General features: G+C 41.3%; 2 protein-coding genes across 2 annotated transcripts; one reads left to right on the top strand and one right to left on the bottom strand.

The window, feature by feature from the left end:
- The first annotated feature begins 1,629 nt into the window (after positions 1 to 1,629).
- Positions 1,630 to 11,388, top strand: LOC145406579 (DBH-like monooxygenase protein 1). Its single transcript, XM_080277657.1, has 6 exons — positions 1,630 to 1,678; positions 2,644 to 2,871; positions 4,191 to 4,334; positions 7,672 to 7,846; positions 10,763 to 10,937; positions 11,362 to 11,388. Exons 1-6 carry the CDS (start codon positions 1,630 to 1,632, stop codon positions 11,386 to 11,388), a joined length of 798 nt encoding a protein of 265 aa, XP_080133783.1.
- A 12,839-nt stretch (positions 11,389 to 24,227) lies between these two features.
- Positions 24,228 to 103,939, bottom strand: LOC145406634 (organic anion transporter 3-like). The gene is made up of 13 exons (XM_080277711.1): positions 103,888 to 103,939; positions 101,986 to 102,090; positions 91,967 to 92,093; positions 89,206 to 89,308; positions 60,381 to 60,484; positions 59,439 to 59,593; positions 53,913 to 54,081; positions 45,070 to 45,217; positions 44,529 to 44,611; positions 42,065 to 42,324; positions 26,180 to 26,364; positions 24,747 to 24,931; positions 24,228 to 24,336 (listed from the first exon to the last, which is right to left on the bottom strand). The coding sequence occupies exons 1-13, from the start codon at positions 103,937 to 103,939 to the stop codon at positions 24,228 to 24,230; spliced, it is 1,785 nt and encodes a 594-aa protein (XP_080133837.1).
- Positions 103,940 to 144,179: the final 40,240 nt, after the last annotated feature.

The raw sequence follows: 144,179 nt of genomic DNA, 5'->3' as shown, positions 1-144,179 counted from the left end.
GGAGGGAGAGAGACTGATGGCTAAATTGTCAACAATGGGTGGGAGTACAGATGACATTAGCAGTGCTGACTATAGCTGGACACTGGCAGTACTGACAGATGATACAAGCCACCACTTGAAAGCCCAGGCGAATTCAAAATAATACAGAATCACAGAAGTGACGCCTTGCAGTATGATCTCTTGTGCCCGAGCATCACAAAAGTGATGTCCTGCAGTTAAGGGGTTAATATCGTTTGGGGATGCTGTAGGTGTGGTCCAACTTATGACACATGAAGTTCAGATATTACAGTATATCGGGTGTTTTGTACTGGAAGTTCCATGCAGTGAAGCTGAGCATTTTGTTTGCCTCGTTACTCACTACTGCGCACTGCATAAAGGATTTAAGATCGTTACTGACAGTAACTTCTTGATTTCTTTCGTCCTTTACTACTGTCAGTGGAACATCAAGCATGCAATACTCATATATAATATTTTTGTTGCAGGAGTGCATTACTTTACATTTATTTATATTAAATTTCATCTACAGTTTTTCACTTTATTTTAATTAGTCTATTTTGAGAACAGTCGGTCAAAGGTCAAGATCACAGAGAAAGACCAGAGTTGATGATCACACGACAAGGCCCACGACAGCAGTTCTGATCCGACTTTGATCAAACTTGGTGGAAATGTTGAGGGTCAGTGAAGGATGAAGATATTAAAAAAGTGACAGGGCAAGGTCAAATGTTCGACCCAATTACCCAGACAACTATTATTCGATATGAAACAAGCACTGTGGAAGGATTAAGGGTCAAAAAAGGATTGAGAAAAATGGGTCAAAGGGCAAGGTGAACTGCAACAATTTTGATCTGGCCTGAACCTCAGCTGGTGAAAGAGTTAAAAGTCAGGCAAGAGTGACGTGATTCAGTTTTGAGGACAATCAGTCGTTGAAGGTCAAGGTCACAAGGCATTGTTAAATGCTAGGCCCTTAGACCAACTGTAGAGGGTGGACGTTGCACTCCCTAAATCCTCCTTCTTGTTTTAGTTTATTCTTGCCATTCTGGACGGTTTTATTAAACTTCTAAATTATGTCTAGCAGTGCAGGATGTTACTGAAGGCTGTCAAAACTCCAGTTCACAGCCAACACAGGCTTAATGAAACTATCAAGTGGTAGCAAGAGTATAATTAAAGAGAAATGAGGACGTTAAGTTATTGTGCCTTCTACATTCCTGTAATTATCCAAGCAGATAAAATAAATCAGAGTCACTATCATGAGATAAGGCCAATCAGTTCAGAAATAAAGTCATGATACAGAAATAAAGTGATGATACAATGGCACCAAACGTTGGTAAGAACAAGAACGCCTACATCAAGAAGAAACAGAGAACAAATCTCTGAGAAATATCACTACTTTTCGAAAACACACATTTCAGTTTTTTAAGTACTCCTTTATGACGATGTACTCTTGCTTTTACTGAGACTACCACTACATAAAATTATCTCCTCTGCATTGGTTTCGGTACCTGGTACGTTCCTGGCTATTCAGTGGTGTGTGCCGGGTTCAGTACCCAGTACACTCAAACTTTTCCTTGTACAGTTTGAAATCTGGCAGTTGAAATTTCACACTCAGACTTGCCTCTCTCTTCCTTTCCCATGTCAGCTGCGGTGGCTGAGAACCCTGCCAGACTACAGTTAACCAAAGGTAACTGTTAAGGGAGATATATGCGCCTGCTTGGGTTCACTCACTTCAGTAACTTCATTATCATGGTTTAGACAACAGTAAAACACAGCAGCAGCTTTACAGAAAAAAGAAATGTTGGGCTTGTTAGTGGTGAGTGACAAGGGAGGTATCTTACAAATAAAGATGGAAAAGTAGAAGTACAACGACATAATGCATAAATCCATAGGAAGTTTCGCTTTATCATCGCCTAAAATTGCCATCTTTCCATCTTGAATGCTGGGTTGTAAAATGAGATCGCAACCAAAATATGGTGCTAGTCACAAAAATTGTCACGGAAAGGACGTACAATAGAACTGCAGGAGGACGAAAATCTCCAACAGGAGAAGGTTAATGTACTGTAGTTTTGTTACCTTCAGGCAGAGAGTATAGTGTTTTCTTCCTCTGAGAATAAACCACTTCCATGTATTGCTCAGAAATTTTTAACAAAACAATGACAATGTAGTATATCAATAACATCTCTATGAACTAATTTTTTCGAAGATATTTGGTGTATAAGGCAGTGAAACACAGCCACAGCAAACTGAGATGAGGATAATGAAAAAGATGACTATTCTTTCCTTGAGGGACAGGTTACACAGTGCAGCAATGAAGGAACACTTTGGCATAAAATGCATTAAAGATGCTATGCAAACGAGACAACCGAGGTTTCATGGATATGTAGAAAGAAAGGAGGAGGTTTACTGGGTGACGAGCAGTATGGATATGAATGGTGAAGGAAAAGTACCAAGGGGAAGACATAAGAAGACGTGGTGTGAGGTCTTACATAAAAACCCCTGGGTAATGGGGCTAACCGGAGGTGCAGCAAAAGACTGAGCAGTCTGGAGAGCACCCATCCTTTGACCAAGACTTCACATGCTAGCATGACCAACGTCTTGAAATATGTGGTGTAAATGTATTGTTACATGTTATCATTAATGTTCTTTCAGATTTGTGTCAGTGTTATGAGCAGTGGAAACCAATAACTGTTTGTGCCATCAGACAGGAGGAGGCTGCTAACCTCGCCTTGGGTCACTCCCTGATATTCTCATTGACGGTGCCACCTCACACCCCCTTCTGGCGTGCAGTGGGTCACTGTGCCTCTGAATGCACCGCACTAGCCATCCCAAGCCAGGGTGTCAATGTATTCGCCGTCTTCCTCCACGGGCACTACCTCGGTCAGTTTTTACTTCACTCAGCTTCAGTACTCAGTGCCTCTGCTTCACTGTGACTGCTTTAAAATACAGCGACTAATATTTCATGCTATACATTGGTGGAAAGGATTTACCTGCTCTTCTTTAAGCCACTGATTTTTCATGCTAAGGTTCTGTTATCAGGATAACTGGGGGTGTGTCTGAACTTTTTCGCTTCACACTTGTTATATACCCTTGAAATGAATAAATTATTCCCCTTAATTTCATTATATATATTTTTTTTCTGGATAAAATTACTGGCCGACTGGAATGCCAGCACCAGCATTCAAAAGCAAGCTTGTCTCAGCTAAGCAGGGAAATATGATAGGTCTGTGCAACAAAATGTGTGATTTTCCGTGTGCCTGAGAATCAGTCCAATGTTGCTGATATAAAGTATCTATTGGTTCATAATATGAAAATAAGTGAAGTAGACAGACACTAAAATGCTATACTCGTAGTTCTTGTCCAGATGTTTACAAGGCAGGACAGAGACTCAGAATCACCACACTGACGAAACAGGAACCAGGTGCTGTAAATAAGTTCATATATGGATCGTCTCAGGATATGACCTTTCCTCGAATATTTTAAGTCACCATTAACCCCTAAGTGCCGGGTGACGGTTATATCTGACGTGAAATTGGTGGATCAGGGGTGGCAGTGGACAATAGGGCATGTCTTGGATGCAACTGTGTCTAGTATATCTAGTAATGGAGAAGTTATCACGTTCAGAGCAAAGTGAAAGTCAGTGCCACGCGCACATGCACAAATACAGCCTGCTCTGAGGCCAAAAAATATGTATATTCTTCACGTCCTTACTTGTCAACACGATCACCAACAGACCTGGGGATGGTTTTATTCACAAGAAGAAGAGTTGGTGAGTAATATGCTTTTTCATTTGTTTCCAGTTGCTGTACTTTCTGAGATACCAAGGTTTGAAAACAAGAAACTTTGGGAAAACTGCCTATACTGAGAAGGCGACAGCGGTATAAACAGCCTGGCACGGAGGAGTTAAGAGAAATTACTTAAACTCCTATCTGCTGACACTATTTTCCCATTGCTTACGTCTACTGTATCTCTGAGAATCTGGCTGTGTTGTTGTTGGTGGTGGTGGTGATAATTTGAACACTTCATCTCCTGTAGGCAAAAAGTAAATATATAAATAAATAATTGAATAAAGGGGAAAGTTATCTCAAATTCCAGCTCTAAACTTCCTTCCTTAAATGCATGGTTTGAAAACCCGTCTTGAAATATATAACTTACTGTTTCCTGAGACATTAGCTCTGTTACAACATTTGTGACTGCAGCACGGGCCATCAGAGTTCGTCACTTCCGGGGCAATGTGGAGCTGCCGCCCTTCATGGAAGACCTCAACTATGCCACCAATTTCCAGCAGTCCCGCATACTCTCCAAGGAGGTTAAACTAATGCCTGGGGATCACATTTCAGTTGGTAAGTATACAGGTCGTGGTCTAAGTGGCTTTGAAGGTTTTGTAACACCAACTAACGGATACTCTATTACATCTACTCCCTCACTTACACTGATTTTATTCTACTCTTACTTCCTAGCCCTAAGCTTCGAAATAATCCCAAGCAATATTAGTCAGGTGCATGACGAGGTCCTGAGAAATTTGTATTTAGGTGGACATCATCCCACTCTAATTCATATTTTTTTTTTTATTTACACTGGGTGGAATCATGCCTTCGTAAATGACTGCCTTCTCAAGCACCCATTGATTACGTTAATTATGGTGTTATATCAAGCTGACGTTACATCCCCGAGCCTCAGACGGGATTAAGTGCCCACAACATGGCAACTGCCCTGATTCTCTTCCTTATTTCCTCAGCCAGAGAGGCAATATCCCTAGCTAACAGAACCAGTTTAGTCTGTTCATCGATTTTGTTACTGCCGAGAGCTGTAAGAGCCAAGTTAGGTCCATATGCCATGAACTCCTCCCAAACTGGCCACGATCTTGTCAGTCACCCACGCTCCTGGTGCCGCAAAAATCATGAGAACAAACTATTGGCACAGTGGTTCATCTACGTAGAAATGTTCCACATAACTGTGGTTGAAAGTGGCCACTCGACAACTGGAGCATGGATGACATTGGTGGTAAAAAAAAAAAAAAAAAAAAAAAAAATCTTTACCTACACATCTGCCTGAAGCACCAATGGAATGAGGGGGAAAGCTAACAGGAAGTACGAGGAAAATGGGAGACTGAAGAAAAGGAAAATGATGGTCGCTGGTGTTTACCGCCAAACAACGTAGTCAAAGAGTAACCAAATGTGGAGAGGGAATGGGTCTTAGCAAGATAAAGGAAACATAAAGGTAAAGCAACTGACATATGTTGAGGTATGAAGGGCCATAATTTGAATTCGAGAGGTACAGGGAAATTTAGTCGAAACACATAGGTGTAAAGTTTTTTTGTTAACCTCTTTGCACCCTCGTCCCCGATATGGGAGGGAACTAGGCATTTTCAAAATTTATTAAAGAAGGGAACTCCGTGGTAGGGACCTATGAGCTTCGCAACTATGAGCCGACATGCAGGGGGCAGTGCCCCTAGTACCCTTCCAGCAAAATCCGTCGCGCAGGAGCTCTGGTCACGAAGGTGCTAATTACTGGTAAAGTGATATATTGTGGAAGTAATCCATCAAAATAGCATCCTAAACAAATATCGTAGAGGCTTCATTAAATACTGAAGGTACTCATATGGTGACGACTGGTATACGATGATTTTGTCGATAAGGATGAAAGTCTAAAGGTGGTCTGGACTCTTTGAAGTATGTGAGAGGTCTAGATTTTAAGGAAACAAGACCAAAACTAATGCGGCAGTAGGAGCAGAGGCGAGCACATTCTCGTGCACGTGCATTTAGTATGTAAATTCAACAGAACCTCTCTGTCCAACATTACATACATATAAAAAATAATATTATTTTTAAGAAAATATTTACATTATATTTGTAATCAGTATACTAAAACTTATAACTAATGTTTATAAATTAATCTGACTGGTCATGCACCATATGATACGAACGAATTCTGCCATGTTCTGCACAACACTTTAGACCTCATTATCATTTAGTACCAACCTCCAGTTGGTACACAATGCACTACTGATCGTTTGTGTATGTGTGTGTGTGTGTGTGTGTATATATATATATATATATATATATATATATATATATATATATATATATATATATATATGACAAATTTTTTTTCCTTGGATATAAAAGGCATAAATAGATAATAAGAATGATAATATTGAGGTTCACTGTTCTTTATAAATGGCAAGGGCAGATTTTAAATGTAATGTATCGATTCGTACATTCTTTAACTCCACTTACTTGTGGACTGGCAAGTAAAATGAGTACCTAGGGTAACACCTCGGGAGGTAACTGTGGTAACCAGGATACTGGGTGAATAACGCGCCACAGGCACAAAGGCCAATGTTACTGAGATGAGCACTTCGGCGAAGCGCCTCGTGGGGTCTTCCACCGCCTTTACCATTTGATGATTTCGTCCAAGAAACTTATCTACCATGAGTGCAGAGCAGCTGTCATGTGTGTGGGGGGGAGAGGGGGGTCTCACCACAAACAACCCTCAAAAAAAAGGGCGTATGTGCGGGCAGGGTGGGGGTCTCACATACAATACCTAGTATAGAGGTTGCACTCACAGGCTCCTCGTCTAATCTAAACAGGGTGGACACAAAGGCTCCAAAGAGGGTGGAGTCAAAGGTTCTTGGTATCATCTAAACACTGGACTCAAAAGCTTTAAACAGGGTGGACACAAAAGCTTTTCTACTCGGGGTGGACGCAAAGGCTGTTCGTCTCATCTAAGCAGGGGCTCTCCATTTCAGAACTTTCTTCTCACGGATTCCTTTCAGCTTTCTCTCTCTCTCTCTCTCTCTCTCTCTCTCTCTCTCTCTCTCTCTCTCTCTCTCTCTCTGTCATCGACGTCGTCGTCGTTACTATTCTGGTCATTTTTTATCTGAAGTGTTGCATTCCTCTCCCATTATGACAGGCATACAACACCCGTCTAGCTTCACACCCACCCCCTTTCTGAATGAAAGAGTTAACTTGTAATCCCAGTGTTTGATGCTGCCCTGAAACTGTTTTTCTCATTCTCTTTTCCCACTGTCTGTGACCTCCAGCCTTATAAACTCAGTGTGTCCAGGCTTCTCGAAATAAACGCAAATCTGGATTTGGCATTTTCATAAAACAGGCATCCCCGTGAAATGAGGCAGATCGTTCATACATCGCTGAAAACCCAGAATCCAGGCTTCACTTCACAAGCTTTTTTTCCTGTGTGTGTGTGTGTGTGTGTGTGTGTGTGTGTGTGTGTGTGTGTGTGTGTGTGTGTGTGTGTGTGTGTGTGTGCTTTCTTTCGTACTAGGGTACTACAAAGTTTCTGTTGCTGATAGTTCTTTGACTTTCGTATTTTCCTTTTTCTAGTTGTCTGGGTTTTACCTCATCCTATCATTAGATGAGGAAGAGATCATCTTGTTGTTGATGATGATGATGATGATGACTGTACATTCTGTCTTCTTTTCAAGGTAAGTTAGATCCTAATATCAAGGAGAAAGTCAGGTTGATGATTCTGTTTCTCTTTTCGCTAGGTCAGGTTAGGTTACGGAATGACTGCTTAGATTAGTTTAAGTTAAATGGGAAGAAAGGTCAGGAGATGATGGCGACGATGATTCTCCTTTCGTTTACGTCAAGATGCGTTAAGTGAGGTGAGGAAAAAGATCTGGTTTGATAATCCTGGTTCTACTTGTTTTCCTGTTAGAGTGTGACTACGACAGCCGCAACAGAGATAATGTCACGTTCACTGGGTGGGGAACGCGGGACGAGATGTGCGAAGCCTCCCTCTACCACTATCCTCCCCTCGATCTCGCCGTTTGCCGCTCATCACCACACCCGGAGACTCTCAAGGACGTTTTCCGCCTAAAAAGCTTCCCTGAGTGAGTGTATTACGTCATTTGTTTATTGTGTCTTGTGTTATAATGCTCTGAGTTGCTCTAATGAATGAACAGTCTCCACTTTCTCAATGTGCATTAAAATGAGATCAGTTTTTGTTGAACTTGGATCCTCCTCTGGGCCGAAACTCTTGTATCTTCTCAGGTCAACACAGTCTTATGGTCCTTTCACCGCAAGAAGTCCGTTCAGGGTGGGGCCCACCTGGTGAATCACCTCTAGCGATGCTGCCAAATCAACCGTAGTACATACCTCTCTCTCTCTCTTATTTTCCATCTATGTGCTATTTGAAATTGTTTTTTATATTCTGTATATAGTAAAGGAAGCTATATAGTACATTGAGTATCACTTTTTAGAATTATAACAACGATTTGAATGAATTCTATGACACGTGGCTGTCGCTGCTTGTGGTCGGGCCACAAGCAGCGACAATTACAAATGAACATTACACACACAATAACACAACTGGCAACACTACACAGCCACAAACACCCACTCACCCATACAACCTTCGCAGTCAACCACGTAGCTCATAGCTGACTACACCTATAAGGTTTGTCTCTTTTACCCATACACTTTTAACTGTAGCTCATACTTGACTTCACCTAAAGGATTTGTCTCTTTTATCCATACTCTTGTAACTCTACACTTTTATTAGTCGTTTGTACATTTCAGTATATATCTTGTATATGTTTATGTTGTATATGTCATGTTTTATAGTGTATTGTATCTACATTACAGTCGCTGATGATGTGTAAGGATACACGAAACGTCCTACGAAAAATGAAAATAAATAATTAATAAAATATAGTTACGACATGGATCTTGGACATACTATCTACAACCTGAATCATAGTGTAAAACAATGTGTAAGAAAACTCGAAAAGATCAACAGAAAAATAGTGAACAATGGCTACGCCTTGGTCTTTAATGATTTTTGTATAAAAGAAAACATTCTGCCTAAATATACTAATATATATATATATATATATATATATATATATATATATATATATATATATTATATATATTAGATAGAGAGAGAGAGAGAGAGAGAAACAGGTGTGATGGGGGTAGGTTGGGAGACAGAGTGATAATCCGATAATTGGTGGTCAAATTGGCACGTCGCACTCGGGGGAATTCCAAATTCTGCCACACCCTGAACGGACTTCTTGCTGTGAAAGGACCATAGTATGGAAGCATAATTCACGCATTTGTGCACGATTTTCTAATATTCACAAAACCAAGAAGCGAGTACGTTTCTTCATCTCACAGGACAAGGCATCAGGAAACGGATAGGTAGGCAAATAATTATGACTTGATGCTAAACACAGATGTACACACACTCAAAAAAGTATCGTTACACCTTGTGCGCGATACAAACTGACACCACGAATGAAACGTCATATAACAGCCTCCCTCCAGCCCTACCGAGAGAGCTGGATTATTCAGTACGAAATTCATTGGACCCCCCCTGTAACGATACTTTTTTGAGTGTGTGTACCTCGCCACACGCAATGATCCACACGTCACATACATTACTAGGAATCTGAACTTGGCCAACTATACAGCCGAACTTGAGGTAGGTGAACAGCGACGATATCATGGGGTGGTAAGTGCTCTTCCCTGGTACACAGCCATTAACTTGGGTAGCACTTGTTTATGAAGTTAATGAAGCCTACATCTCACCCATGTACCCAGTTCACAGCCACTGAGATACACATTACAACTTGCATCCCATACCTTGAATGTAGCCAGCGGTGATGCCAGCAAGCCTCACCTGGCAGCCATCAAAATGTGCCCACTCTTCCCACTCCTCAAATCGAACTGCCTTCTCTATAGCGTATTATACTCACAGTTTCAAAGATTTCACGAATTTTTAAAGTATTAGCATGTTGTATAGTGTTTTTTTTACTAATCTGATTAGTTACAAAGGCTATTTGTAGCCTACTGATACTGCCTATGGTACAGGATATATCAATAAATAAACTCTTTCGTATTAGAAGTCTCTTAGCATTTTATGTCACAGATAATCATGCACACACACACACACACACACACACACACACACACACACACACACACACACACACACACACACACATCACTACTTTAGCTATAGTAAGAATTTTAGAACTTGAGCTATAGTTAAATCTGGTAACTTTTTGCACATTAGGCTACAGCCAACATCAACGTTTTCTGGTAAGGCATCAACCCTGTGTGCGTTAGTCGTGCCAAACACATATTATAGTAGCAACAAACCACACTAAAGTATGTCAGTATTGAACTACATTGATTATATTCACGTAGACCACAGCCAAATATGTCTCGGCTGCGACACTACCACGCCACACAGCACGACATACCTTTGGCTACATTGTGAGAGTAATATATTTCTGTGTGAGTTATTCTGAAGATATCGCTTGACATTACTTTGACTTAAAATTATATGGCTGTGTATAATCCATAACTAACATGATCATATAATTCGTATACTAAAGCGGATCTGATAGAGGCGTCAGTATCCCCTTATTTAATCTCTTTTACGTAGTTCCAGCATTGAATCAATAAAACATCGCTCGCTGAATCATTGTGACAGTAATTGTTTTGTGCTTTGGAAGAACTAGCAGACAAGCGAAACCCATTATACCTTGTGTTTGACCTAGGTGCGGCTAAACTGAGAGTAACAACATGGCGGATGGCCCACTCCCGGTAACTTCACTTGAGGGCCTTGGTTGAGCGCTGCAGTTTGTATTTCATTGCTTAAAACCCCTATCCTAACATGAATAATACCGCCTGGGGATAGCAAGAATAAAATTGGAAATGCAGTACCGGGTTCAAGATGTTAATGACCATCGTGCAATCGTCAAGCATAGATCTAATCCTTTTTCTTCTTCTTCCAGAGACATGAACTGGGATGCCTATATATTCAACCCCGAGGTGGGTGACGGACGGCGGTACCAGGAGGCGGTGAACTCTCTGCCCTGGGACACCCTTGACCGTCAGCTTGTCAACAACAGGCTCACATATGGCGACCACCTCATCAAGTGCCAGTATAACTTTGGCATCTCCATGAGAGTAAGTCTTGACCTTTGACTAGTCAGGCCCTCAGACGTAGCTTAATATTAATCCCTTTGACCAGAGATACAGCTAATCCAAGAAGGTAAGCCTTTGCCAGTTACCTTTAACTGGCTAGCCCCTATGTCCAGAGATCATTGTAATCTCTTTGGCCTAACATTTTGCTAATTCTGGCTAATCCCGTTGACTTGATGTAATATTAGTCACTCTGACTTAATGCTAATTCTTTTGACTGAACATAATAGTGATTCTATGACCTAACATAATAGTAATTCTTTGACCTACGGTAACAATACTAATTATCCTCGACCTAACATAATGCTAATTCCTTTGACCCAGCATAATGCTTAGTGCTAGTACCTTTGATCTTACATATTGCTTATTCTTTTAACGTGACCTAATGCTAACTTCTTTTAATTGACAGAAGACTAATACCTCTGACCTGACATAATAATAATCTCTTCGACCAACCATACTGCTAATTTCTTTGACCTGACAAACTGCTAATCCCTTTCATTTAGCATGATGTTTATTCCATTGACCTAACCTAACGGTACAATTACATTAGCCTCATTATGATACTACACTCTTTTTTCCTTAACAAGGCACAGATTTTCGTCCTCTTCTCAGCAAATTTAGTGTATATCAATGAAAGAATCGGACATTACTACGGCTCTGCATACTTTCATAGCATCTCGTCGTAACTGTCATCATATCTTAGTGTTCATCTGTTTTTACAACTCGGCAATGAAGATGGAGGTCCGGCAATTTTAAGCGAGTTTAGAGTAAAAGCAGTACAGTTGATGGTATCTGTCTTAGTTTCTATCCTAAATGGTGTTCTCTCTGGCAGCCGTCCACGAACGTGACCCGGTACCCAAAAGCGACACCTTACGTTCCTCCTGAAGACAAGACCTGTGCCCATGTCCACAAGTCCACCGTCCACTCGGTGCGCTCCAATGGCCGTCCCTCTACCCCCTAGGCTGGCCTGGTCACCACCCTTCCCTCACAGTGATGCTGGCCCCCCTTGCAGTGTGAGGGAGCCTGGCCCCCACCAGTCTGGTAGGGCTGGATTCCTCACAGTAGGGCCTGTATTTACTACATAGATTCTCTGAACCCCTTCACTTCAATAACATCTTTTGTATTTGTAAAGCAGTTGGCTACAATTTTCAAGAATCATGTACGCTCTCAGCTGGAATACTGCTCACCCTTGTGGAGTGGATGTGGAGAGGTTGTACTAAAACAACTGGACAAAATTCAGAACAAAGCTATAAGAATAATCAATAACGCTGCAGTATCAAATGAACTACTTCATCTACAGGTAAGACAGGGTGTTGGCTCTCTTGCATTATTTTACGGATACTTTTATGGCAAATGCTCAGAGGAAGTTGCATCCATTGTGCCACCTCTCCACGCCTTCCCCCGTGCTACACAGGTATCTGGTAACGCTCATGACTTGACTATCACACTGCCATGTTGCATAACATCTGCCTATTAGAATTCCTTTATTCCTCGAACAGCTTCTCTTTGGAACTTGCTTCCCTAGTTTAGTTTCCCTCCAACCTACAGCAAATCAAGCCCAACTGTTACAGATTTTTTATGACTGGAAGACACCTGGAATCTGGCGTATGGAAGTTTTTTGTTTGTTTGTTTGTTTGTTTTTTGTGTTCTGTTCGTCTTGTCAAAAAAAAAAAAAGTACCATACATTTCACAGTTAAATCACAGTGCTCTGGACTCTTGTGTATTCTGTAACTTGCTTGGGATTCTTTATAAATACTTCTGATTTTCTGCTGAGAATGGCAGATTTTACTCGTAACTATAGAATATATTCATTATATATTCGTGGCAGTTTATATGTTTTATTATTATTATTATTATTATTATTATTATTATTATTATTATTATTACTGAGCCACATAGACGAAGTTGATGGTCATTGTTTTTGTACGAAATGTACTTTATCTATGTGTCTGTGTCGAGAACTCAAATTTAAGAAAGTATTGCTTGTCGAGGGAAAAAGTTATTAATAAGAATTGTATAGAGTCACAACTTGAGTTCACATGTCACTCAACCAGCACTGGGATTCATCCAGGATGGATACATAATAGTCAAGGATTCATTTAACAGCATTATTACAGACTACCTGGCTCAGAGATGGCGTGTTGTCTTTTTTTTTTTTTTTTTTTTTTTGTCTACCAGAGGGCATCAGGGCACTTGGTGCACAATATATATATATATATATATATATATATATATATATATATATATATATATATATATATATATATGCAAAATAACCACAGGAGAAATGAAAGGAGCAACAGTGAGTACTTTCGTATATTACATCTTCAGACAGAGACAGAAACGTAAAGGGTAGAGGTCTTTTATGCACACCCGCAGCAGGGAGTGGCACACAGAACAAAGGATGACCTGAATTTTTACCTGCGGCTTAACTTATGGTCACCTGCAGCAGGGAGTGGAACACAACAAAGGATGACCTGAATCTAAAAATGGATGATGCACAGAACAATAGGTACCTTTCTTTTTTCTTCCTTAGGGGATGCACGTGACAAAGGAGGGAGGGGGAGGAGGAGGGGAGGAAAGGGGAAGGGGAGGGAGGGGGAAGGGGGAGGGGAGGTGGGGGAGGGAGGGGGAAGGGGGAGGGGAGGAGGGGAAGGGAAGAAGGAGGGAGGAGGAGGAGGAGGGGATAAATACTGCTGCTTAACTTAAAACCTAGAGGATTAATGCTAGGTGTGTCCCACACAGGTGTGACTACACTACCAGGAGATGACAGGGAACAATCAGTTGTTAATCTGGGGGATACTGCTTTATAATTAATTCAGTTAACAATTTATCACACTTAAAATGACCATAGCTCATTTTTACATTCTTTTCATATGTGCCAGAAATTAGACAAGGTTCTATTACATTTCTTTCATCTACTCTTTTTGATCTTGCTAGAATCTTAGAGCCTGCCCAGTATGGTGATCACTGGATGCTTTGTGCTGAAATAAACCACTGCTCTGGTGGGCTGTCCTTGCACTCTATTTATGTTGTGAGATTCTAGTTTCCAGATCTTTTCCAGATTGTCCTATGTTAAATTTGTTACAGCTTTTACACGGGATTGTGTAAACAACGCCTGAATTACTGAATGGGCTGTTCTTGATGAGGTTTTTCTTTATGGTGTTCTCATATTTGAATATTACTTGTACATTAAGTTTCTTCTTTCTTCAGTATGTGAACAACATCAAGAAAATTTTCATGGAAGGGGAGGACAAGGGTTCTTTGAATATTCTGGCGATCTGGCTTATTAGTTTTCCCTTCAAGGAATCGTTTCTTGGCTGTATTATGGCACTGAGTTAGTATACTCTGTGGATATTTTAGCTTCTTTCCAATGCTCTGAATCATTTTTAGTTCATCATCGAAAAATTCTGAGTCTGAAATTTTATATGCTCTTAAGTACAGGGATATGAACACAGATCTTTTTACATTAATGTGATGGTTTGAATAGTAATGAACATATAACATAATATTTGTAGGTTTCCTGTATACCTTACTCTTCAAAACATTCTGGTCCCTGATAACTTTTACATCCAAAAATGGCAATTCATTATCCATGTCCATCTCATGAGTAAACTTAATCGATGGAACTAACGAATTTAATTGCAGGAGAAATTCATCAATGGGAAGACTGTTAGGCCAGAAGCACAGGATATCATCGGAGCCAAACTATGTTTTGCTCCTTTATGGAGGTCAGTAAATGTTTCTCAAAGTATTCCATGTAAATATTTGCCAGAACTGGGGAGAGGGGATTACCCATGGCCATACCAAATTTTTGTGTGTAAAATTTGCCTTCAAAGGTAAAAGAAGAGTTCACAATGCACAATTTAATTAGCTTGATAATGTTTTCAGAGGGAATACCATCAATGTTACTACCAGAATGCTTGGCAGGAAAGTTAAAACATCATCAACAGGGACATTTGTGATGGTATTCTCTCTCAAAACATTATCAAGCTAATTAAATTGTGCATTGTGAACTCATCTTTTTACCTTTGAAGGCAAATTTTACACACAAAAATTTGGTATGGCCATGAGTAATCCCTTCTCCCAGTTCTGGCCACTAAAAAAAAATTCAGGTCATCCATTGTTCTGTGTGCCACTCCCTGCTGCGGGTGTGCATAAAAGACCTCTACCCTTTACGTTTCTGTCTCTGTCTGAAGATGTAATATATGAAAGTACTCACTGTTGCTCCTTTCATTTCTCCTGTGGTTATTTTGCATACATATCTTCACGGTGAAGTGAACTCTCAGCATATATATATATATATATATATATATATATATATATATATATATATATATATATATATATATATATATATACTAAAGTGAAAATTTACAAGTCCATGGTTAGACCAATTTTAATTTACGGGCATGAGTCATGGTACAGTACAATTGCAACAGATCAGAAAGTATTAGGATTTGAGAATAAAATACTGGGAAGGATTCTTGGGGTAAAGTGGCAAGACAGAGTTACAAATGAAAGAGTAAGGGATATTACGAGAGTGGAACCAGTTAATGAATATGTGAGACTGTCTCGCTGGAAGTGGCTGGGGCACATATACAGAAAAGAAGGTTGTTTAATACAGGATGTGCCAGAGTGGATTGCTAGAGGAAGAAGAGGTAGAGGTAGGCCGAGGGAAACCTGGTTGAGGACAATGAAAAAAGAAGCAGGAGAGGAGTGTTGGTGGGACCTGAAGGAGATGGCAAGAGACAAATATTGGTGGAGAGAGTTCATTGAGGCCCTATGCATCCCGTGGGGTGCCACAGGAAATGACTGATTGATTGATTGATATATGGATGGTCTCTGCCCTTTCAGTCGCATAACTGATGATCGTTTCAGGCCGCCTTGTACCACCGTGAAGGCTCTGACTTACATATATTGATCTGTTTTTTCACCTGACGGAGCCGGGCCACTGATGAGCCTTAGTTATGAGGTAGAAATTAGTCCTTGGCAACTAGTCAGAACAACCCATCTCTCAAGCTACATCTGGCCTTCAACGGGGCTGAAAGGTAGAAAAAAAAATACATGCAATAGATCCATGGTTTAGTGTCTTAATTTCACAGCCAAGGAATAGTTCACATGAAAACTATACCCACACATTGACAGTTTCTATATTGGCATGATAAAACAGTTGTGGCCAACAGTTTTACTTTTTCACAATAAAGAATAATATATATATATATATATATATATATATATATATATATATATATATATATATATATATATATATATATATATATATCTCCCATTCGCACCCAGTGTCCCCAATATAGGACCGAACTGGGTACTTTCAAGATATAATAAAGAAGGGAACCCCCGGGTTGTGACCTGCAAGCTTCGCGACTATGAGCCGACAGGTACGCCTAGCAGCCTTCCAGCAAAATCCCTCGCACAGGTATTCCGGGACCCAATGGGATATATATATATATATATATATATATATATATATATATATATATATATATATATATATATACTTTTTATTTGTAATCTGCACAGCCATACATCTATATATACAAATATGGCTTAGTTTTTATTTGTAACGTGCACAGGCATATATATATATATATATATATATATATATATATATATATATATATATATATATATATATATATATATATATATATATATATATTGAAATATGGCTTAGTTTTTATTTGTAATCTGCACAGCCATATTTTTCTTCTGACATTTACTTTCAAGTGTTTTTGTTATTTCTTTGGGTGCAGTATGTATTTAGCTTACAAATAGGTGTGATTTTTCTCTCTGACTGGGAGATTGCCGTCACTCTGCATGCATTAAGGGAGAGGGTGTCATATTTAGCACAGAAAGGCAGTTCACAAATAAAGTGTCAAGCAGTTACTTTTGCTGTCTTTTCTTGCACCTCTTACCACACCAAGGCTCGTACTCCGACGGTTAAGGCAGCTCTCTAACACCTCTTCCTTACCCATTTATTCTTTGATACGATTGGCTAATACCTTTCTGTACGTTATTTATGCATAGTATGGTGATGCCAGACTGATCTTAGTAACACAGAAGACGGCAAGGTGTAATAGGGAAAATAAATCACTTAGAAAGAGGTATAAGAGAACTTCCCAAACCGACTAGAATACGGGCTTTGAATTCGAGGTGATCACTGTCCTTCATTAGCATCATCAAGATATAATTACAATACAAAGTTACCTGTATTATTCTTGCATAGCCATCAGCCAATTATCTCGTCAGTCGATTGTACCGTCACTAACCTCAGCTGACAACGTAACCCTCGCACCCCTCGACGCACGGTCTGTCAAAATTTATTCAGAAAAAAGGAGTGACACCAGTAGGCTTTGCTGGAAAAGGAGGGAGTATGTGAATAACACTAATAAACAGGTATATTAAAGAGAATCAAATAAGTCCTACATTGACGAGCCCGCCCTTTCACTGGTAGCCGGGTCAGGGACATCATTATGTAAAGATGCTTCATATAGGAAAAAAAAGAAGAAGGAACAGACAAGAGAGCCCTACATCCGCGAACACCAGATGGCCTCAGGCCGTATATATGATTTTTCTTTGTGACTTTGACCTTCGACAGATTACTCTCAAAATCGGATGTCAGTTCTTGCCTAAACATTAACCCTTCCGCCAACCTTGGTTCAGATAGACCAAGATGTTCAGAGCTGACGTTGATTCTCTCTCTCTCTCTCTCTCTCTCTCTCTCTCTCTCTCTCTCTCCCCCCTGTGACTTAAACCTTTGACTAATTGTTCTTAACATCGACCCTCCATATCTCTTTTTAAACCTAGTCCCAATCTTAAAGTTTAGTCTGCATTGACTAGAAACTGTTTAAGTTGACACTGCCATGTGACTGACCTTTTGTAAAAAAAAAAAAAAAAAAAAAAAAAAAATAATAATAATAATTGGGTGATCCTGGTCTCATCCACTTGGTTTGATCCAACTCAGATCGAAGCTGTTTTAGTTTAGTGTACACATAAACACACGGATCGAACTCTCATCTTGCCATGAGGCCCTGACTTGTTCTCAAAATTGAATCCCTTTGTTCTTGCCTGACCCTTAACACTTCCAAAGTTTAAAATAACTTGTGTAAACATGTTGAGTTGACCTTGCCCTAAGACTTATTTTTTTCTACAACAGTAAGTTTAGCCTGCTTCTTTGATGACCTTCACTCAGTCCACCAAGTTTGGTTCAAATCGGATCAAAACTGTTTGAGTTAACTGGGTAACAGTCACACAGACGGATGGAACTTGACCTTCCCTGTGACCTTGACCTTTGACTAAAGTGTTCTCAGTTTTGAAAATCACTTGATTCTTGCCTAACCCCCAACCCCTCCCCCATGTTTGGTCAAAATTGAGTAAAACCTGTCTTAAGTTAATACTGCCGGGTCAGTGTTTGACCTAACCTTGTGACCTTGACCTTTTGACCGACTGCTCTAAAAACAATAGGTTTCCTCATGGGCTGTCTTCCAATCCTTCCACCAAGTTTCGTTGAAATTGGATAAAATCTGTTTGAATTATTTTTTAACACACACACACACACACACACACACACACACACACACACACACACACACACACACACACACACACAACTCGTGCGATCGCGCACCACTCAAAACAGTACCCGTACTCGCTTTGCGCGTCACGGGTATAAGGAAATAATCAGAGCTGTAGCAGATTAAACGCAACTCAGAATGATTGGTTACGAAAAGTCAGCCTCTTTAAAAATTGAGGAAGAGTGTCGTAACTGGCGGGAAGAACATACTGACTTCATCACTTTCCACCCTGCCAGCCTCTCTTTTTTGATGACTTGTTGAAAATATGACCATTAGTAGCCAGTAAGATGCTATTCAGGCATGGAAACACCAAGAAACTAGAAAGTATGAGAGGTAAAGTGATCGGTAATGCTAGAAACGCTCTTTGCTTAGCGATACAATCTGAACAACACGAGTATTTTATATATAACCAAAGCCCATTAATAACGGTTAACCAATACTCCTGGCACTGAACTTTTGTGGCGTTTCTTTTGCCCGTACAACATGGTATCCACCGAGTAACACCAGGGAACAATGGTGATTGATGGCCTGCCTGAAATCTCTGGTATTTTTCCTCCGGCGTGATGTAACTGACTCTGGGACCTGTGAAAGGGCGGATTCCCCAGATATATACTGAACAGTGTTTTTCACATACACCTTACTCTTCCATCCTGGAGTGTCATTTGTAACACTCTCCTGGTGCTGTTAGTTGTGCTCTTGAAAGTCATCCCTCTTCACAGTCATCGGACTAAATCTAGGCTAACCAAATCTAGGCTAACCAATGCACCACCGACTCCGACCTAAGAGAAGGGAGTTAAGACAAAAAATAACGTGGAGAGTCAACCCCCTGAATCAAGTGACTTTTCTTTTTACTTCTGCTGCTTCCAGACCAATACATTATAAGGCCTCTCGTACTGAAGGGATTAAGTATTCCTCCAGTATGAACAGTCTTTCCTAAACTGAATAAAAAGACCCTGAAAACAGCAAAAATTCTTGTGAAGTGCTTGTCCTCTTCATTTTTAGTTTATTTTGCCACTACGACGGTCAGTTTGTTTTCATCTGACCGAACAGGGCCATTCCTATATATTTTAATGCTCAGTAACGATTGTGCAATATTCGATGACACTTCGCTATAAGACAGAAATGGATCTTCTTGGTTACTAGACAAATCAACTTTCCAATCTGAGAACACCTGACCACCTGAGCTGAAAGGAGTTAGGGATCGTTGTCAGGTGAGAATGAACGTGCTATGTTGATTTTTTTCAGGTCAGGAGAGAACTCCCGCTACCGGAGAGGGTAATGAAGTCTCTATGTAATCCTTCCAGGTCTAAACGTCTATCTTAATGTGAATAAAGGCCTCTGAAAATAGCAAGAATATAAGAACAATCGCGTTTTGGGACTGAAGGGGTGCTGCCTATTTTTTTATCATTATTATCACCACCATCATCATCATCACCACCATTACCATCATCATCATCACCATCATCATCAGTACTCGTATCACCGCTATCAACATCTTCATCATTTCAGGTGGGAGTAAGGACAAGACTTCAGGAGAACTCGTTCATGTGTTTAGTAGTGGTTTATCCTTTAGCTGTCTCTTCCCCATTGCTCATTGGCGGCTTCACATCCATTCCATAGCACTTCTTCGTGACCAGCACTCGATTCTAGTGTTAATCTACTGCAACTGCTTAAGGTTCAAGATAGACAGATGGCAATTTTAGGCCAAGTTAAAGTGGACAGGGTATAGTGGTAACAATGCCTTTGGTGTTTGACGAGGATTGAGTACAGAAACAACGGAGTCAAAGTTTGTTTATTAAGGGAAAATAAACGTATACAGTGACCCGTGAAACACAGTGATTAATTACTGCATCTCTCTCTCTCTCTCTCTCTCTCTCTCTCTCTCTCTCTCTCTCTCTCTCTCTCTCTCTCACTCACTCTCTCTCTCTCTCTCACACACACACACACACACACACACACACACACACACACACACACACAGCACGAAGAAATACAACACAGAAGCAATATTAGTATTTTTTTAAACATAATTTCCATATCTTTCTTATTCCACTTACAGTTTTATTTACACACTGCCCCTTTTTCATCAGACATGTTTTTGTTTTGTTTTTTTGTTTTTTTTTTATAGTTTCTTCTTGCTTCCTCCTGCGATTTTCTTTACTTAAAAAAAACACTTGTAGATACGAGATTATAAACAGTCTCCATTAACCTCACTGCAGCTTGATTTCTTTCCCTAAGCTGAGCAAAGTCTTAGATACGTAAGACTTAGGCTTGTATTCTCGTCGGTTAAGGAAGCTCCCTAACACCTCTTGCTTAGCGATTTATTTTCGGATATCGCTAATATCTTTTTGAACAGTATTTATGCAGAATATGGCGATACTAGAAGGATTTATATATCAAAGTATAGTAAGATTTAATAAAGAAAATAAATCGCTTAGGAATAGGTGTTAAGGAGCTTCTTCAACCGACGAGAATACGGGGCTAGAAGCGTTATTATGTCATCTACTGAAGGGGGTCAACTATACTCTTTCTACTCTAACTTGGCCTAAAATTGTCATCTTTCCATCTTGTATGCTGAGCTAGGACAAGAGATTAACGCTAGACCATGGTGCTAATCACGAAGAAGTGCTATGGAAAGCATGTAGGGCTGTAGCATTTTTTCCACCACTGAGCTATGTGAAACAAGCTACAAAAGGACAACTATCAGGGCCAAGTTAAGGTATAAGGACTAGAGAAGGTGTAAGAGGCGTTTCCATCACTACCACAATCAAATTACCATCTTCATTACTAAACTTCCCAAGGTAATTGCACCTATATTATGAAAGGAAAAATAACTAGATATATCCAAGGGGGTGGAGGTGGTGGCCAAGTGGTAAGAGAAGCTGTCTGCTGTCTGAATGCACTCAGTTTCGATCCCACGTCAGGTCAGGGGACGGATTGATGATCTGAAAATTCGCTAAAATACTTTCCTGACTTGACACAAAAGCCAGCGATATATCATGAAATCACCCAGCTAAATCCATTACATCAATCTTGAGTGAAATACCTTCTGCCTGTATTCATTTCGAACGTTCGGCATTAGCACCGAAATGGTGACATGTGAAGGTGCCTGTGGAGTGGAAGGACTGGCGGACTCAGGGAGCGGATTATGAAGTCTGTGCCACGAGTCGAACACACACACACACACACACACACACACACACACACACACACACACACACACACACCTGAGAACGCCAATGGAAGGATAGCAGTGTGTTGGGGCCCATCCAGCATTTTTGAAAGGGGGAGGGGCAAAACATTTCCTCTTTTTTTTTCTATTAACGTCGATCATGCAATTACACTTTATAGCAACAGCAATAACAAAAAAAGTATGCTCTATTCCAGTTTATTTTACAACTAATCTACAACAGAGTTTTTTCAACACAGTCAAATGCATATGATTAGGAATACTGAAACAAGTAATAATGGTGAAACGCGTATTTTTGTTTTTATCTGTATTACAAGAGGCGAGGTAAATATTGCAACGTTGGGGTATCTTGTTTTTGCTGCTTCTGGGGAAAACTATGGAATAAATCTTCACTACACTCAGACCCTTTATCCTATAGCACTCATTTTCACAAAGTACACTCTCACGGCCCAGCTCCACCCCCACCACAGATACAGCTTATCCCATTCATTGCTTTTTCCCTCACCCTTTCTCATAGGGCATACCGTGCTTTCCTACCCTATCCCCACAACCCACCAAATCCTTACGTCAAGGCCTCTTCTCACAGGATGCTGTGATAAGTAGACAAATATATATACAGTTTCATTTAGATCTGTATAGTACGTCCACCTTAAGCTGGCGCAAATTTTCGTTTTTCAGCGGCATAATTGATATTTCACCTGGGACAGTGGCAGAATAATGCTATGACTCTACACCTTTCCATAGCAACTCATCACGATCAGCATCACTTCGTATTATTAACATAATGCTACAACTCAGCATTCAAGATATATAGAGGTGGCCGTTTGTGTGAAATTAACCCCTTCACTACTCCGACGTCTAATTCAATATAATCAAAGTATCATTAGTCAGTATTAACCAATGGAGGGTTAATTAGGCTGTATCTAACTTATTCAGACAGACAGTTTCATGCTACAGTAAAAAATAAATGTCTAGATGTACCACAGAATGAAACATAAATGCATCATCGGACTGAATGGCCTTAAATTCTTAGTTACAGCTCAGCATTCATGATGGAGTCGTGGCAGTTTTAGGTCGAGTTGAAGTTGATGAGTACAGCAAAATGACAGTGGTTGGTACAGTCAGGAACAAAGTTATCCTAATTATTTCACCTCTTCTACTCATCACTCTCCTCGGTGGCTAACGTTCCTGAGCTGAGAGAGACTTGGTATATTTTTCTGTCAGTACATGATTCTCCTTGATACGGTGCGTCTGGGTGGAATGTGACGGACGTGCCCCAAATGTGATGCTGATGCAGTGAAACAGTAGGCGAATTCCTGTCCCCAACTGTGCGTTGATATGTGCGTTGAAATGTGCGTTGATGTGCGTTGATAAATTTTCGCTGAGACTCATGGTGCAGCACAGGCCGTCGATGAACACACCAGGTGGTCTGTCCTTATCTTGAATTCACCTCGTCCTTGGCTGAATACTTCCTCCTTCTGTGATAGATAAGGCCACTCATCATATCGGATGTTATATTGTGTGCAAAAAATATCAACCCCTTCAATCTCAGTACGTAACTTAATTCTTGTTACTACCAGATGATTTTGTTCAACTTAGATTTTCTGAGCTCAAGAAGTTCCAACTGACCTCCAATGACACCCTTATCTCGACTTGTGGTCCTTCATAAGTTTTATAAATATGCGTGGTAGCAGAAAATGAAAACTTAATAGAAAATGTGTGACTGGATTGAAGGAGTCAAGCTTCTGCAAGTTCTTATTTTCATCTGCAAAGTAGTAAAACCAATATAAACAATATTTATTTGAAGATCGTTTTAACCAGGAATGAAATGCCACTGAAGGTTGCCAGTTTTATCCTAGATGTTTATATTTGTGACAGTATAAACAGCTTTTTTAAATACCATGAACCATCATGTCACTGAAGGTAATTAGGTATAACATACAGGAATAAAAGTATTGCAACGAAAATCTGTCATTCCAGAAGAGAAATCATTTAGCACTTAAAACTGCCTACAGTCCCAAGAGAAGGCAAAATGGTTTCCAAACAAATGCAGCACACTTGCATACTCTGTGCACATGGACGGTATGACTAACGATTATACAAGAACACAGGATCCCCAAATTTGTGTTTTTATGGTTTGATCTTAGACCCTTATGAAGCCCTTTAAAAGACCTTATTTACTGAAATTTAAAAAGTCGTCTTGGGTTTTTTACCTAAGGAATAATTGCACCGAGTCTGAAGCGAGGTGGTGAAGAAATATTGGAATGGAATCAAACTGCAAAGTGTTTGAAAGAAGAGACAGACAGACACAGACAGACAGACAGACAGAAACTGAGCATATATGCCTTTTGTATTATTCTCGCATACCATCAGTGTTTGAGGCTCAGTAATAATAACCTGTACAAAACGTAATAGTCACGTATAAATTATAAGAACCAACAATTTTCTTTGAGCACAGACGCCTCAGAATCTGCCACTGTATTCCTAGTCACAGCAGTCGTGTCTCTTGGAAGAACTTCTAACTCGCAACGGAACATTCCTACCAATGATGAAGTACACAGCTTTCTGATTCTGATTCTGATTTAACCCATGCCTGGAGGGACGTTGCAGCCAGGATTACACACTTAATGAAAACTCGCCATTGTTAAGGTGGGATTTTTAAGCTTTGTTCGAGTGTAGGGTGAACAGTTTGCGATGACACTGTTACTCGTGCACTCAAGAAAAGCTTCAACAACACATCTTCATTTGGTGCAAAATCCTGGCTGTGAGTTTTTTCCATCCAGGGGTAGGATTAAGGGGGTGAACTGAAACTATGGCTTAACGAATGTGCGTTTATGAGCCATGGTTCGCCGACACTTTCCTGCCAGCAGTGTGTCTTGCCTTACACATGTCTCATTTCCCCTTGAACGTCATATAGGAACCTTCCCTTTTAAACTGTTTTCTTGTGCGTGTCATTTTTCTAGCACAAAAATACCTCATTATAACACCATCCATGGCCCTAACCTGCGGGGTAGTGTACAGGTAAACATATAATCATGGTAGTACCTCACATAACCAGATGCTTCAAGACCAGCAACTGTATCATGGAGTGCGGCGCCTTTGGTCTCTGGCAGCAGGCAGGTGACGAAGGCAGCAAGCAAGGAAGTGCAGCCCAGGACTATAGATGGCGCTGACCCCCACACACTTCGCTGCATACGAAAGATGAAGGTTTACAACTTTACATTAATACCGTCGATTTTACGACCAAATCCCAAACTATACTAAAGAGTGAACAGGGACAGTGGGGAAACAAATAGGAAGCCAGTCCAAGAACTGAACTCGAGTTATGAATTTATGATCTAGGTCTCTACTTTGGTTCTAGGCTTCAAGAGGCTGTAGTAATGAACACTTTGGCCAAAAGTCTCATGACTGGTACGGGAATCTAAACCAGGACTTCTAACTTGTGGGCCAATAATGTTTCTGATCACATCGACCACATCCCAAAACCCTCTAGGCCCTACAGAACATTCATCACTGCCGACACCCAGGAAATCCCTTCTTACGAGGAACAAGGAGACTTACAAACTAGTACGCAAACCCTAAGTCACCTTACATCAACTCATACTGGGTCAGAAAAACAACAAATAGGCAATCTTTCCACTCAGTAACAACACACACCTCCTTCACTCCAGAAGAGACACGTAACATTATCAAGAAAATAACGAACTCTGCAAGGAAATCAAGACAGACAAATTGAAAGGTACTGTCATGTCCACGTTAAATTAGCTTAAAGTTACCTTTTTTTCCAATTTGAATGCTGAACTGTTAGAAAATCAACACTAGAAACTAATTTTAGTCACGAAGAAGTGCTATGGCATGGACGTACAGCAGTAAAATGGTTTATCTCACCACTAAGTTATGGGAAATATTTTGCCGAAAAACGAAAATCTCCGCCAAATCAGACTTTATACACACGATATTAGAAAATTTAAATAGGCAAACTGAGACATACTGCTTTGACCAACGACCAGAGAAGCTTTAATAATGTTTCAGATTTGGGTAGCAGGGGGTAAGAGGATTCAATAAATGCCATGAACTGAACCTCGGCATGAACGGAACTCGATCAGTATCACCATCATCATCATCATCATCATCATCATCATCAAAAAAAAAAAGAGAGAGAGACAGAGAGAGAGAGAGAGAGAGAGAGAGAGAGAAAGTAAGAAGGTTGGAGAAGTATCAAATGCATGTACGGAAAAACAGACCACACAACCCATCCTCACATCAGCCAAGCTCGGGTTCATGTCAGAGGTCTAATCATCTCAACTTTATTTTTCTGTATGGATACACTTCACGGTAATCTGCCAAACAGCCTTAAACAAGATCAATAAACCCTGTAGGCCTATGCGTCACACTAGGAAAATCGTGAAAGGAAAATGAAAGCTCAAGATACTAACCAACGAGTCGACGAGGAAAGGAGAAATGGTGGACCCCAATTTGGACATCATGGAAGCCGTACCCATACCCCTTGTTCGCACCTCAGTAGGGAAGAGTTCAGTGAGGTGCAGGTAAACGATCTGAAAGGCTGCAGACAGAGTTAGCTTCCCCACCAGAGCCAGCGCCATCATCAGCCAACTAATTCCTGAAATCAAAATCCACACTTATCTCTTGTAGGACTATTGCCATCAGAAACTTCATTGTTCATCTATCATCATCATCATCATTTCCACTATGGATGGAGAAGTAGACAGAAGAAAATGTACAAAATGGGATAAGTATCAATAGTAAGTTTAGTGAAATGAGCCACGCAGTCACTCACACAAACTCCAAACCCCAGGATTCCTAACACCATCTTACAAGCCTAAACATCTGCATATATATATATATATATATATATATATATATATATATATATATATATACATATATATATATATATATATATATATTGTTACGGAACAGAGAAAGATAACGTACACTTTCAGTGAGAATGCTAAAAATCACTACTGTCCCGTAAAGTTCCAGGTTCAAAACAAAGAGTTAGGTAAAATTACAAGTTAAAGTTTAATGCACAAACTAACAACAAAACATTCAGAACTCATAAGGATAATGTAATGGCAAATAAACAGGTTAAATATATGGTTAACTGCAATAGCCTCTATTAACACGAAATTAGCAAGAGTAAATTTATCTAAGTCAGCCCTGATAAAATGAGATACCAGATAATACTCAGTGAATGCCAGATAAATTATTACAGATACAAACTATTATCAAAAATGACTGACAAAGAACCCTACATAAATTACAAAATTCACTAGGCCTACAAATTAAACTTATGCTATACAGTACAAGAAAAAATGCAACAACAGTTATACTCAAATTACACACAGCTGCTAGATGGTTGGAGACTTCTTGAGCACTCACAATAATAATATCTGTACAGGGGAGGACAGAGATGTGAACAAAATGAGGAGCAGATCTAAGTGGCAATGATGCAGAGAATGAGCTCATTATATAGGGGCCAGCAGAGCTTGATACAACTTGTAATAAGGACGCGCAAATGAAGCGATGGGGACAAACGGTCGACAATCCCGCACTGAATAACAGAAAGGACGACTTACTCTACTATAACGGTAGAAGGGGGGGACTGAGGCAGAACACGCTCGTGATCAAACATGCAGCATACTGTGCGTTAAAATTACACAAAGGATGATGAAATCATAGGCTATGTAACACCTCCCCACAAAGAAAAAAGAAATTTACAAAGGAAATTTCTTATTACTCTAAAACAATCTGTACATGGCATTACAGACCATCCAAAGGTCTTTCCTAATGTTACAAAAAATGAGATCTCCCTAGCACGTTCAGTCATAGGTACTTGCCAGTATCCCTTTAACAAATCAAACTTACTTATGTACCTAGCCTTTCCGATCTTGTCTATGCAATCTTCCACGCGAGGGAGAGGGTAAGTGTCTGTTTTGGTTATCTGATTAACACGTCTGTAGTCGATGCAAAGCCGCTGTGACCCACCTAGCTTAGGGACTAGAGTGACAGGAGAACTCCACTCGCTCTGACAGGGCTCAATCATCTTGTGGTCCAACAGGTAGCCAAGCTCCTTCTGGATGAGAGGAACTTTCACTGGGTTCACACGGTAAGGAGGCAGTTTAATTGGCTTTGCGTCTCCAACATCGACATCATGCATCAACACAGTGGTTCTTCCTGGAGTAGCACGGAACACTTGCGGGTACTCCTGCAGTAATGCCGAAAACTCCTGCCTTTCCTTGGGTGGTAGATGAGAAAGCTTAGTCTGGAGATCATTCATGATATCAGGATTCTTCCCCAAACTATCACTCAGGCTCATACTGCATGGGAGAACTTCACTTGCAGACTCGGGTGGAACAGCTACAGTGCAGACTGGATTATTTTCGTCCCGCCTGTGATATAACTTTAGCATGTTGATGTGACATAGTTGCTTGTTCTTTCTACGATCTGGTGTGGCGATGACATAGTTGACATCACTGAGTTTCTTCTCCACGAAATAAGGGCCACTAAACTTGGCTTGAAGAGGTTGCCCATGAACTGGTAGCAGAATCAAAACCTGATCTCCTGGCTGAAAGTGGCGTAACCTGGACTTCTTATCATACCAAGTCTTCATCTTCTCCTGAGCAGCTCCTAAATTCTCTCTCGCCAGCTGTAAAGCAGTGGACAGCCGTTCTTTGAAATTCATCACATACTCCAACAGGTTGACGTCATCTTCCTCCGACAGCCAGCATTCCTTGAGTAACTTAAGGGGTCCTCTTACTTCATGGCCAAACAGTAGTTCAAAAGGTGAGAAGCCCAGTGATTCATTTGGAGATTCTCTTGCAGCAAACACAACGAATGGAAGACCTTTATCCCAGTCTTTCTGATGTTCCAAACAGTATTTCTTGAGCATCGATTTGAGTGTTTGATGATATCTCTCCAACGCTCCTTGGGTCTGGGGATGGTAAGCTGAAGACGTGATCTGGGTGATGCCCAACTCTTTCAGAGACTGCTTGAAAACGTTTGACATGAAATTACTTCCCCGGTCTGACTGTACCTCCTTAGGCAGACCAAACTTTGTGAAGAACCCCAGCATTTCCTTAACCACGTTCTTTGCTGAGATGTTTCTAAGTGGAATGGCTTCAGGATAACGAGTAGCCATGTCAATCATGGTCAACACATAAGAAAATCCTGAAGAAGTCTTAGGAAGAGGGCCCACAATATCCACCAACACACTGGTGAAAGGCGACTCAAAAGGAGGAATGGGAACTAGAGGTGCAACCTTTTCGGTCTGATTACACTTCCTCACAACTTGACAGGTGTGACAAGACTTACAATACCAGGAAACATCCCTGAAGATACCTGGCCAGTAGAAGTGTTTCAAAATGCGTGCCACAGTCTTCCTCACTCCAAGGTGTCCTGCCAAACTGGAATCATGAGCCACTCTAATGATATCCTGCCTACAAACACGAGGGATGACAACTTGATGTACAACCTCCCATTCACAGTCGGCTGATGCTGTTGGGGGTCTCCACTTCCTCATAAGTACTCCTGACTTTACATAATAACAAGTAGAAGCACCGGCTGACTCTTCCTCACTGCAAGCAGAGTTAGCTAGACCTTTCAACTCAGGGTCAGCAACCTGCAACTCAACCAACTCTTGACGAGACAAATTATCAACACTACGGGGTACTGCCTCATCTGGTGAGTGGTCCAAATTAGCAAGAAAAGTGTCAGCTAGGATAACATCATCATCATCATTATCCTCTAAATCACCAGTAACTTTAGACTTAGCCCTAGTGACAGCACATGCAGGGAACACATCAGGGACATCACAATCCTGGGTCGCAGCCACTGGCTCACTAGACAACTGAGGAGCTGGACACACTTGACTTCCACCAATATCATTTCCAAGTAAGAAAGTTACACCTGACATTGGGAGTGTCTCAACCAACCCAACCATAACGGAACCATTAACAAAACCAGACTCTAAATTCACTCTGCACAGAGGAACAGAGAAGTAATTATTCCCTACACCTTGTAAGATTACAGTTTCATCAGAGGAATTAACATTAGAGCCTAGAACACTGGTCAGCATAAGGGATTGGCAAGCACCTGTATCACGATATATTTTAACTGATTTCCTGTCATTACTGTCTAGAGGACTGACAAAACCATCAGACAGGAAATTAGCACATGAACTCTTGAGAGTGTCACCCACGTTACTGCTCAAAAGAGGAGCTCCATCATGAGAATTTAAGTTACCCCTCAAAGCAGGTTCAGTTAACTCAGTTAAAGAATTCTGGGAACTCTCAAGAGTGGACACTAGACCAATTGACTGAATATTTAAAGACTCCTTTTTGTTCACATCACGCTGTCTCCTGAAACATCTCTCCGTAGTATGACCAAGCTTACTACAATAAGTACATTTACTTTTCTGAAATCTAGAGGTGAAGCTGGTATTTACTTCCTGAGAAACATCATCCTTATTCTCTTTCCTGTTACCTGTACTCTGAGTAGAGGCAACGTACTTACTCTCAGCTTTCCCTTTTTCTCTAGAATATCTCTTGTGAGTGAGAACATACTCATCAGCTAAAACTGCAGCATCAGACAAATTATCTATTCTTTTCTCATCAAGATATAGGCTTACATCTTTACTAATACACCTTTTGAAATCCTCCAGCAAAATCATCTGCTTAAATTTACCAAAATCAGAATCCACATTCTTAGAATTTAACCACTGCTCTAACAAATCTTCTTTGATTCTTGCATACTCAACATGGGATTGCTTATCTTGCTTGTAAGTTGTCCTAAATTTTACTCTATAGGCTTCAGGAACAAGCTCATAGGCCTTAAGAATCAAGCTCTTTACTACATCATAATTATCAGACTGATCCTGAGGCAAAGATGCATAAGTTACTTGAGCTTTACCGGTGAGAACAGTTTGAAGGAGTACTGGCCAATACTCCTTAGGCCAATTAAAACCTGTAGCTACCCTCTCAAACAACTGAAAATACTTTGTTAAATCAGATTCATTAAAAGGAGGGACAAGTTTAACATTTTTAGCCACATCAAAATCATCAGAGTTAGATGATCCAGTTCCACATTGTTTCATGCGATACTCATGGTCTGCCTGAATCCTAGCAAGTTCAACTTGTGCGTGAAACTCAGCCTCCTTAGCACGGGCCTCCTGCAGGGCTAGCTGTAACTTAGCTAATTCAATCTGCGTTTGCTCATTTGGAGGAGTTACATTAAACAAACTTTCATTAATCATGTCAACAATTTGATCTTTAGAATGATGAGAGCGAACAGCAATTCCCAATTGTTGAGCAACAAGCTTAAGTTCATTCTTTGTTCTGTTTTCTATATCACACACTGTTTGCACATTTGACAAAAAATCTTTGGCTTCATCAAGTGTAGAAATAGTAGCCATCATGAATATATCACAGTCACAAAATATCAAACAATATCCTTATGATAATATCCTGAATATCCTGATATGAGGTCGCCAAATTTATGTTACGGAACAGAGAAAGATAACGTACACTTTCAGTGAGAATGCTAAAAATCACTACTGTCCCGTAAAGTTCCAGGTTCAAAACAAAGAGTTAGGTAAAATTACAAGTTAAAGTTTAATGCACAAACTAACAACAAAACATTCAGAACTCATAAGGATAATGTAATGGCAAATAAACAGGTTAAATATATGGTTAACTGCAATAGCCTCTATTAACACGAAATTAGCAAGAGTAAATTTATCTAAGTCAGCCCTGATAAAATGAGATACCAGATAATACTCAGTGAATGCCAGATAAATTATTACAGATACAAACTATTATCAAAAATGACTGACAAAGAACCCTACATAAATTACAAAATTCACTAGGCCTACAAATTAAACTTATGCTATACAGTACAAGAAAAAATGCAACAACAGTTATACTCAAATTACACACAGCTGCTAGATGGTTGGAGACTTCTTGAGCACTCACAATAATAATATCTGTACAGGGGAGGACAGAGATGTGAACAAAATGAGGAGCAGATCTAAGTGGCAATGATGCAGAGAATGAGCTCATTATATAGGGGCCAGCAGAGCCTGATACAACTTGTAATAAGGACGCGCAAATGAAGCGATGGGGACAAACGGTCGACAATCCCGCACTGAATAACAGAAAGGACGACTTACTCTACTATAACGGTAGAAGGGGGGGACTGAGGCAGAACACGCTCGTGATCAAACATGCAGCATACTGTGCGTTAAAATTACACAAAGGATGATGAAATCATAGGCTATGTAACAATATATATATATATATATATATATATATACAGTACATCCCCACAGTACGCGAGTTCGGAGTAGCGATCCCCCTTGTACGGGAGGACGTTTTTTTTTTTTAAAGTGTATTTTTTATTAGTATGCGAATCGAACTCCTTGTAAGCGAGACGGGCAGCAAAGAGTGCCCCCAATCCGGGGTTACCCCGAGTACGCGACATTACCCCCCCAAGAAGTGATAACGGTTGCCTATGCTCTGCACACCTTGTGCAGCAAGTGGACGAGGCCGACGCAGAGCAGGAGATAGCAGCAGAAGAGGCAGCAACACCAGTGATGGAGAGTGAAGATTTGACCATGATGGAGATCAGCAGGGTACTGTGTGCCCTTAATAGATTCAAGGAAGAATTCAAGGACATCGAACGCTCTCAGTTGCGGGTGGAGGAGGTGATGTCTTCATTGGACAAAACCTTCTGCTACTACACCGACAAGCACAACCAGGAAGTAAACAGACAGAAGCAAACCCTCATCACCCGTTTCCTTCGGATTGAACAAAGTGAGGAATTACTCCAACATCAGAAGAGCCATATCCTGAGGAGGATCAAGAGGATGAAGCGATGTCTGAGGTGTCACAAATAGACTTTGAAAGAATTTATGAACGAAGTGAGTGCATGAGGGAGTGAAAGTATCGAAAGTGCCGGTGATGAAAGTGGTGAGGAAGGTGGTGTGTTGGGTGGTGTGGTGGGTGATGCAGGAGATGCACGCTAGGTGCCTCATCCTGCCTTGGATCCTCTTCTTACCTCCATCAAAGCCGTTGTCCTCTTGGGTTAAGGTGAGCAGCCATATTCTTGTTGTTTAGTTAAGCCATATCCTTGTTGATTTACCTAGTAAAGCCATAATCTTGTTGGTTTACTTTATCTTAGGTAATATGTCTTAGTTTCCTTGTACAGTACAATACTTAGGTCTGAAAGGCGTTTCAAGGGTTGCCCATGAAGGGGGGGTGCCGCCTATGTGTAATTTTTCCCATAAGTTTATGTATTCACAGTACGCAAATTCCTAGTATGCGACGTCCTCTGCCACCCATATAGGCGCGTACTAGGGGGATGTACTGTATCCCCATATATATATATATATATATATATATATATATATATATATATATATATATATATATATATATATATATATATATATATATTCCTTTAGATTGTATTCATATGTACCTGTAATTCAGTTAGACCATTAACTATCAAATGGAAAAAAATATTGTGAAATCCACACCCTATCTAACTCATCCAGGTAAGTCAAGCCTCTGTTAATACGCCAGCTTCCCCAACTTCCCTCTCTCTCCTTCTCACCCGTTCTTTATCCTATCATTACACATTTTTATTTAGTTTACCATTCCTCCCCTCACCTTCAACCTTCTTCGCATCTAGCTGCATCACCAACTTTCCTTCATCCATTCTCTTCATACAATCTAAAGTACATCTCTTCCACTCCGTTTTGAACATACTTCCTTGCTCTACATCCTTCGCTAATTACGTTGTTTCTTAGGCTAGCTACTTTACACGCTTCATGTATAATCCTCAACAGTCACATTTTCACGGCTCTTACTCCTGTCTTTTCACGATATTGCCTGACTAAGCTTTCACACCTGAATGTTAAATCTCAGTAGTGCTATTTCGTTAAGCATCCCTCCTGCATCTCAAATATTGAGATCTCTTTCTGTATCAAGGTTTTCATAGTACATGTAATTTTTCTCCCCTGAACCGCTCTAATCTTCACCCCCTTTGTGTGACTGACAAGGAAAGCACAAGACAAACTCTCAGACAGGGACATGCATCTGCCCACCACATTTCCAAGTCCCAGTTTAAGCTCTAAGTGCAGACTGAAAAAACAAAAAACAAAACAAAACAAAAACAGTCAGAAGGCCAAGCAGTCGAACCTGGGACCTCTTAGTTTCGAGCCAAGTTTTACTCAGATTATATGTCCGCCACTCCACATTTCCTTTAAGTAACAATCAGCATTCTTAGACGGTCTCAATGGTCAACGTATTAATCCAGGTCCCTGTACATTTACCCTTCATTATTATTACTACACCGAAGTGCTTGAACTCACTCACCAGTTCGTCTCTCCATTTATTAGCACGTCACATTGTCAGCCTGTCTTCACAACCATCACAAACCCCTTACTTATACTGTACTTAGTTTTAAATCAAGCTGTTTACAGATATTCACAGCCAGTCTACAAAGATCAGTTCACTAATGGCAAGCAACAGAACATGATTTGTATACAGTATTCCATTCTATTTCCCCCCCCCCAAAAAAAAAAAAAACTAAAGGTACCACAAGGCATTAACAACTCTGGTTTTGGATTTTGTTGATATTCCTCACCGTTTGTGCGTGAGGGTCCAAACAACGGCTATTGTGGTGCGATGCAAGTACGCGGTCGACTTTTCCAGAAGATATACTATAGGGTTGTTAAGTACTCTTGTTTTTGGATTTTTTTCTCTTTCACCATGTATTCGTGATACCACGCACAAACCGCACACCATAGACAGACAGACAGACTTGAACTTAGGATTATGGAAATACCTGTATCTATCTACTTGTCTATCTATCCATTTCTCCATCCATCTGTCTAAATAGATATATAGACAGAAACGGATTTGTATGTATATTACAACGGCGTACCCCAAAGTTAGGAGTTGATCGGCATGCGTGTCTGTCTGTCTGTGAACAAAATAACTCAAACCGTTTTTATACATTTTTAAGGAAACTTGGTGGAAGAACAAAAGTTTGGTGGGAGAACAAAAGGTCAGGGTCACAGGGCTGTCCAACGCTGACCTAGCAAATCAGATTACACAGTGTTCTTCCAATTTAGACCAGAATTGGAGGAAAGGTTGCCGGTAAAGCAAGAATGATGTGATTCAGTTTTGAAAATAAATAGTTACAGGTCAAGGTCACAGGGCCAGGTCAAAGTTACACCCCTGTGTGTCAGATAAAATAAATGACAGTTCTGATCCGATTTTAATCACAGTTAATGGAAGGGTTGAGGGTTAGGCTAGGAGTCTTTTCTTTTTAGAACAATAGGTCAAGAGCTAAGATCAAAGGGCAAGAGAAATTTTTTGTCCGATTCAGATTAAACTTTGTGGAAGTGTTAAGGATAAGGCAAGATTAAATGGATTTTTTTTTTTTTAGAACAATCACTCACAGGTCAAGTTCACGGATCAAGGTCAAATTTAAGGTTACAGGGTACGGTCAGCTCGAACCCTTTTGATCTTATATGAATCAAACCCCCCAGGGGCGTACCTAGAGATTTGGGGGCCCGGGAGGCTAGTTTCTTTGCAGGGACCCCCTCCGGAAGGGGGCCCCGCTGAAGAATCTAGCCCCCCTCATTCTCAACATGTATCTAATATCTCAGCCGGGATTGTCGGGACGATAATATATATATATATATATATATATATATATATATATATATATATATATATATATATTGTTACATAGCCTATGATTTCATCATCCTTTGTGTAATTCTAACGTACAGTGTGCTGCATGTTTGATCACGAGCGTGTTCTGCCTCAGTCCCCCCCTTCTACCGTTATAGTAGAGTAAGTTGTCCTTTCTGTTGTTCAGAGCGGGATTTTCAGCTCTTTGTCCCCTATGGCTTCATTTGCGCGTCCTTCTTACAAGTTGTATCAAGCTCTGCCGGCCCCTATATGATGAGCTCAGTCTCTGCATCATTGCCACTTAGATCTACTCCTCATTTTGTTCACATCTCTGTCCTCCTCTGTACAGTTATTGTTGTGAGTGCTCAGGGAGTCTCCAACCATCTAGCAGCTGTGTAATTTGAGTATAACTGTTGTTGCATTTTTTCTTGTGCTGTGTAGCATAGGGTTAATTCTTAGGCCTAGTGAGGTTTTTTTGTGATTTATGTAAAGGTTCTTTTTGTCAGTCATTTTTGATAATATTTTGTATCTGTAATAATATATCTTGCATTAACTGAGCATTACCCGGTGTATTTTCATTTATCAGGGCTGACTTAGATAAATTTACTCTTGCTAATTTCGTGTTAATAGAGGCTATTGATTTAACCATATATTTAACCAGTTTTTTGCCATTACATTATCCTTATGAGTCCTGAATGTTTTGTTGTTAGTTTGAGCATTAAACTTTAACTTGTAATTTTACCTAACTCTTTGTTTTGAACCTGGAACTTTACGGGACAGTAGTGATTTTTAGTATTCTCACTTAAAGTGTACATTATCTTTCTCTGTTCCGTAACATAAATTTGGCGACCTCGCCAGGATATTCAGGATATTATCATAAGGATATTGCTTGATATTTTGTGACTGTGATTTATTCATGATGTCTACTATTACTACGCTTGATGAAACCAAAGATTTTTTTCAAATGTGCAAACAGTGTGTGATGTAGAAAACAGAACAAAGAATGAACTTAAGCTTGTTGCTCAACAATTGGGAATTGCTGTTCGCTCTCATCATTCTAAAGATCAAATTGTTGACATGATTAATGAAAGCTTGTTTAATGTAACTCCTCCAAATGAGCAAACGCAGATTGAAATAGCTAAGTTACAGCTAGCCCTGCAGGAGGCTCGTGTGAAGGAAGCTGAATTTCAAGCACGTGCTAAGGAGGCTGAGTCTCAGGCTAAGGAGGCTTGTGTTAAGGAGGCTGAATTTCAGGCAAATGCTCGTATTCAAGAGGCACAGGTACAGGATCAGGCACAAATTGAACTTGCTAGGATTCAGGCAGACCATGAGTATCGCATGAAACAAGGTGGAACTGGATCATCTAGCTCTGATGATTTTGATGTGGCTAAAAATGTTAAACTTGTCCCTCCTTTTAATGAATCTGATTTAACAAAGTATTTTCAGTTGTTTGAGAGGGTAGCTACAGGTTTTAATTGGCCCAAAAAGTATTGGCCAGTACTCCTTCAAACTGTTCTCACTGGTAAAGCTCAAGTAACTTATGCATCTTTGCCTCAGGATCAATCTGATAATTATGATGTAGTTAAGAGCTTGATTCTTAAGGCCTATGAGCTTGTTCCTGAAGCCTATAGAGTAAAATTTAGGACAACTTACAAGCAAGATAAGCAATCCCATGTTGAGTATGCAAAAATCAAAGAAGATCTGTTAGAGCAGTGGTTAAATTCTAAGAGTGTGGATTCTGATTTTGGTAAATTTAAGCAGATGATTTTGCTGGAGGACTTCAAAAGGTGTATTAGTAAAGATGTAAGCCTATATCTTGATGAGAAAAGAATAGATAATTGGTCTGATGCTGCAGTTTTAGCTGATGAATATGTTCTCACTCACAAGAGATATTCTAAAGAAAAAGGGAAAGCTGAGAGTAAGTACGTTGCCTCTACTCAGAGTACAGGTAACAGGAAAGAGAATAAGGATGATGTTTCTCAGGAAGTAAATACCAGCTTCACCTCTAGATTTCAGAAAAGTAAATGTACTTATTGTAGTAAGCTTGGTCATACTACGGAGAGATGTTTCAGGAGACAGCGTGATGTGAACAAAAAGGAGTCTTTAAATACTCAGTCAATTGGTCTAGTGTCCACCCTTGAGAGTTCCCAGAATTCTTTAACTGAGTTAACTGAACCTGCTTTGAGTGGTAACTTAAATTCTCATGATGGACTCCTCTTTTGAGCAGTAACGTGGGTGACACTCTCAAGAGTTCATGTGCTAATTTCCTGTCTGATGGTTTTGTCAGTCCTCTAGACAGTAATGACAGGAAATCAGTTAAAATATATCGTGATACAGGTGCTTGCCAATCCCTTATGCTGACCAGTGTTCTAGGCTCTAATGTTAATTCCTCTGATGAAACTGTAATCTTACAAGGTGTAGGGAATAATTACTTCTCTGTCCCTCTGTGCAGAGTGAATTTAGAGTCTGGTTTTGTTAATTGTTCCGTTATGGTTGGGTTGGTTGAGACACTCCCAATGTCAGGTGTAACTTTCTTACTTGGAAATGATATTGGTGGAAGTCAAGTGTGTCCAGCTCCTCAGTTGTCTAGTGAGCCAGTGGCTGCGTCCCAGGATTGTGATGTCCCTGACGTGTTCCCTGCATGTGCTGTCACTAGGGCTAAGTCTAAAGTTACTGGTGATTTAGAGGATAATGATGATGATGATGTTATCCTAGCTGACACTTTTCTTGCTAATTTGGACCACTCACCAGATGAGGCAGTACCCCGTAGTGTTGATAATTTGTCTCGTCAAGAGTTGGTTGAGTTGCAGGTTGCTGACCCTGAGTTGAAAGGTCTAGCTAACTCTGCTTGCAGTGAGGAAGAGTCAGCCGGTGCTTCTACTTGTTATTATGTAAAGTCAGGAGTACTTATGAGGAAGTGGAGATCCCCAACAGCATCAGCCGACTGTGAATGGGAAGTTGTACATCAAGTTGTCATCCCTCGTGTTTGTAGGCAGGATATCATTAGAGTGGCTCATGATTCCAGTTTGGCAGGACACCTTGGAGTGAGGAAGACTGTGGCACGCATTTTGAAACACTTCTACTGGCCAGGTATCTTCAGGGATGTTTCCTGGTATTGTAAGTCTTGTCACACCTGTCAAGTTGTGGGGAAGTGTAATCAGACCGATAAGGTTGCAACTCTAGTTCCCATTCCTCCTTTTGAGTCGCCTTTCACCCATGTGTTGGTGGATATTGTGGTCCCTCTTCCTAAGACTTCTTCAGGATTTTCTTATGTGTTGACCCTGATTGATATGGCTACTCGTTATCCTGAAGCCATTCCGCTTAGAAATATCTCAGCAAAGAACGTGGTTAAGGAAATGGTAGGGTTCTTCACAAAGTTTGGTCTGCCCAAGAAGGTACAGTCAGACCGGGGAAGTAATTTCATGTCAAACGTTTTCAAGCAGTCTCTGAAAGAGTTGGGCATCACCCAGATCACGTCTTCAGCTTACCATCCCCAGACCCAAGGAGCGTTGGAGAGATATCATCAAACACTCAAATCGATGCTCAAGAAATACTGTTTGGAACATCAGAAAGATTGGGATAAAGGTCTTCCATTCGTTGTGTTTGCTGCAAGAGAATCTCCAAATGAATCACTGGGCTTCTCACCTTTTGAACTACTGTTTGGCCATGAAGTAAGAGGACCCCTTAAGCTACTCAAGGAATGCTGGCTGTCGGAGGAAGATGACGTCAACCTGCTGGAGTATGTGATGAAGTTCAAAGAACGGCTGTCCACTGCTTTACAGCTGGCGAGAGAGAATTTAGGAGCTGCTCAGGAGAAGATGAAGACTTGGTATGATAAGAAGTCCAGGTTACGCCACTTTCAGCCAGGAGATCAGGTTTTGATTCTGCTACCGGTGCATGGGCAACCTCTTCAAGCCAAGTTTAGTGGTCCTTATTTCGTGGAGAAGAAACTCAGTGATGTCAACTATGTCATCGCCACACCAGATCGTAGAAAGAACAAGCAACTTTGTCACATCAACATGCTAAAGTTATATCACAGGCGGGACGAAAATAATCCAGTCTGCACTGTAGTTGTTCCATCCGAGTCTGCAAGTGAAGTTCTCCCATGCAGTATGAGCCTGAGTGATAGTTTGGGGAAGAATCCTGATGTCATGAATGATCTCCAGACTAAGCTTTCTCATCTACCTCCTGAGGAAAGGCAGGAGTTTTTGGCATTACTGCAGGAGTACCCGCAAGTGTTCCGTGCCACTCCAGGAAGAACCATTGTGTTGATGCATGATGTTGATGTTGGAGACGCAAAGCCAATTAAACTGCCTCCTTACCGTGTGAACCCAGTGAAAGTTCCTCTCATCCAGAAGGAGCTTGGCTACCTGTTGGACCACAAGATGATTGAGCCCTGTCAGAGCGAGTGGAGTTCTCCTGTCACTCTAGTCCCTAAGCCAGGCGGGTCACAGCGGCTTTGCATCGACTACAGACGTGTTAATCAGATAACCAAAACAGACACTTACCCTCTCCCTCGCGTGGAAGATTGCATAGACAAGATCGGAAAGGCTAGGTACATAAGTAAGTTTGATTTGTTAAAGGGATACTGGCAAGTACCTATGACTGAACGTGCTAGGGAGATCTCATGTTTTGTAACATTAGGAAAGACTTTTGCATGTTCTGTAATGCCATATACAGATTGTTTTAGAGTAATAAGAAATTTCCATTGTAAATTTCTTTTTTCTTTGTGGGGAGGTGTTACATAGCCTATGATTTCATCATCCTTTGTGTAATTCTAACGTACAGTGTGCTGCGTGTTTGATCACGAGCATGTTCTGCCTCAGTCCCCCCCTTCTACCGTTATAGTAGAGTAAGTCGTCCTTTCTGTTGTTCAGAGCGGGATTTTCAGCTCTTTGTCCCCTATGGCTTCATTTGCGCGTCCTTCTTACAAGTTGTATCAAGCTCTGCTGGCCCCTATATAATGAGCTCAGTCTCTGCATCATTGCCACTTAGATCTACTCCTCATTTTGTTCACATCTCTGTCCTCCTCTGTACAGTTATTGTTGTGAGTGCTCAGGAAGTCTCCAACCATCTAGCAGCTGTGTAATTTGAGTATAACTGTTGTTGCATTTTTTCTTGTGCTGTGTAGCACAGGGTTAATTCTTAGGCCTAGTGAGGTTTTTTTGTGATTTATGTAAAAGTTCTTTTTGTTAGTCATTTTTGATAATATTTTGTATCTGTAATAATTTATCTTGCATTAACTGAGCATTACCCGGTGTATTTTCATTTATCAGGGCTGACTTAGATAAATTTACTCTTGCTAATTTCGTGTTAATAGAGGCTATTGCAGTTAACCATATATTTAACCAGTTTTTTGCCATTACATTATCCTTATGAGTCCTGAATGTTTTGTTGTTAGTTTGAGCATTAAACTTTAACTTGTAATTTTACCTAACTCTTTGTTTTGAACCTGGAACTTTACGGGACAGTAGTGATTTTTAGTATTCTCACTTAAAGTGTACATTATCTTTCTCTGTTCCGTAACAATATATATATATATATATATATATATATATATATATATATATATATATATATATATATATATATATATATATATATATATATTAATAAAAAGCTTATAAATTTTTAAGGCTTTTAGGTCCCCCCCCCTCAATTGGGGGCCCGGGGTCAGTTTCAAACAGCCCCCCCCCCCCCGCCCCCCTCAGGTACTCCACTGCTGAACCCCCCTGTTCATGACTCACTAACCTGATTCATTTCTCATCTCTGAAATATACTTCTATAAGCCATTCCTACAACAACAGATTTATCCCATGCTCATTTTTACGCTCATTTAATTCATCTTACGTTTAGTACAAGGTCACACTTACAATCTTCTCCCACTCCACAGCTACAGCTCCGTTTATCCAAGCTTTCTGACATAACTCCAGCAAACATTTCATTCTGCTCTCTTGACTACGTATCATCATCTCTTCATGCACCTCATCAACACCTTCTGCATTTCACTCTCGTCACATCCTTCATCACTTCGACAATGACCTATTTTCCGACACCGTAGAAATTACCCCTGTTGTTACCCTGCTCTGATCTTTATTGTGCAATCTATCAATTTTTCTAGTGTAATCAATCTTTCTAGTGTAATCAATCTTTCTAGTGTAATCAATCTTTCTAGTGTAATCAATCAGTCATTCACTCCCCATGCATCAACAGAACCACTCATGTGTACTGCCCTCGTGCCTAATACGTGAAATGGACTGTGTCATGTCTAAGTTAGTGTGTTTGATACGATACTCCACAGTCATACTTTTTTTAATAAACAATACCCTACACTCATGCTTTATGGCATGGACGATACACTAGAATCATACTTTTGGGAACTGACGATTTTTCGTAACCATAACTTTTGGAATGAACGATACCATATAATCAGACTGTTTTAAAGGAACCGTATTCTGTAATCATACTTTTCGGAATGAACGATAACTGTAATCATACTTTTTGCAGTGGTCGATACTCTACACGCATACTTTTTGGGGAGGAACGATTTTCTGTCACCGTACTTTCGACATGAACACTGCTCTTTCACCCTACTTTTCGGAATGAAGGTCGCACTCAGCAAGACGGCCGCGGTGAGGAAGAACAGGACGACGTTGGGGTACCGTCGACCGCAGCGGCCTACGAGAGGGATGGTGAGGGTGCTTCCAGGGACCTCCATAAGCCCGCTCATCACTATGTAGATGTAAGGGCTGGTACTGAAGCTCTCCCCGCCCAGTGACAGCCCGTAGTACCCCATCCCGCACGCCAGAAGCAGGTAGTACACACACAGCGTTATCCTCCGCATTCTCTTCGTTCTGGAACAAACACGTGCACATGTATAGCATTTGTAATATTAACTCTAATCCTTTCCTTACTGTAGCCTATTATTTGTATTTTTCTTTTCTGGAACAAAAATTTACCGCGCACTTCATAGCATCTATAATATTAACTCTAACCCCTTCCTTACTGTAAACTATAAATTGCTTTTTATTCTGGAACAAACAAATATCGTGTACTTTATAGCGGTTGTAATATTAACCCTCAACCCTTGCCCAATTATGAACGTTTTCTTTGGCAGCCTTCGGACGATTTTCTTCAGATCAGGGGAGACTTTCAAAACGGAAGGGTTAGCCATGCCTTCAATAACCCCTTTCTGAATAAAATCGTCTGGGATGTGCATGAGCAAACGAATTAAATAAGTTCCTTGATTCACGGGGTTACGTAGACATGCCGGCGGAATCGGACAGGGACATACTCTACGTAGGTCTGGAGTTTCCGTAACACCTCTTCCTCAGTGATTCATTCTGCACTGTACACCTAAACATCTTTCTGTTAATGGTGCCACTATGGCGGTACTAGAAATATAAAAACTAAGAGAGAAATTCAAGATGTTATAATCTTAATGAATCGCTAAGATAGAGAGGCTACGAAGTCTCCTATGACACACAAAAATACGGTCATTATCTGATGCAAATAGTAAGATCACAGAGGTAAAGGTAAAACTTGGGAGACAAACACTTCATCTCGCTAGGCAACGTTCTGAGTATTTCGTCTCTCACTTCCGGAGGGGTGAAGGAGGAAGGGAAGGCCGAGGGTGAGATGGAGGGACGAAAAGGAGAGATATAAGTGAAAGAGGAGGGTGCGAGGGCAGTCAAATGGTAGAGGCCCAGATCAACACAGGCGATTTCTTTGTAGCCACCCCTTACGGGATTAAGCCGTCTGGTTACGGATACACAAACTTCCAGAGACAACAGAGGTGACTGAGAAAGATATCTCCAGAGTGGAATTCTGTGAAATGGGGCGTTCTTCCAACTCATATTTCCACTGCACGATCGGAAAATCTGTCAATACGTGCACTTCAGATAGCAAAGTCATTAAGCCCTACAACTGCATCATCGTAAAAGTTAATAAATTTGGAATATCAGTTACAAATTTCTCTCAGTAATAGGAGTAAAGAAATGTGCTGACGTACAGACGTGAGACTGAGTGCCGTATGCTTAAACTTGACATCGGAAAGTGGAATGCAGGCCCAAAATTTTTCATGATGATTTTTGAAGTGCGTGATGATGTCGGAACGTACTTGGCCTTCCTATATGGTTGCCAATTGTGTTCTGCAATATGGGATGCAAGCTGGGCACACCTAGACAACCGCAGATGTTTCATAAATGGCCTTCAGTAATTAGTTGTTTGCATTCCACTTTGCGATTGAAGGTTTAAGCATACTACCTTTAGTTTCTGATTCTCTCTCTCTCTCTCTCTCTCTCTCTCTCTCTCTCTCTCTCTCTCTCTCTCTCTCTCTCAGTTACATACAATGACACCTTTTGCACTATGCTAATCCTGCTATTTGTTAGAAGGCAGCCTTAGCCAGAGTCAGGGTTTCACATCGACAGAGACCTTGTTTTTCGGTGCTAATTCGAAACACTAACAAGTTTTTCACAACACTTAATGATGCAGTTCAGTAAAGCTTCATACTACCAATATGCTCTTCACTACACTTACTCATGAAATTCAGTGAAGCTTCGAACCACCAACAAATTCTTCAATACACTTAACAATGCACTTAAAGCTTCGAAGCACTAACAGGTTCTTCACAACACAATCATTCAGTTCAGTGAAGTTTCGAACCACTAACATTTTCTTCACAACACTTACTCATGAAAATCAGTGAAACTTCGAACCACCAACAAATTCTTCATTACACTTAATAATGCACTTAAAGCTTCGAAGCACTAACAGGTTCTTCACAACACAATCATTCAGTTCAGGCTTCGAACCACTAACATTTTCTTCACAACACTTATCATGCAATTCAGAAAAACCGTGAAACATCAACACGTTCTTCAACACACTTGTTGATGCAGTTAAAGCTTCGAAGCACTAACAAGTTCTTCACAACATTAATCATGCAATTCAGTGAAGCTTCAAACCACTAACAACAGGTCAACATTCATTGTGGAAGCCCTGACATAGGACAGCAAAAGAGGGTGAGCAGGAACTATGGCTCACGGGTGTGCCTTACCTGACTAAGATGCTGAACTGCTCCACTATGGTCTTGAGATGGGACATAAATCCTCCTTTCTTGGACACCTCATGACCTCTGGACTGTTGATGGTACAAGGGAGGACACACATTATTAGTGAAGTATTACTGCTGCAATATTGCCGTTGGAATATTACAGCTAGAATATTACTGTTGGAATGTTGGTACAGTAGCTGACAAAAATATCACTCAAAATTTTACTTGTACAGTTACAAAACCCTTATATGACACTGATAAAGTCTGTTAGGTTCCGAATGTCACTTCATTGTCTCGTATAAGTCCTTCACTACAAGAGATCTCTAAACAGCATCAAATCGTCAATTCAGTTGCCAAGGGGGAAAAAAAAAAAAAAAGACCATCGCAGTCAAAGAGCTTAAAAGCAAATGATGTTAAGAGCATGTTCAATTATCATCATGTGTCCAACTTGTCATTCTTACTGCATAATGAGACCTGGGGAAGCGGGGCAGTTCTCACATCCCACAAAGTGTTGTAGTGAAAACATATTGGTGACTCTACAGTACCTCTATCATAATATCCTGCATCAGCGTCCTCAGCTCACGCTCCGGCGGGAGAGAGACTTTGTTCCAGCGGGCGGCCCTCTGAAGCACCCTGAGAGCTTTGGAGTGGCGACCTCGCACGATCAGCCACCTCGGAGACTCATCCAAGAACCTGATGGGAGTTGTCGATGATGCCCAGTTTACTTTTTGATTAGCACTTACCAAACACTATACTCGTTTCACCTTAGCTCGGCCCAGATTTTCGTTCTCTTGCTGTTTATTTCACGTAGCGTAGTGGTAGGAAAAAATGTTTTGGCTCAACATCCTTTCCATAGTAGTTCTTCATGACTAGCATCCTATTCTACTATTAATCTATTGTTACAACTCAGCATTCATGATGGACAAACGGCATTAGGGTAAAAATTGCATAGTGTAATGGGTGTAAGGAATATGTAGTTCGTGGATACCCAATAGCATCTCACTGGTCCATAGTCTCCTTTCATTGTCTCTCATTCATCCCCCTCCATATGAGATACCTTTGTCTTAACCTCTCTCTCTCTCTCTCTCTCTCTCTCTCTCTCTCTCTCTTGTAACATGGGTTTGAGTGAAGCTGTCCTGCCTCAGTGATGTGAGATTAAAAGATGTAAAAGGGGTCCCCACAGGCATGGACACGTGTTTATGGTGAGATCTGTGAGCTTAACTTGTTCTTCACAAAACAATAACTATAATCTAGCTTTAACTATTGGAACGGTCCCACTTCAGCCTGCGTTGAGTGCGGACGTTCTCTGCTCCTCCTGGCGCTTGCTTGTGTATTTCGAAGCTGTTTCTTTGTGTTCGGATTTTTGATATAGTCACCGGCTGCTGTGAGTGTGGGCTGAGTGCTTCGCTAGTGTTCTGTCAAGGCCTTGCCTGGCCCGATGGAGTGTTCGGGGTCGGACGCTGGTTCACTCCTGGAAAATGATTTAGCCATGTCTGACGACGATGCCTCTCCTACCGTGAACCACTGGCCTGAACTGCCTGTGCCTGCCACCTCACAGCCCCTTCAGTCTTTGACCACTCATCATGAGATACAGCCTTCCACCCCGTCCACTTCTAACAAGCGGCCTGTGGACGACTCTCCTGACGGTGAATGTGTGCCTCCTGTCACCAAGACTGCCAAAGGTGACTCATCTGTGCGTGATGTGCCTGTCTGTCTGCCTCCTCAGCTCCTTGCTGGTATTTCTCCCTCTTCCCACTCCCGGCCTTTGTCTCACCGCCCTGCATTTGCCCCGAGAGATGCCTACGTCAAGCTCTCCTTCAGTGGCGACCCTTCCACGGATACGAAGCTGCGATGGTTGTCTTCGGTTAACAGGGCCTTCCAACTACAGCGTGAGCAGGCAGAAGTCAAGATGGCTGCAGTCACCTCCCGGTTTGTCTACATTTCTAGACAAAGAGAGGACATCATTAACAGAGTCTTATCTGGTGAGTTTTTCTTGCTGCCACTCGTTCTTCAGGACTCACCGGAGAGGCCACGTAAGTACCCCAGCTACATCCTCACCCGTTTCCCTGTTGACATTGACCCAAATCTTGCCAAGGGATATCCTGGAGTGTACTCTGCCCGTCGTTTCATGCAGGATGGTTCTCCCATTAACCGGATTGTTGTCGTCTGGAGCCTTCCCGACCCACCTCCGTCAGTTATTAATTTTGACTTCCTTCCCTGTCTTCCACAGTGTGAGGTGCAGAAACTCCATAATGACCAGCCTTGGTGCTACAGATGCTGGGGCGTAGGACACATTTCCCGGTACTGCTCTGCCTGGCCGAAGTATGCCTGGTGTGCGGCTGGCCATGAATCCAGGACGTGTCCTCTCAAGGGTGAGCCGTCACGTCCTGCTGCCTCCATCCACCTCAGAACCCCCACCTCCTCGGGACACGTCTCTGTGGAAGTGTCCACGCTGTTTTCAGCCAGGGGTCAACATGTGGCATGATTGTGCTCGGCGCCGGGCCCCAGTTCGGGCCGTCACTCCCGGGCCACCCCCCCACCACCTCAGTCTGTTCCTCCCACCAGCACTGCCTCGGCTCCTGACCTGGCCCTCCGCAAGGCTGTTGCCTCCCTCATGGCATGATGTACGGCTCTCAAGGACCGCTTTTCTGCTCCTGAAGCCAGGATTGACGGGCTGGTTGCAGCTCATGCCTCTTTGGATAACAAACTCTCCACCTTGGTTGAGGCTCAGCAATGCATCATCTCCACCGTCACCACCCTCACCAACAAGATGGGTACTATCACCTCTCGCATTGAAAAACTCTGTGAGTCATTCCCTTCTGGTTCGTTCTCTAACCCAGGTCGTTCGTCTGCCTCCACTCTCCGGTCACCTTCTTTCAAGCATAAGGTTCGCTCCTGATTACCAGCTAGATGTCATCTCCTGGAACGTCTGTGGTATCACCAATTATGCTAAGCTCGCTCAACTCAAGACCTTTGTTTTTCGACACCACCCTAGTGTTATTTTTCTCCAGGAAGCGTTCCCAGGCCGGCCGATTGCCGCTGGGCAAGCTCCTCCCTTACAGGTTATATTCCGTACGTCCATCTGGTAAGGAATGGCCTGTTGACTTACATACACAGCTCCTTACCACACCGCCTTCTCCGCAACTCCACCGACCCTGACATGACTTTCCAGCTCTTTGAGGTCACACTTGGGGATGGCGTGCTCCAGCTGTGTAATGTCTATTCTGCCCCTGCCAGACTCTCTCTTGAGGCTCTTCCTCCTCCTACAGTGCATGGGGTGGTGTATATGGGAGATTTCAATGCTCGGCATCCTGACTTAGGTGATCGTTCTGGCTCTTACAGTCGTAATGGTCTTCATCTCATTTCTTACATCCACAGGCATCACCTTGCACGCTGGGATACTGGCGGCGCCACTCACTCCCGGGGAGGCACTCTGGATCACGTCATCACGTCTGGCTTGATAGCGTCTCGGGTCCAATGCTCCTCAGTGCCAGCCTTATTCTCTGATCACGTCGCACTTCGATTTCGTTATTCTCTGCCTGCGGCTTCTACTGCTCCTGCTGCTCGTTTACGCATTACTGTGCCCCCTAAGTATTGCCCGACGTACATATCATATATGGCCCAGATGGTACCTACTTTTAATCTTTCTTCACCTGACCAGTTATACTCTGATCTTGTCTCTGCCACTCATGATTTTTACAGGCAGTATGTCTCCCGCCCACATCTGCAGCGCCGCTGTACCACCCACTCCTGGACGCTTGATGCACGTATACAAGAGGCGAAGAAGAAGGCTGAACGTGATGGGCTCTTGTTTCAAGCCAACCCGAATCCTGGCACACTCCATCGTTATCAAACGTCCAGGGATGCACTAGTCGCACTGCAGGAGTGTGTCATTACTGAGTTCTTGCAGCGGTTTATGGACTGTATTAACCAACAGACAAGTGTGGCTTCCATGTGGCACCTCATCCGTCGAGTTGTCAAGAAGACGCCCGCCACTGCTCGCCATCACACTCCCGCTGTCTACGCTCAAAACCTTGTCAACGCCTGGTCGGAACAGTCTGCCCCAGCAAGTCTTCCCAACCACATACAAGATGCACTCTCTTCCTGTGCTCCTGCCCGTCAGCTTCGTTTGATGTCTGCTTTGCTGCAGGATGATGATGATGATGCAGAGGAGATAACCGAGTCGGAGCTGCGTCGTGCTCTCTCTCGAGGTAAGGCTTCATCCCCTGGTGATGACGGTATCACCTATGCTGTGCTACGTCTGCTCCAACAAGTTCCTGGTAGCCCTTTACTTAAATTGTACAATCTTTGTTTCAGAGACGGTTGTGTACCAGGAGCCTGGACCAGCAGTACAATTGTCCCCATCCCCAAGCCTGGCACGGCGAAGTTCAGGCCGATTTCCCTTACTTCTTGTTTCTACAAGGTGATGGAGAGGATCTTACTCAACCGTCTCATGTACAGGCTTCAGGACCGCCTTTCTCCACATCTGTATGGTTTCCTTCCTCAGCGCAGCATGCACCACTGCCTCGTTGACTTGTATTCTTGCCTCTCCCGGGACAGTGTGGTGGCCTTCGTCGACCTTCAGAGTGCCTTCGATATTGCTAACAGAGACATCATTTTGGATCAACTTGTCAACTTTGGGATAAAGGGTAATCTCTTGCGGTGGATTCGGGGCTATCTCAGTAACAGGACCTCTCGTGTGTTTTTCAGTGGTGTGTACAGTCCTCAACGCAGTTTTCATCTTGGTACGCCACAAGGGGGTGTTCTTAGCCCATTTTTGTTTAATGTACTGATGCATCGGTTGCTCACTTCTCCCCCTAATATTCCTGGAACTACGATTACATGCTATGCCGATGATATTTGTGTTCACTCTTCCTTGCCAAGGGATCTCCAGCGGTTTCTTGACTCCTTCTATGTGGCTTCATCTCACGGTGGCATTATTCTTTCCCCAGATAAGAGCAGAATATTCTCCTGCCGCCCTCCTCAAGCTCTGCCTGACTTCACCATCGGAGGGACTGCCATTCCCTTGTGTTTCAAGTACCGCTACATGGGGGCACCTGTTAAGATCTCGGCTGTTCCCCCCACCAGGCGCCAGGGCCATCCCTTTGTCCGTGACCTGTTGGATCGCCTCCAGCGCTGACTCGCACCACTTCAGTGGCTCACCAACAACTCTTCGGGAATCTCCATCCATGTGGCCAGGACAGTCTATATTACTTTCATTCGCTGTGTTGTTGACTATCTCTCCCCTGCCTTGATTCAGCTTTCTAGGACTGCTCTGGAGCCTTTAGAAAAATTTCAGAATAGAGCAATGAGAGTAATTCTAGGCTGTCCCATGTCTACCAGGATAGTGAACATGCAGCGTGAGCTGGGGCTTCCGCCTTTAATAGAAAGAATTTATTCTAATGTCACTCGCCTCACTGTCAAGTGCCTCCATTTCCCACAACTTTCACCCCACTACTCTCAGTTAGTCAGGACTTCTCTGAGACCAAACTCCCCAGTTCCTCCTATTCTGCGCGGTGGACGTGCTCTTATTAAATCTGTTTCCTCTATGCTCCGCAGCCTTAATTTGGATGTTCTTGTTGCAGAAGTACCCCCAACCCCCCCACCCTGGGTGCTGCCTATGCCAGAGGTGAGCTTCACTCCCACCTCCAGGTCTGACCCACCTTATCTACAGCTGCAGCTGGCTCTGGAACACGTGGCGACAGTGACGTCCTCTATCACAGCTCCATATCACCTCTATACTGACAGGTCATTGCAATCAGATGGTGCTGCTGGTGGTGCTGTCTACTCACCCAACTTGGAACCACCCCCAGGGGGTTGGGTTGGCTGACGTCTCCGTGATCACTCCAGCTCCACACTGTGTGAACTGTTTGCCATTCTGGATGCTGTTAGTCTTGTCTGCCAACGGGGAGTAAATGCTGTCATCATATGTAACTCCAAGCCTGCCCTTCAGTCCCCATCCAGTGTTCGGCCCACACACTCTACAGTTGTTCAACTGATCTTATCTTTTCTGGCTTTACTGCTTCATCGTAACTTGACTGTCATATTTACATGGGTGCCATCTCATGTTGGTTTACGCCACAATACCACAGTCGACAGACTCGCGAAGGAAGCCTGCCGTTTGCCTCCTCATGGTGATGGTCGCCCTCTCTCCCTGACTTGTTATCTCTCCAGAGTTCGCACCGCTGCTTTCCTCCCTGTGCGACGCCGCAGAGATGCAGAAAGGCCCTACAGCGTGTCCATCAACCATTACGAGTCTGTCTGCCGCCTCAAGTATTCCTACCGTCGCCGGGGTCTCATGGTTCAGAGGCACAATGTTGTCTCTGCTCGTCTGAGGCTGGGCTACCGGCAACAGTGGCAGGTCGCTGGGTTGGAAGGGGAGCCTCCCTTCACTGAGTGTCGCTTGTGCCACTCGCCTCGCTCCGACACTATAGAGCATTATTGCCTGGAGTGCCCTACCGTTCGACACCTGCTGCCCCAGGGCCAGCCGTTTGATGTAGTGTGTCGACACTTATTAAACCACGAAGTTTTAAAAGAACTCTTGGTGCGTCACCCTCGTTTTGGCGGGTTTAAGTAGCTCACTGTGCCCTGTGTGGCATATACCTCCATGTAATGTCCCTACATGTTCATGAGTTTAGTCTTTATTTGTGTGTGTGTGTGTGTGTGTGTGTGTGTGTGTGTGTGTATGCATATGTATGTATGTGTGTATATATGTGTATATATGTATATGTGTATATATGTGTATGTGTATGTGTATGTGTGTGTGTATGTATATGTATACATATGTCCATAGCTGTTTTCGAGGATTCCATATGTATCATGTTTCACATGTACTGTCTGACGCTGTTGCGTAATAAATTAAATAAATAATAATAATAATAATAAGTATTGGAACGAGCACGCAAAAACAGTCAGACATGAAGTGTGAAGCCCTATACGAAGCACGGCACCAAAGTGTTATATCGGAGGCTAGAGAGACATCCACACTTAAAGGTCTGGAACGTGTCTGAGTGAGCAAGCTTGCTAGTGTTGTTGTTTTGGTTAAAGCTGAGGAAGTGTGTCATCCCACTTACCTGATATCAATGCACACTTTTATATGACCCATGGCACTCTATTATGTACACACTTTCAGGTTTAGGCTTTGGACCCTCGCTCCAAAGCATGGCAGCTCACACACTTGACTCATTTTTTTTTTTTTAGCTCAGTTTGACCCTTTCTGGCTCTTCTAGATGTACGTTGGCGAATTCTGAGAAGAGCCCCTTACTTAACATACCTTGCTCTCCCATAAGCTTTTCCCAGCAATGTGCGTAGGTCGCTGTTGCATTACAATCAAGAGATAAATCAGTTTGGGTGCTCAGTGTGGTGCTTTTTGCCTTCATTTTAGCTTTTTATCAATCTTCTTCTTTACCTTCCATCTTTTCCCACTTCAATATGAGGTCGATAGTCAACTTAGGAGATGCATGACCTGGAAATCTAAGTTCATCCCGCACGAGTCGAATCCCCGTCATCAGATACTCAGACAACCCCTCGTCATTCCCAAGGTCATCCCACTCACGTTCCCAGTCCTCCACAACGTCCTCTCACCTTCTTGTAAATTTGGGACATTTAAAGCTACACTGAATCTATGCACACCATTGAAAAGTTTATGAAAAAGTAATAGGTGATGCAAAAGTGACTTTTCTCAAACGTCTCAACTATACTCGAAATGAACGGATCTTGAATGTGGCTCTTTATTGTATTGTTTTTGTTTTGTTTTGTATTTCTTGGAAGGAACGGTTTGCGGGCTCCTGGTCTTTAGTTCCTTCTTCCTAGCATAAAGAAATACTACTGAAAAACGCCAAAAAGCCCCAAATTGAGCACAAAAACTGTTACCTCGAAAAACTGATAAAGCGACAATTGACTTATTCACACTGGAAAAGTAACACGTATTAATGATTGGCCATTCCTCAGAATTTGCTATCGTACTGCTAGAAAAGGTAAAAAAATAAATAAAACGGTAAAGTGAACACCAAAACTTGGTTATCTCAGAAATAGTTAAATTTACAGTGAACTTATGCACATCGTTGGAAAGTTAATGGAAAAGTAGTAAGTATTACTTTAGTGGCTTTTCAAAACTTTAACAACATTTGGCTGAAAAAAAAAAGCCAAACTCACCAAACTGAGACTTTAAAATGGATTATTGAAGACATTATTGAAGATATTATTGAAGATATTATTGAAGACATTAGTGAAGATATTACTGAAGATATTATTGAAGACATTATTGAAGACATTTTTGAAGACATAATTGAACACATTATTGAAGACATTATTGAAGACATTATTGAAGACATTATTTAACCGCAGCAGACGTACTCACAAGGATGGAGGACTAAAACAAAAACACTACCAAACTTAGTCACTGGAACACTTAGTAAACTTTCAAATATGGATGACCACACTGTATATAACTTCCTTTTTTTGTTATCATGTGCCAGTTAGATATTAACCTGTTTCTAGTTATAGGCTTCTTTTATAATTTTACCTCACCTGATAAGACGGGGTGAAATATTTCTTCCTGGCTGAATGAGCTTAAAAACTCCAAAACTAATGGGAAAATACATCAGAACAATAGTACTCAACCAGAACTCAAACACGCGGACTTAAATCTGCACATGTCACCTGCTTGATACGGGAATTATAGCCTGCACACACACACACACACACACACACACACACACACGCACACACACACACACACGCACACACACACACACACGCACACACACACACACACACACACACACACACACACACACACACACACACACACACAGAGCAGTGTTTTCAAAGCTGGGTGATGTATGACCTATTCAGAAATAAAATCCCAGCACACAGGAAATTCAAATACGATCATTTCACCCAAATTTTAGAAATGTTAATTGCACAAGACTGAATGACAAATGTACATTCTGATTAGCAGGGGACGGATCAAGGAGAACGCATATCCACATCACGACCAGGGATGGATTAGAAGCACACATCAAGAAGCTATTTTTTGACAGGAACGCTACACTTAACAATCCTTCTTCCAGTTTAGTCAAAATCTGGTCACTTTTCATCCCCAAAACACTACCCAGACAACACCCCACTGAGTTCAACACACAGTGACACCGCACCGTGTTCCTTTGTCAAGTACTTCAGTGATGTCTTTCAGTTTATTCTTCGTTGCTACCTGATGATTATATTCAACATCTGGTACTGAAACAATTAACGAAAACTGTAACCATTCCACTTAGAAAAGTTTATCCCAGGCTGAACCAGCATGACTGAAAGTGGCAAGGATGAACGAATACAGACGTCAATGGATACGGTGGATCGAGAGAACGTTAAACCACTTTGTACCCACCAGGCAGCAGGCAGGAAGAGAAGTAAGGGCAGGGACATGGTGAACGTCAACCACCGCCAGTTTGGGAGAACCGAGGCCACTCCTCCCAACACCATCATCCCCACACACCACGGCATGAAAATGATGATTCCAGCCACTGATCTGTACCGCGCCTCGAAAGTTTCCATAACTGTAAAAAAATAAATAAATAAAAATGTAAATATAGCCTTTTATTTTACGTGTAATCAGAGTGGATTATAAATGACTAAACGGTATACTGTATGTACTGTACTAAAGTACAGTTTATGTACAGTACATTATAAGTTTACTTTTAATACAAGGAGTTTATTTTTGCGCAGGTAATAATTTATTTATTTAAAACAAAACTCCAACTTTAAGAAATCATGCAAATAATAACATAAGAAACAAGATTCATACAAGTTTGGCAGATACCTCTTAAGTTTTTCCTTGTATATTGCCACACAGAAAAATATTCTTTTAAAGAATGGACAAAATGTCGATAACTTATGTATGAAAAGTTTATGATTTCATCACTGATCTATCAATGTCATTCCAGGGGAAAGAAATGCTGATAACTTGTGTATGAAGTGTTTTTTGTTTTTTTATGTGCCATTGATCCATCAGTGCTACCAAGAGCCAGTCTCAGCTCAAGAACTCTTCTGTTTGTTCTAAACAGTAAATTTTACTGGCTAAATATTTTATCACTTGCGGTGATGAATATGAATATCAGTGGCAAAAGATAAAAAAAAAAAAAAAAAAAAAAAAAAGCACGTCTAAAAAAATAACGACCTGTCAGACTTTGTTCACTGGCCTCGACCTTCGAAAGATTATTCTCACAATCGAACTACTTCATTCTTGCCAAACCTTAAACCTTCCACCAAGTTTGGTTCAGATCACATCAGAAGTAGCTGAGCTGACTTTGCTCTGTAACCCTGACCGTTGATCTTTTCAAGTAACCTTTGCCATTGATTCCTCTCAATATCGATTCTCTTTGTCCTTGTTTTAACCTGAACATTTCCACCAAGTTTAGTCTATATCTGATCAAAACTTGAAGTTGACCTTGCAATGTGACCTTGACCTTTGACGTATTTGTAAAAAACAACAGGTCAGCTTTTGGGGTGATCCTCAACTCAGCCACCATGTTTGATTCAAATCAGATCCAGAATGTTTTAGTTATTTTGTTCACATGTAGATACACAAGTACAACTTTGCCATTGCCTTGTAACCTTCATGTCTGACTAATTGCAAAACTCAGTCCTTTCGCTCCTCCCTGACCCTTAACGGTTCCACCTAATCTGGTTCAAATCTGATCAGATATGTTTTACTTAACACTGCCCTCTAACCTTGACCTTTGACCTTCCCCTGTGACCTCCTGTGACCTTGACCTTAGAATAATTATTTTCGAAATCAAATCCTTCTATTGATACATTATCCTCAACCCTGCCACAAAGGCTTACATAATAATAACTGAAAAATGACCTTGCCCTGTGACCTTAGCTTTTGATCAACGGTTCTCAAAAACAGTAGGTTTACTTCATGGCCGGCCTTCAACCCTTCCACAAGGTTGGTTAAAACCGGATCAAAATTATTTGATCTTTTTTGTGAACAACACAAACACGGGTCGAATTCTGAGCTTGCCCTGTGACCTTGACCTTTCACGGATTCTCAAAACTGAGTCATTTTATTCTTGCTTTACCGGCAACCTTTCCTCTAAGTTCGAGTTAAGCCGGATGAAAACTGTTTATTTTGACTGATCATTCTATTACCTAGACCTGTAACCTCTGAACTATTGCTATAAAAAAATAAAAAAAAATCTCATTTGCTGCTCCTCAAGCCTTTCACCAAGTTTGGCTTGTCACGGGGTTTTTATAATATCACTGAGTTTTTAAAATAAATGCTTAAATATTATTTAAATTGATAATAATATTCAATAATATTAAAGAGCAGAGACAATGATTGTCTTGCTACATCAAGCAACGATTACTTTACGCTGACTTGCTACGATTCTCTAAGAACGAGAATTTATAAACTTTCTCAACAGTACACAGCAGAGACTAATTACTCACAATTGCTGAATTACTGTACTGTTAGCCTCTGGAGAAAGTTACTTCACCCCTGACAATAAATAACTAATACTAATATCAGGTTCTTGCCGATGCTTAACTCCTATGGCACAACGGATTTTAAGTTAATACAACAAGACTGGTCTAAGTACCAGTTATGAATAGTAAAACGTTTATGCAAGCTAGGAGCTATATGGAAAATAAGCTTAATTTGGAGAAATGAAACAAGATTTTACTTTACATTGATCTCAAGAAAAAGAACTGTTAAATTTATTGATTACAAAAATAAATTTAACGTTACAATTCAAATCAATTAAATGAGACGCACTCACTCACTCACGCAATAGCTAAATACTTACGCCTAGGAAAAACACCTTAACTAAACTCTTAAAACTACAAAATACACAAAGGAAGTACCAGTCGATGAATGCTATGTATCACCGGGGGGGGGGAGGACTGGATTACTGTACTAGTAGAGTTTGGGTGCTAGGGACCTCTCACACTGCTGGCACAGGACCTTTCTCCGTCACAACAAACACTAGACTGACCAAGTCGAGGGAAAGAAAAGCGGAGCACTAGGCCGCATTTTCTAACGGTCGAGTGAGCAGGGGCGAACAATAAAAAAACAATAGTATCGCTCAGTACAGCACTTAGTGACGTGCATTAAATCGGTCACTTTTGAAAATGGTGACGAATGTTTTGAAAAGTATACTCCGAAATGGAGGGAGAAACGGTTAGCTGAGCGATACACAGTGAGTTTTCCACTAATAGTTCGTGGCTTCTCACAAAAGGGAAATGTCGCGAATTGATTCGTGACATGGCTAAAATGGAATAAAAAGTTTTTGAGTTACTTCGCTCACATAAACACAGATGGTCAAACTGGGATAAAAACTGGGTTATTTTGTTCACACACACGCGTGCGCACTGATCAAAACAACACCCCCTTCTTATTCCACGAGTGGTGGGTGTAATTGCATCCACGTGCTGAACAGATGTTTCACTGTAAGTTTCAACAGTTGTACCCGCCAGCAGGATTACGCCTTTCATACCGCTCTTGCCACATCCAGACGACGTTATTCAGTTTATTAAAGATTCCCTCAGAGCCAAAGAGTTACGATAATAAAGACGTCACTACAGTCTACAAAAACAAAGTGCCTTACGATCAAAGCACTTGGTGTGACTGAATAGACTGCTGCTGTAGATGCTCCCACATTTACAAAAAAAAAATCCAACACTAATCACTTCATCTCGAGTCACCCCTAATCTGAATATTATGGTCTTGTGATGCCAGAATTAATTGAAATCATCACACTGAAGGGGTTACCAAAATAACACGAAAACAAGGTGTTGATGTGACCTATGGAAAATTAATCTTACTGACAGGGAAAGCACGCAACAAGCATTCTCTCTGATAACGGCATGCAACCTTTGATTTAAAAACCCAGGTCCCTATGTGGCTGCAGGTACGAACCGGGAATCGAACCCGGAACTTCCTGGACGTGAGGCAAGTGTTTTTCCAAGTACACCACCACCAACCTTACAGGGATCAGAAGACATACAGACCCTGGCAGTTGCACCGCTAGATTTTAATTATATTCGATCAATATTCAATCAAGAAGGCATAAAGGTACATAGAAATGGTACTGTAACGGTAAAGTCCTTTAACGAATAAGAAAATTCAAATACAGAAGTGTGTACAATCCATTTCTTCCCGTAGTTTGCTCACCGCATGAACAGAAAAAAAAAAAATCGGAATCACAGGCTACTCAACATTGGCAGAAATGCTTGAACAGTATTTTGATTTGCTGACCGTTTGTGCAATAAAGAAGTAGACTGAGCAGAGGGCAGAGGGATGTGCTATTATGCTCACAATGGATGAATGGCTATGATTCGGGTGGAAGCACGGATATATAGGAGAGAGCCGACGATGGGGAGAAGGCGCGTGAGAAAACGGGGAACGGACGCTGAGGACGCAAAAGGAGTGAAATGGATGGATGAAGTACGATTAGAGATGTATTGGACTCCTTATTAGCAATGCCGAAGCCGTAACTGCTGTGATATAGTCGGCTTCAGTGTATGTATGTATGCATGTGTGTATGTACAGTACGTATGTATAAAAGAAAAATCGCCAATGCTTAATACGAACTGGGTCATAACTGGTTCATACGCAGCGAGGTGTGTGGTAAGACGTAATTCAATATTGGTGTAGATCCATCAAAGGTCAAGGTTAGGGGTCAAGGTCATATTTCTGGCATGGCGTTGTTGTGAGCACCCTCTCTAGTTAACATGGTAGTTGGCTGACCGTCCCACAGGTATTCTAGAATCATGTCTTAAAACACAAACTACTAAATACATAAAGTAAGTGATTGTAAGGACCTGTAAGCCATTAAAACCGAGATTTGTGAGGGCTTCAGTGATGTGTGTGAAGAGCAGTGATGTGTGTAATGAGCAGTGATGTGTGTAATGAACAGTGATGTGTGTAATGAGCAGTGATGTGGGTGGTGAGCAATGACGTGTGTGATGAGCAGTGATGTGTTTGATGAGCAATGATGTGTGTGATGAGCAGTGATGTGTGTAATGAGCAGTGATATGGGTGGTGAGCAGTGATGTGGGTGATGCGTTTGGTTCATTCCAGTGAGGCCAAATATGCGAGAATAGCACCACTATCACTTCAACGACCTTCCAAAACGTGACGAAATAAGTGGCTTGGCGGTAAATATAGGTCTAAGTCGGCTATGTTACAGTTACAGCAGTTCATGGGTGGTGTATCTCTTTATGTAATGGGGATGGGAGGATTTAACACTACATCCATGATTCCTAAAATTTAAAAAACCAGACCTAAGTTAGAAGACTTTATGGACTAACTCTATTCAGACCCTTATTTACTGCCGAGTCACGTATTTCTTCACATTATGAGAGGTCCGCGGATCACCATCTTCCTTTTGCAAAAAGGGAGTCGTATCAAGCACTGGACTGACTTCTGTGTCCTAGGAGGCATCGTAGCGACATTTCCTCTGTGGTTTATTATAAAAAACTTAATAATCTCTTTTGTGTTAACTACATATTTTTAGTATGGACAGTTTTTGCCTCAGTAACATTCAGTCGATAATTTAAAAAAATAAAAAATAAAAGCGCAGAAGGGATCCAGTGGTATCCGACACGACCAACATGTGGTGTCACTATCCTCTAAATATGCATAAAATAACTATGCCCACTTCGTAATATCACAACCCAGCCATGTATGACGTCCGAACCAATGCAGGCTTGCCAGTGATGAGTAAGATAATCATTGCTATGTTTTAAGTAATCATCTCTGGTGTCAAACTGTTTCGCATCAAATGTGCACCGATATTTTTGATTGGCTGTACAAGGGGAAAATCATGTGTACTACGTCAAATAAATCTCTGACGAAGTATCGCTACGAAATCTCCCACGTCACCCTGAACACGGTTTAGTGACCTACCCATCGAGTAGCCGGGCTGGATGCAGGCGGAGTGGAAGAGGCCAGAGAAGAAGCGCACCACCAGGATGGCCGTGAGGTCCGGGAGCCAGTTGATCGAGTTGCCCAAGACAGTGTAAACAATACTGCCTATGGTGAGCGTCAACTTGCGACCATACCTGCAGCAGACCGCGTTAGATGGTTGGAAGGACATGGACATTTGGTGATGGATGTTTCATGACTATACCTGTTTCACCCTAACTTGGCCCAGATTTTCGTCCCTTTGGAGCTTATTTCATGTAACTGAGTGGCAGAGAAAGTGCTACGGCTCTGCATCCTCTCAGTAACGCTTCCTTGTGACTAGCATCGTATTCTAGTGTTAATCCATTGTTTTAACTCAGCATTCAACTTGGAAAGATGGCAATTTTAGACAAAGTTTAAAGTAAAAAGGGCAGAGAAGAAGGTATAGGTTTTGTGCATATCAACTACGCGAGTTATTATGATAATTATTGCCAGATCTAACTCTTCCCCCAGAAAACAACCAGCAGTAGTCGATTTAAGGTACCTCCACGTCCTCATCTGTACCACTGGATGAAAAGGGACGCAGGGGGAAAGAATCTGCGTCCACCAGTCCGATCGACCCCAGAATCAAACTCGAGTTCTTCCAGTTGCTAGCTGAATGTGCTAATCAATGCACCACCAGCTCCCCAAACATGACTAAGTATATATTTTTACTTTTGAGTATATTCATCTTCTATAATCCCAATGAATTAACGAGAAAACATGAGGAAATATTTCGACTACTTTATTTTATCATATGCTCACAACACCTATACAGCAGACCGAAAATCCAACGAAAAAATGAAAAATACAATAGAGGAAATAGGTCCAATAATGAATCATAATATTGTGCCATGTTCAAAAGACCTGTGCATCAAATTGACGAACAACGGACGCTTACTGTACCTGTCAGCAAACCAACCGTTCACAGGCGAGCCGAAGAATGACCCAATGAAGTACATGCTGTTATATAAGGGTCTCAGGAACTTTCTGCCACACACCAGCTTGAACTGAAACGGTGAGGACATGTGTGAGTAGAAAGATCTCAGGCAGCTTCAGTGTGGATTCTTGTGTTTTATACATCGTTGGGTGCTTACTCCCGTATGTCTTATTCCTTCCTGAACTTTAGGAGGCATATTTCCTTCTCATCTGTTGCGTTCGTCATGTTGTTTACTTAAAAAATAGTCTCTCTCTCTCTCTCTCTCTCTCTCTCTCTCTCTCTCTCTCTCTCTCTCATCTGCGCAGTATTCTATTGAGCATGCAGCCTTGCAGTAAAAATACGCAGCAAAGAACCAGTGTAAAGAATATCACTAAATGTGTTGTGTACTGGCGTGTTGCATTTACGTCACATTTTAGATATGAAATTAATAACATAAACAATTTTTTCCCTTATTTAATTCAGGTGAAGAATGTTGGTCATATGATGCAATGGGTGAGGGTGGGGGGGTCCGATCTGTGCCAACCGTGAAAGAGGCATTACTCAAAAAAAAAAAAAAAAAGTTGGGAACCACTGCAGTAGTCTATTCTCTTGTTACGTCCCCTTAACGCATGCAGTCCGGTGATGATTTTTATTAATTTATCCTTGCCAGCTTCACACAGTTTTATTCAGCACTGCATAGTCTACTTGTGATAAAGTAAATATCGGTAAACATCTCACCAGTTCCATAAGTCTCCCCAGAGCTGAATAAAACTGTCTGGAGAGAGCAAAAATAAAATGAACATACGATATTAGGAGTCGGTGAAGTAATTTAAAAACATTGGTTATAGCTGATATTATACTGTATAACTGTGGTTGCAGATGCTTGGGATCTCAGGTCGTTTATTTACTTGTACTTATAATAGCAGTGGTTGCAGCTGCCGGAGGAAATGTGTTGTACGATAGACTTGTTTAGAGTGGATCACAGCGGGTACATTTACGCACAACGCTAGCCTAAGCTGGGCCCCAACCTTACCAACACAAAAATGGAGAGGTTTTTAAAAACACAAAAACACATCCTTAGGAGTATTAATAGGATGCACCAAAACTACAAATACGGATTGCATCATCAAGAAGCAAAACTAGTCCCAGTCAAAGATCAAATGAATATGAGTGGCACACATTTCATTGCTTCAGTTCAAGACCCATCCCAGTCTTAAAAACTATGTTGCATTACTCCCTGTCCACACACAACATAAAACGAAAAGCCGCACAACATCGTTGTATCTTACCACTATCCTCCTCGAACACCCAACACTGCAGTTTAAAAGAACAGACATAAACACACTGCCACCAAAGCCAAACAGTGTCCTTCAAGAACACCACCGGACATCCACCTCGCTTAAACTACCCTACCCAGTAAGACATACGTACTGCAACATACATACTCAGACTGCGACGCAGCCACCACCCTTCACTGCTGCGTTAGCAATACATAATAAGCTCATAAACAGTTCACTTTGCCCATATTGCAGTGCAGCCCCTCACACCACAGGACACATACCCGCCACATACACCACACTGTTGGAACACAGTGTAATGGTAAGAATTTTTATCCCACCGCTGCCACCAGTGTAATAATATAAATATTATCCCACCAGTTGACACCAGTGTAAAGATAAGAATTTTTATCCCCACTGTTATTGTTCATCAGTGTAAAGCTGGTAATGTTATCTCACCGGTATTCACCAGTGTAATGATAGTAGTATTTATATTCTTACCTGTTGTGGGTACTGATCCACTCATCCATGGATATACAAGTGGTACTCGACTTAGTATAACAGTTTATGGTAAATATTTATGAAATATTGTGGTAGCGTTTACAGTTTTTGGCCGAGCTTAGATTTAGTCAGTACCACAGGTGGTTGTCGTTCCCTCAGCGAAGGAATCTTGAATTGGAAGGGGAGTGAATTTGGCTTGAGGACATAATTTCCTTGATTAGGTATACTAATAAAGAAAAGAGAATGATATATTCTTTACTCTACTCCAATAATTCTGTTAACTTCCACAAAAACATTTTTAATTACATGACCCTTTTTAGTATAAGAGACGATTGTATATGTTACCAAGGTTTTTTGGGTGATCATTCCTCTAACATTATTACCAGACGAAACAATTTGATACACGCGAGGTATGGAGTTGTTGTACTTTACTTTCTTTTTGGCCGTTACTCTTGGGCTCAACAATGGCCTCAAGACAGGGACACTTTTTTTACGGGTATGAATTGTCTGTTCGGGCTGGCATAGCCTCGAACCAATAAGAATGGTTATTTGTGTTCATCTTTCACCCATATAATATATTCTCCTCATGTAATTTTCTCGATTCCCACATCAAGTCAGTATTATTTACAGTTCATCATCAACAATGTTATATAGTCACTAGAAATACATAACCTCTCGGGCTTGTCTAGCCTCGAGGAATAATTAAAAAAAAAGAAATGTAATCACCAGGAACACCCAATCACTCGGGCTTGTTTAGCCTCGAGGTACAATTCAAATATCACATTATTGCTCACAATCACTAAGTTCCCTTCCACGCTCCTGATTATTTTTTCCTAATAAATTAATTTTAAAGGAAGAGAACAGTTAATGAATTTGAATTTCACCTTTCCGTTACAGAACATATCACTTTTATATTTCTATTCCTTATCTACAAAAAAAAGTTCACTTGATAGGATCATTAATAACATATCAACTACTTTCGGTTTGTAAAATAACTCATGGGTAGTGTAAGTGTAAGTGTAAAAGTCTACGGGCAATACTATGGGAATAACGTCGTGCTCACACGGACGTCGCCGGTGTCTGGGGAACTAAACGAACGTCCACTAGATACGATGACTGGGGCTCGAGTGACTCTACGTTAAACTCTCAACAATATTACTTCATATAGTCCATAATAAGTAAGGATTAAACAAAGAAAAAGAGGGGGAGGAAGAAGAAATGTGGACGACTCACCTAAACGAACGTCCATTAGATACGATGACTGGGGCTCGAGCGACTCTGGTGGGCATGCTAGCAATGCCACTGCTCAAGTCAAATGAGATGGTGTTTTTGAAATATGGTGGGTTTCAATTCTCTTTACAATTTATTTAGCAGTGTACCCATGACGCCAGGACTTTTGATTGAATTGGGGAAAATTTGGGATTTATTCCTTACTTAATTTAGATACTGATTCTATCACTATCTCAATTTGAATCTGAGAGCAGCTCATGCCATCTAGTGACGGCCAAGATAAACGGAACTTTAAATCCTCACAAATGACATTATTTAGGCCTTTTGGACTGCTAATCTTACATACTTGTTCTAGCAGCTTCGTTAGCAAACATTTCACAACTAGGTTACGGAAAGAATTGTATATTCATCATTATTCTGTTTAAGGTTTAAACTTGGCGCCCAACAACGACAAGAAAAGCTGCGCGCATGTTATTCGTTACTCTACGAGACGGGGAATTCCCATAGCTCAACATCTACAATTACATCACCCACTGCATAGATACAGAAATACATACATGTAAAAATAGTTAACCCTACATTAATCATTAATATATGAATTACTACTTAGCGTAGGAACTTATAAACTAATATTCAAGTTACACCCTATCTAACTTAAAATTACAGTACTACTAAACACATACATGAATATCAAATGTGTGGCACTACAACAGAACACAGACAGTCTTTCAACGTAACCTCAACAAAAGACCTCTGGAAGCAAGCTTTAGAAGTCGCCGCGTTTCTGCGGCCCCTTGGGATCACAACATGATTAGCCTGGAGCTGCAACAACAAAAACAACAGCTGTCGTGGTTACAACCATTTTCGGTCACTGGGATAAACTGGTTTATTAAACCAGGGAGCACTGGTTACAGCTACTGGAGAGCGTTGGTAGTACCGTGGGTATGTTTCTTTTCATCATGTATAGCTGTCGATGTAGTGGTTCACGAACATTAGTGGCAGATTTGTTTGTACACTGTTTAACTGTGGATCCCGCTACTGCAAACTGTGGCTGTGAATTTGCTGTAATACAGGTAAGCAGTGGTTGCGCTACTGGAGATGACTAATAGCACTGTTGATTACTTTGGCTTTATACCGTACAGGAGTGGGTGCATCTACTACACAGCACTGGTTACTATGCTGCGTAGCAGATGTTGCAGTTACCGCACAACGCCAGTGGTAAATTTGTTGGTATTAAACTGTATAAGTTCCCAGCTACAAATACTTTACATCATTTGCGATAGATTTCTTTCTTAATCAGCTTCATGGCAGTGTTTGCGTTTGCTTCACTACAAAACTGAAAGATTTGTTTGTTAGTAAACTTTAATAGCAGTTGTTGCAGCTACAGTACTTCACGACATAAGAGATACTTTTTTCTGACTACTATACTATGCTATACTACTAATATATTGTAGTTTTAGCCAATGGGGAAAGTTGGTCGTGTTTTGTTATTATTATTATTATACATTTTAGTTATGAGTGTGCATACTGGTTAGATTTTTGGTTATGCTGCATAGCTGTCGTTTGAAACAACCACTCTCCTCACGTACCTGCACTCATTGCTACACTGTTAAAATGAAATAATCTACTGCCAAGCAATTTATCTAAACCAGTTGCAATACAATATTGCATAAGAATTTTACCATTATGCGGTACAATAACAACAAAATCTGCCATTCTGTCTACCTGCTGGAAAGGTAAAATACAGCACAACACATCCTACTCTACCACCAAAGTTGTTCAGTGGCAGAAAAAATGATAAACGGCATAATAACAAACATTTCTACCACCAATCTTTTATAATGGTTACAATCACCGTTATGAGTAGTTTGGATAATATAAAGTACTACCAGTTTCCTCCAGCTACTGCAATCAGGGCTACACAATATATTAACATATCTACAATAAGTCCTTCAGTAACTGCTATGGTGTTTTGCAAACAAATATATCTCCTCTTGTAAAGCAGCTGTAGCCACTGTTAAGCTAGATAGCTAGATAAGATTCAAATCAACCAACAATTATCAGAGTTAATTTGAACAAGGCAATACAGTATATGAAAATCTACCACAAGTGCTGTACAGTAAGCTGCACCCGCTGCTGTCACACCATTCATAAACGGTATTTGTTTATTTACTTGGTACGAATTTATATGTAGTACGAGAGTATATTGGTTTTCAAACAGTAATATAGGCATTATAAGCACTGTTTCACTCACTAACTCATCACCATACCTGACCTTTTGCCACATTACCTGATCATCATTTCTGACTGTTTCTTCCTCTAATGCTATGTAAAATTTGTCCTCCATATTGTCATCGATTGGGGAATCACTCTGGCCCTGAATGTCTTTATTGGCCAGGTCACTGGTAACAGGTGAATTGCCGAGAAAATGGCGTGCGGGGGGGGAGGGGGGAGGTTATGCAGTGTAAGGCATTGTCCCTGCTTGGCATCTTGTAGAGGAATGGAGGAAGGTGTCTCGTGTATACGTACGAAAAATCCCGCGCAAAAATTGAAAATTGTGCAAATTAGGGACCTTGCAATTGCACAACGTACCAGTACGTCATCGGGACTGGCAAATGCAAAATGTTGCAACGTACCCATACGTCGATGGGACATCTCGGGTTAAGCTAATCAACAGTACAACACATTTCCTCCACTACCTACAACCGCTGCTGTTCTTAATGGAAAAAAAAAAAATCTGTGATCAAAGTTCTCCAGGAGTTGCAACCACCTATACAGTATAACATCAAGTATTTTAGAACTACTACATGGATTTTTATTACAGGCGAGGGCGAAGCCCTCGCGAGTCTCTCGTCCAGTAGTGGCATTTTCCCACACATGAGCAACCAGCCCGACCCAGCCCAACCGTAATGCTTTTGAGAAACTTATATCTCAGCAACCACAGGGCCAATCACTGTGTGGTTTGCACCATATCAGAGACCAGTTCTTAAAGATATGTTTTTGACAGGTTTCATCACACCCTGGCAGTGCACATGGCACGTGACACGCGCTAAGCACAGCATGTCAAAAATCTTCATATGAGGGCCGCAGGCCAGACAGTGTGTCGTAAAGGCATAAAACTTGGTAGGTAAATAGCCATCAATATACTCTAGGCATCCTTGGGGTGTAAGGAGACATTTCAATGCTTTCGGATTTAAATGGCCTCGCTTATACCTCGCTGACAAAGGCATTTTACTGGTAGGTTACAGTGTAAAAACAAACATTTTCTTGCAGTACTACCTGTGTTATCCAGAAGCTACAGCCATTAGTGCATACAATATTAGGGAAAAAATATACCTCTAACTAAGGTAAATAGTTGCTACCCCGTAGCGCAGTATAAAAGACACAAAATATTATGAATGCACTCCAGTAGATGCGACCATTGCCATACAGCATAATAACTAATAAATCAACCAGCAATATTCTCCAATGGCTGCAAACTGTGGTGCACAGTATAAAAATAATATAGAGAGTACAATCCCTCTCAAGTAGTTGCAACCGTAGTTACACAGTGTTAAACAAAATTATCTGTTCATCATCACCATCAACCTTTGTCAGTCCATTGCAGGACAAAGACCTCTCTCGTCTTTCTTCACTGTGACAGGCTGTTAACCTGTTCCATCTAATTCTAGCAAATCTTTGAATCTCGTCTCAACATATCGTCCTGTGTCTGCATTTTCCCCTCACTCCATCTCTGGGCAGCCACTGAGTAACTCTGTCTGTCCATGTGTTATCTGTTCTACGAAGGACATGATCTAACATCCATTTATGCTTTTTTTTTTTTTTATTGTAATGGTTATATACTCTGTCTGTTCCTTCTCCATGAAGCTCTCTTTTTATCTCTCTATGTGACCTTTACCATGATTCTTCCCATTCCTCTCTGAGTATTCCTACGTTACTTTCCAAGAATTCTTTTACACTCCATATTTCTGACCCATAAGTTAGAACAGGAAGGAAGGACATTGATTATATAGCCGTCTCTTTTGGCAATATGGCATTTGCACATCTTTCTTGTACCCATTTACATTGCCAACAGCCTTCCATCCCATTCCCATTCTTCGCTTGATTTTATTGTGATGGAGTAGGTCTGCTTGAACTGTCTGCCCTTGATATATGTATTCCTCGACACATTCTGGTTCAACTACTCTTACTGGACGGGAACAAACATGTCTCTTGAACATAATCTTCGTCTTTTTCATATTCATTTTCAAGCCTACCTTCAGACTCTCCCTGTTCAGATCACCTATTATTTCCTGTAGTTCTTCCCCTGATTCGCAGCAAAAAAGAATAATTATGTCGTCTGCAGATCTAAGATACCATAGTTCTGTTGCTCTCCATCTAAGTTAATTCCTTTGTCATCTCAATCTAGATGTCAGAAAACGTCCTTTAGGCATGTAGTGAATATCTTGGGTGAGACTGTCCCTTTGTCTAACATCTTTCTTAACTGGCATTTTCTGGCTGTCCTTATGGAGTTTTATGATGGCCATGATATCTCTACAGATATCTTTTGTACTTTAACATAAGTTTCTTCTACACCTTGTCCTCGAATTGCTCTCATCACTGCTGCTGCTTCAACTGAATCAAATACTTTCTCATAAGCAACAAATGCCATGCACAAACGTTTCTTATATTCTGAGGTCTTCTCAGTCACCCGATTAATAACTAGAATATGGTCTATTGTCCAATAACCATTTTAAAATTCTGCCTGTTCTACTGGCTGGTTTGCATATAAGGTAGGAAACTAATTGGACGGAAGTTCTTTTGTTTTTGTTTTTGTTTTCACCCTTTTTCTGGAGCAGAGTGCATTCTTCCAAAACTTCGGCGCAGCTTTGGCTTCTAAACTTTTCGTAAACAGCTCTTTTAGTTCGTTTAATGCAAAGTCATCTGCATCCTTAACAAGATCAACTGTGATACCTCCATCAACTGCTGCTTTACCCTTCACCCTTCCTCTCATAGCGCTCTTTACTTCCCCTTATAGTGTAACGCTTTCGGATGACTTGTGTCCACCATTTCTCTATGAGCCTATCCTGGCCTGACTACTACAACGGTTCTGCTGCTGTAATGTTTTATATAAAATTCTTCGGTTATTTATTGTTTGCCACATCTCCATTAAAGTCTCTGAGAGAAAACATATGGTATCCTCCTACACCAAGTCACCGCTTACTTTTTAACACAATGTAGCGGGAGTTGCAAGTACATAAGGAGAATGTTCCTCTGTTGATTATTTTTTTTTCTTCTTTCATTCTGTACACCAGCGTTTGCAGCTACTAGAAATTATTGGTGGTTGACTTGTTTGCTATTATAGTGTATAGCAGTGGTTACGGCTACCGGAAAACATTCGTGGTACTTTCGTTTGTCTGTTAAACGCGGTTGCAGAGATTTACGTTCATTGGAGGTATATTTGTTTCTTATTATGTATGTCGCGAAGGTTACAACCACAGGGGAACACTTTTAGTACTGCAGGTTAGTGTGTTTGTTTTTCTGCTGTAGTGTATGAAGTCAGTGTGTTCAAAAATATTAGTAAGAGCCTTGGTGTTACACTGTATAACTGTGGTTGTAGTTGCTGGGATGTTTAGTCGTGTATTTTTTGGCAATAATAACCAATGACAGTGGTTGCAGGTAGAGGAGAAAATTAGGTGTATTGTAGATTTCAGTTTTAGAGTGGATGCCAGCGGGTGCGGCTACTGAACAGGATTGGTGGTCATTTTCATTTAACGTATTATTTTATTCATATTAATTCAGATCGGCCTTAGCTAATTTTATTTTTACTTTGCTTTGCTGTGGCAGAGTGGCTGCAACTACTTTACAGCAGAGGTGGTATATTTCTTTGTTATATGTGGTATTAGTCAAACAATTGAAGAACTTTGGTAGTATTTGTCAGTTTATTATGTAGGACTGGTTACAGTGGCTGGAAAAAATTGCTAGTACCATACATTAATTTGTACAGTATTTATACTCAATATCCGCAGTTGCAACCATTAACGAACATTGGCGGTGGATTCGTTTGCCATTATAATCTGTTGCAGTTGTTTCAGATACTGGACAACTTTGTTGGTAATTAGGGTATACTGGGCAACAGCGTACATCTCCAGCAGCTGGGTGTGATGTTGGCAGATTTAGTTGGTACTGTACTGCACAGGTAGAAATGTTTGTTCTTAAATAATATTGTTGGGGTTACAAATGGTTTTAAAAATTGGTTGTAGATTTGATTATCATACTTGTTAAAAGGTACTGAAAGTATTGTAGATATGTTGGCCTTTATAATGTATACCGTTGAAAAACATTGGTGGTAGACTTGTCAGTTAGTATACTGTACACCAGAACCTGTAGTTACATTACACCACTGGAGATAGATTTTTTTTTTCTTTTTAATTGTCGGGGTTGCACAATCTTTGGATCAACGTTAACAGATTTAATTCTAGCACTGTATAGCTGTGGCTGCAACTACTTCACATTGATGGTGGTTAACTTTTTCGAAAGACTATACAAGAGGCTGCAGCTGCCGGTGAACTTTGGCCGTGTATATGTTTGTTGAATTAAATAATAACTGTGACTGCAGCTGCTGGAAAACAATGGGAGTAATGTGGATTAATTTTGTCATACACTGAGAAAAAGCAGTTGTAGAAAGAAGTGATAGATTTGTATGCAGCAACTGTTTACACCTACGCTAAAACACTGCTGATTTTTTGTTATTTATTGTGCATCGATTGTTTCAGCTACTGCACAAGTCTGGTGTTAGATCTGTGTATTATATTGTGCAGTGACTTGGTTGTTGCTGCTTTAGGAGAAATAGGTCGTGTGTTTGTTTGATGAGTAGCAGCGGGTCGAGTGTGTGGGAGTTGTGGCGGTTTTCTAGAACAGTCTGTCTCTTTCTGGTATGATTTTTGGAACTGCCTTTTAATGTGAAAATTTACATGTTACATTTGCATTATTTACTCACAACTATCCATATAACAAATACGAATGCAGACGGCCAATGCAAGAAGAAAAATCTTATTACATACGATTATATCCATGTCTGTCTGTCTGTATGTATCTGTCAATCTGTAGATAGATAGATAGACAGACAGACAGACGGACAGACAGATATATATATATATATATATATATATATATATATATATATATATATATATATATATATATATATATGTGTCCGACTCTGGGCATAGGCTCCACAGACTGCTATCAAGGCCCAGCAGTCCTCCTACATACCATACACCTCTACATGTCACCACTTCGGCGCTAACACCCACCGTCCATATTGAATACATGCTAGGGCTGTCTCATACAGGACTGGTGTATTGGTATTAGCGGGGGTATTTTTACATGTCGGCGGGTCTTCTGGTAGATCAGTAAAGCCTGATTTAATGAAAATCAAATCCTTAAACTGTTCCCTGCCCCAGCAGGGATTTAAACCTGGGTCCGTTAGGACCGCACGCCACCCCTCTACTGATATATACAGGGTGCTGTAGAAATGCCTTTCGTAAATTTCAAAATGAACAGATCTAGCAATAATAACTGTACCTTTCTATATGGTGGTTAGAGAGAATTTGCCTATACGTACCGAGATATTACACATTTCTGATTGAAGAGTAAAGTCTAAGGGATGAACACGACCAAATTACCATCACCTCATTTATTTTATTGATATTAATTGTCTAGCATCTGTTATTTACAAAAAGGCGAGCAAAGTTTCTCCCTCCCTCGTTAATATAGGCTTGGGCACGGCGCACCAGAGTCTCGCACACGTTCAAATATCCCTGATGTGTTTCTTGCTTCCCTGGAAGCATTTTGAACTCGGCGCCACAGTTCCTCAATAGTGTTGATTTGTGCTGCATACACCCTGCTCTGCAAGTGACCCCAATATAAAAGCCAAGTGGAGTTAGCTCAGGTGATCTAGGTGGCCAGGCGACGGGACCACCACACCCTATCCACTTGTCAGGATACCGACCACTAAGGTAAACCCTCTTAACACGTGAGAAGTGAGCTGGACCCCGGTCATGCATGTACCACATTTGAATAAGAGTTCGGAGTGGCACATCCTCAAGCAGCATTGGAAAATCCTCCTGACGGAACCTGGTGTACTCATTGCCCGTAAGTCGTTCAGGTAGCAGAAAAGGTGCAGTTAAATGATCACCAAGAAACCGGCCCAAACATTGATAGAAAAACGTTCCTGATTTCCCCTACTTGATGACGGATGTGAATTTGCCTCTGCTAATGTGTGTGTATTATGCAAGTTTACAATGCCTTTATTTGTGTATGTAGCCTCATCAGCAAACAATACCAGTGCAGATGTATTGTTATCTCTCTGTTGACTAAGGAACCAGAGACAGAACACCACTCGTGGGAGATAATCACGTTCACTCAAAGCATGGATGTTTTGGTGATGGTATGGGTGCAGCCCATGTCTGCGTAAAATCCTCCATACAGTTGAACGATCCGTACCAAATCTTGCAGCAAGTCGACGAGTGCTTGTAGATGGGTCTACTGCAATGACATCAAGAATATCATCTTCTGCATGAGTAGCTGAATGTCACGTTGCCTTCCACTGTCTACTCTGTGTGGAGTCAGTGTGCCGTTTTCCCGCAGTCGTCTTTAACAGCGAGGAATGTAGGCCGAGATGGCAGCCTGCGGTTGGCATACAGTTCGGCATACAACCTTGCTGCTTCGGCTGCATTTCCTTCCGATGCACCTAAAATAAACAGCATGTCAGTGTACTCAGCAAATGTGTATGGCTCCATGTCCGGTATTTCTTCTTAACTCGATGTCTTTTAACACGGACAGTGTCTTTGTGCAGGGGTACAGGGCGATAATCTGTCGAACGGACCGGTCCGTCTCTCCCCTTCACACGTCGGCTTCACTTGGTGAATCTTCATCCGGTTTCAAAGTCATGAAGCAGCTCGGTCTTCTGCTGCAAGTTCAGGTTTTATTTTAATATCTTATTCTAAGGCATTTTTTGTGGAGCTGTATTGGATTTATCATCTACACCCATTTGAGTTTTCGTTTATTAAAATTAGACAATGGTTATTCTGTGTAATATCTGGGAACTTATGCAAATTTGCTCAAACCATCATATAGAGGAGTACAATTATTATCGACTGATCTGTTCATTCTGAAAATTACGAAAAGCATTTCTGCAACACCCTGTATACGTACACACACACACACACACACACACACACACACACAATATATAGATAGATAGATAGATAGATAGATAGATTGGTAGATAGACAGTAATGGATATAGATACATATATATATATATATATATATATATATATATATATATATATATATACATATATATATATATATATATATATATATATATATATATATATATATATATATATATAGTATATATATATATATATATATATATATATATATATATATATATATATATATATATATATATGACCAAATGGATGTGTGGATCTTAATAATTCGTGTCTTTGCAGGTTTGTTTCTACCTCTCAAACGCATTTTTGTTTCTTTCTACTGTAGATACGGATTAAAAAAAAGAAAAAAAAAGTTGACCTTACAAACAGAAACATCTAATTTTTTAAACTATTAGCGGGCTTCACACACACACACTGTTACATAGCCTATGATTTCATCATCCTTTGTGTAATTCTAACGTATATTATGCTGCATGTTTGATCAGGAGCGTGTTCTACCTCACTCCCCCCCTCCTCCCTTATAGTAGAGTAAGTCGTTCTTTCTGTTGTTCAGAGCAGGATTGTCAACTCTTTGTCCCCTCTGGCTTCATTTGCGCGTCCTTCTTACAAGTTGTATCAAGCTCTGCCGGCCCCTATATAATGAGCTCAGTCTCTACATTAATTGCCACTTAGATCTACTCCTCATTTTGTTCACATCTCTGTCCTCCCCTGTACAGTTATTATTGTGAGTGCTCAGGAAGTCTCCAACCATCTAGCAGCTGTGTAATTTGAGTATAAGTGTTATTGCATTTTGTTCTTGTACTGTATAGCATAAGTTGTTAATTTGTAGGCCTATTGAGGTTTTTGTAATTCATGTAAGGTTCTTATTGTTAGCCATTGTTCATAATAGTTTGTATCTGTAATAATTTATCTTGCATTAACTGACAATTACCCAGTGTATTTTCATTTTATCAGGGCTGACTTAGGTAAATTTACTCTTGCTAATTTCGTGTTAATAGAGGCTATTGCAGTTAACCATATATTTAACCTGTTTTTTTGCCATTACATTATCCTTATGAGTCCTGAATGTTTTGTTGTTAGTTTGAGCATTAAACTTTAACTTGTAATTTTACCTAACTCTTTTGTTTTGAACCTGGAACTTTACGGGACAGTAGTGATTTTTAGTATTCTCACTTAAAGTGTACATTATCTTTCGCTGTTCCGTAACATAAATTTGGCGACCTCTTATCAGGATATTCAGGATATTATCATAAGGATATTGCTCGATATTTTGTGACTGTGATTTATTCATGATGTCTACTATTACTACACTTGATGAAGCCAAAGTTTTTTTGTCAAATGTGCAAACAGTGTGTGATGTAGAAAACAGAACAAAGAATGAACTTAAGCTTGTTGCTCAACAATTGTGAATTGTTGTTCGCTCTCATCATTCTAAAGATCAAATTGTTCACATGATTAATGAAAGCTTGTTTAATGTAACTCCTCCAAATGAGCAAACGCAGATTGAAATAGCTAAGTTACAGCTAGCCCTGCAGGAGGCTCGTGTGAAGGAAGCTGAATTTCAAGCACGTGCTAAGGAGGCTGAGTCTCAGGCTAAGGAGGCGGAGTCTCATGCTAAGGAGGCTGAGTTTCAGGCTCGTGCTAAGGAGGCTGAGGCACAAGTTGAAATTGCTAGGATTCAGGCAGACCATGAGTATCGCATGAAATAAGGTGGAACTGGATCATCTAGCTCTGATGATTTTGATGTGGCTAAAAATGTTAAACTTGTCCCTCCTTTTAATGAATCTGATTTAACAAAGTATTTTCAGTTGTTTGAGAGGGTAGCTACAGGTTTTAATTGGCCAAAAAAGTATTGGCCAGTATTCCGTCAAACTGTTCTCACCGGTAAAGCTCAAGTAACTTGTGCATCTTTGCCTCAGGATCAATCTGATATTTATGATGTAGTTAAGAGCTTGATTCTTAAGGCCTATGAGCTTGTTCCTGAAGCCTATAGAGTAAAATTTAGGACAACGTACAAGCAAGATAAGCAATCCCATGTTGAGTATGCAAAAATCAAAGAAGATCTGTTACAGCAGTGGTTAAATTCTAAGAATGTGGATTCTGATTTTGGTAAATTTAAGCAGATGATTTTGCTGGAAGACTTCAAGAGGTGTATTTATAAAGATGTAAGCCTATATCTTGATGAGAAAAGAATAGATAATTTGTCTGATGCTGCAGTTTTAGCTGATGAATATGTTCTCACTCACAAGAGATATTCTAAAGAAAAAGGGAAAGCTAAGAGTAAGTACGTTGCCTCTACTCAGAGTACAGGTAACAGGAAAGAGAATAAAGATGATGTTTCTCAGGAAGTAAATACCAGCTTCACCTCTAGATTTCAGAAAAGTAAATGTACGTTGTTGGAAGGACACAAGACAAGAGTGAGAGCCGTGGAAATGAGTTATTTAAGAGGAGCCTGTGGAGTCACATGGAGAGACTGGCTGACGAATGAGGATATAAAGGAGCGTTGTGGTGTTGATATGGATGTGATAGGAAGTGTTATGAGGAACACACTGAGGTGGTTTGGCCATGTGGAGAGGATGGAGGGTCAAAGACTGACGAAGAGAGTGTATGTGAGTGAGGTGGAGGGGGAAAGAGGGAGGAGGAGACCGAGGATGAGATGGAGAGATGGGGTGGAGAGGTATATGAGAGAGGGGGGTGTGAGTTGGGAGCAGGGGAGTGAAATGGCGGGGGACAGGGCGACTTGGAGGCGATTTGTTTGTGGCCACCCCAAACGGGATTGAGGCGTCTGGCAATAGATAGATAGATAGAAATGTACTTATTGTAGTAAGCTTGGTCATACTACGGAGAAATGTTTCAGGAGACAGCGTGATGTGAACAAAAAGGAGTCTTTAAATATTCAGTCAATTGGTCTAGTGTCCACCCTTGAGAGTTCCCAGAATTCTTTAACTGAGTTAACTGAACCTGCTTTGAGGGGTAAATTAAATTCTCATGATGGAGCTCCTCTTTTGAGCAGTAACGTGGGAGACACTCTCAAGAGTTCATGTGCTAATTTCCTGTCTGATGGTTTTGTCAGTCCTCTGGACGGTAATGACAGGAAATCAGTTAAAATATATCGTGATACAGGTGCTTGCCAATCCCTTATGCTGACCAGTGTTCTAGGCTCTAATGTTAATTCCTCTGACGAAACTGTAATCTTACAAGGTGTAGGGAATAATTACTTCTCTGTCCCTCTGTGCAGAGTGAATTTAGAGTCTGGTTTTGTTAATGGTTCTGTTATGGTTGGGTTGGTTGAGACACTCCCAATGTCAGGTGTAACTTTCTTACTTGGAAATGATATTGGTGGAAGTCAAGTGTGTCCAGCTCCTCAGTTGTCTAGTGAGCCAGTGGCTGCGACCCGGGATTGTGATGTCCCTGATGTGTTCCCTGCATGTGCTGTCACTAGGGCTAATTCTAAAGTTACTGGTGATTTAGAGGATAATGATGATGATGATGTTATCCTAGCTGACACTTTTCTTGCTAATTTGGACCACTCACCAGATGAGGCAGTACCCCGTAGTGTTGATAATTTGTCTCGTCAAGAGTTGGTTGAGTTGCAGGTTGCTGACCCTGAGTTGAAAGGTCTAGCTAACTCTGCTTACAGTGAAGAAGAGTCAGCCGGTGCTTCTACTTGTTATTATGTAAAGTCAGGAGTACTTATGAGGAAGTGGAGACCCCCAACAGCATCAGCCGACTGTGAATGGGAGGTTGTACATCAAGTTGTCATCCCTCGTGTTTGTAGGCAGGATATCATTAGAGTGGCTCATGATTCCAGTTTGGCAGGACACCTTGGAGTGAGGAAGACTGTGGCACGCATTTTGAAACACTTCTACTGGCCAGGTATCTTCAGGGATGTTTCCTGGTATTGTAAGTCTTGTCACACCTGTCAAGTTGTGGGGAAGTGTAATCAGACCGAAAAGGTTGCACCTCTAGTTCCCATTCCTCCTTTTGAGGCGCCATTCACCCGTGTGTTGGTGGATATTGTGGGCCCTCTTCCTAAGACTTCTTCAGGATTTTCTTATGTGTTGACCCTGATTGATATGGCTACTCATTATCCTGAAGCCATTCCACTTAGAAATATCTCAGCAAAGAACGTGGTTAAGGAAATGCTAGGGTTCTTCACAAAGTTTGGTCTGCCCAAGGAGGTACAGTCAGACCAGGGAAGTAATTTCATGTCAAATGTTTTCAGGCAGTCTCTGAAAGAGTTGGGCATCACCCAGATCACGTCTTCAGCTTACCATCCCCAGACCCAAGGAGCGTTGGAGAGATATCATCAAACACTCAAATCGATGCTCAAGAAATACTGTTTGGAACATCAGAAAGACTGGGATAAAGGTCTTCCATTCGTTGTGTTTGCTGCAAGAGAATCTCCAAATGAATCACTGGGCTTCTCACCTTTTGAACTACTGTTTGGCCATGAAGTAAGAGGACCCCTTAAGTTACTCAAGGAATGCTGGCTGTCGGAGGAAGATGACGTCAACCTGCTGGAGTATGTGATGAAGTTCAAAGAACGGCTGTCCACTGCTTTACAGCTGGCGAGAGAGAATTTAGGAGCTGCTCAGGAGAAGATGAAGACTTGGTATGATAAGAAGTCCAGGTTACGCCACTTTCAGCCAGGAGATTAGGTTTTGATTCTGCTACCGGTACATGGGCAACCTCTTCAAGCCAAGTTTAGTGGTCCTTATTTCGTGGAGAAGAAACTCAGTGATGTCAACTATGTCATCGCCACACTAGATCGTAGAAAGAACAAGCAACTATGTCGCATCAACATGCTAAAGTTATATCACAGGCGGGACGAAAATAATCCAGTCTGCACTGTAGCTGTTCCACCCGAGTCTGCAAGTGAAGCTCTCCCATGCAGTATGAGCCTGAGTGATAGTTTGGGGAAGAATCCTGATATCATGAATGATCTCCAGATTAAGCTTTCTCATCTACCTCCCAAGGAAAGGCAGGAGTTCTCGGCATTACTGCAGGAATACCCGCAAGTGTTCCGTGCCACTCCAGGAAGAACCACTGTGTTGATGCATGATGTCGATGTTGGAGACGCAAAGCCAATTAAACTGCCTCCTTACCGTGTGAACCCAGTGAAAGTTCCTCTCATCCAGAAGGAGCTTGGCTACCTGTTGGACCACAAGATGATTGAGCCCTGTCAGAGCGAGTGGAGTTCTCCTGTCACTCTAGTCCCTAAGCCAGGTGGGTCACAGCGGCTTTGCATCGACTACTGACGTGTTAATCAGATAACCAAAACAGACACCCTCTCCCTCGCGTGGAAGATTGCATAGACAAGATCGGAAAGGCTAGGTACATAAGTAAGTTTGATTTGTTAAAGGGATACTGGCAAGTACCTATGACTGAACGTGCTAGGGAGATCTCATGTTTTGTAACACTAGGAAAGACTTTTGCATGTTCTGTAATGCTATATGGTATGAAGAATGCACCAGCCACATTTCAGAAGCTCATGAATGTTGTAACAGAGGGTTTGGCAGGGTGTGTTGTTTATATTGATGATGTATTAATCTTCAGTGACAACTGGAAAGATCACCTATGCCATGTCAGTAAATTTCTTGAGCGTTTGGTTCAGTCTAATCTTGTAGCTAATTTATCAAAGTGTGAGTTTGGTCAAGCTAAAGTTCAGTACCTTGGGTATGTAATTGGTGATGGACATGTTGCACCACCAGGAGCTAAGGTTCAAGTTATAAGTGATCATCCCAGACCTAAAAGTAGGAAAGAGCTACAAAGATTTTTGGGAATGGTAGGTTATTACAGGAGATTTGTTCTTAACTTTTCAATTCTTGTATCACCACCTACAGACCTACTGAAAAAGGGAGTTAAATTTGTCTGGACCGATAACTGTGAATCCTCTTTCAACAAACTTAAAGCTATCCTATTAAGTCAGCCCGTGCTCGCTACTCCAAATTTTGCTAAGCCTTTTAAGATGGCTGTTGATGCAAGTGATACAGGAGCTGGGGCTGTTTTGCTGCAAGAGGATGATCAGGGTATTGAACACCCTGTATCTTATTACAGTAAGAAGTTCAATCCACCTCAAAAGAACTACTCAACTATTGAGAAAGAGCTTTTGGCCTTGATTTTGGGTTTACAGCATTTTTCATTTTATTTGTGTTCTGGTTTTGACCCCATAGTCATTTATACCGATCATAACCCACTGAAATTCCTTAGTAAGTTTAAAAATAAAAATCAGAGATTGACAAGATGGAGTCTACTTCTTCAAGAGTATTCATTAGACATACAGCATGTCAAGGGGAAAGAAAATGTTATTGCAGATTGCTTATCTAGACTTTTGACAGATTGTTTTAGAGTAATAAGAAACTTCCTTTGTAAATTTCTTTTTCTTTGTGGGGAGGTGTTACATAGCCTATGATTTCATCATCCTTTGTGTAATTCTAACGTACATTATGCTGCATGTTTGATCACGAGCGTGTTCTACCTCACTCCCCCCCTCCTCCCTTATAGTAGAGTAAGTCGTTCTTTCTGTTGTTCAGAGCAGGATTGTCAACTCTTTGTCCCCTCTGGCTTCATTTGCGCGTCCTTCTTACAAGTTGTATCAAGCTCTGCCGGCCCCTATATAATGAGCTCAGTCTCTACATTAATTGCCACTTAGATCTACTCCTCATTTTGTTCACATCTCTGTCCTCCCCTGTACAGTTATTATTGTGAGTGCTCAGGAAGTCTCCAACCATCTAGCAGCTGTGTAATTTGAGTATAAGTGTTATTGCATTTTATTCTTGTACTGTATAGCATAAGTTGTTAATTTGTAGGCCTAGTGAGGTTTTTGTAATTCATGTAAGGTTCTTATTGTTAGCCATTGTTCATAATAGTTTGTATCTGTAATAATTTATCTTGCATTAACTGACAATTACCCAGTGTATTTTCATTTTATCAGGGCTGACTTAGGTAAATTTACTCTTGCTAATTTCGTGTTAATAGAGGCTATTGCAGTTAACCATATATTTAACCTGTTTTTTTGCCATTACATTATCCTTATGAGTCCTGAATGTTTTGTTGTTAGTTTGAGCATTAAACTTTAACTTGTAATTTTACCTAACTCTTTTGTTTTGAACCTGGAACTTTACGGGACAGTAGTGATTTTTAGTATTCTCACTTAAAGTGTACATTATCTTTCGCTGTTCCGTAACAACACACACACACACACACACACCGCTCGCTGACTCAGTGGTAACGTTCTCGCTTCCCATCTGGTAGACGGGAGTTCGCGCCTCGCTTAGGTTGCGAAAAAGTTTCACTGACGAAGTGGGTGGTTACTGTCCCCCTTGAGCAAGGGAACGGGTGTGTGCGTGTGTAAAGGTCACAGCCTTGCCCTTAGATCGGACTATAAGAACTCTCAGCTCCCTTACGGGAGGGTAAAAGCTGACGATCACGACCATCAAGTGATCCTGACCGACTCGGTGAATTACACACACACACACACACACACACACACACACACACACACAGTGTGTGTTAAACATGGATTTCATATCCTTGCTTCATTCTGCCATTCTATCCTTATCTTTTATTGCTCGTTTTCTCTCACTCATCATATTCATCCACTTGCTTGACTTCCTCTGGTCTTCCAATACATTTATAGATATCCGTTCACGATCTTATTTACGTCCATTCCCTTCATATAACTACGGTATATCATCGGGTTACACCCTTCTCTTGACCTACTATCAACAGCCTCTTACCTTAATTATTTCATTAGGCTTATCCAATCCATTCTATGCACTGAACATACATTCCTCAATACTCCCATTTCTCTTGACATAATTGTGTCATACCAAACAATTCATTGACCAGATCTAGATTTTTTTTTAACGCAAACCCCTTCCCCTGCAATTTGATTTTCACGGTACTTTGCCATTTAGTACACGGGACCTATTATATAAAATTTTTTGGTCATTCGTACATCCTTGGTGGAGTTATTTTGAGCAACAAAATTTTTTGAACCCCGAGTCAGCCAGGCCACCCCTGATGATGCACCCATCAAGACTGTCAGTGTTGCACTTCTGCACATTGTGGATAAACAAAATTACCCAACAGAGAGTATTCCTCTTCCAGCAGTTTGAATCTTGAATGAGATGGCATTGCTGCAAGCCATTATGAATGCACATACCTAAGATATTTTGTGAAATGGCTAGCAACATCTAGCAGCTGGTGAGAATGACATTCTACAGCTAATCAGTACTGATCTGGTACTAAAAAATAATGTTCTCTGTTATCACTCAAGAACCCACTATGAGCCATTCGTCGGACATAAAGAGTCCAGCAGATGATGACTCTGTTTGACAAGCCTATAGTGTCCAGTTCAGTGGAAAAAGTTCCATCAATGATAATGACAACACGACCAGCTTAGCAATTTTCCTGTCCAGAAGTGACAAAACTCAAACTATGCAGCCAGGACTCTGGAGCCCTGCATTATGACCCATGGCAAGCAGTGCTATGTGCTTGCAGAACCAAACGGCACTGTTGAATGCAGTCGAATTGATGGGCTTTGTATATCACAAGAAGAGGTCGAAACCCAGTTTCTGTACCATCCCAGCCACGTAGCACGAACGACATGAAAATATCCTGATTAAGCCTCCTGACACAGATGTCGCTGCGTTGGCCTGTGCATTCAGCCGCCAAATTGTTGCAAGAGTTCTGCTCTGCAATGAAATCAAGCGCAGATTCAGGGGTACACTGAAGTTGTAGCCATCGGCATATCATTTTGTGAAGATGTTTGCAAAGCGCTAAAAAGACTGCATGTTATCAAAAGGTTCGACATTTTTAAATAGTTGCCTACTGGCTGTTTACTGTAGTGTCCATTGCAACTCCAGTTATTGTCTGGTGCGCTCATAAGGAATGCACAGTACCAAGGAGTAAGCGGAATAGATTCTACAACACTCCAGCAGTGGACAGTACAGTAGACACCACATGCGATGTATATCTCTACTATTAATTTTCTTAATAAAAGATGAACAGAGGAAAGAAAAGCAAATTAAATAAAATAAAATAATCCATACATCAGGTTACAGGTGTCTTCCGTTCATTAAAAATCTGTAACAGTTGGAACTGAACTGCTGTAGGTTGAAGTTTATGGGGGAGGGGAAGTATTCTGGAGAAACGAGTTCCAAAGACAAACACTTCGGGGAATAAAGGAGTTCTAACAGGCAGAAGTTCTGCAATATGGTAGCGCGACAGTTCAGTCATGAGCGCCACCAGATGCCCGTGCAGCAAGGGGGAATCCGTGGAGAGGTGGCATAATGGATGCAACTTCGTCTGAGCATTTGCCATATAAGTACCTGTAAAATAATGCAAGAGAGGCAACATTCCTACTCGCTTGTAGGGAAGGTAGTTCATTGGTAATTGCAGGGTTATTAATTATTCATATAGCTATGTTCTGATTTTTTGTCAAATTGTTTTAATGCAACCTCTCCACATCTGCGCACAAGGATAGCAATATTCCAGCTGATAGCGCACATAACTTGTAAATTATAGCCAACTGCTCGTTGGTGAAGAAGTTATGGATTCTATACAATAATCCAAGTTTCCTTTAAGTGGTGTTAGCAAATGATCTAATACGATAGGTCCAACCAACGGTATTGTCAAGTGAAACATAGAGCATTTCAAGACTTTTAAAGGTAGGAATATTGTTTGCATTGGAGGTAATCTAGGAATCAGGCAAAATCTGTCTTGTCTATTAGTGACCGTTTATATCTGGTTTTACTGGAATTAAATAAGATAGTGTTATATTGTCCCCATTCAGTGATCTTAGATAAATTTTGATTTATGGAGATTGCAGTAATGATTTGGGGTTAAAGATATCAAATTTGTGAATGGGTGTTTTAAATGTAAAGGAACTGTGAAGCGTTGAGTCATCTGCATATGAGTGAATGAGATTATGAGTGATATATAAGAGATCATTAATATGAATTAGCAATAGGGTCGGAGCCAGGACTGATCCATGTGGCACGCCAGCTTGAATCAAGTGGAAACTGGATTATACATCATTAACTTTTACTTCTTTCTTTCTATCGCTGAGATATGAGGAAATTAGTTGAACAAAAGTTGATTGGCAATAGCAAGGGAGTTTGGATTGCAGGGAACGGTGCCAAACTTTATCAAAAGCTTTAGAGATGTCAAAGGCTACTGCATGGGTTCCTCCATGATGGTCAGTTGACTGATTGATAGTATGAGTCAAGAGAATGAGTATATCACCAATGAATCTTTCATGGTAAAACCATGCTGACTATCAGTAATTAAGCGTTGGATTCACGATGTTTAACAATGTACTTATTAACTACAATCTCAAATACTTCACCAAAAGAAGATGTGACAGCTATTGGTCTGTAATCAAAGGGGTCAGAGGATTTTCCTTTCTTCAGAACAGTGTGGATATTGGCTTCTTTCCAAGAATCAGGGATTGGGAAGTTACGTATGCATAGTACGAATAATTTAGTTAGAACAGGAGCAAGTTCTGGGGAACACTTTTTCAAAACGGTTGGAGGTATTCCATCTGGACCTGGAGTTTTGTTAGTTGGTAAATTGTCTGGGATGGATTTTATGTATCTAGTTTGTATCTTTAGTGGAGCAATTTCGGGAGAGTCAAGTTCTAGGGACGTTCTGACTAACTTCCTTTAAGGTAGAATTTCTAGTACGCATCATGGCAAGGATGTTCACTTCTCCACGCGGTTCATTCATTACGTTACCATCACAAGATTTTAGTGAGAAGATGGATGATGACTTTAAAGTTATTACTGAAAGAACTGAGACTTGACCAGAATATTCTATTGTCATTAGGATTATTTAATAGTTTGGATGCTTGGTTGTGAAGATTACTGCTATTGTGTAGTTTCTAGCCATTTTAAATTGATTTAGGGATTCGGTTGTTTTTCATTTTAAGTAAAAGTTATACGCAAAGGACTTTTGGGTCGTTACTCAGGCACAATTGCTGTCAAACTATTTTGGGGAGTCTGATCTTTTAGTAAATTGTGGACGGTATGAACAATCCCATACCAGCTTGTATTAAGTCATTAATGTGGGACTGGGCAGAATTAAAGTCAGTGGAGATGAAAGCCTGCCACGGAAAATCAGCAAGATAATTTCTAAATCCATCTCAGTCTGCCCTATCAAAGTGCCATCTGGTCACCCCGACAGGTTAAGAACGGGGAGGTTTGGGGCAACTGACTAATAAGGCTTTGATGAGATTGTGGTCGGAGGATCCAAGTGGTGACAGTGCCTCTATCCTGTATTGATCTGGGTTATTTGTCAGGAATAGCTCCAAGAGATCGGCGTTAGGGTCAGGATTATCTGGTATTCTGGATGTTTGTTTTACCGATTACGATTCTGCAAACAGCTCACATTCTCAACCTGTATCATTAACCCCGGCAGAATGCAAATACCATTCTACATTATGGACGTTAAAATCACCCAAAAAGGCAATTTTGGTGATAAAGATGAGATTAAAGTTGGTCAACTGTATGGATATGGGGTCAAATACTGTACCTTGAGTTCTGAAGAGGCACTGGGAGAGCAATAAACTATACAGATATATTTGGTTATATTTAGGTAATTTAGTTGTATGATGAGTAGTCAAAATCTGTTAAGCGAAGTTCAAGATAGTGACAACTGCATATTCAGATTTAATACAACAATAGGTGCTACCTTTGATACGGAAGTTTGTGAGATGGTAACCAGCAAAACTAAGTGGGAATAAGCCAGTAGAGGGAGAGATTTGGGTTTCTGTGAGGAATACGGCTAGAGGTGATACAGATTAGAGGAAGAAGTAAGCAGAATTCAGACTGGTACTAAGACCACGGACGTCAGTATAACATAAGGCCGACTCAGCACTTCGCTAACGAGCATGATCTTTGGTTGCAACAGTCACTGGCAGCATAGTGGCTTGATTACGACCAGGAGGGCCCTGTGCAGCCAGTACTGCTTTGCCGGTGGTGACAGTCCAAGGTACCACCGAATTTGCTCTTAATACCGCAACAGCCATTACTGAGGGGGGATGGAAACAGAACGTGTGATGTCTGATGTGCGTGTAGTATGGTGTAAACAGTTGGAGGTAGAGGAATGTGAGAGTACGCTGGCCTACTTTCTGTTTATATGAAAATATCAAAAATGTTCTGCAACGAGTCCTGAGATCTGGTGAAACGGAAGCTCCAGCTTTCCCTGTCACCAGCTTGCCATCCACATCGGGAGTACCGCCCTGTTCGACTGGTGCTACAGTCTACTCCCAGACGCGGGTGTATGTAATATTAGTTTATAAACATTATATGGGTGAGTTCACACATTCACACAGATGTTCAGTATATGTCATGAATAGGGCACAGAAGAACCGTACTGTAATTGTAACATAAGAAGAGCTTTGCATTCCACAGGAAGTCTAGAAGATTAAGGCTTTCACAACTCTATATTTGTAGTATCTAAAACACAGGGTGCTTCAGTGCTCTGAGGTCCCGGAATAATGTCAGTGTCTTTGTTATTAATGACCCGATTTAAGTGGAACTTGGTACTTTCTCCACATTACAATATATCTGCAGTTACACTAAGTTTTGAAAGAGTTCTCTTACAGCAATTAAACATAACTGAACCTCGTGCAACGTATCCAATGCAGGGTTGGTTAAATTTTTGTTTTTTACTCAGTCCGCGTGGATTTTATATAAAAAAAAAAATTTATATAATAAAACCTGAATAAAACCCATGTTTTACAAGCATTCACAGTATATATATTTTTTTCTGGTTATATTATTTTCATACATTTTAGTGTTTAGAAAATAATATGTACAGTACAACACTGAACTGTTACTTCCTTCAGTACTGTAATGCATATTGAAAGATACAGTACAAGGACGATGAAAACTAAGGTGAAGACATTCTATTGATACTTGTTAAAATACTATTAATAATTATGCTGTGCAGTATTAAAAATTTTTTGGAAGGTAACAATCAAGCAGGTGTTTATTTTTACGTAGAGTATAGTAGAGGATATACAGTGATATACTGAATGTTGCACAGCAATATGCATTATTGTTTTATCAGAGATTTATCTAACCATACTGTAAATATGTATGCTGAGGCATGTGCACAAGATGGTGAACCAGGGTAGCCTATAGAGGTATTCATGCTGTGCCATTTATAAACAAACATGCATAAATACTCCATTCAGGACAGTACAGTTAGGAAGTCTTTCTTGGACAGCTCCCAGTGGAGGGTCAGTAGTAAGTACTGTTCATCATGCCAAAGAAAGACAGATACAAACCTACAGAATGAAGGGAGTTTGATGAAATAAATTATGGGAAGTTAAACGAGAAGCAGAAGTGTATATATGGTAGTGAAAAAATGATTTATGAGGTAGAAAAGCTGAAAGAACGTCTGAATAGACGCACTTAGTTTGTCAAGAAAAGTCTTCACGATTGTATATAGCATTCCTTTCCTACCGACTCTATGACTGCTGCTCAAACTGATTCTTCCATCGAACGACAACGTGGTAGGGGGTCCTCAGAGTCGCTCGGGGCATCCAGACCCACAGATAAATTCTGCCACGGAAGCCAGCCAAGGGCAACTTAACACCACCGCTTCTGAAAGTTCTTCTCCCATGAAAGAGATGGAGGTCGCTGGGGTGGGCGTTATTGCTCCATCTACCTCTTCCTCCAACAATGCTACGGGACCCAGCTCTATTCTACCGGCTCCTAGAGCCAATCCAGCTTGCTCTGATAAAAACAGACCCGTCCTATTAAACAGCCTGTACGGCCTCCATCAAACGTTCTTCGTCCTGACGGGTCAAGTATCCCTCCCACTAAAGAGTTAAGGCAATCAGCTATGTCTTGTCCAGTAAACGTTCTCTGGAGTGAAACTGTAGGGGTTTTAGAGTTGATCGGGAGGAACTTCAACTGCACCTGTCTGAGTTCCACCCCTTCCGTGTTTGCTTTCAGAGAACTATGGCTGGAGGATGCTCTCGTACAGCTTTCCACTCACCACTAATTGTGGACTGTGGTTTTAGAGGTGGCTGTGCAATTCTGTGTCACACAGATATTCCATTCCCTTCTATCTCTGTCTGGTCGTCCCCACCCCTTCCCTACGGGCTGTGGCTGATCAGCTAGACCTGGAGAGGAGTTACATATTCTGTTGCCTTATTTATCTCCTACTATACCTGTCTCACGAGTCAGTCTGGACCATCTTATTTGTCAACTTCCTAGGCCATTTGTTCATCTAGGTGACCTAAATGGGCGTCGTGCTTTGTGGAGTGTTAGTCTCTGTAATTCCCGCGGGGATCTCTTGGCATCTTTGGTTGAGGATTTAGAGCTGGCTCTTCTGATTACGGGCGACCCGATGCATTTTCACGTACAAACTGATGCTGTGTCTGTTATTGATCGTACCTTGGCTTCCCCTCATTGTTCGTTGGACTTTTCGTGAGAGATTTTGCCTGACTCGCGTGGTAGTGATCATTGCCCTATTGTGGTTAAGGTATGCAACTTCGGCACCGGTAGAGCGTGTCCCTCGCTGGTGTCTGGGTAAGGCTGACTGGGCAGAGCCTGCAGAACGCTGTAGCCTTAACTGGAGTGTTCCTGACTTTCAGAGTGTTGATCCAGAGCAATATTTCACATCTACTGTAATTCAGGCTGGTCATTCTTCTATTCTTCGGGTGTACGCAATGTTTTGCAGACCTGTGCCTTGGTGGAATGAGGAGTGTGCTTTGGCTAGGAGTGTCTACAAAGCAGTTAGTGGGAGATATAGGAGGAATAAATATGTTATCTTTATATTTAATTTAGTGTAAGAAAGCTTGTGTCCGTTATCGGTGGGTTCTGAAAAACTTACGTCACACTTCGTGGAGAACCCATGTCTAGTGTGTCACTCCATCTACCGCTTTGCCACTGGTCTGGAAGAAGGTGAAGAAAATAACAGGCATGTATTCACCTTCTCCTCCCTCGGCACTTAAAATTCAGGGATCTTTTGTATCCAACGCTTTTGAGATAGCTTCACCCTGGCGGAGCACTTTTACAATGCATCTCAATCAGATTCCTCCAAGCCATTTAGCTGTCTCTGGTGTCAAAAGGAAAAGGTAGGTATTTCCTCTCTGTCTTGTGGAAGAGAACCTTACAATGCTTTCTTTCCCCTCCGTGAACTGCCTGCATCTCTTCATCAGTGTAGTGACTCTGCTCCTGGACCTGAGGACATTCCTTATTCTGTGATTTTGTTGTTTTATTAGATCTTTATAATAGAATATGGGATGAAGGTATAGCCTCCACTAATTGGAAGATGGGTATGGTCCTTCCGTTTCCTAAGGCAAATAAGGATCATTCTAATGTGTCTAAATATCGTTCCATCTGTTTGACATCTTGTGAGTGCAAACTGTTTGAGAAGATTATTAGCATGAGGATCGATTGGAATCAAGAGGAAAATGGTTTCTTCTCTCCGTCACAAAATGAGTTTTTTAGGACGCGATGTACTTCAGACAACTATTCAGACATGAGTTAGCAATCTGTGAGGCTTTTGCATTTAGACAACATCTTGTAGCTGTGTTATTTAACTTGGAAAAGGCATATGATACGACATGCCGTCATGGCATTCCCAGTCAGCTGCACAGTTTTGGATTGCATGGCCACCTGCCATTGTTTCTTAGTGACTTCTTGTCAAACCGCCGGTTTCAAGTCCATGTGGGCTCCTCACTTCCTGTCCCTCGAGTTCAGGAGGAAGGTATTCGTATGTTCACAGAGACACTGTCCCTCTGCTCGTATATACAGATCGTTCGAAGTCAGACACCGGTGTCAAGTTTCAGGTGATGTTCCCAAATTTAGTGAGGAGAGGACGTCTTCCTCTAGATTCCTCTATTTTCAATGCGGAAATTACTGCTGTCGTTTTAGCTCTTAAGCTGACTTCAACACACGAGGAGGCTTGTTTTATGGTTTTGAGTGATTATTAATGCGCCCTTATGACACTTAGTCTTTTAACTCAGCTCATCCCCTAGTTTTTGTCGCTCTCAAGTGGTTTTGCCTGTTTCAGAGCCATAGTAAACTAGTCCAGTTCTGTTGGTTTCCTACGCATGTAAGTGTCGAGGGCAATGAGAGGGCAGATACACTAGTTAAATCCGCATCTTCTCGACGACCCCCTGCCACCTACTCACCTCCAGCCTCCTGTACAACATCTTCCTCGAAGTCTGCGATCCGTACTTGTTGGCAGCGACAGTGGGATGCTGTTGCTCGTAGTAAATTAAAGGAGATTTTTCAGAGGGTGGTTGTACTGATGGTTTTCCCCTCAACGCCTTGGTGATTGCAGGATTTTCTCTAATGTAGTATGCAATTCAAACAGACTGAAGTTTGTAAGAGAGAAGTTTCATTTAACTCTGTTCTTTAATAACTGATATATGGATGTTATTCTGGGATCTCGGAGCAGTGAATTACCCTGTACGTAAAAGTAGGGGAGGGGAGTTGTATTTTTGTTACAGGACCCTTTTATTGAGTAGTTTTGTTTTTCGGCTAATAATTACCAGGTAAATCCAATAAAGATATTATGTTAAGCGTGTGGCATGATGCTCACCTCCTCAGTAAGGGTGTCGCCGTAGACGGAGTGGTCAAAGTCCCACTCTGTGCAGGGGTGTTCCTCCACGCTGCCATTGCCGCCCATCACCATGTACGAACACCTAACACAAGTAACGGTACACTTCACACAAGACCATTGGTTATTTGTACAGTAATGTATGGGATGAGTTCTAGCATAGTTTACCCTTTCATTAATTATACAGTTATGTTACCTAGGATAATGGTGAAAATAGTGAGTACACGTGTTTTAATAACTTGGCATTTTTTATGTCTGTTTTATCTGCTTAACTTAAAGTGCGTATTCACAATCCGTGTATACCAGTCCAGACTGGTCGGGACTGGATTCGTGGCAGTTTTGGCAAGGTTCTTTGAATTATTCCAGACCGGTTCAAAGTAATCCTGATTCTAGAGCTGAAAAGCACTGTGTTGTAGCACCAAACTCAAAAGGAGAGTAGGGAGCGTCTAGTGGCCAAGGGTAAACAGAGGATAGCAAAAAATGACTGCGGTAATATATATATATATATATATATATATATATATATATATTGAGAATGTGATGCTACATACGCATATTGAAAAGGTGAACCACTTTTATTTAAAATGAAAGTACTCAGTTCACTCATGCACTAACCAGTGAAGTAATTATTTTTTTGGAAAAAAAAAAATCCACTCAGTGAGTCCATATCGACGACAATTTAACAGTTCCTAAAGGATGACTACTGTAACCTTTGCTTGAGGTAAATTACATATTGGTTTTCACTAATGGGGTAAGTTCATTATAATTTATGGTATAATAAAAACCCTATTTATTATGACTGATGTGAAATGACTAAAAAATTTTTACATCTTTTCTTCCTTAAGATGTTGAAGCAATTGCACGCTTGACTTTAATTAATTATACTGAACTATTTTCTTCCTTTATGTTTGCGTAACATAGCTTTTTTTTTTTTTCTGGCTGCTCCTACTTGACCCTCTAGTTCAAGGGTCGGGGAACTTTGAAGGATATTACTCCAACATTTGTTTAAGTAAAATGAAATTCCCCCAGACAAAAAAAAAAAAAAAAAAAAAAAGCCACGTCTGTGTACACGTGTCAACAGTGCGGCGGCTAAACAACAAATATCATGATATACAACATATGGTTTTACATCTTGTTCACAAAAACTTACATCATTTATGTTAAAAATCAGTAATATACCACATGCATTACCTCTTATACTGCTCGCATTACCTCTTATACCGCACACACCACAAAGCCAGCCAGGAGACAGGACGTGTGTGCTGGGCAATCCCCAGGTCCTGTCCTCCCCACTTACTATTTTTTAACTAGCCCATACCCCACTGACCGGGCTAATGTATGGCCCGGCCTGCACTATATGTGCAGGAAATCTTTGAACGAACGAACGATCTTATACCGCACTCATTACCTCTTATACCGCACGCATTATCCCCCAAAATTTTTAGATTGACCCCATTTGAGGTAACTGACCCCTGTTCCCCGATCCCTGCTCTAGTCCGTTGGAGTAGCTTTCAGGACGGAACCAGTCTCGATCCATTCACTTGGTAACCTATGAGGCACGGACAGTTTAGAGTGGTCACTATTGGTCCGAGGTGGTTTGCAATAATTTGCCTTTAATTAGAGTTGTTATATTTGTTTTTACACTGAACTATATCGTTTGCCTTTTGTTTCTTTTTAAATACTGAACTATAACATTTTACATTTTTACAGAAGAATATAATTATAGACTCTTCGAGACAGTGTACTTGTTTATTGCAGCCCTCTACCTAGGCAAATGATGAGACTATACTTTAACATTTATTCCTAGGAGTTTTTATTCATAAACCTTAGTAGAAAAAGTAATGCAATAACTGAAAGAATGAAGCCAAAATTTACGTTAGGTAGAAAAGATTGTTTTTGAATAACGGAAGAAAATAATTCCTATTTCTGTTTAAAGAAAGGGTGAATTCGTTTGCCTCATGAGTCGCCAGAAAACTAATTTTGTATTCCACTATAACCTATCAGTGTCTGTGAGGGGATTGTGACATGATTTTAATATATAATTCTATTGATTGCCAGACGCCTTAATCCCGTAAGCGGTGGCCACAAACAAATCACCTCCATGTCGCCCTGTCCCTCGCCATTTCACTGCCCTGCTCCCAGCTCACACCCCCGTCTCTCATATACCTCTCCACTCCATCCCTCTATCTCATCCTTGGCCTCCCCCCGTCCACCTCACTCATATAATAATAATAATAATAAAAATAATAATAATAATAATAATAATAATAACAAAGATCCATAGAGATGTGTAATGCAGGTGTCTCAGAAGTGATGAGTTACCTAAACCTATAAATCCGCCATTTGTATGATTTTTTTTTTTCCAGGAAAGACAAGGAAGGTGCAGGATCTTCCCATGTCTCTTGTCCTCTCCAGAAAAAAAAAAAAAAATCTCATAATCGAAAATATTTTTGTTTCTGAGTCCCTCCCCAACATATTTTTTTTTTTTTTGATGGGGGATTCAATTGGCAATGGTGGTTTTATTTGAAATCGAAAATAATTGCTACCATGAACTCCAGTCTGATAAGCATTACGTCGAAATTAACAGATCCTGAATTTGGCACCTATGCAATTTTTTTAAGCTTTTTGCATTTTTCTAGCCTTTTTTTTTTTTTTTTTTCGTTTTTGCATTGAGAAAGTAGCTGTTCCTCAATTTAACCAATAGCCTAGATTAAACTTCCTGCGGCTGGGAAATTATACTTACTGTTCCTGGATGTGTGTATCGTTGTCTTGCGGGATGACGGTGGCATTGGGCGGGGGTCGGCAGGTGTGAGGGACCGCTGGGGTGATGAAGGCGCCGGGTAGGATTTGGGATGGAACCTGCATCATCCCTGTCCGGTTTTAAAAATGATTCAGGTATAATGCACATAGGAATTAATTACACACACACACTCTCTCTCTCTCTCTCTCTCTCTCTCTCTCTCTCTCTCTCTCTCTCTCTCTCTCTCTCTCTCTCTCTCTGCATGGTTCCTATATGGTTCAGGATGACTTCAGATATCATGACATATGAATCAACACAAGATTTTCAATGGTCCCTGTCATTCAAAAGGACTGTGGATTCAAAACTTAATAACCAACGAATCTGCATGTTTCTGTGACCAAAAGTACCTCATAACAAAAAACAATAAACTCTACTTGCACAGAAATACCTTACAATCAAATGGTTCCTTTAGAGTTCAAAAGAAATTCAGGGAACACAGAAATGATGATGACAGTTCACATATTCACGAATGTCAAAGATTCTTGTGTGGCTTAGAAGAGGGATTCTGCAGACAAAACTCTCTCTCTCTCTCTCTCTCTCTCTCTCTCTCTCTCTCTCTCTCTCTCTCTCTCTCTCTCTCTCTCTCTCTCTCATGAAGTAGCCTATAACTCCTTAAAACCACGGGGCATCACTTTCATGATGCTTGGGCGCAATGGATCATATCTCTCTCTCTCTCTCTCTCTCTCTCTCTCTCTCTCTCTCATGAAGTAGCCTATAACTCCTTAAAACCACGGGGCATCACTTTCATGATGCTTGGGCGCAATGGATCATACTGCGGGGCATCACTTTTGTGATTCTGTGTTATTTTGAATTCTCACGGGCTTACAAGTGGTGGCTTGTATCATCTATCAGTACTGCCATTGTCCAACAATAGTCAGCACTCCTAATGCCATCTGTACTCCCATCCACTGTTGACAATTTAGCCATTTTTCCCAGTTCTTGACTCCCCTCCCTACCTCCCCTCCATTACCCTCTCCTCTTGCCTGCCTGGCCGTGCTGCGCTAATCAAATCTTCCCCAGAATTTTCCACTGATTTCATCCATTGAAATAAGCCCTATGCCCTATTCTCATACAAAATAATATATACAAAAAAAACAATAAGGTAAGTGATAGTGCCATACACCCGGAATTGGCTTAATATCACCTGACAACACCTCACGTGCACCCGTTCGTTAATTTTCCCAGGTAATTTCCCCTTGAAATATGCCGTATAATCTATTCTTGTAATAAAAATATATATAAGAAAGGAAGGGAGAAGCCTAAGTGATATTTACATTCACCTGGAACTACCTAATTTTTTATGTATTGTCGAGATTTCCTACCAATCATTTCATAACATGTAAATTAACAGCTGTCGCCCTATTGACATTGTCAACCCTTGCCTGCCCATATACGCCGCATCATTCAGTTCCTTGTCGTCCACTGAGGTGAAATTATGTCGCACTTGGGCCCCGCCATTTCTACTGCTTCTGCGCCGATTGCAAAGGGCCCTGTGACCTCTACCCATAGAAAAACTCGTGTGGGAAGCAGTAAAGGACTAAGTGACAGCAGTGGAACGTGAGCTAGCAGAATTATCAATGATAATGATGGATAGTGACTCTAATCCTTCGGGTGAATCATGTGATGAGCCTGGGGAGGAAATCGTGACAGAAACTCCTAGTATGAGGGCTTCAGTGTCCCACGTTATCCCTAGCTCCAAGGGAAAGGAGCCCTTAGTGCAGCAAGGGAAGGAATTTGGAAAGGGAGTGAAAAGGCGGCGGGTTAGCCCCAGAACAATGGCCTCGCATGACCCAGCCCGCCATGAGTCCCGAGGTGAATCACCTCCCCGCTCCCCCAGCCCCACTTCACTAATTTCTTCCTCATCTTCAGCGGAATTTTCTCCTGAGTCTTCGTCGTCGGAGTCTCCCCCAGCACCTACAGTGAAGGCAGGCTATAGGGGAAGAGGTAAATCCCTGACACATGAAAGTACAGTAGCAAGTGGAGTAAGGGCTGCTAGTGCTACACGGCAACCTAGGGTCAGTGAGAGTGACCTTGAAACAGCCCAGTCTGCCTCACAGCCACCCTTTACCCTCACCCACCCTACACCGCCGTGACAGGGAATCCTGGACGCCTTCGTGTGGACGGAAGGTTCCGATTTCGTCCCTGAACATCTTCATTTCAACGAGAGTTCCTCAGGGATACAGCCTGCCTTCACTCTTGACGAGGATGCTGAGTGTGTGGACTTCCTTTTGGCCTTCCTCGATGACGAAATCATGCAGCACATATGTGATGAGACAAACAGGTACGAGTCACAACGTGCTGCAAGTGGTGCAGGTGTAGTGAAGATGCAACAGTGGGCCATACTGGCAGTGCAAGAGCTGTATGTGTTCTTTGCCCTCATGCTTCTCATGCCACATTCAAAGAAGCATGAGTTGGAAGAATACTGGTCCATGGACCCCTTACTACCCTCACCCACCTTCAATAAGTACATGGCCAGAGATTGCTTCCGAAACATCATGGGAAACCTGCACTTCGCCAATAACGATGTACCCTTCCCAGACCGACCCATTCTGGAAGATCCGGAAGATTCTGAGCAGAATGAAGGATAAGTTTATGACATTCTTCCACCCCTTTCAGAAGGTTGTCATAGACGAATCCTTGGTTCTGTTCAGAGGACATCTTAGGTTTGTACAGTACATTCCAAGCAAACGCCATCGCTTTGGAATAATGTTCTTTGTACTGTGCGACTGTAAGACGGGGTACATCCTTGACTTCGTCATCTATTCAGCCAGCATTGTCGATCTGAACAAAACACACCCCTTTGGCTTCTCAGGCTGTGTAGTGAATGTGCTGCTTGAAAGATATTTTGGTGGGAATCATGTGCTGTATACACAACTACTATACAGCACCGAAACTTGCTAAATACCTTTCAGAGCACGGCATCGGCTCCTGCGGCACTGTGAAGAGCAATCGTGTCAATTTCCCCAAGTTCCCCAAGGCAGGAAACTCGCAGCGAGGAGACATACACCTACGCAAGTCTGAGAAGATGCTGGCAATACAGTGGCATGACAAGAGGGTCGTGCACATGCTCACCACCGTACACAAGGGGGAACTGAAAGACAGTGGGAAGGTCGACCGTAGGACAGGCGAACCTGTGAAGAAACCTGATGCTGTCATCGACTATAATATCAACATGCAGCTGGTGGACAAGTCCGACATGATGATTGGAGATATTGACTGCCTCAGGAAGAATACTAGGTGGTACAGGAAAGTTTTTCTGCATCTCATTGACATGACGATGCTGAACGCCTTCATCATGTACAAGATGAAGGTAAAGCCACCCAAGTCCTTCTCCCTGAGGTTGTTCGCCAGGACTTGTGTTCAGCAGCTGCTTAAGAGATATGGTAGGGTGACAGCAGCAGCTTCAAGGCGCCATGCTGTAAGACATCCCGACAGACTTGAGCAGAGGGCGTACATGGATCGGCACAGACTTGTGCAAATGCCTGCCACAGCCAAAAGGAAGGCTGCGATCCACAGGTGCCAGGTGTGTGCTCATACCACCCGTCGCACACCTGAGCACAAATGCACCTCTTGGCAGTGCGCTGAGTGCCAGGTTCCCCACTGCGTTACCTGCTTTTTTGATTACCACAGCCTGAAGCAGTTCTAAAAGTGCAAGTAGAAAATGTAAATAATGTGTAAATAATGTGTAATGTGTAAAAAATGTGTAAATAGCAAGTGAAAGCAATGGATGTAAATATGATGGAACAGTGTTATATAGTTTTAGAAGTTACTGCAAGTGACAGTGCATAACATAGTGTAGGTAAAATAGAAGTGTAAATATTGAAAATACAATAGAAAATGTAAATAATTAGTAATATTAGAATATGAGTACAAATACTTGAAGTTATGACAGTGAAAGTGAAACCTTGGCTCTCTACGCATTTTACTGAAAGAGAAATTGAATGCCTGCAGTGACAATAAACTACTATTGCTGAAGGAAACTTATGGATAAAGACTGCAGATATATATAAGTGTTATATAGTAATAGGAATATAAAGTGTGAGTGTTTTTATGAATAATAAATTACAGAATACCAGCGGGGAACGAGCGCAAATGGGAAGCTCGAATGCGCTCGTAAATTTCATTGCTTTCACATTTTATTTTTGGGAATATGGATTCCAAACTATTTAAAAATCATAGAATAGTGTTTCTAGTGATAATATCAGGCTGTGGTAATCGTATTACGGGGTGTCAGGAAGTGTAAAGTGGAGACTTCGTTACCCAACTTCAGAAGTCTCCACAAGTCCTACGGTACTCGACGAAGGCTCAACAAACATCCCAGGAGATAGCTGAAGGTATGTGCCATAGGCATGTATGATTATAATATTCTAGGACTTATAACTGATTTTTGGCAAATATTTTTACAAAGTCTGTCGGAGCGCGAATATCCTCGCGGGACACGCAAGGAGCACAAAAACAACCCTGCGGTGTAAGGGATAATAAGGGAGAGAGGTCGTTTGGCTATGATTCCCCCCTCCCCCTTTACATTTTCCTTCACTTAAATGAACCAAGGAAATCGGCTTAAACGGAATGTGAGACTGACCATCTGTGACGCAGGCCTTGGTCCAATCAACTTCTTCCTTACTTTTAAATGATTGCTAAAATAACATAATCAACCTTTATATCATTATTATTAGATCGTGAAAATAAAACATTGTGAAATATAACTTACATAGTTCAGTTAATAATTGCAGTAAAAATAAAAAGCATCTTAAATAATATACTTGAACGAAAAATGAAAATGGTGTCACCGAAGTGTCAGAGATTTAAAGGAATTGTTCGAATGCTGACCTTGACTTGGACTGTTAAAATACTTTGTTGTCTCATATCTCTATCTTCCTACGAAAATTCATTGTTAATAAGTAAATAACGGATTTCTTATTGCTTTTGACGATTGTATTGTCGACAAACTCAGTATCACATCTGATAATAAAAAGAGTATCAGTTTTAGCAACAACGAAATCGAACAAACACCTCCAGCCAATCAGAATCTTGGCAGGAACAGTGTTGCCATACATGCCTGGCCAGATTAATTGGTATGAGGTATAGCGCCTGAGAAATAGAAGTGAAATGGATTCCAGAGTTTTATCTGAGTGCTGTGTGTTACAAAACTCTTATTTATATTTGAGTATTCTGTGGCAAATATACAGCATTTTTAGTTCTACGTTATTCCTAGAGCTTTGGGCAGTGGGGTGGTATGACAGTGAGTCGGTATGGTCTTAAGGTGGAATGCTTGTGAGGCGGAGTGACACGCACCCCACAACATTTGTATTAGCACAACCTACAATTACTGTTTCAGCTAGTGTTTTTTTTTTTTTTAATCTAAGTTTATTGGTCCCTGTACGCGCGAGTGTAAGTCTTCCAGTCTTCCATATGGACGACAATTTCCAGAAAAACAAACACAGAGGTTAAGGAAATCAAAGCCAAAACTGACAGCACGCACGTCAGGTTTGAAATATTCTTAGTGTACACTGAATTTTCAATGTCGCCGAAATTCGAGGTAGTTCTGTATTAAATGAATGACTGCCAGCATTGTGCATCATTCCTTTATAGACGGTAAGTTTAAATGTTTGAAAATGAAATGCCCGAATGGTTAAAAAAAAAAAAAAAAAAAAAAATACTTCCCGCCCTCGCGCTCCCTTTGATCGTCAGTATTGCATCACCCTCCTAACCAATGCCTCTCCCTGCCCTCTCATCCCCTTTCATCTGCACTCCATCACCCTCCTAACAAATTCCGCTCCTGCCCTCTCACTCCTTTGATCTGCACTCCATCCCCCTTCTAACCAAGGTCACCCCTTGCTATCTCACTCCCTCTGATTCCCCGTTCTCCGTCATCCCTCTTAACCAATGCCACCTCTGACCCTTCTACTTCAATGATCCTTCGTGGTCCAGTAATGCAAAGCGTTGGACATTATTGCAGCAAGGGATCATATATTTGGCTTGAAATGGGCTCTGAGACGTTGCACAGGCGATGTAGGTTATCGGATACTATCTGTCTATCTATCTGTTGCCAGACGCCATCAATCCCGTAAGGGGTGGCCATTTGACTTTGAGTTATTTGTTTTAGGGAGAGGGGCGCTAACCCTCCACCAACCCACTTGTTGACAGGTAGGGAGCACGTATAGTTTGGTTTTATGGTTACCACCCAGCGTTGTAAATGGTTTCTTGGCCTACAGGAAACCATTTGGCTTATCACTCAATGTAAAGCAACCTGTAAAGGAAAGAAAAGCAATAAGAAGTGACAGGAAAGATGGGAGAAATAGGAAGAGAGGGAAGGCACAGGAAAAGAATGATAAAGGCTAAGGAAGAAGTAGGCAGCATTACATCAAGTGAGTGGATGATGATCGCCACCACCTACCACAAGGATGCGAGTTGTAAAAATACAGTAATATGTTAATTTTCATTATTTTTTATGGATGAGGGGAGGAGAAATACCGATTTTCACATGGCATGATGACAGAACATGAAGAAAAGTAGATCTGATTCAGTATAGAAAGGAGATTTTATTTGCATCTCCATAACTGTTCTTCGAGTTTAGTGTACTTGTTCCTGCCCTAAATAATAGTCATGAATTCATACCATTCTCATACATATCTTCTTTTAGTTCTATTTTCCAGTGACTATGATGCTTACCTCTGCTTGCCAGATTGAGGTGTCATTATTGAGCACTTTTATTTTCAGTTTCTTCTCTGTACTTATCCTTTCAGATTTTGGTTGTCCTTACGTACACATAGCATTAACTTGGCCCAATCTATGCTTTGACATTCATATTGGTCTAATTAATACTGATATCACTGGGTTATTGCCGTCATCTCATACCAAATATATACCTAACATAAGACAGTTTACTCGGAACTCTCTTATACCTATGATGTTGACGTGCCTATTTCAGCTCCAAGTGCTCAATTTCGGGCGTAATTTGGTTCTCAGAAAAGCCTCCTGTTATTTATATTGTTACCTGTAAATTACTTACATTACCTTTAGTAAGGAACGTAGCTTCTGTTATTTGTGGTACACGTGGAAGGGTCACAGAAAAAATGCTTCTCTACTGCAACTCCTTGATGTTATGGACTATCTGGTTAACATAGATTTACTTTTTTTTATATGGTGTCTTACGCAGTCCTCTTTATTTTAAAATGTTTCTCAAAGATATATTTTACGCTCAGTTTAATACCACTGATATCTACTGGCTTTTGTTATTATCTGAGCACCTGATTCTTCACCTGTTCCAGTTTACCGTCATGTTCTTTATTTGTTTTTAAGCTTTTCAATAACAGTGCCGTCATCAACACAGAATAGGCTGTTATCTTGACCACCGAGTTTTCAAAGCCTGTGTTACTGATGCTTAGATATTCAGTGATAATATGAAAAAGGAAAGAACCGTAGACCTGTTACAACCCTGCCTGATTTTGATTTTGGTTATTTCTTCAGGCTTCAAATATTTTTCTTGCATTACTTTTATTTTATTCGTATTATTATTATTATTATTATTATTATTATTATTATTATTATTATTATTTGTTGTTGTTGTTGTTGTTGTTATTAGTAGTAGTTTTATGAGTGAATATTATATTGCGTCGGAGCTTTACTCATAGCATCTCCTTTTATACTACCAGAAATTTGCTAAAATGTATAGTGGCTGTTTTGTTTGTAGCTTTCATTAATACAGTATAGTAAGAGAAAAATAATATGTCCTATTCTTCTCCTTGGTGTGAAACTGTTTAGCACAATATTTGGTTCCCGCCATTTCTGTGTAGATGTATACCTCCATTTTATCCTAAATTGGGGTGTGTTTCTTTTGTTTTCGGTATTAACTCTGAGTCTGAGATTTTCCAGTTCGCATATATATATTTTTGGTTTTACTTGCCATGGTTGGTAGGAGCGCCCACCATCCAGTCACTCAATGAAGTGATGCTCACGAATGCCTGCCCTTTCCTCTCGTCCTTCTTTCCATCCTTCCTCTTCTGTCTTGCTTTTCTGCAGTCTTTCCTCTTGCTTCTGCCTGTGGGTGACTCTACACTAAGTGACAAGCCAGATGATTTCCTGTACACTAGGAAACCATTTACTACGTGGGGTGGTAACCATATAACCAAATTATGGCGCCTGGTGGTTTAGTGGGCAATTAAGGTGCTCCAATCGGATTGAGCAGATGCAGGTTTATATCCAAGGGATGGTTGGGGTTATTGCTCACATAATGCTACTCAGAGATGAGTGAGACTGGTCACTCTCATCTTAAATGGCAGTCACTGGGCGCCACAGAAAATTGGTAGGAATTCAAACACTGGCAGGAAACACAAAGTAGCTATTGCCGTCATCTGAGTAGCCCCAAACATCTGTTTTATGACGGTCATAGCCGCCATCCGAGCTGCAGGAGTTAACCCCTCCACTCCTATGTCATGTTTTTCATCTGCCACCTAATATTTTTTTTATTTTTCAGCACTTAACTGCAGTAGCGAGCTTTAAATGAGGCTGTATCCACCCTCTCTAGTTCGATATGTCTCCTATAAAACTAGGAAAAATCATCTGCTGTTAGTAAAAGCAAATGAAAAATATCATAAATATGTAGGTTAAAAACACATTTCAGTAGAAACAATTTGCTGCAATTTTTTTGTTAGGCTACCGGAAATACAATTACTGAGCTTTTTGTCTACTACTTGGAATGTCTCACTGTTGTATCTTCATAAATTCACAAAACAGCTTTCATTTATTTTAATCCTGTCGAGTCATCTCAGAGAGCTCAGTTTCTGGGACAATCACATAATGGCTTCAGACTCACGTTGACTTGTGTTTTCCCTGTCATCATACGTGTGACAACGCTTGTACATCTTGTAACAACTTTTTCACAGTTTTGCTGGTAAGTTTTGCTGTATGTGTATCTAATGATAAAATTATTTAGTGTATGAGGTGACAATGATAGGACATTTATAAGGCTACATTATTTTTACATTTTCACAAACGTAGATTGGGAAAAATAGTGATGTTTGTATACATTTTAGAAACATACCAGGGAAAAGGGCAGGTGGGCTTCATCCAGACATGCATCAGACAGGAATTATTAAGTTCACCAAAGTAAGCAATATTACAGTTGTATGTCGGGAGGGGGGGAGAGGCAACACTCCCAAGAGCTTATATTATTTATGTACAGTGCGTTTGGGGGTGATGCGCTACCCTTTGATATGTGATGGTTCCAGCTTTTTGGTAGGGGAGACTGTTTCACTCCCTTGCCCGTGTTTCCCAGTCTTGCCACTCATCCTCGGTCACCTACAAACACTCAGAGAGACAATGTGCTTTTGTCTGTTAAGTTATTGATGTTAAGAAGGACAATGAAGTAAGAAATGCATGAACAGATAGTAAAGTAAGTGTATTATACAAATTTGTGATAGTTTTGTAAGCATTCTGGTAATTGTCAAGGTAATTTCTTTACAAAAAATGGGAGAAATAATGACAATACATAAATAATTGCGTATAATATATTCACGTTTCACTGGAATTAGTAGTTTTTTAAAATATTCATCAACAGTATTAGTAGTACTAAAATAATTATTGTGCATTAAGCAGTCTTAGTTATTTAACGAAATTAACGGATAGTGCTTGACTTAGCTATTTCAGCTAACTTGAGGGAATTACTGAGCAAGCTGTAAATGCCAGGAAAATGCCACAACAAGGTAAGTGTGTATTTGCATATTTTGTTCAGTGTGAAGTGTTCTGTCATATAATAAGCTGACAGACTTAAAATCTCATCGTGTTGTAGGAAATGCAGCTCTCAAAAAATCCCTGACACTGAGGGGTTAAACGAAGCTGTACTCAAGGGGGCACATTGGCAAAGAGGATGAAGAGATGCCTGAGCTGAGTAAAATGGTCTGGAGGTTACGCAGATACACTGACATTAAGGTATCGTCGAAGTGAAATGGTTATGGACTCACAGTAAGACATAACGATGAGGGTGTAGAAGTTCCATTTGCCGGTGCCCAGACGAGAGAGGATGTCGTCAAACTTGTTGCTCGTCATCTTGTTCTTGTGATGACCACCTGAAAAAAAAAAAAAAAAAGCACAGGTGATAGATCTTATTCCTCTCTCTCTCTCTCTCTCTCTCTCTCTCTCTCTCTCTCTCTCTCTCTCTCTCCACGTGTGTACTCTAGTCACACACATAACCCGGCAAGTCAGTGCCTTTTGATGCTCCATTCATCTTCACTCAAGGTCTTATCCTGTCACCCGTGTGTTCCCAGTACCACTCTATTAAAGCCATGTTTAGTAATTTTCTGATTGCTCCTAAGTAATTTATTCCATGAGGTAACAAGAAAAAGACGATGATGATGAGGTGGAGGAGGAGGAAACGTAATACTTTGATAGATATACCATTTCCTTCATCGTATCATTCGTAACAGGTCTTCTGATGTAAACACAGACTAAACATACCCACCTCTTGCTCACATAATTACGAAAGTGAACTATATACGCGATCCTGATAGATAGGTTGGTTTACAAAATCTTATTCACAATTTGGTAGATACATCAGTTCTCAGAAAACTTTTGATCTCAATCAATGTAAAAGAGAAAGTTGAATAGTACGATGGTTTCTGGTCTCTCTGTGCTAGCCTGTTTGTAAGTTAGTATCATGATGTTATAGCCAAGTAGGAGGGCAAATCAAGTAAGGCGCTTGTGTGTGGTTGTGAAGAGGAAATAGAGATTGTTTAGATAGTGATGCCTAGTGGCCTCGTAGTTAAAACATCCCAGTCGGAGTGACGGCTTTGCATAGGTTCGAACTCCAAGAAGTGACTGGTGTTTTGCGGCTCATGGAAGATAGACTGGTCATTACCCTTAAATATACTGGATTGCGATAGCCCTGACCCACTACACCTCGAGGGGGGAGGGGGATAAGATGGAATTGCCTGCTACCGTTCCTTTAGACACTCACATATCGGGGAACGAGGTGTGGGAGAGCGTAATAATCACATTAGTTTGGCTGTGAAATACGTGGTAGCTGTTTGAGTGAGGACAGAATTACAGTACCAACCAGTAGTCTTAGGCACAACTTAATATTGACTCAGTTTTAGTCATGTATGGTAGGTGTCTGGGTGATCGTAAATGTATAAAATTCGAAGTGGCATTTGAGGCCGCCACCATCCTTTCTTTCGTGATTCATTCTGCACATCACACATCAGGATCCTCTTGTACGTTACTGATGGAAACTTGTGTCGATGCGGAAACTAATAACAATAATACTAGAGAAAGATGAGGTGTAATACGCAAACTAAATCGATGAGGAAGAGGTGTTACGAGGCTTCTGTGTTACTTACAATAAGGCAATGAAGCTCAAGGTGGTTCGTCAACATGGAGCCAAGGCCAGTGATGTATTTTGTCTGTCAGGCGAGGGTCGGCCTTGAAAATTTCGCAACGCTTCTTCCTTAGCGATTTAATATCCGCGCACACTTTGTGTGTGTGTGTGTGTGTGTGTGTGTGTGTGTGTGTGTGTGCTTTTTATACACTTGTTTCATATAGACAGCTTGCTTCAGTTACATAAAAGAGGATTGTTTGTGTGTAATGTTTAAAATGAATCGGTGAGGAAAAGGCGTTAGGAAAATCATCTAGTACAACCTCAAGGCATAACTGGTGTCCTTGGCCCGTATTCTCGCCAGTTAAGGATGCTCCCTAACACCTTTTCCTTAGCGATTTATTTTCCACACGAATTAATATCCCTTAGTTTGCTTCTTATGTCTTTGCAGTATCGACATAGAGTTGATGAATAACACACAAGAATACAGTAACGGGGCTGAATCAGGAATAAATCGGTAAAAAAGAGGTGTTACTAAGCTTCCTAGCCTTACCAGAATAACGTCCCTTGTTTGTTGCATTGATCACACTGAGGTAACGAGCCATCATGAATGCCACGTCACGATTACATCCTCGTTAGTGTCAACCCAGAATCCATTACATTCCTATATGTTTTTGCGCTGACACGGGGCTCTGTGGCTGGTCTGTGTTCATCTGATTTATCTGTAACTCGTACAACTCTAATACTCTCTTCTGGATGCCTGAAATTCGGTGAGGCTTAGGTGTGAAGTAGAGCTGAGTCTTCTTGGTTACTACTCAGATTTATCCTCCACTCTGACTACCCCTGGACATCAACGCAACTGATTTTAACCCATTGACTCTTACTGGATTTTTTTTCTTCCTTCACATGATTTCATTCACCTTAAGGAAGATCTTATAGTGTAAAGATTAATGAAGGCTGTTCCTCTCCAGTCGAAGTCTGTCGTGGGTAAAATAAAATGATCAGGAGATAACAAGAAACAGTATATCCCTCACCGAATGGAAGAAGGTAACATTTTGAGTCTGAGAACGTTTTTATTTCAATTTATATTTGCTACATCCAAATGATATTTAAACTTATGAGATTCCCTTCGAAATCAAAACCCTTGAACCCGGGGATCCCACTAACCATTCACTTGATGTAATGTTGCCTTCATGTGACTCTCCACTGAGTGACAAGCCAAACTGTTTACTGCAGCCATTTACTACGCTGGGTGGTAAACATATAGAAGTGTCGCCTCGTGGTGTAGTGGGTTAAGGCTCCAACTGGACGGGACTCTCTACTCGGGGCGAATGTTGTTGGCCACCCTCGCCTCAAATGAACTTAACCTAGCCCCGGGTACCTACGCTCCTGATGGGGCAGAAGAAGGATTGGATGATGATGATGATGATGATGATGATGATGATGACGATGATGACTGTTTTTTCTATACGATGTTCTTCATCCAAAGGCCTATTGAATTCAAAGGCATCTAATCTGGGACGTCTTTTTTTTCTATTATTGTTAAATCCAAATAATACTAGAAAGCGCTCAGAGAGTACAAACCTCCGCCAGTGCCAGTGCCAATTAAAAGGATTCGGATCCGGATCCGAATCCGGATCCGCCACTTTAATCAATTCTTTCTTGGTCCGTGGTCCACCTTTCCACAATTTTTCATTGAAATTCATTGAGAACTTTTGGAGATATTGTGCGGGATACTCCGGATCCGGTTCCGGACGGCCTAAAGGCCATGGCCCGCCTTTCCACAAAATTTCATCAATATCCGTTCATGACTTTTCGTAATCCTGATAACAGACTAACAGACCAACGCGGGATAAAACATAACCTCCTTGGCGGAGGTAACAATTCAACTTACGAAAGACTTCTCAAATTTAGATGTCATAATGGAGGCTATATCAGACTCCTCAGGGTCGTACAGCCTCTATTAAAGCTGAATAACTGAGTACGTAGATATAGCGAGGGTATTTATGAAGGACGTCTTCGGGGTAAAGGGGTTAAAGGCTCACATTACTCATCCACATGGTAATTATTTGGCTCTAACATTGTGTGATTAAAATGGCGAGGTATTTTCGATCAGGTCGCGATATCCTAAACTCATTTTACTCTGATTTAGTCATACCATCTCTTCATCTTGATTGCCGAGTTATAACAATAGAGTAACGCTAGAAGATGGTGCTAGTCAAGAAGTGCAGTGTGAAAGATGCTAAGCCATCGTGTTTTCTTCTACCACAGAGACACGTGAAATGAGCTGCAAGAAGGCGAAAATCTGGACCAAGTTAGAGTAAAAGGAATATAGTCATTTCATCTTATTTTCGCGGCCACAGAACAACACAGCTTGATAATGACACCCGTAACCTATTCAGTCCCATGACATTATATTTTCGCTTATATCCCTAACTCGGGACGATTAATACTGAATCCGTGCGACGAACTTGTTATTTTACTCTTGCTGCTGCCAGACGATTTTCCTCAGCTTTGGAGAGGCCTGAGGGTGTTTTATTAAGGTCGTATCTAATCCCTCTAGTTCGAAAAGTGTGTCCTAAGCTGAATAAAATCTTAAGAAATGGCAAGATGTGAAGATCAAAAAAACATCCCCGAGATCAAGGGTTAAACTGGGCTTGGGATGGATTTTTCGAACTGCAAGAGTAAGGTATGGCTTTGACCAACTCCTTCCCTGCTAGACAATCTTCCTCGACTGAATGAAATTGTCTGGTGGTCGCATGAGAAAAGTAAACTGTACATAATCGCCATGAAAGGGTTAAATATCCACGTAAACTGCGATGCTAAATGAACCACAGTTGTCAGTTTCGTTGTACCTGACAGATTTGCGTCCCCCCTTAGCCGACTACCTGTTACTTAATGGAGGAACAGGATTATACTGCGTCCCTTTACCCCGGCTTTTTTCGACAGCGTTCTCCCTCTTAATGGACAGACACGCTGACATTTGGCACAGTCATCACTACAGTTTGCTGCTCGTGTTCACCGTAATGACGTGGCTTCAGCTCCCCCTCAGCACCCTACCTGACTGCATTCCTGACCTCCCCTCCCCTCACCGCATCCCTACAGAACTCATTTCTTTCTCCCTCCTCATGAGTGTGGGAAATACAGTCTAGGCACTGTCTGATAATTACGGTACAAGATACATAGTGCATGGTAAATACTACACAATTCATCGACTAATGTACCTAGCACAGCCCTGGGGAGAAGCATACCTTGTAAATAAAGATGCTGTAGGTCACATGGTAGTTTGAGGTAGTCAGTGTTACGGTCGTCACATCAGGGCAAGTGTGTGTGGAATGGATGAAGTGGGCGGGAAGAGCCGAGGTGGCGATAAGGAAAATACAGGTCGATTATAGATATGTCCCTCAAGGGGTAAACAGAATTTTAGCTCTATTGTTGCGATGGTTGAGATATATGGACTCAGATTTTCCTAAACTTGGGGGCACGGACAGAGGCGAATGAGTAGGATGGGCTGGGATGGTGGTGTGTAGTGACATAGGAATATGGGTATCAGAGTTTGACTGGTTATTCTTATATTATCACACCGAAGCAAAAAAGACAGATGTGGCTGGAGAGAAGTGGGGATGGTGATGGCTGGTGGGGACTGCAGGAGGAGACATTCACTGTAAAGATGGATATTACAGGTAGGACGGTAAATTCCAAGTCAAATCTGCTGGATGCAAAAACATGGGTGCACTGGGCAGAAAGACTGTGGTGGATAGTATGGCAGGGCAGAACGAGTACACCCTGCTGAGATGGACATTGTATGAGGGGCTTTGTTGACAGTGGTAAGGTGTAAGTCGCAAGTTTTTATTTTTTTTAGTTTGATGTGAGGGGTAGAATAAGGGTGTGGTGGGTGGAGGGGAATGGGGGTGAGATGTATTGTGGTAGTGGAGGGTGGTGTGAAGCACGGAGATGGGTACAGTACACAGGGTGGTGTGTGCGTGGCAGTGGTTTAATTCACAGATTGGAGATTTCGTAACCTCGCTTCCTCTGCGACTTATTTTGTCTCTTGCCTCTTTTTATCCTCTTGAACGTTACTGAGGCAGACTATGTCGATACTGGGAAATATAACAAGAGAGAAAATTAAGTTGCAGTGCATATCAAGCCCATACCAAGCCTCTTCGTACACTCAGTTTGTGAAGCTATATACAGTAGGCCGTATTCTAAACTGCATGGGACGCTTCGTAGCACCATTTCCTAAGCGATTTATTTTACATATTTCATCTTTGCATTCTCTCGTGTGCTGATTATAACGTTTTAACATCGACAGAGTTTTACATTAATAACAAACAAGGTGATGCTGGAGAGTAATATATAGAATAAATCTCTAAGGAAGACGTGTTGCGAAAGATCCCTATGATTGTTAGAACAGGACCCTGACCGAGGAATAATCTGGTCACAAATCCTTAGAACATAATGTAGCAGGTGGTGTAGAGGACAAAAGATCGCTTACAGTTCCAACACAGCACGTCTACTTTAGGAGATGTTCATCGCTTTCCACCCTAACCCATCATACTCCAAAGCATCATTGACCACGCCTCTCTATCAGCTCGGGGGTATTTGCCAGCAGAGGAAAAGGAGAAGCAGAGGAGGTGTAATGTCAGGCGAATTTCAAAGCTGTATATCTATTTAACATTTATTTTCCATCGGAGTTAATATCGACACAGTTTCTGTTTTAATTTCGACGTAATTTGCTTCAGTAATACACAAGAAGAGTATTAGTCAAGTGCAGAATAAACCGCTATAGAAGAGGCGTTGCGAAATTCCTTAAGGTGGAATATAGCCATGAGTGGTGTCACAAACGACGATGGTCAGGGACGATATATCCAGTGGTGGCGTTCCCCTGAGTGAGTAGGTAAGGATCAGGAGTCTTGTTAGCACTCTTCCCTCAGCGATTTGTTTTTCATATTACACCTTTACCCACTCTCATTTACATCGCTTTAATATTGATGTAGGTTACATTTATATTTTACAGGATATTCAGGTGTAACAGGCAGAATAAATCGCCTAGAAGGAGGTGTTAAGAAATCTCCAGAGCTTCTTAGCATACAATCCAGGGTTCCAAGAGGACATGAGGAGCTTCGCATTAGGCTCGAGTACGACCTCCGGAACGTTGTCCTCGAGGGGCGGTGACCATATACCAGGGAATATCCTTCAACATGCACATATAACTCTGACTACGAGAGAGACAAAGAAGCATAAGACGTGTACATGAGACAGGAAAAAACATTAAACAGCGCTTGCACTCCTATATCGTACTTTTAGAATATGTGACTATCAGACGGCTTTCTTTTGCTGTGTATTGACTTTTCGATTTGATAATGATAGGATATAGTGACCATAATGATAGGATATAGTGACCATGCATTGCTTTACTACTAGAGAACCTGCTTAAAATGAGTAATATTGTACAGAAATGACAACGAAAACGAAGGAAAAAGCACTGGATCAAAGGAGTTAATATAATGTGGGTACAGCTCTACAGGTGACCTAGGTAAAGGTGTGCAGAGGCAGTTGATTCAGGATTTAACTCCATCAACTCAATATTTTTCTCTTTATCCTTGCTCCTGCTGGACGAGTTAACTGAAGCTAGGAGAGCCCCTTGACTGCAGAGAAGTTACTGGAGGCTATTTCTAACCCCTGAAGTTTGAATAGTCTGTCCTAAGGTGGCTAAACTCTCCTGTATATAGCATAGATTAACACATACGCCATAGACCTGTAGGTGTTTATCTTGTCATGTCGATGGCGTCTTTATATTTGTCTTCTAGTTATATTCACAAGATTTATATAGCTTCCGGGAGATAGGTATAGCTTTCATTAATGTTTCCACTACTTGGGGACTCTTGGTAATGCTAAATAAAATCGTCTGACAATAACAAAAATAAAACAAAGTATATGGGGACTCAAAGGACTAAGAGCAAGGGGAGGGAGGAGTGAATTTAAAATGGCAGTGTTGACGAAGATGCGAAGTGCTAAAGATGAAGGCTTATGATTAATGCCTTTCTATTACAAGAGGCTCATTCAGCAGCCATTGAGTTTTGCTAAGTCACAATGTTCCCCTAGAATACAACAGCCGATGTTATATCTAGGTCCCCATTTGTCTGTTGGGTGAATAAAGACAAGGGTGAAACTAACCCCGTCCAAGAGTGTGGCCGGCCTGGGAATAGAAATCGAGTTTTCCAGTTACGATTTGGATGGATGCCGGGATGAGAGACGCCTTCATGTGGTGGCACCTGTATGACCAGGTGGAGGAGCTGCCTGGTCATACAACAACAAAAACAACTACAATAACATCTACTACTACTACTACTACTACTACTACTACTACTGCGATGTGCATATAGTAACCAATGCATCCTGCACCTGCCCCATGTGACGGAGTTGTCCTGAGGTTGTAGGTGGAATGAAGGTGGACAGGTCAGGATGTTAAAAAAAAAAAAAAAAAAAAAAAACTATACCCTGTCCTTTTTACCTAGCCTTAAATTCTACCTCTCCATCATGAACGCTGAACTGTAACACGAGACTGACGCTAGAATATGGTGGTAGTCACGAGGAAGTGTTACACCGTGTAGGTCCAAAGTAATGTCTCTTTTCGCCTTTGAAAAATAAGCTGCAGAAGGACAAAACTCTCGGCTAAGTTAAAATGGACAGACTATGATAAATGCCTTGTCCCCACTACTAAAGAACACAACTATACTCCATTCACCGTAACCTTTTCCAGATTTTTATGTCTTTTTGCAGCATATTTCACGTAGGACAATGTAGGGAAATACAGAACTGTGTCTCTACATCCTCTCCATTCTTCGTGACAATCATCATATTTTGGTGTTACTCTTATTTTCAAAACTCAGACTTTAAGCTGGAGAGGTGGTACTTTTAGGCCAGGTTAGCGTAGAAGCACTATAGGTGGTGGGTTATAAATTACATAAACAGGGTTGCTAAGAGGCACTACCCTTCACTTCAACGACGTACCAGTGTTTTGTGTTTATTCTTTTTCTTTTTTTTAAATAATAGAACAGAGGAAGGAAAAACCATCCATCCATCCATCATCCAATCCTACATTGCCCCATGAGGAGCGTAGGAGCCCGGGGCTAGGCAGTTGGTCTCGACATTTAAGATGAGAGTGACCAGCCTCACTCATCCCTGAGTGGCATTACATGAGCAATCAACCCCAATCACCCCTTGGATATGAACCTTCACCGGCTCAATCCGACTGGAGCGCAATAATTACTCACTAAACCACCAGGTGCCAAAATTTGGCTATATGGTTACCACCCAGCGTAGTAAATGGTTTCCTGGTGTACAGGAAACCATTTGGCTTGTCACTCAATGTAGAGTCACCCACAGGCAGAAGGAAAAGGAAAGAAAGACAGAAGAGGGAGTGTAAAGTCACCCGTAGGCAGAAGAACAAGGAAAGAATGAAGGAAAGAAAGACAGAAGAGGATGGAAGGAAAGAAGGATGGAAGAGAGGAAAGGGCAGACACCCGAGAGCAGCACAACATCGAGTGAGTGGATGGTGAGCGCCCCCACAATGAATTTAAAAAAAAAATCAAATCCATGCACCAGATTACCGGTGTCCTCTGTTCATAAAATATCTGTAACAGTTAGACTTGAACAGCAGTAGGATGAAGTTTGAAGGGAAACAACTCTGGGGAAGCTAGTGCCAGAGAGATGCAGTTCGGGGAATGAAAGAATTCTGATAGGCAGAAGTTCTGCAGTATGGCTGAGTGACATTCCAGTCATGAGCGCTGCCAGCTGCCCGTGTAGCACGAGGGAAGGCATGGAGAGGCGGCACCATGGACGCAACTTCGTCTGAGCATTTGCTATAGAAATATCTGTAAAATAACGCAAGGGAGGCAACATTCCTTCTTACTTGTAGGGGAGGTAGTTTATTAGTAATAGCAGGGTTATTAATAATTCTAACAGCTTTGTTCTGAATTTTGTCTACTTGTTTCAATGCAACCTCTCCACATCCATTCCACAAGGGTGAGCAGTATTCAAGCTGAGAGCGCACATGACTCTTATAAATTATAACTAACTGCTCGTCAATGAAGAAGTTACGGACTCTGTACAATAATCCAAGTATCTTTGAGGCGGTTTTAGCAAGTGATCTGACATGAGAGGTCCAGCTGAGGGCATTGTTAAGCGAGACGCCGAGAATTTCAATACTTTTGGAAATGGGAATATTTGTAGCATTGAAGGTAATATACGATTCTGGCAATACGTGTCTACTAGTAAATTGTATATATTTAGTTTCACTAGCATTAAATGAGACAAAGTTATATTGTCCCCATTCACTGATCGTGGTTAAGTCTTGATTTAATGAGATGGCTGTACTGAGTTGAGAGTTAGAGATATCGGACTTGTAAATGGATGTGTGACGATCCAGACGATTTTATTCATCTACGATACACTTCTCGTACTGGACAGGTTAGATACAGCTTTCCTTGACCTGCATTACCTAGGTCACTTGTACGCTAAATCAACTGTTCTTTAAGTAGAAACGATAGAATATAAACACATGTTCCTGGATTGAAGGGGTTGAACAGAGCCAGACTGCTTGATGGTGCTGACGGTGGAAGAAGGTAAGATTTATGCCTTTTGACGGTTCGAGGATCATTATGGCGAAGAACCATTTTATTTATTTTCCTTTATGTCCCAATGCTTCTTTAGACCACGACCCGCAGTAGTCAGTTACATCCAAGTTCCCTATCTTACTGCAGCGTGAACAAACACAAGGGGGAAACAAACTGAATCCGCCAGACTGACCACCACGGAATCGAAGTCAGGCTCTAACAATCAGGTGAATTCATGCACACGCACGCATATGCATACAGGGGGAGAGCCCCAGTTGCCTCTAGTCAGACTGTGTTCCTGATAAAGCCAAGGGAACAAGACCCAGTTGATATCATATAGTCTGGTGGACTGTACAGTAAACCCAAGTCAGATGTGAGCAGACCTTACATTCATCAACCTTGGCAACAGGAACCGGAAATTTAACTAAACCTAGATGCAGTCCCTTTACTCTGACTGATCTTTATTTGACTACATACACTCAGCGTCAGTCGTCCTGTCGCCTCTCCTGCTTCCCTCTCCATGGACTTGAAAAACCGGTGCCGTGAATCCTCAGCAAACGACACTGATGGTACCACATTGATATTTAAAGTTCGCTGAGCAAGTAGGCGAGGCGACAGGAAGTTTGGTGTCGACTGTACACTTGCTTGGGGTATCATTATCGGTTTTGTTTTCAGTCTTTTACGCTGATCAGTCGTTTCACGCCACACGGCAGAGCGTACATACTTATTTCGGCAAGGGAAGAGCGATAACCAACCAGGGAATGTGTCTTAGGAGAGAGTATTTAGCCTCCCTTGTTACCCAGTGCGGGGCTTAACTCCTCACTCATTATATTCATCTCATATTCTCCTGTTATGCTTTACGTGAGTCCTTGTAAGGTGAGCGACGAAAAACCTTGAAGTGTTTCTCTCTCTCTCTCTCTCTCTCTCTCTCTCTCTCTCTCTCTCTCTCTCTCTCTCTCTCTCTCTCTCTCTCTCTCTCTCTCTCTCTCTCTCTCTCTCTCTCTCTCTCTCTCTCTCTCTCTCTCTCTCTCTCTCTTCCCTCCTGTACTTCTCCACATGGTCGTACTTGGTAATCAATCACTCGAGTTTCCAAAATGCAGTATCTTCATGTTTGCATTATATTCATGTGTGTCCATGTGTGTGTGTGTGTGTGTGTGTGTGTGTGTGTGTGTGTGTGTGTGTGTGTCCTCTCAGTGGTCAGATATGCACACACACGAACCCTTATCGTCGCACCTCTCATTACTACTGATCTCAAACAATACCGCCACAAAAAACTGCAGTCACCATCAAAATCTTCACTTTCTCATCCCTCACTCTCATCATCACAGCCATCACAATCTCTGACGTCTGTTCATATTTTTCCTGCTTCCTTCAGACGATTTTATTCAGCTGAGGGGACTTTTTGTACTTCAAAGTAAGATAATTCCTTCAGTCACCCTTTTCACCACCAGAGGGTTTGCCTGAGCTGAATATAAATCGTCTAGAGGCAGCAAGATTAGCTTTGTAAACAACTTAGCCTCTTCTCAGCTTTATATCCTGTCTGACTGAAGGAAATCGTCTGGTGTTAAGTGGAATGGAAGTACTGCCCGACATTGTGTGGGAGGAGGTAAGGAAGAGCCGTAAGGACACAAGAAAAGAAAGAAGAGGAAGAAAGGAAGGAAAGAAAGAAAGACAAGAAAGAAAGATGAAATGAAAGAAAGAAGTAAGAAAGAAAGAGAGAGAAAAAGAAAGAAAAAATGAAATAGAAAGAAAATAAATAAAGAGAAAAAAGAGAAAGGAATATAAAATGAAAGAAAGAAAGATAAAAAGAAAGAAAAATGAAGTTAGAAGAGAGAAAGAAAGAAAAGAAAGAAAAGAAAGAAAGAGAAAAAGAAAAAAAGGAAGAAAGGAATGAAATAAAAATCCATCTTCCACTAACAGAGATATCTCCAAAGTTGACTAGAATCAACAAGTGGCACCAAAACTAGAACAGAAATTGGGTTCACCGTTTTTAAGGGAGGAAATGGAGATGGTTGCTCGCTTCTTCCCTATTACAAGTCTCCCATAAGCTGAGTAACACAAATGGCGATTAAGAGAAATAAACGAAGCACAGAACCATCGTACTGAAGGGGTTTACGAGATTGACTCCCTCAGCACTTCACCCTGAGAACGTCGTGCCTTTTCAATCTTTCTCTCCCAGGGCGATTTTTTTCAACTAGTACCCATTTCGACCTGAAGGGGTTTGGTACAGCCTTCATTAATCCTTTCGCTGCAATAAATCCTTCCCAGGTTTCATATAATCTCCCGGTGGTTGTTTAAAATGCAGATTACTTCATCGGGCTCAAAGGGCTGTAATTATTCTCAGCAACAGCGTAGAATTAAGCACCCCACCCAGAATTGAGCACCCCCGATAATTGAGCACCCCCTCCTTCTCTCCCCCGTCACCATGATCTTGCTTTTTTCTTTTTATGTATCCAGTCGACCATCACCATAAATACCGCTTCAGGTAGATCAGGTCACTACTAACTTCAGTATTATCATCACCGTGAGATGTTACGTAAATGGGATTGCTGTGTGCTAGTTTTTGTCTTTTTTTCTTTTTTTACAGGAGAGAACCTTAATTACGTGTAACCCTTTCAGTAATGTGACGTTTTTTTATATTTTATGCTCCTTATTTACCTCAGGATAGATTTTTCCGAACTGAAGGGGTTAGATTTGTTAGATGTAGCTGTAACCAAAATCCTTACTAGTCGAGTCTCCTAAGCTAAATAAAATCATATGGTAGGAGCAGAAATGAACTACAAAGAGACAATATCCTTCTGAAATAATCACAACCTTCACTGTGCCCACATCGAAAAAAATTACAAAGCTATTTACACAGGACATACGACTCTCTCCCTGTCCTACCATCAATCATCGTCTCGGCACCTCTTCTCGCTCCACTCGACCCACCCTGTCCAATTTTTGCTCCTCCATCGAGTTTCAAGGAGAATTTTATGACTCGCAACTTACAGGTGGACGTATAATTCCCATCTTCACAGGGTGTACTTCCCCCATTCTCCTCTCCCACCCATCAATATCCCAGCTCTTCCTTCCCACTCCACTCTGTCTGCCCCTCCCATTGCTGCATTGATACGGTAAATGTCTTAAAAGTTGCAGTGTACACCTTTACGAGATATAACTTCCAGTCCTTCTCTACCACTCATCACCATTCCATTCTATCCCACCCACTCCTCTCCACACACCCCCACACAGACCTGAAAGACCCGTAATATAAAATCACTACACGACTGAGTTTATTGACGTGAAGTGTATTAATTTGAAATGATCCGGGAAGACCTAAAACACCTAGATGATCATAACTGTAAAACCTTTGCTTCGACGGGGTTGACATTAGACCCGGGAATGTTCTTTGGATATCTTATCTTGCAGTAAAATAAAATAAATCCTAATTCCAGACGTTTCGACATAATTTCTCTATATTATCGTCAGTGGTTAACTCATAAAATTAAAAAATCATTCACAGCGCAGTTCATAACCAAGAAATATGGTAAATCAACATAGTTCTCCACAATCCCTATGATAAAATATTATAACGGAACCACAGACGCATTGTCGGTAAAAGTAGGCTGAGAGTCGTGAGGTAAATGTACTTTGATGTTCTTAGCCTTTCCTTGGAGCATGTAGCTATAATTGTAACCTAGGCTTTGCTTAACCCTTACACCGCGGGCATCTTTCCCAATGTTTTGCGTGTCTCGCGGGGTTATTCGGGCTCCGACAGACTCTCAAAAAATATTTGCCAAAAATCAGTTATTAGTCCTAGAATATTAAAATTACAAATGCTTATGGCACATACCTTCAGCTTTCTCCTGGGATGTTTGTTGAGCCTTCGTCGATTACCGTAGGACTTGTGGAGACCTCTGACGTTGGGTAACGAAGTCTCCACTTTACATTTCCCGACAACCCGTAATATGATTACCACAGCCAGATATTAACACTATAAACACTACTCTATGATTATCAAGTAGATTGGGATCCATACTCCAAAAAAAAAAGCACTGTGAAAGCAATGAAAATTACGAGCGTGTATGATCTTCCCACTTGCGCTAGTTCGCTGTTGGTATTCTGTCATTTATTATTCATAAAACCCCTCACACTTTATATTTCTATTACTATATAACATTTATGTATATCTGGAGTCTTTATCCATAAGTTTCCTTCAGTAGTATTAGTTTATTGTCACTGAAGTCATTCAATTTTTCATTCAGTAAAATACGTAGAGAGCCACGGATTCATTTTCACTGTTATAACATCAAGTATTTGTACTCATATTCTTATATTACTAATTACTTACATTTCTATTTACATTTTCTATTGTATTTTCAATATTTACACTTCTATTTTACTTACACTATGTTATTCACTGTCACTTTCAGTAACATAAAACTATATTACACTGTTCAATCATATGTACTGTAAATCCATTTCTTTCACTTGCTATTTACACATTATTTACACATTATTTTCACATTACTTTCCTTTCTCACTTGCACTTTTAGAACTGCTTCAGGCTGTGGTAATCAAAGAAGCAGGTAACACAGAGGGGAACCTGGCACTCAGCGCACTGCCAAGAGGTGCGTTTGTGCTCAGGTGTGCGTCGGGTGGTATGTGCACACACCTGGCACCTGCGGATCGCAGCCTTCCTCTTGTCTGTGGCAGGCATTTGCACCAGTCTGTGCCGATCCATGTACACCCTCTGCTCAAGTCTGTCGGGAAGTGTTACTGGATGGCGCCTTGGAGTTGCTGCTGTCACCCTACCATATCTTTCAAGCAGCTGCTGAACACAAGTCCTGGTGAACAACTTCAGGGAGAAGGACTTGGGTGGCTTGACCTTCATCTTGTACAGGATGAAGGCGTTCAGCATCGTCATGTCTATGAGATGCAGAAAAACTTTCCTGTACCACCTAGTATTCTTCCTTAGGCAGTCAATCTCTCCAATCATCATGTCGGACTTGCCTACCAGCCGTATGTTGATATTATAGTCCAACACAGCATCAGGTTTCCTCACAGGTTCGCCTGTCCTACGGTCGACCTTCCCACTGTCTGTCATTTCCCCCTTATGTACGGTGGTGAGCATGTGCACGACCCTCTTGTCATGCCACCGTATTGCCAGCATCTTCTCAGACTTGCGTAGGTGCACATCTCCTCGCTGCGAGGTTTCTGCATCTGGGAATTTAGGGAAGTGGGCACGATTGCTCTTCACAGTGCCGCAGGAGCCGATGCCGTACTCTGAAAGGTATTTGGCAAGTTTCGGTGCTGTATAATAGTTGTCCGTATACAGCACATCATTCCCACCAAAATACCTTTCAAGGAGCACTTTCACTACACAGCCTGAGAAGCCAAGGGGGTGTGTTTTATCAAGATCGACAGTGCTGGCTGAATAAATGACGAAGTCATGGATGTACCCCGTCTTACAGTCGCACAGTACAAAGAACTTGAGTCCAAAGCGATGGCGTTTGCTTGGAATGTAATGCACAAACCTAAGATGTCCTCTGAACAAAACCAAGGATTCGTCAATGACAACCTTCTGAAAGGGGTGGAAGAATGTCATAAACTTATCATTCATTCTGCTCAGAATCTCCCGGATCTTCCAGAGTGGGTCAGTTTGGGAAGGTACATCGTTGTCGGCAAAGTGCAGGTTTCCCATGATGTTCCGGAAGCGATCTCTGGCCATGTACTTATTGAAGGTGGGTGAGGGTAGTAAGGGGTCCATGGACCAGTATTCTTCCAACTCATGCTTCTTTGAGTGTGGCATGAGAAGCATGAGGGCGAAGAATACATACAGCTCCTGTACTCCCAGCATGGACCACTGTTGCATCTTGGCTGCACCTGTACCACTTGCAGCACGTTGTGATTCATACCTGTTTGTCTCATCACATATGTGCTGCATGACTTCGTCATCGAGGAAGGCCAAAAGGAAGTCCACACACTCAGCATCCTCGTTAAGAGTGAAGGCAGGCTGTACTCCTGAGGAACTCTCATAAAAATCGAGATGTTTAGGGACAAAATCGGACCCTTCCGTCCACGCGAAGGCGTCCAGGATTCTCTGTCGTGCCGGTGTAGGGTGAGTGAGGGTGGAGGGTGGCTGTGAGGCAGATTTATCACGTTCAAGGTCACTCGCACTGACCCTGGGTTGCCATACAGCACTAGCAGCCCTTACTCTACTGGCAACTCTACTTTTATGGGTCAGGGATTTACCTCTTCCTCTACGGCCTGCCTTCACTGTTGATGCTGGTGGTGACTCCGACGACGAAGACTCCAGAGATAATTCAGCAGAAGAAGAGGAAGAAATGAGTGAAGTGGGGCTTGTGGAACGGGGAGGTGAATCAACTCGGGACTCATGGCGGGCTCGGTCATGCGGGGCCATTGTTCTGGGGCTAACCCGCCGCCTTTTCACTCCCTTCCCAAATTCCTGCCCTTGCTGCACTAACGGCTCCTTTCCCTTGGAGCTAGGGATAACTTGGGACAGTGAAGCACTCGTACTAGTAGTTTCTGGAACGATTTCCTCACCCGGCTCATCACATGAATCCCCCGAAGGGTCAAAATCACTATCCATCATCACCATTGATAATTCGGCTAGTTCACATTCCACTGCAGAGTCACTTATTCCTTTCCTGCTTCCCCCACGAGTTTTTCTGGGTGTAGAGGTCACGGGGCCCTTTGCAATGGGCGCAGAAGCGGCAGAAATGGCGGGGCACAAGTGCGACATGCTTTGACCACAGAGGAGGACAAGGAACTAAATGCTGCGGCTTATCTGAGAAGACAAGGGTTGACAGTGACAATGGGGCTGACGGCTGCTAACTTACATGCTAATAAATTATTGGTAGAAAATCTCGGCAATACATAAAGAAATAGGTAGTTCCAGGTGAATGTAAATGTCACTTAGGCTTCTCCCTTCCTTTCTGATATATATTTTTATTACAGAAATAGATTACAAGGCATAATTCAGAGGGGAAATTACCGTGGTAATGTAGCGAATGAATGCATGTGAGGTGTTGTCAGGTGATAATTAGCCAATTCCTGGTGTATACCACTATCACTTACCTTATTTTTTTTTGGTATATATTATTTTGTATAAGTATAGGGCATAGGGCTTATTTCAATGGATGAAATCTGTGGAAAAATCCGGGGGAGATTTGCTTAGCGCAGCGTGGCCGGGGAGGTGAGAGGACAGGGTAATGGAGGGGAGGTAGGGAGGGGAGTCAGGAACGGGGGAAAATGGCTAAAATGTCAGCAATGGATGGGAGTACAGATGAGATTTGGAGTACTGACTAGTGTTGGACATTGGCAGTACTGATAGATGATACAAGCCACCACTTGAAAGCCCGGGATAATTCAAAATAACACAGAATCACAAAAGTGATGCCCTGCGGTATGATCCATTGCGCCCGAGCGTCACGAAAGTGACACCCCGTGGTTAAGGGGTTAAACTGATGCTACAAACCTCAGAATGGTCTCGTATTGCTGAAGAGGTAGGGAAAGACAGTTTTAGACCAGTTCTGTTTGACTGGCACAGGTAGTCATCTGTCTAGCTTTTATAAGTACACAAAATACTTCCTGAAATACCCTGCACGGCAACCAGAGCAGGCGAGCCAAGATTAGTCGACCAACAGTTTCAAAATCGAGCCAATTATAAGAAAACAGGTATAAGTTTGCCCGTATGGGTATAAAATTGCATAAAACATTCAAATTGTTTATATATTTGATGAAACAGCTCCCAAATATGCAGTTCTAAAGTGCATTACCTCTTTGTTAAGAATTGGAACTGTCTGTGTAGGTTATATAATTCTCGTTCTCTAGGAATTTCTTATCTTGCCAGAGAGTGACCCAGTGCATCCATGTTTTTAATAATATTTCCTCTGTGTATTTAATTCATCATAAATCACATAGAAAATGGAACACAAGGATTAGACCTCCTATATAGTTAGGCTTTATACGCTGATTGTTAGGATAATATTACGGCCGCTGTAAAACAAGGTGCCTAGGCTAGAAGAGATTAGGTTATAAAAAAAAATTGTAAACTATATTCCCTATTTTTTTTCTTATGGTCAGGTCTAGACACGAAAGTTTACAATTTCTTTCCGTTTCCATTGTAAAAACGGTAATATATTTGTGTGTTGTCTGTTAAAATAATATAAAAGTTTTGTAGAATAGTCTTTCTTTTAAATTTTGAGCTACTGGTGAACTGTTTACGTGCGAAACGTTGGGAATGAAAGGCAGTGTATATCGCATTGGGATTCATATTAGACTCAAATGTTTTATTGACCTAAATATTATTGTTATAACAGATCTGAAGCTTCGTGAAGGATTTGCAAGTGACTGATGTAGACCTGAGCAGATCGGCCTGTGTCTGAACAAGGCTATATGCTGACATGGTCCTGTATTCACTAACAAACATACAGTCATTCCCTCTTGTATCTTGTATTTTGTTACTGTAGGAAGAACAAGGACAGGACAATGCAGAGTTTTTCCATATTTCCCTCTCCCCCTGCAAAATTAGCCTTGGTTACGAGAGGAAAATTATTGTGGGTTAAATTTGTATTTATCGGGAAAAAGAAATCTGTGTTTCAAGTGATCTCAATCTTGAATGGACGTGTGTGTGTGTGTGTGTGTGTGTGTGTGTGTCCAGTTGGGTATAGACCTGAGTTTGCCCGAGTTCTAGCAGTCCTCCCATGTGATACACTCTGTTACGCGTCATCATTTCATCTCTAATATCCGCCATACACACCGAATACTTGTAATTTCCTTGCTCGTCGCCTTGGGGAGGATCCTGGTGAGGCGCTCTCTACTACAAGGGAGAGACGAATCCATACACGGTATAATTATGTACTGTGCTCTATCTGTAGGACGGTCTCACAGAAGCAGTTGTTTACTTGTGGTCGACGGGTCTGCTAGGCTATACAGACCAGGGCTGAACAACTACAACAACAACTGATTAAGGCTGTTTCATTCAAGACTGGTGTGATGGTAAAAGTGGGGTTTTTAATGACATGTCGGTGGGTTGTGTTGATTAGTAAAGTCAGTTTTAGCAAAAATTCACATTATCAAACTGTTCCCCTGGCCCAGAAAGGAATCGATTTCATGTCCTTTCAGACAGCAGATCACTTCTCTAATCACCTGGCCTTGAACTGACGAAGTGAGGTGACGAAGCCTGAATGATGTGAAGGGCGTGACTAGGCCCAGAAGAAAGCCATTGACTCTGAGGTAGCATTAATGAACCCCTACTGGACGTGACTGAAGCTGATTGGCCAAGAGCTTTTCTGTCCTAACTTGAGATACTTGACTTGACTTTCCTTTCCTGGATCTGATCAACCCATTTTCTGAGGAGTACACTACATACGACGTTATTTAATCCTCATACCACCTTAAAGATGAGGTTTGGAACATAAGGTGGGAACATAGCATACGGATAAAAGCCTTTGCACATGCTGATGGTGGTGGCAGTGTTTGTGGAGGAAGATGAAGAAGTAATGTTGCTGTATTCTGGTCATTTATCTGTGAACAATAGCTTCGTTATTAATGTTCAGCTACCAAAGGACAAACATGGATTACTTCCCGTGTTTGTATTTGTTTCTGTATACACAAATAACCACTAACTGTGATTCATTCAAGATTATTTCCATCTCCTTGATCTCAGGAAACTCTTACCTAAGCTGGATAAAACAATGTGGTATGTAGAAGCATCTTTTAAAGCTGTTATTACCCGTCGGGGTTGGGGGACGGGTATTGTTTTCACTCGGTTTGTCCTTGTGTTTGTTTGTCTGTCTGTCTGTCTGTCTGTCTGTGTCTGTCTGTTAACAACTTTACGCGAAAATTGCTAATGCGATTTTGACTAAAGCTACAGGGATAATGGGGTATGACCTGATCACCTGATTAAATTCTGGGACAATTTGGGACAAGGCCCAGGCTGTATGCCAAACTAATGAAAAAAAAAAAAAAAGTACGGGTAAAAATCGTTTTTTCGACATTACTCCCTTCAAATTCGTCATATCGACAAGAAACCAAAACCTAAAGCTGCATATTTCGAGTCTGCATCCTATAACTTGCCTCATTACAACAGGGGGTCACCCTCCAGTTAGCGGTAGGGGGGTCAATGTCAGGTGGGTCGGGCCTCAACTATCAAATGGGCAAAAACTCGTCATTTTCACCCGATTCATTCCAAATTTGATATGTGACATCTTTGCCTAGATATCCAGTTGTGTTTATACGTCAACACTAAAATGATTGCCGGGGACGGGTGTGCTAAATTAAAAAAACACTAATCGAAAGCCTAAGAAAGGTGTCTCAGGATATCTGACCCAAGTACACACACTCCAAAACGCATGATTACAGGGAGGTCCGATGAGTTACAAACTAAACATTCCAGCTTTGTCGTTAGGGTTGGTAAGCACGACTGTGGGAGAGTCGCCACACAGGACTACTGTAGACTTATGCGTGGGTTTCATAAGTCATTGTTGTGTTATTAGACAGCGATAACTGATACAGTGTATAACATTTACGTGATGGTGCTGTTTAATGTTATGATGAAACCTCCACTGAGGTTGAGAGTGAAAAGAAAGTTTTGAATAGTACCACCGTGAATTGTCACTGTACACAGCCCTACGTTTATTCAATAATACCTTCAAAAATATAAACGTGTAATGACAGTATGATTTCACTCAAAATATGACAACACTAGGATGCTGTTACACTGATGCACAGGGCTCTGACCATGTTTTATATTGCGTTATTGTGGCGGTATCTTACTGTCTCATTTCAAAGCTCCCGTCATTTGATTCGAGCAGGTGAAGCCGCACCATAGACAACCAGGGATACCAACATGAGGGTTGTCTCTTGGGCCTGTTATCACACCTTTCGTTCACGGTGTCACTTTGTTTCGTGCAGGAGTTGTAAAGATACGTTTTGGAGTGTGTGTATACATGCATAGTAAATTTGTAGTTTAGAGTAGCGCTGGTAAAAACAACGTGAACACCAACACAAAGAAGAAACAGAGAAAACACAGTACATTTTCTCTTTGGGAAATGTAGTAACGTTCTTTGGTTGAAGGGATTATGGTTCTCATGTGTGTGCAATTGACCAGTTGCAAGTTTTGGACTGCGGGGAAGTTCAATATATCGACACTGATAATATTAGCAGTTTTTCCATAAATCATATTTAATTAGGAAATATATCGTGTAACAGTAGCTTTTGCATATTATATTGTGCATATTGAACAGTGTTATACTTTGGGCTTAACCATAAATAAGGAGAATAACCATAAATGAGGAAAATAACAATAACGAAGGCCGTCCATCTTCTAGCAGTGTTTAAGAATTTTCTTGTTATTTTCGTTATTGAAGACTAAACCGAAGCATAACGTTGTCCATTAGGTACTTGATATTATTTTAAAGCTATTTTCACACACGTTACTGATCTTTTTAAAACGCTATTTGAGCTCTATACTAGGAAATTATTAAAGGTCCTCTGTTTAATCCCACCTGCTCTCCTCTTGCGAACTCCAGACATCCTTCCTCTCTTCGTCAGTGTTGCATCTCTCTCTCTCTCTCTCTCTCTCTCTCTCTCTCTCTCTCTCTCTCTCTCTCTCTCTCTCTCTCTCTCTCTCTCTCTCTCTCTCGTGGAAAGAACAAGAACTTTAGCCCTAAGACTCTGATTCCTCTTTTTTTTAACATTACGATAGCGAATTCCGTGATACTGATATTGCGTAGTCCTGGGGGCACAACTGAACCGTCTTTCCCAATGTTGTGTTGTAGTTTCAGTAAAGACAAAGATTCCGCCCTGTCAATAAATACTGTGATACGGAGATGGTGTGTAGGCCATAGTGCTGTCGTGAGCTTGCAACTGAATGGTCTTCCTAGAGGTTATTTTGATGTAGGAAGGATGCCAAAGCTCCTGTCTTTCCAGTGGCCAACCATGACGAGAGGAGTTGTGATGAAGTAGGGGTATTGCGATGGTTGTTTTTGTCATCAGGACGATATCCAAAGGGAAGTTTATGTTGTATGGAACTCCCCCCCCCCTCTCTACTTCAGTCCTGGATACGCCCTGTGTGTGTGTGTGTGTGTGTGTGTGTGTGTGTGTGTGTGTGTGTGTGTGTGTGTGTGTGCGCGCGAGTCATTTAGTAGCTTGTTTCCTGCGGCCCAGTGATGCTCCTACGTGTCACACACCATTGCATGTCACCATTTCGGCAGCAATAGCCACCGTCCATATTGAATACATGTCAGGGTTGTCTTATTCATGACTGGTTTGATGACATAGGCTGGTCTTTTGGTCTCGTGGATCTGCCTTTACGAAATTCACGTCAAACTTTCTTTTGTAGCAGCTTGGTCTCGAACAAGCTTCATTCCCAGACAACAGACCACATCTCTAACCCTTTGGCCACCCCTTCCCCCTTGGTTATATGTGGTGTGGGCTGCAGGAGTGAAGACGATAACGATAAGAAGGATAATCACAGCTTGGTCTTCAGTTTTCAGTCCTTATCGGTCTTTGAAATTTTATCTCGAGGTCAGCGTCAACCAGGAACGATCAGGAGGCGAGGAATTTCAGGACGTCGTGGAGGGATGCAGTGAAATTAAGAATATTCTGCAGTGTAGTATATTTCACTGCAAAGGCACGCTGATAAACCACTACTTTGTCAGTTTCGAGGCCTTCCTGTTTTCGGTAGGCGTGATGATGATGATGATGATGATGATAATAATGATGATGATGATGACGATGATGATGGTGGTGGTGGTGGCGGTGGTAGTGGTAGTATGATTCTTAAGAGCAATGGATGTGGGAGCTTCTAGCAGAGAGGATGTGTTTGGCAACTGGTGACAGGTAAGCTCCCGTTTTTTACCACTTTCATTCTGGTGAGTACATCTTATTTTATTCTTTTTATTTTATTTTATTCTACTGTATATATATTTATCGCCGGGTTACTTTATGACACGTATGACAGATTTCCCGTAGTGTATGGGCTCATGAAACCTATAAATGAATCCTCCAGTTCGAAAAAATCTCCCGTGAGCTGAACAGAACCGTATGGAAACTGCAAGAACAAAATACAAAAAAAAAAAAAAAAAAGTGACTAAAGGGGTTAACAGGCGAGCATTTGAGTCCACTAATTATCTGACTAATATTAGATTCCCTCCAACGGCGTACAGTCGGGAAGGGAAGTCGTGTCACAGTTTTCAGAATACTTCGGTCACGCCTTGCTTAGCTAATGTCTGCCCGGGGAGGTTACATAATGGGGGCAAGTACCAGCCTAGCGACGCCATATTGGTAGACTCGTAGCAAAAGCGTTGAATATACGGTGTTAAAGCCCCCATACCTTGTCCATCGTACCAGTCTACTCGGCTTATAGATGTACGCACAGAAATGGGCGAGATTCTACACAGCCTTCCATGGACGAGTTTGGAATTTGTATCTACAAGTATGTCGAGCAGAAATATATGAAATAAAAATAAGACATCAGTCAGTCGTGGTGATGTTTTAGTGTTAGGCTACTGCTGCTACCTCTGCTTAATTCTGCTACATTGTCATAGCACGTTCCGTATGTTGATGGTAGTGACAATTCCAGATCAAAGTGCCAGTAACATTTCTTAGGTCATACAGTGGTGTTTGGTGCTGATGGTTCAATATCTAGAGAAGGAACTACTTTCATTTTATTGCACCCGCAGTATAAGTGTTATCAATTTCGGTGTATTTATTGAGGCATTTATTGTTTGTCAAATAATACGGGGCTATGATTGAATAAAAAAATATCCTTTGAAATTCTCAGAGTCCACTACAGCCACCATCTCTGCCCACTGGCCTCGTGACTCATGCCCGGGGATATCGTCATGGCGCCTCACTGTTACCTAACCTCCTTATATGTGCCAAATGTGTAACTGAGGAACAAGAAGGAGCATTCAGAGTATAGCACCTGCGCCCACTGAATGGTCTAAGGGCCGACCGTAAGACTCTGCCCTGTGACCTTGGCCTTCGACATATGGAACGAAATCCCCTGAAATGTGATAACAGACTGCAATAGTGTAATAACGTATAAAAGTCGATTATCTAAGCATGTGGCCTCAAATCCCCATTTAAACGAGTTTACGATAGAATAGTAAATGTTATCTGACTGACTGCCTTTTCCTCAGTTTCGAGATAGTAGGACATAGGTTTTTTTTTTTTTTTTCAGACTTTCCAATGAAATTTGCATGGCAGCTTTTCTATGCTGCATGGTGGTCCCTCTTACTGTTTCTAACGGTTTCGGTTGAAGGGTTTGGTGGGCGGGGGAGCCTTCTTTCCTTGTTATCCTTATCTTCAGCTCATAGCATCAGATATCTTAGTTATAGACTTCTTTGTAACAAACAGCCCAGAGAGGACCATTTGGTATGTTTCTGTTTGCTTTCCTTTGTGCTGCTTTGTCTTATTCTCATAATCGAATCTCTTCGCTCTTGCCTTAGTCTCGGACCATACACCAAGTTTGGTCTAAATCAGATGAAAACTATAAGTTGTACTTGCCAGGTAAAATTTTGACCCAGCCCTGTGACCTTGACCTTTGATCGATTGTTTTAAAAAACTATAGGTCAGCCTCTTGGCTGTCCATCATTCTTTCTATCAAATTTCGTTATAATCGGATAGAAACTGTTTGGGTTCTTTTGTTCGAGCGCACACGCGCTAATTAAAATAACACTGACTCTTGCTTCCCGTGGTGAGAGGTTTTGACGGTAAGTAATGCTAATTATTATATTTATATCTTCCTTTGGGAAATGAGTAATTGAATATGTGTATAAGTTGATGTCAGATATTAGCTCCAGAAATTATTTCTAATTGTCCTTGAGCGAAAAAAAAAAAAAAGAAAGAAAGAAAAAACAGTACGTCATAAAGTGACAGTTAAAAATTTCCTAAACTGTAGCTACAGTATTTCTTCTTACAGGACTCGCGAAGAAAACCTTTAGCACCGAGAATTTGGTTTCTGCTACTGTGTCACAAACTAAGCTTCCTTTCCTAATGAAACCGAGTAAATAACAGTCTTCAGAGCTGGACGACTCTATGAACGAAAATTACTGGAGTCTGGACCTGCGACCTAACTTCCTATCACGATTGTACATTTAAGTTGGTGCCGTAAGTCCGTTCCTGTGGTCTAATATATCCGTACCCTGCTGAGGTTCCCCACATGAAACACACGGACACTCACTCATAGAAACAGTCACTCCAGTGATACAAATTTCCTGCATTTCTCGCTTTACTGTCCAAAAAGCCTTGCACACAGATGCCCACCGTGAAGTATTGCATGGAGGAGGTTCACTTTTCAGGAGAAAGTGGTGTCCCTCGGTCCTACAAATCAGGAACCCTTCAGGACTGCAAAATACGATCAGAAGTGTATACAGTAGTCGAGCTTTCTTCCCATAGTAGGTGTATGCATGCCGGCTATTGTAGTATGAACAGTGCAGTACGTACATACAATACTTGAAGCATTCCATAAGACTGAAGCTTTATCGGTATACATACAAACGCATGAATCAGACAATTGTAAAAGGTTATGAGTTTGAGGACAAATATGAGAGGAGCTGTCTTCCTGATGAGTTGCAGCTACAGTTACAGTCTTTCTGATTCTAGACACCTGGAGCCTGATTCACAAACAAAATTACGATCAATTCCGTCTCATAACTCAGAAAATTATTAGCAGGGAGATCAAGAGACGTGGAAAATAACATTGAAGGGGATATTCGCGGTACCCTCACCTGGGAATTCTGAGGTTGATAATGGTGTATTGAAATTTGGAAGTCTGTTTAATGTGTGGCATGCAAGTAGTTTGGTGCAAAGAATGAAGAGAGAATGGATGGATGGATGGATAGTTTGGTGCAGATGACTGGAGGAAAATTTTTAGGAGGGCATTCCAGATTCCTCTCTGTATTACTGAAAAACGCAAATGTCAGCGATAGAACGTGACCTGACTATGATGGCTTGGTGGCCGGTGAAATGAAGAGTCTCACACTTTCCTTGTCACCGTAAATCTCTTCTTGGCCGTCGTGTTATCCTCCTATACTGGTGTTTTAATATCTTGACGCGATTTTTTTTATTCCTCGTTATGCCGACCCTGGTTGCCCACAAATCTTATCTAGACACTTGATTACCCATATCCCTCACTATCCTCACTGTGTGGACGACGCAGCGCTATAATCAGGATACAGGTAACGGATGTCTTGCAGAACACCAGCAAATATAATTCATGAGACAACATTCCTTTACCTTTATTTGTAAGTATATTGTGACCCATGTCAACTGCATGAAAGTTATAATGTTACTAAGCATTATACATACAGAGTAATTTCCTGTCAGTAAACACTAGAATCGTGAGCGCTGAGCATGAAGACTCGTGACAATAATCCACACTAAGGTGATGAACCTGAAAAACGACAAAACTTGTTCAGAAAATCAGTGAAGTCGTTTCGTGAAAGGGTGAACAACAGGCGCGCAAATTCTTTTTCACTGAGCAGTTGGTAAAGTCTGTGAACCCTAAAGTGAGCTGCGAGTCAGGTCAGTTCCTGTGGCTATAAATGTATGAACGTGTCGGAATCCATGTAAGAACCACTTGATCTATACTCATATGAGCTATGTATGATGAAGACTACATCCATAATAAAAGTTCACTCTCTGTCCATCTCAAAGGGCTCGTACACACTCTCAGTTTTTTATTACCAATCCAACTGCGCAAAATGGTTCGAACATGCCGGTTTGTGCGTGTGGTGCCAAGGTTTCCGAGCATCCACACGCCCAAAACAGCATGTCCGAACCACTTTGCGACGTTAGAATGACAGCTGAAACTGGGCGTGTGTACGAGCCCTAGCATGCTTGATACTGAGCGGAACAATGCCAGTTTCCGTGACTGCTATGGTTATTGGGCTTCTTTGTTGGTAAATGTTTGTTGTGAGTCTAACAATGCAAGACAGCACTACTACTACTACTACTGCTACCACTACTACTACTACTACTGCTACTACTACTACTACTACTACTACTACTACTACTACTACTACTCCCGCGAAATTTTGGCAACTTGCCCTATACCGTTGCGCAAGATTCAGCCTCCCCCTCTCTCTCTCTCTCTCTCTCTCTCTCTCTCTCTCTCTCTCTCTTTTAAAGTTCAGGAATTTATTTGAGGAGCGGCTTTAATTAGGAAAGTCTCTCCAAAACCAAACAAAATCGTCTGAAGGTATTGCTAATGTACTAGAGTAATACATCTCCGAAATTAATTGGTTAGCAGATTTCGACGTATTAATTCGTCAGCAGTTTATTCTACTTTTTACACCTTCGTCTTTTGAGCCTCGAAACGTCTCTATATTTTATGGTTGCTAGATCCAGACGCTTTTATTCAGTTTAGGAGAGACTTTTGAAACTGTAGTGATGAAACATAAAGCCCTCAGTAACCGATTCAGTGAGAGGGGCTTTTCCAATGTGAAAAAAGACAAAAAGTGTCTAGTGGCAGGAGGAGTTAAATATCGCTTTCTGTATTACCGATGCAACCATGTCTATTAACTGATATAAAATGGACGGTCAACATTTTCTTATGTCAAGAAGGAACCAAAGGCCAGAAGCCCGCAAGACTGTTCCCCCCCAAGTTATTTCCCAAAGTTTGTTCTGTCTGTTTGTCCAGACGATATCTCTAAAATTTCTCAATGAATTTCAATTAAATTTTGTGGAAGAGTGGGCCATGGAACAAGAAAGAATTTATTTAATTTGAGGGCGGATCCGGATCCGGATCCTGCAATGGCATTTGTGGAGGTATGTGCTCTCTGAGTGTTTTATAGTCTTGTATTTGTAACATATATGAAAAAAAAATACAGAACAAACAGGCTGAGGGCGCGTTCGAATTGACCTCGCCCCATTCTATAACTTGCATAGAAAACCGAATACAACCGGTGTCTTTAATGGGATGGTTGCTTTGGCGTCTGGTGGCTTCGCGCCCGTCTTTTGGAGGTTCCGCGTCCATTGTTTTGGGCTGTAAAATGATTTGAAAAGTTTAATTAAAAATCTGGAAGATATCTTGAGGTTTCAGGCCCTGACACGCTCATAGTAATTTTCATACTAGTCTACCTAGATATAAAGGCTAATGCCAAGACAAGGAGCGTTGATATGAGAAAAGAACGTCAAGAAAAAAAAACAGGAAAGACAAATAAAATTTCCCTTTGAGAAATGTACTACCACAGAGGAATATATTATGGTGTTCTGTACATAATGAATCGTTATGAGGCGTCCTTTGTCATTGAATATTTGGTTTACAAGATCGTCGCCTTTCTTTATCAGTGTCCAAGAGATAAGAAGAAATGAGAAAGAAAGCAAAAGTGAGTAGCGCATCTCTTCTCAGCGCCTTGATAAGAGAGATAATATGTGACTAAGCTTCCCCGAGGTTTGATCTAAAAAACAACAACGACAACACACACACGTACTCCAGACCAGGTAGGCATATCAGCTCGCCCGTAACCAACCACTCAGACTCGCATACCGACATACATCGTAAAGGAATTTCACTATTGATTATCGTATCCCCTGGAGTGAGAATTGCTATAGTATGTTTCTTTTGACGTGGAGAAGATCGCAAACACTATTCAGCTCATTTATGTCCAAGTACAATCATATATATTGTAGTGGGTTTGACTAGCCATCAAGGAGACTCATTCCAAGGTCAGAACTAAAGCTCATAGAATGTCATACACCACGATTCAAGTTGTGGAAGTGATCCAGTTCTCTCAGGTAAGAACAAACCGACTACGGGCTGCCGGATCTGCCACCACACCTGAGTTTGTGGATGCAGTACCTCAGTCACCAGGCCATCTTTGTTTGTGCAACTCTGCTGATACAGTAAACTTGCCAACAACCAATGCATCAGAGCTTGTGGACACTGGCTTAGTATCTGGTTGCCTTTGGCTTTATTTTTTTGTACATACATAAGCCCTACGATTAATCTGGTGCCAGATATCTATTATTCAGTAAGGTAAACTATCAATTTAGTGCTAAGGATTGCCCCTACAACCCACCCCTCTACCCACCCACGAGGCATCACAGTATGCGGATGACGTTTCCAAGTAACTAGTCCACCTTTTGTACTAAGTCCTCCCCCCCATACCCCCCACACACACACACAAACACAAAAGTCTATGGTAACTACAAGGCCTGTCAGTTTTCCCCCTATTACTTTACAAGCCCCTCCTCCAATTGTTGTTTTTAATGCATCAAAGACTCAGTCCTTACACCTATCACCCCGACAAAATCTTCCACAGGAGTACCACTAATGTTTGATAATATCCAGCTCAATCCTGCATCGTCTTTGAACATGCAGGGGGTTTCATTCTCTCGAAACTTATCTTGGAAAGATTATATTACATCTCTTGTAAAATCTGCTTCCAAGAGAGTAGGTGTGCTAAGCCGACTCTGTATCTTCTTTACCCCTACACTGTTGTTGACTTTATACATCGGTTTTATTCTCTCCTGTGTAGAGTACAACTCTCATGTGTGTTGAGGCTACCCACATACAGCTCTTCTCAATAGGGTGGAGTCAAAGGCTTTTCGTCTCATTAACTCTCCTCCTCTTACTGGTTCCCTTCAACCTCTGTCTCTTCGCCGCACTGTTGCATCTTTATCTCTTTTCTATCTCTACTTCAATGGTCACTGCTCCTCTGAACTGTCTGCTTGCATCCCTCCATCTCTACGACGGGCGTGTAGCACCCGTCTAATAACAAACTCTCATCCCTTTTCTGTCCAACACTCTAATACAAGAGTTAACCGTTACTTTTTGTCCTTCATTTATGCAACAGGTCAACTCTGGAACTGTCTCCCTCTGTCTGTATTTCCTACTTCCTATGATCTCCAGTCTTTCAAACGCAGTGTGTCCAGGCATCTCGAAATTATCGGATCTTGAATTTGGCTGTCTTTTTTTTTTTTTTTCTTGTAAGGAACGGTTTGTGGGCTCTGAGCCTTGGTTCCTTCTTTCTTGCTTAAAAAAAAACACACACACACACCTCCAACGCAGAGCAGTTTAAGGACACTATATACCGTATTATATTTAGCATAGAAGACTTCACAACACCTCTAAGTTGTTTATTTTGCATATTACAACCTAATTTTTTTTCATTTCTATCGTTTTTATATGACCATACTTCGACCAGTAACTTATAAGCACTGAGAACCACGCCAACATTACAACATACATTTTTATTTATTTATTTACTTTTTTTACTCTGTCACTTCAAATCCTAAATTTTTTCTTCCTTCATCTGACTCTTCATGGCTGCTCGTCCTTCACCTCTTTCTTGTTTCCATTCATCACAGGCTCAAAGGTTTTCTAACACTTCTTCCTTGGTGATTTATCTTCTGACCTCAGTATCCTCTTTAGTGCTATTTTTGCATTCTTATTCACGACATGGATTGTAAAAATAACGTATAAGATTGAAGTTAACTGACGGCGAAGAGATGATGGGGGACCTCCTACACTGGCGACACTGCGATGTTCTCCTTCCCTTACTTAACACTTACCTCATTTTCTTCTTTTCCTCACTTTCTTTCCTTTATCCTCCTCTCATACTTTATTCTCCCTCACGTTCTTCCTTCATTTTCTTTTTCTCTCACTTTCTTCTTCCCTCACACTCCTCCTTCCTCATATTCTTTTTTTTTTTCTCCTGGCCTTTATTACTTGTCTCCTTCACCTGTCTGTCACGCCTACTTACTTCCAAACGACTTGCAATTACTCCTTTTTCCAAGTCCATAACTTTTTCTATTCTAGGTTATTCCTCTCTCTCTCTCTCTCTCTCTCTCTCTCTCTCTCTCTCTCTCTCTCTCTCTCTCTCTCTCTCTCTCTCTCTCTCTCTCTCTCTCTCTCTCTCTCTCTCTCTCTCTCTCTCTCTCTCTCTCTCTCTCTCTCTCTCAAGGCAGTGTGCTATATACTTACTGGCAGCTAAGTGGTTAGTGTTGTTATCCACGAAATTGCCCTCCCGTTAGCACCAGGGTCAGATTCTCAGGGCGGACAGGTGGAGCCAATCAACTCAGGTGTCCATCCACTCTTTAAGGGTTGGGTGGTAAAATAAGCACCTATTGTAACACCCAGAGTAGGTAACTTTGGTAACCTGTACGATGTAATGGTCATTCACACCAGGATACCAGGTGAATAACCTACCTTCGGCTCAAAGGCCTATGTTACGGAGATAAGCATCGGGGGTAAGTGCCTCTTGGCGTCTACCTCCACCTTTCATGCTTCTCACTCCCCTTAGAAAGTGACCTCTGATCCCTTGACCCACTGATACACAATTACTCTGACAAATACTGCCCTCTGTTGAGTTTAGGTGGAATACCCAGATAGACAGGTAAAAAAAGTCAACAGTCAAGATGGGTCAGTTTTGTGCCTATCGACGACACGGGGACCATTAAGGCAAGCAGTCAGTTTTTGCTCAGTCTTGCCCTAGGATATAACCCGCCATATTCGGTGCTACATTCAGGCACCCAATTATATTCGTGGATAAACAGGTGGGGGGAGAGAGGAAGGCAGAGTCCACAAGTCCACCACTCAGTTTTTACGTGCAGAAATAATCTCATGTACACGTGATCACAGTTCCAGCTTTACCCCCAAGTAGCGAGAAAGGGTGAGTGTGTGTGTGTGTGTGTGTGTGTGTGTGTGTGTGTGTGTGTGTGTGTGTGTGTGTGTGTGTGTGTGTGTGATTAAACTAACATACTAATATTCAATTGTGTTAACTAGACAAGGCTTAACGGAGACTATAACAACATTCAGCGTTTTGGATGGGTGTGTCGGGAACGTAGCAATTCTTTCGCTATATTTGTCTTTTATCTTATCTTGGCGGATCCTTTATACACAGTGCGTAAATCCTTAATGACTATCCCTGTATGGTGGTTTCGATGCTCAGCGAATAAAAATCATCTACAGTTAGAATCAATATATATTTCTTCATCTCATAAGTCTACAATCAAAGGGTAAAAGGGTGAAAGCGGTTCGTATTCCCTGGACGTGCTCAGTTTCTCCACCAATATGACTGACACAAAATTTAATATAGATATCTAGTTAGTATTCGCGAGGAGAGTGTTAGCAAGAGTAATTCAGTTTCTTACATACACCAACAAACTCATTCAAAAAACCTTGCAGCCGACATTCCTTTTCATTTAACAAGGCAGTATCACCAGCAAGACAACGGTACAGGAAGTTTCCACACCCACCTCATTAGAGACAATCCACCATCCACTGCCCTACCTCGTATGTTTAATTCCATCCATGCATAAACTGAACAACCACGGAGCCATGATACCCCCTGCTGCAATCCAACAGGTAGACCAAATAATTCACATATGGGTTTTAAATTGATACCATGACCTTGGACCGTGATCCTCAAGGTCACAGGTATTCAGGGGACTATAACTAGAAACTGTTGAAGCTGGAGATATTTACTATTTTCAAGATATAGAAAGTCTCATATGGACTTTCATTTGGCACCATAACCTTTGATCTTGAGTGACCCTGAAAGGTCAAACGCAAGATCACGGATTTTCAGACGGCGTAACTTGAAAACATTTGCGTCATTACCTTAGACTTTAATTGTGTACTGGCAATAAATGGCAGTAACGATTAAGTGTTGTTCCGCCCCCTCTCGTGTCCCCAGTTAGGAGTAATCCAGAGGTCTTGATGTAGTTTCAGCGGGAGTTTCTTTGGAGAAGGCAAACACAGGTCCAATCCGTTCTATTCGAGCCCCACAACTGAGAGAGTAGTTGCGGGGAGCCAGCTTGGAAGGCGTTATACAGGTGTTAGCATTTTTTGAACTTTGCTGCTACGTGCACTAACTGTCACGTAGGCACCCAGTACTAGATACATATAATGTTAACTTATTCACTTATACATTGTTAGTTCTAGTTTGCGATTCCAAGAGATTATCAACTTATGTCCTTTCTTGTAAGTAATGTTTTCCTGAACAAGATACCATTATTTAACATGAACTCATCTCTTGGCACTGGCAGAATAGGTAAGGTAGAATTATCTCCCAGTTCTAGGAAATAAATCACCTTAGGCCACACAGGGTCTTTGCGCTGACAAATTTGAACGACCTCGGTGGTTAAGGTGGTGCTAAAAGTTTCGTTTGGCTGATATGATGAGACTGCCGGAACTACATGACGTGAAAGTGCGTCTGCAACTACATTCGATTTCCCTGGCACGTAGTGAAGGGTTGAATTAAAGACTTGGATGATGACTGACCATTGAGCCAGACGACTTTTAGGGTTTTTTCTCTTGATCAGTGCACAAAGAAGGAGGGGGTCTGTCTGGATATCCATTGGGTAACCACATACTATATTTCTGAAATGTCTTAGGGACCAAACCACTGCTAGGGCTCCCCATTTCGTAACGCTGTAATTACGTTCTGCGGGGTTGCGGAAGGGACTAACATACACTATTACACGCTTCCTTGTTGCCTGATCAAGTTGCATCAATACTGCACCGAGTCCTGCACCTGACGCATTCGTGCGCAAAAGGGAGGGTTTCGTATGGTAGTAGTAGTAGTTGTAGTGTTGTCTTGCAGTGTTAGACTCTAATGATAATGATACATCACAACAAGTACAGTGGAGAGAGAGAGAGAGAGAGAGAGAGAGAGAGAGAGAGAGAGAAAGGCGCATATATATAATAAGGCTATATATATATATAGATATATATATATATATATATATATAGATTTATAGAGACACATAACATATGAGGGAGAGAGAGAGATAAGCATATATAATAAGGCTATATATATATATATATATATATATATATATATATATATATATATATATACATTATCATCATCATCATCAGCCATTGCAAGTCCACTGCTGAACAAAGGCCTCCCCCAACCTTTTTCACAAATTCCTTGACTGAACCAATCTCTGCCATGTTTTCCCTATAAACTTCTCTATCTCATCTCTCCAACTCCTGTCCGCCCTTTTTCTGCTACGTTTACTATCTCTTGGAGTCCAGTAAGTCAGCCTCTTGCTCCATCGATTATCCTTTATTCTTGCTACATGACCTGCCCACCTGCATATCTGTTCTTTTACAACTTCTATAATATCTTTGACTTTAGTCTGCTTTCTCACCCAAGTTGATCTTTTCCTGTCTCTTAGAGATATTCCCAACACTGACCTTTCCATTGCCCTTTGAGAACGGATTAGTTGATTTTCCATCGATTTTGTCAGTTTCCAGGTCTCACAACCGTACGTCATAGCTGGAATTATACATTCGTTATAGACTTTTCTTTTCATTCCTATTGGCAAGCTACTTTTCATGATGTCTCTATGTTTACCGAAAGCTTTCCTCCAATTGTAATGCGTCTTTTTATTGGCTATCATGATCTTTCGTTAATTTTAGTATTTACCCCAAGTAATTGTACTCCTCGACTTCTTCAAGAATTTCTTCTCATATTCTGATGATGCTCTTTGGTGTATTTAGATTAAACATTAGTTTTACTCCGGTTCATCTTTAGCCCTACTTTGAGACTTTCTCTATTCAGGTCATTTAACATTTCTTGCAATGCCTCTGCTGTTTCTGAGATTAGGACAATGTCATCTGCAAATCTTAAATGGTTTAGCTTTTCTCCATCTATTTTTACTCTTTTGTTTTCCCAGTCAAGCTTTCTGAAAATACTTTCTAGGCATGCTGTAAATAATTTTGGTGAAACTGTATTTCCCTGATGGACGCCATTCTCAATATTAATGTTTCCCAAGTCGATATGTAATTTAACTGAGCGGTTACCTCTTTCTATAAGTATGTTTTCGAGCAGTTTTACAATGTTCCCATTTACTCCTTGTTCTCGCAATGAATTTATAATTGCTATGTGCTCCACTGAGTCGAAAGCCTTTTTGTAATCAACAAAACCTATGTACAGTGGTTTATTATATTCTGTAGTGTTCTCAGTTAGCTGATTCATTGTGTGTAGATGATGAACAGTCGAATACCTGCTACGGAATCCTGCCTATTAACATGGTTGGTTGTCGTCCATATTTGTTGTTATTCTGTTCGTAAGGACTTTAGTGAAGCGTTTGTAAATGACTGATAATAAGCTAATGAGTCGATATTTACTAAGATCTTTTGGGTCTCCTATTTTGCAAAGTAAAGTAACTATTGCATCACACCATGTTTTGGGAATTTTCTTGTTTTCTAAAACTGAATAAATAAGTGGGCGAGCCTGTTCTGTACTTCCACTCCTGCATCCAACAATAACTATGCTACTATTCCATCTTTTGGGGACTTCCCTCTTTTCATACTTTTAAGAGAAATGTTTACGTCGTCTGGTGTTGCCTCGGGTATTTCACTTGTGTCAAATGAAAAGTTTTATTTAGATGAATGCCTAACGCCTAATCTTACTAATCTAGCCTAACCTAACCTAAACAGCCTACATTATCCCAGCCTAACTTAACCGCAGCCTAAATTAACCTAAACTTAAGTACCCCATCCTACTTTAAACTCATTTCACCAATTCACTAGAGATTTCATGAAATCACTGGTTATATAAATCCCCTGTAATATATATATATATATATATATATATATATATATATATATATATATATATATATATATATATATATATATATATATGTATATTTATATTTATATATACCGTATGTATATACTTATTTATTTATTTATTTATTTATTTATTTTTATTTATTTATTTATATACACTGCTGTCTCTGGCATGGGCTTTTTAAGGTGCACATTATATCCGCGCTCTGTGTTACTCCCGACGAAACCTTAACAGTAAACTTTGAATGAATCTCGGGTCATTTTTTGTTTCTCCTTGAAGCTATTACAGCCAACACTGCTTCTTATTTCACTAATCGTTAGAGTTTAAAGCCTCTCTCTTAGGCTGACTGGAAAGTTCTGGTAACAGCAAGATTATACAGACTTACATTAACGTGGATGTACTAGCCTTCCTTCTGCCTCCCTCTCCTTCCTCGCCCGGCGTCACTACCTCACTGATTAGTCTCCCTCCATACATGTACCTCTCCCCTCCCTCCCTCCCCCTCTACCCTTGCCCTCCTGCCCCATATTTACTCTCCCATCACTCCCCCCCTTACCTTCCCTCCTGTCCTTCCCTCCCTTTACCCTTCCTCCTCTCATCTCCTCCCCTAGTCCTCCCTCCCATTTCTCCATTTACCCTCCCTCCCCTCAGCTCCTACCCTAGTTCTCCCTTCCTCCTCCCCTCCCCTTGCTCTCCCTCCCCTCTTCCCCCACCCTTACTCGTCCTCTCCTCCCTCCCCTCCTCCCCCACCCTTGCCCTTCCTCTCCTCCCTCCCTCTCCTTTCCCTCCCTCACCTCCATACTCTTTTTCTCTCTCCTCTCTTTCCTTAATCTTGCCCTCCCTCATATCCTCCCCTCCTCCTTCCCCCCCTCTCTCCATCTCTACCCTTGTCCTTCCTCTCCTCCCCCCCACCCTTGCCCTCCTTCCCTCCCTCCTTCCCTTGCCCTCCCCCCACTCCTTCCCCCCCCCTTCCGCTCCTTCCCTCCTCTTACCCTCTTTCCCATCACTCCTTCCCTCCTCTTGCCCTCTTTCCCATCACTCCTTTCCTCCTCTTACCCTCTTTCCCATGACCCCTTCCCTCCTCTTACCCTCTTTCCCATCACTCCTTCCCTCCTCTTACCCTCTTTCCCATCACTCCTTCCCTCCTCTTACCCTCTTTCCCATCACTCCTTCCCTCCTCTTACCCTCTTTCCCGTCACCCCTTCCCTCCTCTTACCCTCTTTCCCATCACTCCTTCCCTCCTCTTACCCTCTTTCCCATCACTCCTTCCCTCCTCTTACCCTCTTTCCCATGACCCCTTCCCTCTTCTTTCCCTCTTTCCCTTCTTGTCTATCATTGCCCTTCCTCGTTAGCCATCCTCTCCCTTTCTCCTCCCCTCCCTTTGTTCCCCCTTCCAAATCTTCACAGGGAATCTTCGTTATAAGTCGCCCTTTTTTTTCCTGTTACCATTAATTTTTCACATGGATCATTTACTACATTTTTTAAAGGGTTGTGATATTTGAAAACATATCCTAAATATTCCCTGAAAACATCTCCTAAATGTTCTATAGCCATCTGACACCCCATTCCAAAAACAAAATAGTAAATTGTATATGATTATGACACCCCCATTTCGGAAACAAAAACATGAATTGAATCTAATAATTTGAAAGTATATTTTAGCACAATGAGCCCGGGGACTATTTTTTTTTCTTTTGACATTCCCTAACTATTCTCTTTGGCTCAGAACAGATTTTTCAAGCTAGAGACCCGTATTTTCGTCAGGTAAGGAAGCTCCCTAACACCTTTTCTTAAGCGATTTATTTTGCTTATTACGCCTTACTCTACGTTTGATGCGGGAGCTGAATTGATGCGCACTGACACTTGCAGTAACGGGTAACAATAGTCATTCACTGTAATTTCTGTACTTTAACGTAGCCTGTGGTAAAAACTCTACGGCTGCCACTTCACTTGTCAACAGGTAATTTTGTTTGTTTAGGTGATATGTCAAAACGACGGTGTTATCGGAGTTTGGGCATAGAGTAATATTGTCTTTAAATAACCTCTATCACTTACCCTAAAATATACGTGAGGCCGTTATGACTCACCCCTTATAATACGTATGTGTGTATGAGTATGCATGTATGTACGTGTGATACAGATAGATATATAAATAGATAGACAGATGGATAGACGGATGACCATGATACACCTTTATGCGAGTGTTCTAAAATTCGATCTCTGAAATTCTAACAAGAGAATTACAATGATGTCAATAAATTCCACGAGAATTTCTTGACCATACGCAGCCTTCTACTGCCCAGTTGTGGAGAATTATTGTTAGGCTGAGAACCACTGAGAAAGAGTTCGATCAAATTAGACGTAAAGGCGGGACGGACAGTATCAGACGCTTAACTGCGATGCACATTACATCTTCGAGCCTGTGGAAGGTTGTTCAGTCACTACCCTGGGATACAAGGCCACAGCATCATCCAGGTTACCACAGTTACCGCTAGTAAGTGTTACCCTTGGTACCCCCTTGACCTCCCAACCCACAAAGGGCGGATAGCCACCTGAATCGAGTGACGTTTGCTGCCTGCAGGAGGAGTCAGGCCCTGGTGCCATCAGGCCAACAGCATTATACCTAGCAATGCTAACCACTCGGCCACTGCGGCAAAGACGCCTAGTAAACTGAATTCCGGTAGTCAAAATTTATAAAGAAAATGCATCCACATTTGTTAACCGCGTTCCAGTGCCGAGCCAGCATAACTTAGTCTGCTTGGCTGACAGTCGGCATAACTTAGTCTGCTTGATTGACAGTCGGCATAACTTAGTCAGCATGACTGACAGTCAGCGAAACTCACGGTCAGCACGGCTGACAGTCGGCATAATTAAGTCAGCATGGCTGACAGTAGACATAATTGAAATGTTAGGAAAAAAATTATGCTAAGGAAAAGAAAGCTCCAGTGCACAAAAATGTGCTAACAAGTATTACTTCAGAGTCATATTTTCTCATCACTGTTGGGTTATCTCAGTTGTGTCTTGCATCGTCTTCCTCATGATTCCGTCTTTCCGTCTCTCCATCTGTACCACATATCATGGCCATTCGTAATTTTAAAAACACAGTGCTGGGCAAAGAGGATTTTTTTATTTATATACTTCTCAAACTGTATTTCTTTATTGACTTGTTTCATTTTTCAGGTATTCATGTGAAAATTCGGCCTTTTATATACCTGATACAAGCATCTATGGGCCAAAAAGAAAAAAAAAACATATACAGTATTAGTGTCCATTTTACCCCAAGGCAGGCAAGAAGCGCGACTAAACACACACACACACACACACACACACACACACACACACACACACACAGAAACCGAGCGAAACACTAGAATTTTAATGTGTAATATGGACAATAAATCGGGAAGGGAAAAGTGTTGCGGTATCTTCAAAGGTACTTAGAATACCAGCCGCGTCATTAAGTAGATCACAATTATTTTTAATAATATATAGAAGGAAATTTATTGCTGGACGTTATGGTGATTCTCTCTCTCTCTCTCTCTCTCTCTCTCTCTCTCTCTCTCTCTCTCTCTCTCTCTCTCTCTCTCTCTCTCTCTCTCTCTCTCTCTCTCTCTCTCTCTCTCTCTCTCTCTCTCTCTCTCTCGAATTTGGTTGTGAAGTGGCTGATATCTGCATGAGTGAGAGCAAACGCTATACACAAACAATCTCACACACAACTCAAGCTTAGGAAAGTTTATGAATATGACTCCGGATATCAGTTCATTGGCCCGCATTCTCTTCGATTCAAGAAGTTCCCTAGCAGCTGTTCCTTAGCTATTTATTTTTTATATGGTTGGTTAATATCCTTCTGTACGTTGTTAATGCAGAGTAAGGCGATGCTGGAAGGCTTTACGTAACTCAGAAGAGGACAGTAGTGTGTAATAAACAAACTAAATCTCTCAGGAAAAGGTGGTAAGGAGCCTGATTCACAAAAACAAGTGTATGATCAATTACTTACTGTAACCATGATTGTGTAGTGTTGCCGGGAGACACCTTCACGTGGGGGCATCAATATAACTGGGTGGTGGAGCTACCTGGTTATACAAACATCCCTCAACTCCCCTCCCTACCCCCCCGAGAGGAAGATGGTGGACTGCCAAAAAAGGATAACCTCAGCCTGCAGTCCACCGGGTTCACGTTTTAAATGAACCTGGGGCTACAACTCTCAGAAATAACCAATGTTTGTTTTGGGAAGGACAAGAAGAGGAGAATGCAGTTTTTTTTTTTTTCCATGTCTCCTACTCCTCCTACGGGAAAAAATATCCTAATTAAGAGAGAAATTTGTTTGATATATTGCGTTTTTTGCAGTAAGAACAAAAGGAATGTGGAGAAATTTCCTTGGAGAGAGGTACCCATTCCAATGCAAATGAACAGTTCAGTGAAGAATTATTATTATTTTTTTTTTTTTACTTGCTACCTTCAGACGAGGGGCTGACGAGACGCCTAAACATGGTGGTGCTGTGAACCCTGGGTGGAGCAGCTGTGGCGTCCACCCGGGAGACAAATCTCATATTTCCCCGTACCTCGCCGTGGAAAGGTTAGGCGCTTTCTACCGCATGGGGGTGCTGGGTCTACGCACGGTGCATGTATTGTACTGTACCTGCTGGACGGCCCACAGAAGCAGTTCCTTACCTGTGATATACGGGTTTGCTCGGCCAAACAGACCAGGGTTAAGCAACAACAACTTCCAGACGATTTTATCCAACTTAGGAAAGATGTCTCGTACTGAATTAATTGTGTATCCAACCCCACCAATACGAAAAGTGGCACCAAAGGTAAACACAGTGGTCTGAAGATGGTAAGATTACAAGGAAAAGAAAGTACATCAGTGTGCAGCAGTTAACTGTTACAGTGTTCACTAGCCACGATGTTCACATTTCTGCCTCCGTGTCTGTATTTATGAAGTCCTGAATCCGCTGACCTATTTTTTAGTTTATTCTTGCTATCTCCAAACTATTTATAACTTAGAAAAGGTCTCTCGAAATGAAGGGGTTAATGAAGGCTATTCCCAACCTCTCCAATTCGAAAAATTTTCCTAAGCAGAATAAAAACATCTGGAAATAGCAATAATATAATGTAAACAAGAACGGGCATCCAGAGACTTAATTTTGCCCTGTGACCTTGACCTTAAACGGATTATTCTCAAAATCGAAAAATTGATCCATGCCTGACCCTCAACCCCTCCACAAAGTTTGGCCCAAACTGAACCAATGCTGTCTGAGCTGACCTTGCCCTGTGACACTGACCTTTAGCCTGTTGGTGTCAAAATTGAGTATCCTCATCCTTGCCTGACTCAACCCACCCACCAAGTACTCACCAAATCAGATCAAGACTATAATTCACAGCTGTGTTTCTTAGCATTTCTCAGCAGTGACCCACATTCTGGAAATGAGGCAGTCGCGGCGATCCATGACGACACATGGATAAATTTCCCTGGTAATGTACTTATGAGCTATGCCAAAATAATTTATCGGTAATATAACATGTTCATAATTATTAAACATACATTAATATCATGAGCCAAATACATGACATAAGCACCTGATACTAAATTACAACTTCGTGGGTTTTTTTACTAAACTTTCATATAACTTTGAAAATATGTAGAGTTTTTATGCTTCCAGTTTACACATGCATAACCCCCCCCACACACACACACACAAATACAGACCACCGCGTTCAGACACCGATACTTTCAGTCTTTTATGTATGCAACTAATCTTCTCTGAAACTGGCTTCCTCAGTCTGCATTCCCCTCTGTCTATTAGTCGTGGCATTTCAATATAAACGACATGCCTGGACACATTTTCCGTGGAGAGGGCAACTTTTTTTTTTGGGGGGGAGGGGGTTCCACTCATTGCCCCTTTTTCTTGGCGTTAAAAATAAGATTTACAAAAATAATTGGGTAATAAATCTAACATTGTCGTGAAATAATAGAAATGTAGTCAGATCAAATAACTACTCGCATTAAAAATAAAAAAGAAAGTTACGGTACAAAGCAAAGCAGTGGGTCTAAGGCAGGTAATGGAAACTCTGCCTTTAATGCAGTATGTGAAAGATCTTAAGACTTTGACTGTTTGACTGTAGAGATGCAGAGCAATGTGATTTTTCAAAAGTTGTTCATGAAATATATATATATATATATATATATATATATATATATATATATATATATATATATATATATATATATATATATATATATATATTGTACATCCCCCTCAACGAGGCAGCTAACTTACTGATTGTCTAAAATTTCTAAAGGTGTGCTATAATGATAGAATTATGGATTGTACTGTGGGGAAGGAGGGAGAGGAGGGCAAGGGAAAGGAAAGAGCGAGGACAAGGGAAGGTAAGGAGGAAGGGCAAGTGTAGGAAAGAAGGGGAAGGAGGACAAGGGTAGGAATGGAGGGGAGCGAGGGGTAGGAAGGAAGAAGGACAATGGTTCGAAAGTTAGAGGAGGGAGGGGAAGAGAAGGGAAGGAGGGGAGGGAGGAGTAAGGCAAGAAGAGGGAACGAGAGACAGGAGAAGTACAAACTGAGATGTAAGGAGGCAAATCAGTGATTCTTGGGCACTGGGCGAGGAAGGAGAGAGGCAGAGGTGAGACAGGAGAGAGGGAGAGGGGAGGCACGGCA

This window comes from Coenobita brevimanus, chromosome 71 (genome assembly GCF_032717465.1).
Source record: "Coenobita brevimanus isolate Jiangsu-jjx chromosome 71, ASM3271746v2, whole genome shotgun sequence".
NCBI classification, from domain to species: domain Eukaryota; kingdom Metazoa; phylum Arthropoda; class Malacostraca; order Decapoda; family Coenobitidae; genus Coenobita; species Coenobita brevimanus.
The sequence above is the reverse complement of the archived record's forward strand: the minus strand, read 5'-3'. Positions and strand labels throughout refer to the sequence as shown.

Coding starts and splice junctions, on each gene's coding strand:
- LOC145406579 (XM_080277657.1), top strand. CDS start 1,630: ATGTCAGCTGCGGTGGCTGAGAACCCTGCCAGACTACAGTTAACCAAA. Junction 1,679..2,643: donor CAGACTACAGTTAACCAAAG/GTAACTGTTAAG, acceptor ATGTTCTTTCAG/ATTTGTGTCAGTGTTATGAG. Junction 2,872..4,190: donor CCTCCACGGGCACTACCTCG/GTCAGTTTTTAC, acceptor TTGTGACTGCAG/CACGGGCCATCAGAGTTCGT.
- LOC145406634 (XM_080277711.1), bottom strand. CDS start 103,939: ATGGCTCGTTACCTCAGTGTGATCAATGCAACAAACAAGGGACGTTAT. Junction 59,594..60,380: donor AACGGTTGGTTTGCTGACAG/GTACAGTAAGCG, acceptor GGTCTGCTGCAG/GTATGGTCGCAAGTTGACGC. Junction 45,218..53,912: donor CTCTTCCTGCCTGCTGCCTG/GTGGGTACAAAG, acceptor AACTCCCATCAG/GTTCTTGGATGAGTCTCCGA.